The 131135-nt window shown below is 36.8% G+C and overlaps 1 protein-coding gene across 3 annotated transcripts; it reads left to right on the top strand.

Annotated features, from left to right (window-relative positions):
- Window positions 1-14952: 14952 nt before the first annotated feature.
- On the top strand, window positions 14953-112299 carry tafa3a (TAFA chemokine like family member 3a). Of its 3 annotated transcripts, none has more exons than XM_079883980.1 (5): window positions 14953-15428; window positions 78986-79098; window positions 102176-102325; window positions 106675-106799; window positions 111424-112299. In XM_079883980.1, exons 2-5 carry the CDS (start codon window positions 78987-78989, stop codon window positions 111433-111435), a joined length of 399 nt encoding a protein of 132 aa, XP_079740106.1. In that variant the 5' UTR covers window positions 14953-15428; window position 78986; the 3' UTR covers window positions 111436-112299. The 3 variants fall into 3 exon arrangements, with proteins under 3 accessions (XP_079740106.1, XP_079740107.1, XP_079740108.1); XM_079883981.1 differs by lacking the exon at window positions 14953-15428 and adding an exon at window positions 37553-37617 and having other exon boundaries at window positions 111424-112256; XM_079883982.1 differs by lacking the exons at window positions 14953-15428; window positions 78986-79098 and adding an exon at window positions 86113-86203 and having other exon boundaries at window positions 111424-112260.
- Window positions 112300-131135: the final 18836 nt, after the last annotated feature.

The raw sequence follows: 131135 nt of genomic DNA, 5'->3' as shown, positions 1-131135 counted from the left end.
AGAAACTCATACAGGTTTGGAACAACTTAAGAGCAAGTGATGACAAAAATTTCATTTTTGAGTGAACTATCCCTTTAAATAGACCTTATTCACAGCAACGCCATCTTTTAACGGGAATGATCAATGAAAGCGAGGCTGTGACTTATGCCTACATATCTTCAGTGGGTTGTAGTAGCCTATGTGTTTTTGGATTGTTCTGCCGATGAAACACCACAAATCTTTCAAAGAAACTTCAGTAGATAAACCCCCCCAGAAAACATAAGTGATTAAAAATTATAAGTGATGTAGGATCTTAATACGGCTTTTACAGCGGATGCTATTGAAAACAGCCTTGCTTTCATACCTGTCATGGCACTGCTCTGAAGGTCTAGATACTTCTATCCACATACCAAATGAAACTGCAATGGAAAGCTACTGTTGCTATCGTTCTTCGCTCCTCTCTGTTACTTCTTTAGCGTCTGTTTCCCAATGTAGGATTGAAAATAATCCAAGATATTTTAAATGAACAAAGATATTTGCTTTACTGTTTCCACCCCCTCTTTCCACCACAAGGACCATTTGGAGTTCCAAAAGGCACAGAGGTTTCTGATAGTGATCTAGGCCTGTAGGCCAATATGTTTATACTTTGGGGGTTGATGAATTGTCACACCTTTAGTACAGTGGGGGAAGTGTAATTATCTGATTGGTCAGTTTGAATGTCTCACATCTGGGTTTTAGTCACATGGTCAGGAAAGGATAAAAGAAGATTGAAACTGTTGCTCTGTCTCTTTTGATGCTCTGGCTCTATTCTCCTCTGGGTCCCTTTCTTGGGGCTCTCTCTCTTTACCTCCTCTTTCCTCTTACTCTCTCTGTCTCTCTCTCTCTCTCTCTCTCTCAGGTAACATTTTTCATGTATGCTGGGTACAATTAATAATATAAGTTATCATCATCTCATACATCTATTTTGTAACTATTTTAAGTGTAACCATAACCATATTTTGTCATTAAACCTTTTCAATTACAACTAATGTGCTAAAGTTTTGAATTGGTATTGACTTTGAAGTGCTACAAATTGCAATACAATATTTTCACTCTCTATAGCAACGCTCTCCCACATATTAAGCTATTGTAACTGCGCTTATTTCCGTCGTTGGTATAAGTGGCAGTGGGTGGAATAGACAAGAAATGTACAGTTTTCTACCATCTTGCTAATAACGTTTCTTTAGTCATTCGGCAGTCTTGCTAGCTTGAACCACTGCAGGAATCCACCCTTACACCGAAAATACACCATCTTGACTTGTAATTTAGCCTATTAGTGCTGAACCGTTTGAAATAGAGGTTAAAATCTATACTCTAATAAAAGATGGTTCTTTAAAGGGGTGGTATAATGCCCTTTTCACAAGATGTAAAATAAATATCTGATGTGTATGTGAAGTTTTAGCTTAAAATACCCCACAGATATTTTTATATAGCATGTTAAATTTGTCACACGGGTGAGCAAAAATGCACCGTTTTGTGTCTGTCCCTTTAAATGCAAATGAGCTGCTGCTCCCAGCACAGAGGGCGGAGCTTGTGTCCTTTTTCTGTCTTGATAATCTATAAATCATGTTCTGGGGGCGGGGTTTATGTAAATTTTAGGGTTGGTGATGTCACTAACCCAGGAGGAATGTTGTGTAGTCCCTATCAGCCATTTGTTGTAGTCCTGAAAAAACGATTTCTTTAAAAGCAAATATCTTCCTTTGCACTTTGAGCGTTGTAACTTTGTAGATGTTGTTTATGCACAAACAGCAACATTACACACTAACTAAAGTTAGAAAAGTGAAATCATAATTAGTGGTCGACCGATATATCGCCAAGGCCGAAATCTTTCCGTTTGGCGATATATTTCAAAACAGTTTGTGACTGTGCATTCGCGCTTTTTTCCACTGACGCGAACAGAGCGAGCGTGAATGAACTGAATACACTCGCTCTGCTCCGCCCAGCACCGTAAAACAAGCCACTCAGAAGTGAAGCAGACATCTGACAGACACAGTAAATGACCATTCGCATTCGCTTTATAACCTGACGCTACATTGTGTTACACACAAAAACACTGCAGCAGAGTCTATTCAAACAGTACCGTGATATGTCAGATCCGCAGCCCAGCGGTAGCTCCAGTGGGGGTCACAGATGTGATATAAACGAATTAAAACACAACTGAAAACATTTTACCTCACAAACAGTCAAAAATCCTGTGACTGGCTGTTCCTCAGATACGCGCGTTGTTCTCGGGTTACATTTAAACTAGACGCTGTTTTCCAACGGACTCGCGTGCACGGAAAAGCTGGGTCGCGTGCATTACCGATTAGTTGGTCGCGTGAGGTGGATGAGAAGAGAACATGATGTAATAATATTACATTTAAAAATAAATCCTTGAAAATGTTATTCACTATCTACTGTATTTATTTATCCATGATTGGCGTAATATCGTGTGTAGTATACATTTTCATATGTTCATGTATGTCATGCAAATACATGTGACGGCTTGCAACTTTTTAAAGAAACACACAAGCAAAACTAAACACATAAATCATTATTATTTAAATATACTTGAAGTAAAACAACCTTAAAAAAAGGTTGAACTATTTAAACTATTTTAAAGTAAATAGTGTAAATAAACTATGTGAGATTTATATTTAACTATGTTGTACATAAAATGTATGTAATCTCACATACTATTTTGTCATTATGAATATTCTTTAGATTGGTTCATTAATGATAAATGTTATTTGTTGTAACCTGCAGTAAGCAGCAGTAATTATTTATGTGACTGAAAAAATTACTGCTGCTTACTGCAGGTTACAAATAAATAGTTTTAGTTGCACTAAAACTTTATTTATTGAAGTGTTACCTTACCTTTTTGTTTACATTTTAATTTCTTAGTAAATATTTTTTATTGCAAAAAGAATTTTGCATAAATAGTATGTACAATAAATGTTCATTTAGTTTCACCAATATTCATGTCTCTCATTTACTGTATTCACATGTATTGTATCGGCCTCATATCGGCCAATCGGCCAGATTGCTTTCTCAATATCGGCATCGGCATCGGACATTAAAAATCCCATATCGGTCGACCACTAATCATAATAAACCACCCCTTTAAAAGTCCTTTACATGTAGTGATAGTTCTATTTAGAACCGTATCGTCCTGAAGAACCCTTTATGCTGTAATGGTTCTTTGCGTAGAGTTTAGGGTTCTGTATTCCAGCCTTTTTGTTTTTCAAATCTGTAAATGTCAAAGCCTCCTCATTACTGATTTTCTAGAGCTCAGCTATACAACTATACACAGACTGTCAACATACTCTCAACAGGTAAATGATTTCATTCTTAAAATGTCTATAAATTATAACTTTAAAAATTGTAACAATCATTTCCTATCATGTCTTTTTCTCGTTTTAGTTTAACGAGCATGTAAGTGTGAGCAGCTCTGTTCAGTTAAGGATACTCATCTCCTCTTCTCCACAAAATAACAGAGATATAGAATTTATGGATCCATATTGATTCATATTGTTTGATTTTTTTTTAAATTGTGACTTTAATGTTTATTTGTGACTGGGTATGTTTAGGCATAGCTATCCCATAACTTTATATAAATTTTTTCCTTTTAACATGGTAAAGGACTCATACTCGATTTTTGCTAATATTGGCCTTCATGAACAGAATTGTGGATAATCCAATGGAAGAGACACAATGTAACTCTAAACTGAATTGTTTATTTCAGATGCTGTCACGTACCATAATCTCATCATCTGCAGAGAGAAACTGCCACTCAGAATACACACATAATGAAGGACATAAAGACAGAGGATTGTGAAGATATTTCACTGGAACTTGGACTTCATTACATCTATATCGTGTCATCTATATCTATGTTAATTGTAATTTATTAATGTAATCAGCTAACAACTGTTATTAGAGCACTGTCATTTTTGCTACAATCTACCATGTCAATAAAAAAAAAATTAAAAAACCTATAGTTGACACAACATGCTGTTTTCTTTTTTAAATGTAAAACCCAAATCGAGGCAAAAATATATAAGACCAGGCAGATAGAGGACTAAAAAACAATATTAAAGGGGTGGTATAATGCCCTTTTCACAAGATGTAAAATAAGTCTTTGATGTCCCCAGAGTGTGTATGTGAAGTTTTAGCTCAAAATACCCCACAGATATGTTTATGTAGCATGTTAAAGTTGTCACTTTTTGAGGGTGAGAAAAAATGCACGTTTTTTTGTGTCTGTCACTTTAAATGTAAATGAGCTGCTGCTCCCGGCACAGGGGGCGGAGCTTCAACAGCTTGTGTCCTTTTACCTAACACAGACATGCACTGAAAATTTCAAAAACTTTTAGCCTTTTATGTTCAAACCGAAGTCATAAAGATGGAGAGACTCAAGAAGAAGTGACAACATGCAGACAACATTTCTGAATGGTTAGTTGATGAATTTATGTAGCTTATGTGTAGTTATCTTTTAGTCATTGACTAGCATATTCTGTCTTGATAATCTATAAATCGCATTTCCGGGGGCGGGGTTTATGTAAATTTTAGGGTTAGTGATGTCACTAACCCAGGAGGAATGTCGTAGTCCTTACCAACCGTTTGTTGTAGTCCTTAAAAAGCGATTTCTCCCTTTACTTTGAACTTTGAGCATTGTAACTTTGCAGATGTTGTTTATGCTCAAACAGCAACATTACACACTAACTAAAGTTAGAAAAGTGAAATCATATTCAACCACCCCTTTAATACATAATATATAAAAATAATGTTAATAATAGTAAAATGAAGATACTAATATACTAATTTTAATGAAAATAAATATTGTTGAAAAGGTTATTTATAACACCATTAAGGTCCTATAGAACTTTCAAAGCATGGTTGTTTATGGAACCTTATAAAAAGGGTTCTACTTGGCACCAAAAAGGGTTCTGCTATTGTTACAAGCCGAAGAACCCTAATTTGGTACTGTTTAGAACCATTTTTCTTAAGAGTGTATAGGAAAAAAATAACTTGACTCACAATGGAAGCATGCTGTTTATAAAAGAGTAGCTATACTACTTTATATTTTAGTGAAATCCCTTTAAGACGAACTACATACACTGTCTTGGATGTGGATATCAAATGTGACATATTAACACATGATTTAGCATCATCTTTATTGAATCAAAGCCAAGGTGTTTCTGACAGAAGCTCTCTGCGGGGGTGCAGTGTTTCCCTTGAGATCCTCGAGAAGGAACGATGCACTACGGTCTGAGACGCCATCACATTGTATTCTCAGTAACACTCACAGTGAGAGACGAGAAATACACTAAATCAAAGATGCCTTCAGATGTTCTCTATTCTCTCAGAACCTTCTGAAGGATCCTCTCTCTTCTCCATGTTCTGAGACCATGAAGCATCCATCACTGAGAGATACGGCCTGCCCTGTTGTTTCATATGACACTGGTAAACATTTAAATACCATGTCTGACACTTCTATCATCAAAGCGTGTCAGGGTTTAGCCACACTGGTTCTCTTTTTTTGAGCCTGCATGCAGCCAGCACTCAGCAAATATTTTCACTACTTCATATAGCAAGCAGCTAAAAAAAAATAAAATAAAATAAAATAAAAATGATATATATATATATATAGCAAGTAGCTTTTGATATGTGATGAACCCTAGTCCTCTAAATTACATAGCAACACCCTGGCAACCACCTACAACACCCTAGCATCATGGTGGCAAGCACTCACATTTTCTTCGGAAAATGTATAAAATCTATTGTTACTATTATGGTTACTATTATGTCTTTTTTTTTTTTTTACATTAAAATATTCATTTTATCTAGATAATCATATTCATAAGAGTGTGCCTTCTATTGTTCAGGATGTTGCTTTACCTCCATCCGTTCTCTCTCAGTTTCTCTTAGCACTCAGAATGAAGCAGGTGCTTGAAAACAATCATCTTTGAGTGATATCAGCAGTATTATCATTGCAATGATTGTCCATAAGAGTAATTAACATTTAGTTGCCTAGCAGACATCTTAATGTGGAGAGCAGCTCTTCCACCTCTTCACAGTCAGAGCACATACACTTGTCATATGAATATGTTAATTCATCTCATTAGTTTGGGGCCAGTATGCAAAACGATCAAATTATGTGGACATCCAAGGAATATTTCATCTAAATAAGTAAACAAACAAACTTATAAATTAATTAATTAATTAATAAATATACAAAATGAAAAATAAGACAACAGGTTTTGAAATCTGCCATGTTTGCTCATGGACGGTAAGTTCTGGACCCCCAATCCAGCCAATTATTAATTAAGCCAATTATTAATTAACTGAATAATTAAAATCTCAGTTTGTTCATCATACAGAGCTAACAAAGCAAAGCTGCTTTATTACAAAACTTAAGAAGAATTGTAACATAGTGCAATAGTATTACTCATGCAATATATCACACTACTTTTAGTATTTCTTGCTCTTATTCCAGGTCACGCATAGCATGCAATTGAATCAACATTTTATTTTTTCACTAAAAGATTGTTTCTCGCTTGTTTGATTTTTTTTTTTAGTTAATTAAATTTTAAAAATGTTGAATTTCTTAACGTGTATTACAGTTTTTCTCGATTGCTTAAACACTATAACCAGGCTTTTGAACTAAAATTTCAAAACCATAATGCCATTTATCAAAAAGCACACCCATTTCACTAAACTATAAACACTATTCCCTGTTTTGACACATGAGTCAAATTTGTTGAACTGTCACTGCAAAACTCTACACACAAATCCCTTCATTTCTCATTGCCTAGACCATGTTGTCATTTATAAAGCACTAGCATTCAATATTGTTCACTCAAGTCAGCACAGCTTCAGCTCAGTTAGCACACAATTACCCAGGTGGAAACACTAAGAGTCAAAATTTAACACACATCAATCAGAACCTTCAATAGATATATAAAAGGGCCCAAATCAGTTTATTGAGTTTTGGAACAATGGATCCAGAAAGACATGAAGGAAGAGATTGAGGAGGGATAAGAAGGAGGAGGAGGAAGGGCAAGGACAAGAAGACAAGCAGTGTCAAATGAAATTCAAGCCACTCTAGTTGCCCATGTCTTAGTCAATGGTATGACTATGAGGGAGGCTCGGCTACGAGTAAGGCCAAATTTGAGTCGCTTTACCGTCGCCTCAAGAACCTTGGTGGAGGTGTGTTGATAAACAAAATTCTATCACTGAATAAAAGACAAACATTTCCAATAGTCTTTGATGAGGTTTATTTTCTTGCAAGAAAAGGCCAGCAGTCGTACAGTCACACAGAGTGGCTGCAGAGTGTGACAGTGAAGGGAGGGCATCCTTTCTCCTTTATAATCTTGACTCCCAGAATGTTATCTTTCTAGGCAAATGATGGTATTTCAACCATACATGAAACATTCTTAGACGTGTTCATATTGTCTCCTTGAGTGGAGGCCCTCCTGTCACGACCAACACTCTTTACCATTCCAATACAATTCCATATTAGAATAAGGTTTGTGTGTGCTCTTTTACTGTCATATGATGGTCACACACATCTTACTGTAAGTAAATACATGTAAAAAAAAATTAGAGAGAGTAAAAAAAAAAATTTTTTTTTTTTTTTGTGTGTGTGTGTGTGTGTTGTAATGTGTAGTACATGAATGAATAAAAATGTGCCAATGTATCCATTGGTTGGGTCTTTTGTGTTCATCATGTGAAAATGTTTGTGAGGAATAACAAGCAACATAACTTACCAGTTTTGGAAATGTTGTTTTGAATTTATTGCACCAGTGTGTTAGACTATGTTGTAGTGTGTGTGATTTTGAGGGCTTGTGTGTCCTGTTTGAGGGCAAAGTTTGGTTTTTCAGCAAGAGTGAATGGTTTTGAGTGTAGAGCTTCATTTTGACCTGAAAATAGGATGTTTGGGGAATTGGGTGGGACGTTATGGATTTGTGTTTACAGTTTTGAGAATACGAGGCATAGTTTCAAGAAATGTGTTTAAGCAACTGAGAAAAACTGTAACATGAACCACGAGCAATTGTAACTGTATTTGTTAAAGTTTTTTAAATTGTTTGTTCATGTTACTTCACTGTGCATTAACTAATGTTACCAAATACAACTTTTGATTTTAATTATGTATTAGTAAATGATGAAATTAACAAAGATTAATAAATGCTGTAGAAGTGCAGTTCATTAATAGTTCATGTTAATGAATGTAGTGTTACCAAACATAAGAGACTTCTTTCAAAAACATTAAAAATAGTAATGTTTCCAAACTTTTGACCTGTACTGTATGCTATTTATTGTGAGAGATGCTGCCTTTTCCTACTTTTCCTTCTGGTACTTATAACCTTTTCAAATGAACTCATCACAGTACACTGTAAAAAATAATATGATCAATAATTTGACAACATGTGTTTTACATTGCGTTAACTCACCAAAATAAGTTAAGCCATTTTTAACTTTTATAAGTTATTCCAGATTCAACTATTTTTTTAAAAAGTCAGTTTAATGTAATTTAAGTTGAAATGACTTAAAGGGGTGGTTCAGGATTTTCGACATCGGACCTCATTTTCAAGTGAGCCTGGTTGTTATTCATCAGTGGAGACAGTTTTCAAAAAAATTCATCCAGTCCTTACTTTTGGATAGTTCGCCGGTGCTAGGCTAGCGCGAGTCAACGGTGCATGTTAGCCTGCCATTAAAAACAGTTTTACCCTCTCCACAGTACACCAAAAGCAAATAAATTATAACGCCAGACTATCGATGTAAATGTCTATTGAGAGAATAATGTTAGAAATCAAAGTACTCTTGCAGGTACACTTGTGTGATTGTTATGTGGACTGGCTCTCTCGGTTTCCTAGGTAACCAAATATAACTCCACCTCTGCTGTAGACTATAAATACAGGGAACAAATGATAACTAATGGAATGTGATGAAAGAGTACTTTGATTTCTAACATTATTCTCTCAACAGCATTTACATCGATAGTCTGGCGTTATAATTTATTTGCTTTTGGTGTACTGTGGAGAGGGTAAAACTGTTTTTAATGGCAGGCTAATGTGTACCGTTGACTCGCGCTAGCCTAGCACCGGCGAACTATCCAAAAGTAAGGACTGGATACATTTTTTGAAAACTGTCTTCACTGATGAATAACAACCAGGCTCACTTGAAAATGAGGTCCGATGTCGAAAATCCTGAACCACCCCTTTAAACATCCAAGTTGATAGTACTTAAAATTTTAAGGCAGCAACTTTAATGACATTTACACTTAAATGGTAGATTTTAAAATTCTACAATCGAACATTTTCCATTATAAAAAACAAAAGAAAACGGTAGATAAAATCTTTCACTCACTCATGAATCACTAAAGTTTTCCAGGACTCTTTCTCATTCTAAGCTAAAGACTGACATCTACTGGCTCTCACATGAAATTGCAAGTCCCCCCAGAGCATAGCTGAAATATTTCTATTTGATTTTCCACAGGAAATGCAAGGTACTGGATCAGCCATTGTATGACCAGCTGCAGATAACAGGTTATATTGGGAGAATCTATTGATTAAAGTGTAAATGAACACACAGTAATGTGTACATAACTCTCCATGATTGTGTGTTGTGAACCTGTTGCATCATGTTGGCAATAACAGGAACTCGTATTGAATTATTGATTCACAGCTACTTTCCCCCGAAACCATTAGTTGCCTGTTCTCTCTCTCTTCCTCCACATTCCCCTTTAATTTTGTTTTAAAGCTCAAGACAAGCTACATTCATCACATTCACAGAGAGTTCAAATGAAGAACATGGTTTTGTTCGAGCCATCTTATTTTGACTCAATGAATAGCTGTACCCTGTTAGACTGGAACACACTTTAGTATTCCTGGAAGTGAGGTTTTTTTTAACAAAGGTGTTTTGTTTTTTTAGCAAGGTGTGCATATGTTTCAGAAATATTTCTTCTACCACATCTTAGGAGGTCAAACCTAATATTTTATGAACTCCATCCATCTATTCTCCAAACCCTCTGTCCTATGTAGGTTTTAACATAACAAACTATTAAACTTAATGTGTTGCATATTTATCAGTCATGCATAAATGAAAACCGATAATAAACAGGTAATATTTCTACACTCAAAAATCATGCATAGTTTACTGTTAACTTTGCATCTATTTAATTTCATTTAAATAATGTATTTATTTAAATTGCTTAGAGCAATCAGTATGAATCTGTTAATTTTATTCAGTTAAAAAGTATGAACATGGTTCAGTTATGGATAGCTGTGGAACAAGCAATATTCATTTAGTTAAAATGCATGGATTTATTGATGATAAATAAACCTGGTTATTTTGTATTGAAAATAAATTCAGTTTATTATTACTACTACAGAAATCTTACCCGTTTCATTTATGACTGAAATATGCATCACATTAAGTTTATTAGTTTGTTTATAATAAAACTGTAATCCAAATGGATGGAAGTTTTATATGCAATTCAAATACTCAAATCTTAAATTTCAGTCTAAATATGTTTTGAGTATATGAACTCTTTTTTAAAATGTATTTTTATACGTTTATATAATATAAGTTTATGGCATGCCTGTTTTCATTCATTTTAATTTAGGATATGTATAATAATTTTAAACTCAGGGTTGTGTGATTGCAAAATAAAATAAAACAAAACAAAACAATATATGTTGATTTTCTACAATAAAACAAAATAAATGTAAAACTACTTTTCTTGCTACACTATATATATTTTGTGTTCAGCAAGAGTTTATCAACCGTATCAAATAATTCTCAAAAATGTAGGCCTAAATATGTTTTGAGTATATGAACTCTTATTTTTTATTTATTTTATATGTTCATATAATATAAGTTTATGGCATGCCTGGTTTCATTTATTTTCATTTAGGATATGTATAAATAATTTTAAACTCAGGGTTGTGTGATTGCAAAATAAAATAAAACATAAAATAATATATATATATAAATGTAAAACTACTTTTCTTGCTACACTATATATATTTTATGTTCAGCAAGAGTTTATCAAACGTATCAAATAATTCTGAACTCTTATTTTCTGTTTATTTTAAATAAAGTTTATGGCATGCCTGTTTTCATTTAATTTAATTTACGATATGTATAAATACAATTTCAAACTCAGGGTTGTGTGATTACAAAATAAAATAAAATGAAATAATGATAATATAATAAAAAATAAAAAGATATCGATTTTCTACAATAAACAAAAATAAATTTAAAACGATCTACTTTTCTTTCTATATATATTTTGTTCAATAAGAGTTTATCAAATGTATCAGATATACTCCAAAAATTAGCAACAATTTTGTCCTAAATTTATTTTGAGTATATTAACTGTTATTTGAATATTTGAATAAAATAAAATAAAACATATTGATTTTCTACAATAAACTGAAGTAAATGTATCTACTTTTCTTGCTATATATATTTTATGTTCAATAAGAATTTTTTAAACGTATCAAATTCTCGCTAGATTTAAGCAAAAATGACGTGTTTCGGTAAAGGTTAGAGTTATATAAAATGACACCTTGGCCATAAACCTTGCTTTATGTATTTCCACACACACAAAAACACTATTGTGTCCCAGTCAGCCTTCCACTCACAGTCACAATTGCTTCATGCCCTTGCGTCTCCACACAGTGTGATGGACTGCTTGGCCCTGAAACAAAGGAATCTCAGGAAACATATAACACTCTATCTCCGAGGCTTGAGTTTCACCCTTAAGCGAATGACTAAATGAGATATGCACCAAAAGTGCTGGCTCCAAATAAGGACTAATGTGAGCAGTCCTTATCCTCAGCATAACGCAGATGTGAGCCACTTGTCACTTAGTTCTCATGTGCCTTTCACTAACCCGTTAGAATTCAGAGTTTGTGCAAATGACCCAAGGGCATGTCATTACATCACAGCTGTTATTTCACAATCATGTCATGTGTTCCAACCTGGATATAGTGGCGTCCTGCTTCAATTTTGTTTTGATGCATGCACTGCCAGCAATTCTTTGGGAATATTACACGGCCAGCGAAGATGAAGCACCTTCAGAGCAAAGGTTATATAACGCAGTCCCACAGACACACATCCATCATGATAATGAGGACAGATTACTCCACAATTCAGATCCTTCATGTTCCTCATCTTCTATGTGCTACAACACCACAGCTGAGCACGGGAATATTGTGTTTCTGTTACTAGTCTTGGATCAGTTTTGCTTGTTAATTTCATATTGCACAAAAATCAGCTGTTTATCTGAGCATAAGAGCTGCAAATGTTAGTTTTCTAAATCACATCATCACTTTACATGGCTAACATGTTCATTTATTTAGGTAAATCAAGAAAACTCAAGAACTTGTCACTATAAAATGTGAAAAGAGGTCTATTTTAGGACCATATTTTTATTATGACAGTATATAGCCTACAGTATATAACACATTCCTCCTTAACCCCCCCCCCCAATTCTCATTACTGTAATGCAAAAAACCCCAACTTATTCAATTCCATCCATCCATCCATCCATCCATCCATCCATCCATCCATCCATCCATCCATCCAATATACCAATATATCAATATACTTAAACATGATCTTATTGTTGTACTGCTACACTGTGTATAATATATATACATATACATATACATATACATATACATATACATATGTATGTACATATATATATATATATATACATATATATATATATATATATATATATATATATATATATATATATATATATATATATATATATATATATATATATATATATTAGTTAGTAATTTGGACTCATTGGACATCAAAATCAAAAAAGATTTTTTTACAGTGTAATTTAAGTATGTAAATAATAATTAAGAATCACCACTGTCAAGAACATGTCTTGCTATATTTCACTATAAAATGTAAAATGAAGTCAATTGGACCATAAAGTTTCTTACATGATAAGGCTCTACCCAATTCTCATTACCGTAATGCAAAAAAATTCTGTTATGTGAAACAAAAATATATATCATTTTAGTTAATTATTTAACTGTGAAGTATTTCAACTTTATGGTATTATTGCTAATTTGAGCTCCTCTAGATAATAATAAAAAAAAATATCTGTTGTATTCCAATAAGGAATCACCTTTAAGAATAATGGAAATTGCAAATAGACTCATTGCGGTAATGACAATGTGTTGTCATGAAAATAGTGTCAACAATCTTCATGGTCATAAATAGGCTTTATTTCTTTTATGCAGAATATATTTTGTCTTTTCATTTTCATGTTTTTGTGAGAATAACCTATTTGGTACTGACTTCATGTTGCATTTGGGTCATTAGATGACCTGATATCTTGATTTATTTATCTGTTTTAAAAATTTATATTTGTAAAAGTTCTTAAAATGGACCAACCGTACAAAAGGCAACAACAACAACAACAAAAAGCATTGATCGGTTTGTGCAGGGCACGAGCCATCAGCGGGAGGGTTTTGTTTATGATGCTAGTAGAGTGTCTATGGCCATTAAAGGTGAACACTAATGTACTGTGCATCATTCCTGAGCCAAAGCAATCACTGACCTCATTGATTATTCTTCCCATCTGCTTCTTATGGAAGTGGGAAGCCAGAGCAATCTGATGAAGTCATAATAGTACTGGAATTACCATATGGAACCATTTTATGAGTGAGACCTATAGAGAATAACAGTAGAGGCCACATTCTGAGCAAAAACACGCACGTGCAATGATGCACATTTCATTTTGTGAGGCAGCTGAGAAAAGTGCGGCCATCTTTGCAAAGCAGAATCATTCATGCAATATCAAACTCGCTTCTCAGAGGAAATCATGTTGGAATTGACTGAACAAATTAAATAAGTGATTAGTTTATCAAAGTTCTGTGCAATTTGGGGTTCATTAACATGTGTTTTGATCTGTATTCCCCTACTTTTGATTCCAAAAGTATTTTGAATTTTAAATAAACTTAACTTCTTTGCATATCTCAAATAAAGTTACATCTGCAAACAAATTATGCTAGAGTTTTTAAAAATGAATATGCTTGTTTTTATTTGAAAATTTTCAATGATAATATTTCTTTTGAGTTAGGCAAAATTGTAGCTCTAAGATACACAAGTTGTTATAAAATGTGTTAAATATGTATCATAACTATTATTATGAAAAGATATGCCTGTAAGCAAATGTATGGAAGCACATTTCCGCCACATAAGGGGAAAAAAATGAAGACTAAAATTAAGACATAAAAAGTCGAAACTAGGACATACTAAGTCATACTTATGAGATGAAAAATCTAACTTATGACTTAAACCATAATAATGACATTAAAAAGTCATAATCATTAATAAAATGTGGAAATTATTACATACAAGTAATAATTATACATACAAAGTATTATGATAAAAAGTCATAATTATGATATAAAAGTAATAATGATGACTTAGTATGTCAATTTCGATTTTTTTTATCTCTTATGATTTAGTATGTCATAATTTCATAATTTTATCTAAAAAATTCGATATCTTCAAGAAATATCTTTTTTAAATGATGAAATTATTCAAATAAATGATTACTTAAATTATTATGAAAAGATACGCCTGTAAACAAATGTATGGAAGCCCATTTCCACCACATAAAGGGAAAAAAAACATAAAAAGTCAAATTGACATATAAATGTATGAGATGACAAGCCCATAATTTTAATTAAAATGCCAAAATTATGACATAAAAAGTCATAATGATGACATAAAAGTGTCATATGTGGCGGAAATTGGCTTCCGTACAGATGTCAATGGGTCTGATATTTTGCAATCTAACAGCAATGACATTCATTTATCACGTGTAACGAGTCAGCAGCCACCAGGGGGCGCCATATCTCCACAGCGCCGGGCGCGCACAGAACCCTCTCCCATGGGTTCCTCCGGATGCTTGAAGTGCTGAACACTTGAGAGGCGAGTCGAGCACCTCACCATCCCTCTCCACACAACACAGCGAGCAGCCATCCTGAACGCATGACTGCAGCAGCCCAAAGCCCTGACTTCACAACCACATGAGAAACCTAGAATGGATATTTGAACCCTTCGTTATAATAACTGCAACTAAATATCTCATCATCCATGCTTATTCAGATCCGTTCCAGCTCGCAAAGTTCAGACGCATCTGAAGGAACTTTGGAGAGTGGGAGTTTGAAGGACTCATTTGAGACTTTCTGAACTGGCGCAGGAATCGTTTTAATTTGATTTGCATTCTTGTTTGAATCTGTAGGTGATGCTTTTCTCGGGATCGTTTTTGCGCAAAGGGAAATTATCAGTCTTTGGCACTGCTGGGGTTTTACTTCTGACAATGAAGAGCAAATGAGACCGTTATTATCCCTTCACTTTTATTGACGGCTCAACGACAGGTAAGTCCTAGATTATTATTATTAGAATTTAGCTTTGAAATAAGAAAAATGCGTTGTATATATGAGTTACTGACGGAGCATAAAGGATGTTGGAAATGGTATGAGATTTTATAATAATTGTTTATTTATTTAATTTTAATATATTGTTATAATTTTAGTTCCAAATTAAAAAAATAACAAAAACAATACAACCACACACACACATATATATATGAACATAATTGACAGCTATTCCTGATTTAAAGTGTAGTGATGCAGATTCACTATGTATTTATTTCATAACTGTGTGGAATTTTGATTAATAAATGACACTGAGCTGGTGATATGAAGATAGTAATGGTAGTGAGAATACCAGAGCTGATGATGATATGATGTCGATGGATTATTGGGTAGTTAATAATAGAGAGATGATGGTGACCACTAAAGTTGGACATATGGAACACATGAGGAACACCCAGCCGACCGATGCCAAATCTTCTGTGCTGGTGTGTTTGAGAGTTAAATGGCTTGTTTGGATCTGAATCATTGCTGATTGTTGTTGAGGTTGCAGATCAATGTCACATAACCCATAATTACTGAACAAGGATTATTATAGTCAGTCAGCATCTGTGCTGCAGGCCACAGTACAGGTGCACCTTTGCAAAAAAAATTCAATGACTGTGTTTGAAATCTTCAAAATGCTGCCTTATCATTATCAGGCAGGACTGTAGGAAACAATCCATGTTTGGCTGACGTTCCTTAACTTCAAATCCAATCCAATCCCAAAATTAAGTCCCTCCCTACACTTTTTTTGGTTGCACTTTATTTTACAGTTTCAGTGTTACCCACAAATGTGTAAGGTACTGTGACTGCATGGGTTATGGGGTTTTCCCCAGAAGTATGTCACACTACTGAAGTGAAATGCTTCGAAGGGAAGAAAGGTGTATAGGGGACAAAAAAAAAAAAAAAAACCTTTTCCTTGGAACGCACTTCTGCGTCATCTTAGAGGCGCAGTGGTCGCACAATTGTGTACGCTGCTTGCCTCATGGGAGCGAAGTGTCCATCAGTAGTTCCCTTCGAAATCCTTCATTCTGAAGGTTCCCATTGAAGAGGCCAGTTTTAAGCACTTCAATATGCTGGCCATGATTGTTCTCACTCCGAAGTGCCCTTCAGAATTTATCTAATTTGAAACGCAGCAATTGTTTAAATTGTTTATATTCATATTTACTGAAATTGCTCCATCTAGTGCTTTTTAAAGTCATTATTACATGTGTCTACTTCACTAACAATGATTCCATAAATCTGTACAGTTCAGTGGTTGGTTCAAAGAATAAAAATGGCATCTGACGGTGCGGTTGAAAGTAAATTAATTTCTGAATGCCGTTTTTCAGCTTGCATTGCGGTTATTAAATATTCACTTGGTTTGATCTATAGATCATCAGAATTCAAAGCCTTTTTCGAGATTCTGTTTCGAATTTTCGAGATTCTGATTTGTGATTTGATGCATCGGATGATTCACAAGTGATTTGGTTCATTTAAGTGATATTGTTTGGAAGTAAATGGACACAGTTAAGTACTTTCATATAACTTCACCTCTTTTCACATCCTGACAAAGAAAGGCTTTTAGAAAGTGCTATTGCAACAAAGTGAACAGCAAAGGTTGCATTTATCTGTGTATTTTATTATTCATATGCTGCCGACAGAGAATGATGAGAAATTAAGTTTTGTCATGAACGTTCCTCACAAACTAGTAGTGTTTTCTGGCATGCCTTTTGCACAAAGTGCTTACAGGTTTAAATAGTACAGCAACGGCTGTGTCTGAAAGCTGAATAATGCTGTCTCTGCAGGCCGGATACAGAGAAGGCAACGAGGCACGTCCGAATCCAATGCTGGTGCCACATTCTGTCTAAACATCCTGAGATACTTTCATCTGATTCATTTTTGAAGGCAGCAGAGATGTATCATGCACTGCCTATGGTCTCCCACAACCCTGCGTGCTCGATTCCATGATAGTTGAGCGAAAAAATAAATATGGAGCCTGAAAGTTGCAGGTGGTGGTCAGTTTGTGTGACCAACTTTTTCATTTCCAGCAAGAAATTACTATTGAAGTAATTAAGTATTTGCTTTGTTATCACCAAAGCTCTTTCTAATTTGTTGTAGATCATTAAACCGTTATGCTGTATCAGTTTTGTGAGGTACCTCCTGAGTCATCGCATGATAGGGCAGCGAGGCAACAAGTCATCATGCCTAAGCTTTCAGACACAGCCAACATTTCCAAATGACTTCGCTTCCACATGATTCGTTAACTGACACACCCACGACTCCCACTTAAAGGGATGAAAATTTTCATCATTTACTCACCCTCATGGTTTTCTTTCTTACGCAGAACACAAAAGAATATAATCTAATCATACAATGAAAGTCAGTGGGGTCCAAAGTCCTTTAAGAGGTGTCATCAACTAAACTACACTGTCGGTTAAATCACTGATTAGGCAAGTAAGCAGCTACCTTTGGTTTCAGTATAGTGATTGGAGAAACAAAGCTTTTTAATACTCTGAATCAATTAAACCATTTGCTTTGCTTTGATTCACTGTTTCAAAGCCCTTGAAACACCACATGCTAGTGACACCTGCTGGTCAAAACAATGTAAATGCAAGGAAAACCCAGCCCAAACGTACACAAAAACACCTTTTACCAAGCAATTACAAATTTTTTCTTGAAAGGTTAAAGGTAGGGTAGGCAATTTCGGAGAGGCTAGCAATAGCAAGCTAGCTATCCTCCTCCTCCAAAACATGAACGTGTACAACTACCTCATATCTCAAAGCATGTAACATTACAATAATAATGAACATAAACAACTTGAAGAGCTCTGACTTATCAGCTGACTGCTGCAGATTCATTTTGGCGTTTAAAGTGTTGCCATTGAAATGCAACAGCTCAGAGTTAAACGTCACGGGATGCCATTTCTTTAATGCCATAATTCCGACATGTCGTGAGCGCAGCATAAGCTCGTAGTTTTGGTTCAGAAGGAACTGTAAAAAGGGCCTGTTGTTTGTTTTCGGCACTCGGTGACTGTCTGTCTACAACTCTGCATGGCCTCATAAAGGAACATACTGATGATGATGAGCAGGTTGCTAAATACATAGGTTGACAGGCGGGTAAGACATTCTGTCCGAATGCAATGATTGGATGAAAATGTTTTGGTTTTGGAGTCTTCCAAAGAAGATATATGCAAATTTTTTATATTTAAACCACTTCTATTATTGATTTCTCTCAGGACGTGGAAGAGAGTTTCAACCAGCATAACAAAAAGTGTTTCTGGAAAACATTTCCCTTTAATCTATTAAATGGAATATTAAAATCATCAAATACCATTAAATATGAAGTGTCTGTATAATACTGTATGTGTTCTTTTATTCATTTCTAGGGCTTGTTTTTGCATTTAGGCTAGTCAGTCCAATTAGAGACAATTAACTACTGCTCTTCCTTTTTTGCTATACAAATGTGTCATGTTTACAACTTTATAAAACTGATCCAACATCAGGTAAAAACGGAGAGAGGACGCTGGTATGTCACATGACAATGACAACATGGCGAAAGTAGTACGTCCAGATTACATGTACACATTCATTCTAGAACATTCGTTTTTAGCGGTCGTGAAGTAATTATTGAAAATAAGTACCCACTCAAGAGAGAATGTGATTCCGGATGCAGCCAGAGTGTTAGTAATCAAGACCCATAGCTTATTCGCTTATAGCCTGTAATGAAATCCTAAGTGTCAAAATGAAAATGAACCATGCCGTAAAACAAGAGCAGAGCGGCAGAAATGAAAGCGAACACCCCTGCTTATCTTGTCAGCCGGGCCGGGCCCTGACTTCGCCAACTCTCTGCGCAACTTCTCCTCCTTTTACATCCCCTCCTTTTGTCTCCATCCTTTTCATCTGCCCTTCATCTTGCTTTCCGCGCCTCGTGTGCGGTCAGCTGTTTTTTGCAATTAGCGCTATCATCGCATTTCATCCAGCAGAACAGCGGCTGTAATAACCTTACGGCTTTTGTTGCATGCTGATACTATTCGCCCTTGATTAATTGCGCTCCCAGGAGAGCGACCGGAGAGCCGCCGTAGATCTTCCCTTTCACGCCCCATGACAAGCGACCCATTACTGTGCTTTATAGATCGCCGTCAGCAGCCTTTGAAAACGCCTGTGGGCCTGTTGGGCGATGATTTTATTGTGCCGTGTTATTTGTGGGAATTGCTGACAGACAGACCAAAGGGCAGCTGCGGCTTTTTTTTCTTTTCCGGTTTGTTTCACTGCGAAACGTGGCGCTGCTCTGTTAAAGTCAATGTATCTGCTGGGCAACTTAAATTGGTTATGCTCCCCGGGTCACGCAAACAAAGGTCACAGCATCGCAATCTGTCTCGCATCTCAGAGCATCATTTGACAGTCTGATGACAGATCACAGTGCATTACAGAAACAGACGCTCGCTTTCACCCACATATTGGCATTTCAGATCATTTTCCGCAGCGCCACCGAGAGAATTTGTTATCAAACAAGGCCCAAGAAAAATTCCTTGTGTGTGCATTCTGATTCTGATGAAGACATTTTTCACTCATAAATGCAAATTCTGAAACTTGACTTATTTCCTCACCATCATGTCATTAAAAACCTGTATGAACTCAAAAGAAGATCTTTTGCACAATGTCCTGGCTGCTAATTTCCATGCATTTACTTTGAAACAGTTTTCACTCAGAAATTAGAACAGCAACACAATGAATTAAATGGGAAATTTTGATGTTGAAAGGCTGGAATAGTATTTTTTTTTTCATTTACAGTGCAACGAAGTACCCTATAAAACAGTTCATATGACTTATGACTAGATTTGAAATCTTCTGAAGCCATGTTTTGAGGAAAATACCAAAATGGAAGCTGTTATTGAAGTCAAGTCACCTTTACTTATATAGCGCGTTATACAACAAAGCAGCTTTACAGTGATAACAGGAAAATGATGAATTTTGTCTGTTGTTCAGCTTAAGTCAGTTCAGTGTTGATTCAGTTCCGTTGAAAAGATCATCAATTATTAAATCAGTTCATTTCATCTAAAAAGCAGTTATGTCGTCATCCAGCTCAGTTCAGTTCTCAGTCAACAGCGTCAGTACAGTCAGATCAATAATATTGTTGAATAATATTAAGTGTCTCCAACTAAGAAAACCAGAGGTGACAGTGGCAATGAACCATTAGGTTACAGAATGGAGAAAAAAACCTTGGAAGAAACCAGGATCAGTTGGAGAGCCAGTTCTCTTTTTCAAATCTCATTCACTCCTGCATTCATGCAAAACTGGATCATCAAGAAGTTTCATGCTAGGTTTGCTGATGACAGACATTTTATTTTTAATGGGGAAACTATTCCTTAACTAGAGGTTACAGCAAAAGTAGCTTTCATATTTTTCAGAATATTGCTCTTGACAAGATGAAAATAATCCCTGGCATTTCTCCTTCCTCTAACAAAGAACAATGTTGTTTTTCCACTAATGAACTTGAGATCCTAAACTGAAAATGACAGCATTTTAATGAAGAGTGCTTTCCTAAGCACTTCATCTGACAAGATCGTAAAGGCCAGTTAGATTTGAACAGATATTTCTCGTTTGTAGCCGTGGTCAAGCTCAGGTACTATCCGTTTGAGAGCGTGTGACCTTCTGATCTGTGAGATATAGATAGATGGCGGTCTAGAACGTAGGAAGAGCTCTCAGACTTCCTCTAAGGCAGGTCAATGCGGCAATCGTTAGCAGTAATAGGATGACAAGATACTTTTCTATACAGACATTTGCGCTAGCAATTATACTGGACTTAACATTTGCTTTTAAGGTCAGGAACGTTAGAACAAGACTAATGGATCTGTGAACTACACATGAAGCATATCTTGATCACATTTAGTTTTCCTCTGCAAGTGTACGTATGTGTAAGAAGCAGGTGCATGAATCACTTCTGCTATTGCACAATGATTTCAGGAATAGAAGCTTCTGGTAAGCAGGTGGTGTCTAGCTGCCTTTTTGTTTCCTACATCAGTGGTTCTCAAGTGGTGGTTCGCAAAATGGCTTGCAGGTCTAAATGCAATTCTAAATGCAAATTATAATATATATGAATATACTGTATATATATATATATATATATATATATATATATATATAGTGAATAGTATTTATATACTATTGACCAACCTAGTAATATCACAAAATATATATTAACATTGTTTTAATATAGCAATATATTATTAGCAAATTAGTAATATGCATATTATTTGGAATTAATATATATTATCAATTATATTATACAATGAATATAATTAATATATATTATTAATTATATTCATTGTACAATATATATAATTATATGTATTAATTATATTACTAAATAATTATTATTCATATTTTATTAAAACATTATTATTAATTATATGCATATATATATATATATATATATATATATATATATATATATATATATATATATATATAAATATACATACTAATTATTAACATAATTAATACATAATTATTATTAATATTAATAATGGACACCCTGCAGCCAATCAGAATCGAGTATTCACCCAGACCATGGTATAAATATATATAACCAAATATATATATATTAATTCATGAATTCTGCATTTTGTTGGACATACGAGACAGATAATATGTTCAGAACTGGATACAACCCATATCAAGAGGTAATGGATGAAAAATATTATATATATATATGTATATATATATATATATATATATATATATATATATATACACACATATATATATATATATATATATATATATATATATATATACACACACACACACACACACACACACACACACACACATATATATATATATATATATATACATATATATATATATTGTTTACTTGGCTCTTGATGACTCTTGACGTCTAATGTAAAATCATGGTCCTGAAGTGAAACCAGTTGAGAATGTCTCTGCATCTTCTATATTGATCCAACTTATATTTCGAGCCACACCGAGCCATCATAGATCATCATTGTGTTTAAGATCACTACACATGCATGAGATGGCAGGTGATTTATTGCAGAGACGAGGCAGAAGTGCGAGAGGGCCGTCCAGCCTGTTTTGTTTCCTGGGGAACAGAACGCTCTAGTCGTGTCCTCGGCCTTTAGCCTGTCGAATTCTAGAGGCTGTAATTTGGAGATATTGCTTTGCATGCTTGTGAGAGGGAACTGCAACTGATGCGAGATAGATTTGCCATTGTCTTCCTGCCTCAGAAATGAGGCTCGGCTCGGTGCAATCACACTGTTGCTGTGTCAAATTGAAATCATGCAGCCAGTCTGGTCTCTGTTAGCAAGGAACGGATGAAACACAGGGACATTGTAACAAGCATTGTTACAGCAACTAAGAGCTTTTTAGTCAAAAGACCAGTGTTTTTATATGTTATCTAGGGCATGACCAGATCTTGTGCAACGTGTTGGGTTAGATGGCATGTTCAATAAAACCATATGATTACTTGCTTTTGATACTTTATTTGAACCAATTATTATTGCCTCTTTTTTACATATGTATTTAAGTCATTTTAAATGCTATTGTTAATTTCACAGTTCTATTCTTTTACCATAAAATAATCGACCGCTAACTGAAATAATCACTAGTGACAGCCCTAGTTTCAAAATGCATCTGCGTTGTTTTGCATGATTTTCAGTCGAATAAAAGACTATTTTTCTAGTCATATATTTCATCATGGAAGATTTCTTAAAAATAGTGTCAAAATCATCTCGTCTCGTTCTCATGAACCCAATATCGTGTAGTGTCTCGTCTCGTGAGTAGAGTGTATCGTCATCACACCCCTATACCCTTTACCTTTTTGTCGTTTCATGAATTGTTTAGTGTTTCATAAATGTTTCACTGTAGCTGGAAAACCTATAATAGTATGTTTAATAGCAGGTTTCATTGTGACAACTTACCCCATGTATCTATGCTAACAAAAATATGCTCTGCTTTTGCTAGAGAAATGTATTTTAAATACATTATGTATACTACAAATACATTTGCATATTTATGTACTTAATATACGCTGCAATTGTACTTTTAGTATAATAAATTGGTATACTTTAAGTCTGCTAAATTGGAACAACTAATTTTGTAATGCACTTTAGTTATCCAGAAGTTCAACTAAAGCTATACTTAAAGCTGCAGTCCGTAACTTTTTTGGGTTAAAAATGATCCAAAATAAAATTGAGCAAGTACATAACCACCCAGTGTTCAAAACTATCTGCTTGTGTTTTAAATTCCAGTGGTACTGGTGGATTTCCGTGGGAAATTTGAGCATGTCTTTGCGTCATTACGTCACGTCTGTACACATAAAGAAGGAGTCCCGGCTAGTAGGCTATATTGCATGTGAGGATGTTGGAGGTGGAGATATATAGCTGATCACAGCACTTGATATAATTAAACTTATCAATTTGATGGCGGATCCAGAAAGGTTCAAACGACAATCACCAGTGACAACTGTAGATTCACCCGTAGTAAAATGAAAAAGACTTCGGACTTCGGAGTTGCTACAGAAAAAAAGAGACTGCAACCGGGCTCATGCGAAAACAAGGATAATATCGGAAGGGCATTAAATGTAGTCACGCAATGCTGATGTTGTTAACATTAACAATTTGAGAACAACGTATATTTTGCACGGTTTGACGTGATATGATAAGCGATCGTTAGATTTAATCAGTGCGATTTACTGCAATGCTTTTTTCCCCTTAGTTGGTCAGAACAAAAGTGGATGTTACTTGTTCAGATTACATTTTCCGGTGAATATTCTTATGTTGGTCATACTTCCAAAAAGTATGATCCACACCGGCGCGGCGACTGACAGCCGCACATTCTCCTCAAAACATTAGATTCATCAGTGCTGTGCCGTGCCGAGGCACAACCCACGTTAAGTTGATAATTCCGGGAATTACTGCAATTGTAGATTTCGAACAGAGATGGCGACAAAGAGGAAAAACTACGGACTGCAGCTTTAAGTATATTTGATTGTGCTAAAGTGGAACAATTGCAAGTACTTTAGGTACACTTTAAATATTTTGCACTTAAATACTGATATTATAGAGATCATACTATCCTTACTAATAGTGATATTAAAACTAGGGCTGTCAAAAGATTAATCGTGATTAATCGCATCCAAAATAAAAGTTTGTTTTTAATAATATATGTGTGTGTACTGTATATAATTAAATTTGTATATATAAATACACACACATGCATGTATATATTTAAGAAAAATGTGTTATTTATATATAAAAAAAATTATATTTATATATAATATAAACTAAATATATATACAGTATATGTATGCAAATATTTCTTAAATATATACATGCATGTGTGTGTATTTATATATACAAAATAATTATACACAGTACACAGACATATATTATGTAAACACAAACTTTTATTTTGGATGCGATTAATCACGATTAATCTTTTGACAGCCCTAATTAAAACACATTTTTGGCTTAATATTAAGAAATGTGCATTGTGCAATAAAGAAATACTCCAAATAAAGTGTAATTATAATATTCTCAAGTGATAATGTCAGTAAATATGTTAATGGATTTGTAGTATACTTAGTATTAAATAAATGTATTTTAAATACACTTTGGTATGGATTTTTTTCACTAGGGCAATTTTCCTATTAAGTTATAAAAACATTATTTTTGATGAACGTCCAGTTTTTCTTGGTTATGCAAAACGTTATTAAAGACCAGATAACTTTGAAAGAACGTTCTGTTAACATTATTCAAGGTTCTGAGAACATTCCTTGTTAGCTGGTATGACAACATGCCCATAACAAGAAGCCCCAGTCTTCCCATTTACTGTCTTCACTTAGCTTGTTTTCATTCATTTTAGCGCATCCACCTGGTTTTTACATTCTTGCAGAGCTAGCATGGATAATGAAGCAGCATTGGGGATTTTTCCTCTATCGAATCTTAATCTTTGGGTTTGTAATTAAAAGTACTAAAGCAGTCTCAAAACAGCATGCTTGAATTACCAATTCAGAGCCACTGCAGAGCATTGAATCTGCAAATATAGCAGCTACAGCACACATTGAGATGGATGTCACACTCCACGTAATGTGTCCAAAGCTCAGTTGCGTAGCCAATTGAGAAAGCTGTGATGGCTCATGAGCCGTGGCTTATCTCACTGTGTGTGTGTGCAAGAACAATGACAAAGCCTCTACAAAATAACAATAAACAGGCAAGTAACAGCACAGACCATGAGGAAGAGAAGATGATGCTGGTCCTAATGATGGCCACACTGTTAGATAAATGAATACTTTTATTCAGCGAGGATGCATTCAATTGATCAAACATGACAGTGAAGACATTTACTGTATGATGTTACAAAAGATTTCCATTTCAAATAAATGCTGTTCTTCTGAACCTTCTATTCATCAAAGAATCCTGAAAAAATGCATTATGGTTTCCACAAAAATATGAAGCAGCACAACTGTTTTCAACAGTGATAATAATAAGAAATGTTTCTTAGGCAGAAAATCAGCAGATTAGACTGATTTCTGAAGGATCATGTGACGACTGAAGTACTGAAGTAATGATGCTGAAAATTCAGCTTTACATCACAGGAACAAATGACATACTTTTGTATAAAGAATATTATTTTTAAATACATAAAAATAGAATTACAATTTAAAAAGTTATTTTATATTGTAATCAAATTTCACAATATTACTCTTTTACCATATTTTTGATCAAATCAATTTAATAATTATTATATTTTGAAGACAACTGAAAGAAAATGACTATGGCTGCACCTAATTATTATTACTCTAATGTTTAGTTTGGCATTAATGTGATAAAAATCATATTATTCTAAAGATGTCATGGTAATGTTCCCAAAATTATCCCCCCCCCCACCCACTATTGTAATGTTATCTTAGATGTATAAACCATATCTATGTCTGTCTACACTCTAAAAAAGTGTTTGTTTCAACCCAACTTTGGGTCAAATATGGACAAACCCAGCCGTTGGGGTAATTTTTTAAATTACATTTTTAACCCAACGTTTGAGTTTTGTCCATATTTGACCCAAAATTGGGTTAAAACAACCCAAAACAGTTGTATAGAAAAATCATTGTGATTAATCCCATGGTTTTGTTTTTTAGACAGTCAATTATATTACCTTAAATGTGTAATGTAATGGGTTACGTTACTAACTGCAATTTTTTTCATATAATTTGTAATCAGTAACAGACTACAATTTGTAAGTAATCTACCAAGCACTGACCATTCATAGGTCTATGATATCTCATCATACTGTTTGCAGCCAGACATAGCAACCAACTCATCCAATGATGTGAGTTTGGGGGCGGAACCAATACGAAAACAGGTGAAATGATCTGGAAACCAATTCGTAAACAGTCATTGTTTTGCAATTCCGTTTGGTGACTCTCGTGGTGCAGAAGTTACTTCACCTTTAAATTGTTTTTAGAGGGAAAATCCATTAAACTGAACTTAGTTGTTCACCACTTAAGCAGCTAGGTGGGAATCATTAGTCTAAAATCGCATAACCTTGATTATGCAACAGCGTAACCTTGCGGATATTTTGCAAGTGATTCTTCCCTGTGCCGATGTGCTCTTTCTTGAATGCAGCTCCATGTGTGATTGGATTTAGCAGAGAGCAGGGCGGCTTTGTGAGTGCAGAGAATGTGAGTGGGCATCCTGGAAGCTTCTGTGCCACCACATAATGCCTGACTGATGTGAGGAGCGAGAGACAAAGAGAGAGAGAGAGAGAGAAAGAGAGAGAGAGAACGAGATACTGGAAGAAACAGAAGGAGGGAATGAGAGAGAAGGGATAAAGGCGACGGATAAAGAAAGAGGGATACAAAAACGACAGTGCATGAGAGAGGGATGAGGAAGACGGGCGACAGAGGCTGCATGTTTTATAGATGTCATTTAAAAGAGCGTGCTGGAGTGGAGGAAGACTGCAATGAACTGTGACCGCGACAAAACACCAAGACAATAAACAAACAAATTGGTTGCCTTGGAGTCGTCGGCGTGCCATCCCTCCTCCCACCAGAGCGAGAACATCCCCACATCCTGCACGGTGTGTTCCTTTGAGATTAAAACGGGAAAACACATCTCTCTCGGTCTCCTTCTTTCTCTCTGGCCACCGGGTCTCGATTGCTCTCATTTTTTTTCTTTTCTATCTCTCTCTCTAATTCCTTATGTCCCCAAAGGAAAATGTTATTGCTCAACGGTTGCTTTTTCATAGCTCATGAGATCTCAGTTATGTTTCATTCACGTATCAACTTTTTTTTTCTTAAAAGAGATAAAAAAGTGAGACAACTGTTGATACATTTTTTTTTTTACAGTATGCTTTTGAAAGAAGTGTCTTATGCTCACCAAGGCTGCATTAATTTGACCAAAATACATTAAAAACAGTGATATTGTAAAATATTTACATTTCCCCCATTTTAATATATTTTAAAATGTCACATGGTCCTTCAGACATCATTGTAATATGCTAACTTGGAGCTAAACAATTTCTTTTTATTATCAGTTCAGGAAACAGCTGATTAATATTTTGAGGAAACTTTTTTGTTGGATTTTTTGATTTCAAAATAACTGCATTTATTTGAAATAGAAATATTTTGAAACATTGCAAATGCCTTTACTGTCACTTTTGAACAATACAATGCAGCTTTGCTGAATAGAATAATCTCTTATATATTATAATCAGGGCTTGACATGAACCTTTTTGCTCACCAGCCACTGTGGCTATAGTGATTTTCCAAAGTTACTAGCCAGCATTTTCACTGGCCACAATTGTGACATTGATACCTTGGGGAAACAATGCCATATAGATATTTTTAATATCTCACAATTTGGCAGCAGGTATATTAGGCTGCTGTCACTTTAAGACCTGACGCATGGATCCATACTGTTACACATGGATTTTTACTTTCACTTAAAACATATTGTGTTTACATGAATACTCGTCAAGCCTTGCATTTTAACATTGTTTTGTGTATTTGACTGTTTAAGTACTCAATTTAGTACTGAGAGATGGTTTTATGTGCATTGGGTGAACAGATAAAATAGAAATAAAAAGTAGTAGCGAGCTATAAAATGAATAGATTTCGATCAGTAGCACAGTTAAGATTATTTTGCTGGATTTGATGAGAAATATTCGAGATTACATTGAGATTTGCACACTTTGGTATATTTGCTAATCTAAGCAGTTTGACATTGTTTTCCTCCCTGAAACTCTAAAAGAGACACATGAGATTACTGGAGGATAAGTCTCTATTGAATCTCATCGCTCTGATCTCATAAAGACATAATCTCATTTGTAATTTTACTATATTTATATCTTGTTTTTATTCCTACTTGCACATACACCAAATATAATTGTGCATATGCTACGGTAGTTGTGTTTTACTGCAGTGACATCTGTGTGTTGCTTGAGTCTCGAGTGTAATGCTTCCTTCATCGGTATTATCGTAAATACGAGTTTCCTAGTTAAAAATGGACATGAACACCCTCTCATGTTGTATTTACCACTGGGAATCTCTGGGATAATTTTGATACCCGAGTTCCCGAGTTGAGCGTGCCATAAACTATAAACATGACGATGACAGGTATGCTTTATTAGTTATTTCACAACAGCTACAACACCTTGTTTTATCATTAAAGTAATGCATATTTACATATATGAATAATCATTTGAAGCGTATTGTAGAGCAAAAATAGCCTGTATTTGACCAAAATTCCAGAATCGTCAGCAAGCTGATTATCTAGACAGCGCTGTGAATGTTTATATTGTGGTCAATGAATGGAAATAGTGGAAATGGAAATGGATTGTGGAAATAAATATCATTTTGGCTTTAATAAGATTTTCCCCAAAATAGGGAAGAATAAACCCAGTGTTTTCCATGATTTCTGTTCCTTCCGACAACAAAGCACTTGACTCGTAAGCACGACTTCAGAAGTGGGAAGTAGGATATTTCCGACGGCACACGAAGGCAGCATAATTCTTACAGTCCGCGAGCTGGCCACTGTTTGTCCACTGCTTGCCCCGGGCTCCATCAGGCTGAGTTTATGTGGCAGTCTTATTGTGAGGCGCTGTGTAAACACAGTGAAATTGCTCAGGGCCATATTCCTCTCTCCACACTCTCTTTTCAATCCCACCGGACTTATTTTCAATATGCCACTCTCAAAGCAAACCATATTACCATAAGCTCTCTCAATATAGCAGGGCTGTGCAGAAAAATATCGTCCCAGGCTGAAATTTTGATGAACAGCCTAGCGTGACTTTTTCAATTTTCCCGTGCCTACCTGATATCAGATCGACCGCTCATTAGTTTACTTTTACTTACAAGCTTGGAAAGCACAGACGGACAAATTGAGATGCGCTTGGAATTTAGGCATACATGATATTTCTGGTACAGCCACATTGTTTCAGTCACTTGGTCTAACAGCAGTGTGGCTTACTGGCTTATTATTTTTCTCAAAGCCAGGGTGAGAACTGGTTTTGTTAATTAAACTGTGAAGAACTTAGATTAAAGTCTATTCAAATCAAGAGAAAAAAAATACTTCTGTATGGCAAAACTGAATTTTTAGCATCATTACTCCAGTTTTCAGTTTCACATGATCCTTCTGAATGCTGATTTAGTGCTCAAGAACATTTTTTAATAACCAATGTTGAAAACAGTTGTGCTGCTTAAATATTTTTATGCAAACCATAATGCATTTTTTCAGGATTCTTTGATGAATAGAAGATTCAGATTCTTGAAATAGAGATCTTTTGTAACATTATAAAAATGTTGGACATGCCTTACTATTTAACAAAACACAAGGGCTACGCTATAGCACTCTAAAACAAATGAAACAAGAAACCAATACACTTACACACTACTGCTGACATCTGCTGCTTGACTGCTTCTCCAGTAATACTATACTATTCCCTTGATATGAAATTACTCTTTTTATTTTATTCTATTTTTTATACTTTTCACCTCTCTTGTCAAATTTTAGCCTGAGGAGTTAGCACAACAACCATTAGGATCAGTATCTGACAAGAACATTTGGGTTGTATGAGGATTGTGTCCTTAAAATACCTGTAGAAATTCCTATAAACTGGTAGCATAAACTGCTACCTAATAACTGATTTACTGCTTCATTCATTGTATGTAATTAAACAGGACATATTTGTAATGACTATCTCATTTGTTTACAATGAGCACAACATATAATTGAGACATGAGGTGTTTGCAAATGGAGAGCATTCACAGTAGAGTTGTGCTCCACCATTACAAGTCACGGATGTACCGCCCACGACGTTCCTGACAGCATAATCATGGCAGTGCTGGAACTGGCCTCAGAGGCGTCCCACTTGCCCTCCCCTTCTGTGGGTTCCCGCTCCTGCCACACACCCAATACCACGTTTGTTGCAGCGTGTCGGCGTTTGGCAGGCCTTATTCCTTCTCCTTTCTGTTTTCCCAAATCTCCATTATCTCCAATGCCGCAGAACGTCCTGAGGCGTTTACTGTCAGTTCTCAACAGCTCTTAATGTTCGGTTTGGGTTTGCGTTTTCAGATAAAACGCTGTGTTGTGACGGAACAGAAAAAGTTGTAATTTGGTGTTTCTTCAACTATGGGAACTTTTGCCCTGTGGAAAATTAATTTTCTCAAAACACTTTTCAAGCTCTTCCCGAATTTTGTCTGCTAAACATATCCAACAGTAGGCTATATACAGGAGAATTCTGTCGTTTTTGCCATTTCTTATGAATGTCATATACAAATCACCATTAATTCTGTAAATGACGGCAGTGGAAATGACATTTTATACATTTTCAGGGGAAAATGGTCTTGCTATTGCTAATTTGATAACTTGCATTTCACTGTAAAAAGTGAACAGTTGGATCAACTTAAAAAAATTACTTCAATTGGTAACACCTAAAGAAATTAAGTTTTCTCAACTTAAATTATCACGTAAAACGTAATTTTTTTAAGTTGATCCAACTGTTCACTTTTTACAGTGTTCATGTATCTAAAGACACAGAATTATATTAAATACACAGAAAAAAATCTATCTATATCCATCTATGGATAGACAATTCTATCTATCTATCTATCTATCTATCTATCTATCTATCTATCTATCTATCTATCTATCTATCTATCTATCTATCTATCTATCTATCTATCTATCTATCCCATCTCATCCATCCCATCCATATATCTATCTATCCTGATACTGTTGTCTCACCAAGTGACTTTAAAAAAAACTTTATTAATGGCACAATTGATGGAAATGATCATGATGGAATTGTTTCAAAAAGAAAAAAAAAATCAATACAATGAAATCGGCCTATAGTCTTCTCTGTTAATTCGCTCTGCACTTTTTACGTCATCTCTCTCTCTCTCTCTCTCTCTCTCTCTCTCTCTCTCTCTCTCTCTCTCTCTCTCTCTCTCTCTCTCTCTCTCTCTCTCAAGCAGTTTTCATGCATCCCAACCTCTGCCAGGTCCGCCCCACGCCTGTAATCATTAGGCTGTAATTTGGGGCTGAAAATCGCAATTATAGGCTACGGCAAATCGGTTGTTATTTTTCTCTGATGCTTGTTATTTCCTTGCCTGGGCAGAAACGACCCCTCACTGATTGTAATTAGGGGAATACGAGACAATAAAGCACACAATTATGTGAAAGGTTTCCACGTTTTTGCGCTTGTCGGGCAGGGCTGGGGGCGGGAGTCCCCGGGTGTAAACTGCAGCAGTGAAGAGTTGACAGATTGAAATGGGCGCCCCTGGCAGTTTTTGACCCTCTCATGTCTAATAAATAAGCTGGCAGAGCAGAGATCGAAAGATCGACAGAGGAAAGATTTCACTCTCTTTTTCTCTCCCTTTTCCACCACCTGCTAGGGCACTTTCTTCTGACCTAACATAGAAAGTCTTCAAGTTACTCATCGTCAGACAATTCTTTGAAAGAACAGCGAGAACTTCAAAGGAGGTCTCTGATCATAAATTCATTCCATGCCGCCTTGTCTTGGCCTTGATCTATGACAAAGAATATGAAACAGAAATCGGAATATTCGCTTTTGTTATCTCTCCCCCTCCCCGCCTCAAACCCCACCCACAACTTGGACTTGGCTCAAGGGCAGCTTTGGGCCTTTTGATCAAGCCGTTTTCTCTCATATGTATACGTAGAGATAAGACTAGATTGTCAGGACTCAAGATCGAAGCAATTCGCTAGTTGGAATGGAGCCGTTTGAAACCTAACAAGCGATCACATAAAGATTCCGTATCGCTGGCACATTTTGCGGGGGAGGGAAGTCAAATCCTTCACGGTCCAATCGAGCCTTTAGCAGTCAAACGCAATAATAAGCTTGTTTTAACCGTTCTTATGACCATCGTGGAAGTCTAACACTGTGCTGAGATTCATTTTTTTGATTGAACGAACCCGGAACACAATCGTTAAATAGGTTCACAACAAAGGTTGGTTTAGGCTGTTACTATTGTCTACAGCTTGATAAACGTCAAGCCTAGCAAGTAAAGTCAAAGTTGGTTTGTGTCTTTTTAACAAAACGGAGGATAAATGCTTTTTTTAATGCTTAAACTTTATTTCAGAGCCCCTAAAGGCACGTGGGAATGGGCAAAAAATGAGACCGAAGGAAAAAATATATTTCAAAGCTTTTGCATTCTCTCATAAAACTTTTGCTTTCGCCTGAGAAACTTTTGTTTGCTTTAATTCTCGACTCTCTTACAGATATTGTAGACATGGATAATGTCTAATGTTCAGCTGTGAATACATCTCTTAAATTATATAATGACTTGGTTGACATCATGTATGTGATATTTTTTAAGAAATTAAAATAATTCAATTAAAAATATTTTAAGCAATAATGTAATGTACACGTTTTACCTTTTTTTTTCCTGATGTTTTTAAAAAAGATTCCATAACAGGAAAACATTTAATGACAATAACAACAAAACTTCATAATACTCAAAAGGACACTCGCCATCTACCGGTAAATTACCATATTAGCCAATATATTGGAGTAGTTGGAAACAGAAGCAAAGTATGTGTGCATACATAATATTCATGGTGATTTGAGAATTACTGTTTGAGAATGAATGACTTTTAAAGCATTCTGACAGTGTCTCCTTCATGTCTGTCATATACTATAAGAATTCAAGATAATGGAAAGACATTTTGTGCCCTACTTATCTAATTTAAAGGTCTGAGGTAGATATCGTTACAAATGAGATTTTTTGGATATGAGCTTGCTGGAATTTTACAAATTTTTGCGCGGAAAGTATTAATTTTACACATTTATCTTATTGATTTCGATTTTCTATGGAGTCAAGAAGCTTACAGAACAGCATCAACCAGTCCAACAAACACTCTCCCCCCAAAAAAGAAATACTACTAATAATAAAAAAATTCTTGTCACTAGGGCAGTTCCCTCAAATGGACATCTTTGTACATTAGCGAACGTTTACATGACAACGATGTACAAAATACGGAAAAGTTTTTCCATTGCGTTTTTTGCGTATAGACAACAACGTTGTCAAAATTATTCCTGTTCACAAGGATCCACAAAAACGACAAAAAAACGCTGTATTATGCTGCCAGGCCAGTAGTGGGCAATGTCACTTTGTAAAGAAACACTATCTGCCGATTCTGCCTATAGACGGAACCTGGACTAAACACTTAATACACATGCACATGATGTCAGTTTTCACAAATTCAAATTTATTTTTAACACCAAGTAAATAATGGTTCCGTTTTCAAAAGTTTGCGTTTTCAGACCCCCAAAATGCCATTGTCGTGTAAATTAACGAGAAAAGAAACTCATAAAAAGTCATTTTTTAGTTGAAACGGTGACGCGTAAACGGCCCCTTATTTCCCCCTAGAATGTTCATTGCAGTACATGAAGGGTACATATTACTACTCTGAGGTAGTAATATGCACCTTGTAGGGGTAGATATGGTACAAAGTTGTCCCTGTCCCAGTGACAAGCTGCTGTACCTTTAAAGGTTTGTTTTTTTCTGACAGTAAAGAAATATATGGCTAATTGAGAAGAGGTGTGATATTACCTTTCCAGACTAATATTGACCTGGTGGAGGAAATTTTGAAATTTTGACTTACATTGAAGGAGCTGCAAGAATAATTTCTATGCTTGAAAATAATATCATGCGACTGAAACTTTGAATTGTTAACTTTGGACACTCATTGATAGATCACCAGGCAACCAAAAATGCTGCTCTTTACAAATTAAGCCCATTAGGCACATATGGTTGGACATCTTGAATATTTATGTCACAGTCACTCAAAAACAAAACAAAAAACCTTTTCAACCATTACATTCTCCGGGTTTGCTTCCAGAACAATTTTTAAGCAGTCCCGCGGATTTTACTCTCGATTCTCCTTTTCCACAAGGCATTGCAGTGGGTTGGATTCCAAAGCAACATTTTGAGACAGTGTCAAGAATTACAATGTAAGGAGAGAGAAGACAATGGCTTATCTGCAGCGCCTCTGCATCTGTGGAGGTGACTAATTTCTCTGAGCTACGGAACCATCACTTAGAGTTCAGCGGGGAAAAAAAATCATAACGTGTGAGAGAAAGAGGCACGCCAAGATTGGATGAGCTCTGCTCTACTTTTCACAGGAAGGAAGAGCTACCCACATCGCTGGAACCTGACATGCTCTCTTTTCCCACTCTGTGGCCTCCTGTCTGTTTGACAGCCTGATCCATGTTTACTTCCTCTCAAAAGCTACGGACAAATCATAGACGGCCATGAACGCCTCCTCTTCCTCTCCCTCAATCTTTTTTCTGTGTGCGAATGTGTGTTCGAGATGCCAACCCTGATGTTTCCTCTCTCCTGCCGGTATTTCCACTTTCTCAATGCATGTCAGCCAAGTGGAAAAGACCTGTCAATCAAATAAAGCATGCACACAAGCCAGTATTTCCGAAAGAATTCTTTCTTTGCAGAAACCCTCCATGCAACCGGGTCCTAACTACAACCCTTATTTTGAACATTTGTTTATTTATAATTACAATTAATGTTGTGAATTTAATTGATTCATTTGGAGGAATTTGCACCTAGACCACTACAGTGCATGGCATAATAATACTTTTTTTTTTTCTACCACTGGAGCAATTTGATTTCATGCTCATTACAAGTATTATTAGCTCATAAGAGTCATCTAGTTGTGTGCAGCTAGCGAAACCAATGCAATAGAAAGACGTGTTGTCTACAACATTTTTTTTTATGCCATCACATTCAAGTCAGACTGCCAACTCACAACTCGGGAAAAACATAATTTCTTTTGTCATGGCGCTGTGAAGGAAACACTGGCACGCACATAATTAAACGTCAAAGAACACATGCGGATCTTGCAGTAAAAGTAATTCTGCACTTCCAAAATTACTCTGAATTTTGACAACAGACAGATGTTTCCATTGATTCATTCTTTCAACGGAACGTGTTCTCTTGAACTTACATAAAACTCATTACACAAAACTATCTAGATGGCTTTCCTAGAGAGCCACAATTAAATGTCAAATACCATTCAAAAGTTTTGGGGTCAGAGTAAAAATTTGAAATGTTTTTGAAATAAGTCTCTTATGCTTAACAAGGCTGGCTTTATTTTATCAAAAAATACAGGGAAACAGTAATATTGTGAAAAATGATTACAATTTAAAACAGCTTTTTTCTGTTTTAATATATTTTCAAACACAATTTACTCCTGTGATCAAAGCTGAATTTTCAGCATCATTACTCCAGTCTTCAGTGTCACATGATCCTTTAGAAATCCTTCTAGTGTGCTGATTTTTTTCCTCAAGAAACATTTATTTTTTATGTTTGTTGAAACCACCATACATTTTTTCAAAATTATTCGACCCCAAACTTTTGAACGATATATTCATGATCATTAGATCATCATCAAAATGAAAAATGTATTTCTGTATTTTATTAGCCTATACATAAAATGTTCAAACTTTATTGAAAATTAAAAATACACAGAGATAAAAGGAAGGTCTTTAACGACCACAGTGATGAATGTGTCTCACAGAAATCTGGCCATAAAGTTGTACGATCCGCATAAGTGGGCACTTAGAGGGAAATCTTTCTAGGGCTAAATTAAGTTTTAAACAGGGCGCTGACCTACAACCCACATCTCCATAACTGAGATCTCTGCAATCATTTTGAAAGGATTCTCAGTTTCTCAGTGTCCAAACAGTTTGTGTTAGTGGTGTTTTTTTATTTGAACTAGCCATTCTCATTCACTTCCAGGCACTATATTTTGTTCATTGAACTCTCTCCCTTGTGAAGCACATGGCTGCTTTGACCTTTTCTCTCTTTAAAGTCTGACTATAGCACAGGGCTTTATAATTGGTTGGACATACTGAATGAATATGCCCATACTACTGAATGAGCAAAACTTTCCCTGCCGATCAGAATCAAAACACATCATTAATGAATGACTCTTTTGAGTCGGTTCACTCCTGTGAGTTGGCCAAACAACATAGCAACATTGTCTGAATCGGTTCTGCATTAAGTCCAAATCTTTTAGGCAGTTCATTCACGCACTGAATCATTTGGAGCGGTTTCTCGTTCCATAAAACAACGCAATAGACTGATCAAAAAAATATCAAAAGAGCGAAGTGAATGTTTTCTTAGTCTTTTGTCATCAAACATAGAAATCCATCCTGGTTAGAGTTGAAGAATTTAAGTTAAATCCCATCACATGCAGCCTGTGAATGACTCTGTATGATCAGGCATATCCAACCAGAAAATATATCACGAAGTAAAGTAAAAAGGAACCATTATATTACCATGTGTCTGGTGAATTCCGTCAGCGGTTTATTAGAACCAGAACGAGAGATTCACGATTCTGTTCTTTTCAATGACTTGATCAAACAAGGTTGGAATCGGTTCATCATGATTCAGTTCGAATCATTCCGTACAGCCCTCTGCTCTGACGCGCTAACAGTCGTTTGAAGCGGTTTCTCATTCCGTAAAACATTAACACGAAACTTTTTGAACACAGGGAACACAAATAGCGCCGGATTAAGTAGAATTATCTTATCGTCTATGAGCGATGAAGGTCTTCACTGTGTGGAAACACCTGTCCTGCACGCGCCACTCCCGAATGACTCTCCAGGTAAATTAAAACTCGAATGTTTCATGCCATTACCATGTTTTTTTTGACATACACTGTGGTTCTTTGAATTACCTTAGAGTAGCCTACTATGTAAATATCAGAGACCACTGAGAACATTATATGGTAGCCTAGGCGTTTAGGTCTAAATTGCATGGTATTAACGTTACCGTTTGAGTTCACTGTGCTATGGAAGGCTACTTCTGTAGTTTTAAAGGGTAGTTTTGTCATAAACTGTATAGTGTGAGTAAGTGGTTTAGAGATAATTTGACTTTGACAGTTTGTGCACCTTGCATCTGGCTTGTTTGTTAACCACTTTTCTCTGTCTCTCCTTATTAACACACCAGCTGGCAACACAGGTTTTTTGTTTTAGCAGGCTAGCCTACTTCTTTTAGAGATGTTTTTTTCTTCTTCTAACAATTACATCATCTACAATCTAACATGTAGGCCTATATAGTCCTATGCAGTCACAAAATGTAGTCCCCTATATAGACATGTAGACCTATATAGTCCTATGCAGTCACTAAAAACATGGTCACAAACAACTGGTGAAATTATGTAGTTTACAGAAAGTATCACTGAACAAATCGGTTAACAAATCAGAATGAATCTTTTTGGTGAACAGAGTCAAAAGATACAAATCTCGAAATCCCCAGCACTAGCTCGGCTCCTGCATATGCATCTACACACCCACATCTGTGCATTCATGTAAAACTTCGAAAGCACTATTCTCCATTATTTATAGCCTTGTGTTTCAAGGATGGTGTGTGTGTTTGTTGATGAAAGCAGGAGTGTGTGTGGATGGACATGTCGTTTGGCCCCTCATTAATGACAGCGAGAGAGCATGAGGCTTCTCTAATGCATTCTCTTACCTTGTTCTCTCTCCTCCGAAAGCGGCCTTTGCCTTCCCCTGACAGGACAGAGCCGGTTCTCAAAACAGGTGTGATGTTCGACAGACAATTTTCTAGGTTTTTTTTTTTTCTTCAACCTCCTTTTTTACCTTCATTCTCTCGGGTGGGAGCACCGCCTCTGTGAGATGGAGGGATGAAGTGGGAAGAGCAGGGACGAGAGTAGGCAGGAGAGTGGATAAAAAGGCTGCTGTTCTTTTTCATTTGTGTCTTCTTTCTATTCCCCCCCTCATTTTCCCTCTTCTCTCAGCCAGCTTTTTCTCTGGCTGTCCTGGTTTTTGGTTCTCCAGGGCCAGGGCCTATATTCGGCCGCCATCGGTGTGGGGCTGAGGTTTCTCTCAGATTCTTTGGTTTAATCAACATTCAGCAGGCTGATAAAACAGAAAAATTCAAAGTGGAAATCCAGCTTTAGTTGCTCTCTTGTAGTGATGGCCGATATGGCTGGTGCCGGTATCTAGAGCATATGGTGGCTTATTGCTGATATAATGCCAGTGCAATGAATGAGTTCATTTGCAACTAAAGCTATTGAGTCTATAGAAAATATTCATCATAAAGCTGTGCTGATTTTGATTGCAAAGTAAAATTATGCAACATTGTGATTACTGTAGTGATCTTAATGCACTTTTTATTTCATTAAGTTTCCTGAGGAGTTTGTCATTAGACAGTTTTTGCGATCCTTTCTTATCTTCGTTTGAGAGCATATTTAATTAGTGTGCCTGATTAAAACTTTTTCATTTAGTTGAATCCACCACTTAAGCTGTTTGTTCGAAATGAGTTTCTTTGAAAAAGCCCACTCAAGTCAACCTGGTGGCATTACATGATGGTAAACTTTAGCATGGGTGAATTTCATTTGAAAGTGTGCATCACTATGTATGCCCTACACTTTAAAGTCCCCATTTGGCATTTATTATGAATATGTTAGCCTTACTGTTGTCTATATGCTAGTGTTCTCCAAAACAATGACAAAATTAGCATTTAGAAGTTATAAGCATTCAAAACTTAGTCTCTCACTTTCACCAATATGGATCAAGCTTAAATTAAATCTGTTCATCATATAAAGCGATTGAGTCTCTTCAGAAAATTGGGACTAACTAGTCTGATTCATATGGATTAGTTTTACGATCTCATTATGAACTTTTTGAAGCGTAAAAGTAGTGGTTGTGTAGTGGTTGTCAACGGAGGGCCAGAAAGCTCTCAGATTTCATCAAAAAGATCTTCATTTGTATTGAAAAGATAAACAAAAGTCTTACGGGTTTGGAACAACATGAGGGTGAGGAATTAATGACAGACATTTCATTTTTGGGTGAACTATCCCTTTAAAATCCTTATGGAGAAATTTAATAAGAAAATTACTCTCAAGGCTGCTAAAAAGTGGGTTATGAAATAAATTGTCAGGGATCATGTTGATCATAAACCGCACATTACTTCCTTGAAATGACTGTTGTATTTACATTTCACTAATGACTTTCCCTTTCTGCAGTGATTCCGAAACTGCCATTTATAATTCGCCCCATAACGTACAGAATGGGCTAGTTAATTTAATAAATGTGGGGTGCAAGTAGTATAGATTACTGTTTACATTAGGGTGCAAATAGAATCTGCCAAACTTTATTTGTAATGTTTCATTTAAGGTTTTGTATTAAGAGCTGTACCTGTAAACAAATGCAATGTGCAGTTCCATAGCTCATTCACAATGTGGCTGTTCCACAATTATTTGCTAAATGACAATAAACAAACACAAGAGCAGAATGATCTCTTTTGCCATCGGATATTAATAAAATTCTCTTCTAGTCAGGCTGCTATAATGAGACTTATCTTTTGTAAATAATTGCAAGTATGTAAATGGCATAAAACGAGGGCTACTGCACAATGGCTGTCAGCAGACTTTGCAGTGAGAACTGTATTAAACTTGCACAAGGAAATCAATTTGGAAAATATAGAGGCAATTATTTTGTCTCCCACACAGCCTGACAAAATAACTGCCAAGTGAAGCTGGGAGGAGAAATAAATAATGAAAGCGAGAGAATGAGAGCAAGCAGTGAAGAGACGTGACTACAGGAGACACATAAAGAATCTCGCAGCCGCACAAACCCAAACAGGCTTTTAACACGTTTATTGACATATGTAAATATTATTCAGGAACATACCTTTAAATGTAATGTTCAAACTAAATTACCTACTACCTACACTTGTCCTACTAAATTACAAGTAACTAATTACATCATAACTTATAGAATGTGAAGATATTTTAGTATTACTGTCCTTAGGAGTTAAAAAAAAAAAAAAAATATTTAAAGTCACCATAAAATCAAAATTGACAATTCCTATTTAATGGAATATTGCAGTATTTATTGTGCATGTGTCCTCATAATCTTTAATCAAAATAAAAAAAAAAATAAAAAAAAATCAAGTCCCGTCCTAATTTTTTTTCTTGTTCGAGAAGCCGTTTGTACCTAGATATACGTCACAATATGGAAGAAAAGACTGTTGCAACTTCGCAATATCGCCTCTGATATTTTCCCCATAGTTTGCATGCAACAATTATTCCCCTGCGAATACATTTTGGGGAATTAAAAAAAACTTGTCAACATGAAATCAAAACTGACCATTTGCTGTCTTAATGCGTGTTTCTGGTCTTCATCAAGATATTGTGCAATGAAAGTGGTCGACTGAATTTTTTTGTGAGGAGCGTGGCCAATACAATGTTTATGGGTGTCATTTTTTTTTTTTTTTGGTTGTGGCAGTTTCACAAACATACAATTTTTTGACATCATGAAATGGTTTAGCTCATGAATATTTATGCACAATTAATTATTAACATCTTTGATAAATAAATACTCTATATGGTCTTTGACCTGTTAGTCTGCTGGTAACTTTTTTGCTTTGAGTGCAGGAGATTGGGGTTCAAATTATCCCAAATATTATTATTTATTTGCTAAACCATTGCATTCATTTGTCATTGCATGTCAGAGAACAGCAGTTATCAACTGTAGTAAAATGCCCTCTCAGGACTTATTTTATGGTGTGCATAAACCTTTTGATCTATACCTTGAGTCCACAGTTTAAGCAAGAAAACAAAAATATTGCTTGAAAGCATAGGTGGAAATAGCCAAGAAAACCATTGAAAAACACCAGATATTCTCCATTCATTTTATCAAATCAAAAAACCAATTGAGATTCTGGAACCTGAAGGGGTGGATCTCACATCGGGTTTTGGCGAGTCGTAAACACACACAATTATACTGTTACATTTAGCATTACAATGTAACCTGACACAAAAGCTTGTGCTTTGTTTTTTTGCACAATGATAAATTGCATTTTGTTTCTCTATATGTTTCTATACTCTAAACAAGAAAAACGGATCTGCTGAAACAGAAAATGTTACTGTTTTAAGTTAAAGCATTGTGCATTTGGTTTAGTGGATTTTAAAATATCCCTACCCATGTTAAAACAGATACTACGTCCTTGGAATGAATTATGTTGTTTTTGATGGCATTGGCAAATATCAAGGAACTAAAAAGCATTTTGTTGAGTGCTGCACTTTTTGTAGAGCTGATGGAAATGACTTTGGACTGTCGTGTTGGACAGAGAATGAGCCAGATGAAGACTCGGGATCCATCAAGATGAACTCATTAACTCACGCTCTACAGAGAGCTGATGAATGGACGGAAGTTTGGATTTTGGAGGTGTGTCTAACTGACAGGCTCCTCCCATCTCTACAGGGTCTATCTATCTGTCTGTCTGTTGCTCTCTCTTTTTCCCTTTCTGCCTCTGTTTCTGGCCCTTTGGGTAGGGTGATGTAACCGTGTGACAGAATCGTGCAAATAGAGGAAAGAGAGAAGAGGATGGAGGGATGAATTTGTAAAAGAACGAGTGGGAGATTGTGAGGACAGGAAGACACAGTGGGAAGATTAGGTGATCTGAATCTGATTAGACCAGGAAAGCATGACTGTAGTTCTCAAGGGCTTGACCGTATTCTCAGATGGCTGATTATTTTTGCCTACATTTCAATTGGACCTCAGTGGTTATACAAGAATGGGAAACCGTTCATCCAGAGACAGTGAGGCGTATTGACTAAAGTGACACTTAGTGTAAAAAACAGCATTTTATTCACTAACCTTCAACAATTCAGCTTAACCAGTGACTTTTAGTCAATAAAGTAATAAATCAAAGCAGATAGTGTGGGCAAATAAACTGGCTCAATTCATTAGTTTAATTTTTCGCCAAAGTCGACATAACCACATTTTGCCCTCTTGTCCTCCCACATCTACTGTAGGGGTTTTATTTTGACTGATTCAGGGGTGAATTTTGAGTGAGTTCTCTTTAAACTCAAATCATATGGTGTGTGTTTGTGAAGGTTGTTATTTGATTTAATAGCCAGTATGTCAGTGAGCTTTGAAATATTCATATTTTTGAATATGACAGCTGTGAGAGCTGGAATATGGGTATGCGTGTACACATGACAGCTGACGCAGAGATAATGATAAAGGTGACAGAAAGAGAGGTAAAGTCGGTCAGTTTTGTGCCACTGAGGAACTCTTTTATTGACTTATTACTGTTTTTGAACATACAGTAGCTGCTGTAAAACAGTTTTGATGTGAGTTACAGTACAACTTTTGGTTGATGCTAGAGCTGAGCAGTATAGATAAAAAGTTGATCACAACATTTTTCAGCCTTCAAATTTTTTTATTTTTTTTATTTCCATATCAAGATGCTTATTTTTATCTGAAGTGCTGGAGAGGTAGATTTATTGATCAGGGTTCCCACGGGTCCTTGAAATCCTTGAAAGTTTGTGAATCTGAAAAAAAAAAAAATCAAGACTCTGGAAAGTTTTTGAAAATAAACATGTATAGATACAGGTCCTTAAAAGTGCTTGAATTTATTTTGTGCAAGGGTCGTGGTCAGCAGAGGGACAGTGGTTCCCCTCACCACAGTGATCTAAAAATCCTGTGAGAAACACTTGTATTGCTATGCCAATGCAGCTTACAGCTTTTTTTGGGGGGGGGATTCAAGTTGATTGGATTGGATTTTTTGCTGCCGCATCCTTCTCACCTTTTTTACCCCTGACCTGTTTTCATGCCTGTATTTGGCTCACCAAAGAAGATGGCTTGTAGGGTTGCCACCCTTCCCGTAAAATACGTAATCATCCCGTATTTAAATAACATATTAAATACATATACTGAAGAGTTATGTAGAAATAAATACAATAATCAAATGTAAAATAAGTATGTGGTCTGTTGCAAGTTTACATACTTGATCTCATGTTGTTTTCTCATGGTTTATTGTTGAGTTGTCATGTTGAAATAATCAGTTCCAAGACCTTGACACATTTTTAGTTTATTTAATATTTATTTGATTATTATCATACTTATTTTTTATAGGATGTACCGAATATTCTTCAGTTTTATGCAAAACAGAAATACGACAAATAGAATATCAGATGTCTGTCACATGGCCAAAAATAAATGAAAAAAATAAGCTTTTTTGCATAGTTGTGTTTGACACATGAAAACTGTAACAATGTATCTTACAAGGTATCACGATGTAACCTTGCTCTCATTTGAAATGTGTCCCACATTAAGTCCTTTTAATTTGAGGGTTTTGGACCTGGAAAGTCCTTGAAAGGTCCTTGAATTTGAAGTTAACCAAGGTGTAGGAACCCTGATTGATGTATTATTGATTTATTTTATTCATTTATAATGGAAGGTAGACTTCGTTGAACATTTAGTGATAAATAATTGCAGATCAATTATTTTGAATCAGTTCACTGCTGTCAGCATCTTGGCTTCAACTGATTTGCAGAATCAGATTTTCTAGCGCTGGTTTTGCTACTCAGCAAGGAAGATTCATTAAGGTTTTAAATCAAACCTTAAATTAAATCTTTTGAAAAGATACAGTACAGTATTTTCATTGTTTCTTCTTCAACATACTCAAATATACTATACATTTTTAAGTTCAATGGCTCATTGACAAACATTTGAACTTCACTGTAAGTTTTTTTAATTGGTAGATGAATGAATGACTGAGGAGAAAGTTGTGGAAAAGCATGATGTCATGAATTCCAATTCTAATAAATATATTTAATAAATATATTAATCCTTAAAGTTACAAAAGTTATTCAGTCAAGAGCAGTGATTGATTTTTTTAATAGCCTTGTGGGCAGCGCGCCGACATATAGCGCAGTTGCGCTTCGGGCGTCCTGAGTTCGAGTCCCGGCTCGTGGACCTTTCCCGATCCCGTCCCCCTCTCTCTCTCTCCAACTTCGCTTCCTGTCAACCAACTGTCCTATCATAATAAAAGGCAAAACGCCAAAAATATATCTTCAAGAAAAACATTAAAACAAAGACAGCAGCAGGTTTATCACTGTCACTTAAAGAGCTGCACGAATCCAATATACTGTTGCACATGCAATTTAAATTTCTCAACTGTTTATGCTCACTTAAGATATAGCTAACAGACTAAGGTTACTAGGATACTTGTAAACTCGACCGGCATTCGCACACTCTCTGAGAACTGGCTTTTTGGCACGAGATTCGGATGTGTGCGCACAAAAAACTGGCAAGGCTTATAAACGTGCAAATTATAAACTTTTCCTGATGCCTCACTGGCCCGATCAGGCAAGTGACAGTCAACTGTCCCGATGGACGTTTACGCTGGCCCCAGGCCATCGGGCAGTCCTTATTGTCTTGCTCTGCTATCATGTCTTATGAATTATTTAGAGAATAGCAGTGTTCACTATAAACTATTATTATCAGCACTTAGTAGTGAGCTGCATTTGTGTGCCACAGCAAATATTGAATCAGCTAAACCACATCTCAAGTAAAATATTAATACTCTCAAACTTTATGTGGGTTTGTAGGACTAGGCCATAAATACATTACATAGTATAATATTTTACCATTGCTGTATCAGGGATTTTTTTTATTTTAAAGATGATAAATATATTTTGTACAAAATTGAAAGTATGCTGTGACAGAATACTGTATATTTTGGACTTCATTTTAGCATTTCATTTCATCTCTTTTTAAAAAAGAAGGCAAGATCTAGTGTGCAAATACACTAAAACATCAAATGTGTTAAATTACCAACAGCAAAATTACCCTTAACACTGCAGGCCCTTAATTTAACTTCTGTTTAATTAGCACTAGTGATTACTCTGCAAATTTTGGTATTTATGGGCATATGCTCAGCAGGCATTGCCTGAATCCAAAAAAAATGTGTTCATAACTGATATGATTCTGCATCATATACTGTTGATCACCTCATCTAAAAATAGTCAGTTGCGTAGTGTGGAGTCTCAATGTAACATTTCTTTAATTTATTTTATTTTGTATTATTTCCGCCGTTGTTTATCTTATATTTGAGTGTTGTCTAGGGACTTGATTTGATCTTAATGATGTGGCATCAGATTGTATAATGATGTGTTCATTCCTCCGTGCCACTTTCTTTTTTTTCTTCCTGTACTCTAGAAGAAGAGCACAAGAGAGGCCACCCGGTAAACAAGGCTAAAAATAATGACTCCTAAGCAAGGTTTGATTCGGCCGGCTCTGTCTTCTTGTCCCACAGGAATTACTCTCTGAATGCACACGGTACCAGTTTTGCCTTGAATTTGTCTTTTCTCTGTCCTCAGAAACATACAAATGCCCATTCAATGGCTTTTGTTTAATGAGTTAAGCATTTATTTGATAGTCCACTTATACATGGCTATAGTATTCCTCTTTGCTGTGTGTATGTGCGTGCGAGTGTGTGTGTACAGGCCAGGGTGCACATGTTGTTTGTACAAATTTATTGCTCAGGTTGTTTTTTTTGCACCCAACAAATCAATTTAGTAGCAAAGCAAAGAGATGAAGATGCAGTATAGTAGGGCTTTGCATTATGGTGGTTTATACCATTTGACGATAAAAATTGGTTCAAATGGTAGATTTAGCTATGCTGTTTAGTGTTTCAGTGTGTACACTACCGTTCAAAAGTCTGAGGTCGGTATGATCTGAGGTCAGATGCTGATTTGCTGCTCAAGAAATAAATGTTGAAAACAGTTGTGCTGCTTAATATTTTTGTGGAAACCATGATATTCTTTTTTTCAGGAAACTGAAAGGTCAAAGGAACAGCATTTATTTGAAATGGAAATCTTTTGTGACATTTTTGTTCAATTTAAAACATTTCTACTGGAAAAAAGTATAAATTTATTTAAACAAAATTTTTTGAATGGTAGTATATATGTGTTTTTGTCTGTACAGTCTGTATTGTTGGGATTGGATTGATACTAACTTTTGACCTCTGGTACTTTGGTGTCAGTACCTCGGCCAACGAATAAACAGTCTTGGGCGACTGATGAAATGAATCTTTTTAAGAAAAGACAACAATATAATGTGTAAGCAATTTATTTAGATGACAGCATATAGTGTAAGTGCATATTAGATAAATTCAACAGACAGATCAGATGTTTGTACAAAACACAGTATTCCAAACTTTTTGAGCTTCAATGGTAATTTATATCCCTGATAAAAAGAGTGCAAATGATTTCCGTTTTTGGAATTGGTTTATATATAAATTATATTGGTTTATATTTGATAAATGAAGTGTTATAATTCAGTAAATGCATTAAAGCAATAGATTACCCAAAAATGATACTTCTGTTGTCATTTAGGCTACTCTAACTCATGTTGTCACAAACCTGTAAGTCTTTCCTGCCCTTCTGTGGAACATTCAACCAATTTTATCCAGTCAACCAACATTCTTCAAAATATATTGTTTTGTGTTCCCCAGCAAAAAGAGATGCACATGTTTTGGATAAACATGAGGGTGGGTAAATTTGCTGAATGTAATCATGTGAAATGATTATATGAAAACGTGGTACTCTGGTGCTACAAAACAGCAGTAAATCCAAGCTTTCAAACTGCAGTTAGGCTCTATTACAGGGACACCATGGGTAGTGACATTTAGAATTATGATTCATAAGTGAGTACTATACGCTCAACTGTGTGGCTATACTTTGATAACTGTAGCTTTTGACTCAAGCTTTTAAGGGCCTTTCAAGTCTCAAGACATCCCAGAATTCGTACGGTAGACTGGCTAAAGCATTTCCTGTGATGTAAAAATGGAGCTGTAGGATGACAGAGTTTGCTTTTGTTGAAGTGACGCTCACCTCCCTGTAGGTTTGATCCATTTGAGAGCCTGTCTTGCTTGTGTTCTCCACCGTCAAACTGAAATGGCTTCGTTTCCCCAAAACTGAGACATCCGGAGATCAAGCCATCTCGCCTGGTCTCTCTCACAGCTTCAACTGAAGACTCGACAATGGCGGCGCGATGTTCTTCGCATACCTGCCGTGTCAAAAGATAAAAGCCTTTCGTCTTTGTGGCGTCTGAATGCAGATTGCGGTGCGGTGGCACTCTCCATTCTCTGACCTCCTGCTCAGGCATCTGCCGTGTTTTTGCGCTAATGAATTGCCTTTTTGAAATTACAAATGTCACGTTCTTCTCGCAGACAGATAAGCCAAAATGACAGCTAATAAATAAAAGCCGGAGCAACAGAAAATGCACTGGGTCTTCTGGATTAGAGAACAGATGCTAGGGCTGCTTGTGTCGTGCTGCATTTTTCCTGCGTTTGGCGGAAGCCCGTGAGGAACATTGCCAACCGATTAACAGCTTCGTTTGGCAGATTCGTTGTTTTCGCACCCTCTGATGTGAAACAAAAAGGAAGTATGACATCACAGAAAGCTTGACAGGAACATGCAGAACTGTGGCTGAAGGCTAGTTTCACTCTCTTTATTCGTGAGTTGCCCTTTCCAGCTTTGCGCCCAAACTTTTGAGAAGAATGTCAAAGTTCATTGATCTCATTTCAGGTCTAATCCGAGTACAGCCGCACAACGTCTTGAAAGAAGAATCTGATCGTTAAAGTGATGCTATTCTAACTTGAGAAAGACAAGGTGCGCTCGGAGCTCACCTCCAAACCTCTTCAAACCCTCAATATCATCTCGACTAGCTCACCTTCAACTCATCACTGGTTAACATTCAGCTCACCGTCAGTTCCAGCCTGACAGGTCACAGCCTAACTGAGAATTAAAGATTTGTTTCCCTGAAAGGATGGAGTATTTTCTTTCAAGCTAATGAGAGGGGCTCAGGGCATTCCTGAGTTCTGTAAAATCCTTAGCATACTCATCCAGAGGGCTAGCAGTGCCTGCGGTCTAAGGGTCGATGAACCGTATGTGGTTCCACCTGAACTTCAAGGCTGTCATAAGTTAGGCTTAAGAGGCCTTTCTTCTGAAGTGGATAAAGAAAATCTTGCTACTACTGAATCATGTTTTATCATGTTTAGGGATGTACCAATATGAACATTTTGGCCGATACCGATAATTCTTATATTTGAAAGCCGATAACCGATATATTGTTTTTGTATACAAGTTTTTGAGAACCTAATTACAAAAACAGAAGTCTCACCATTAAAAGCCATGTATTATTAATTCATATACAGTTCATTAGCCTAGTTTGAACTAGTGTAAGTTTTAAAATTAATTTTACACTACTACATATATAAAACAATGTCTAAATAATGCAAACAAGTCGTTGAACAAAATGCATATGCAATGTATTAGCTTTAAGATATCAGACAAAATTTCTTATCGGACCGATAACGATAACTTTAAAAATGAACACCTATTGGCCGATATCAATATGATGGCCGATGTATCGTGCATCACTAATCATGTTGCTTCATGGTATCTCAGTGCAAAACCTGTGGCTCATTTACTTTATCTACAGTAGTGGCCAAAAGTGATGCCCAGAAGGGGATATTAGTTTATGTTCGATTAAACAATCAAACAAGTTTGATTAAACAATCAAAATATGTGGAAAATATTTTAGATATTTTTTTAAACCTTTTAAATATGAAGGAAAAACAAAACTTTAAAAATGTATTTTATAATCTAAATTGAATCGAAATTGTTTATCCAAAATGTAAATTCTGTCAATTTTACTCACCCTCATTTCATTTGAAATCCAGAAAATCCTTTCTTTCTTCAGAAGAAAGATAATTAGGCTAGTATCTTTTTGTATATTATTTTATCTGGTTGGGTAAATTACAGCATGTAATTTACAGCAAATTGCAGCATATACTGGCACTTTTTTACAGTACAATTTATCTTTTTTTTCTTCAAATTGCAATCACATTTTTTACTACCTGATTTGCATAATTCCTTTTTTTTATTTGGGTGCTGTCAGCCAACACAATGTGTTCTTGATGAACTCCCATCTCATTGTTTGCCCATCATTATATGATGTCCTGTAAGTTCAAAATCAAATCAACCTTCCTTTTCGAAAATGTGATAATTGCTGATGAATTAGTAGCTCAAAATGACAAATGTGCAGCTTTTTCTCAGAACAACAGAGCTGCAAAATACAAGAGAAGTATTAATTATGCTAGAAATGAACCCACGGCACACAAACTGTTCACGGTGGGAGAATGCTAAATTTGCTGCAGTCTTTTGTTTATTTGATCCATCAGTTTCCCCTGTTGTTTGCAGATGCAGTTCTGGAGAAAAAAAAAAAAAAAAAAACCAAATAGGTTGGGAATTTTGTTGCTGTGTGCAGCTACATTATGTTCTGCCTCCCATTCCAAAGAGTTAGATGTTATGCCTGATACATTCTAATGCTTGTATGCTAATATGCTTCGGGTTTGTTGCTGTCAGGAAATGAAAAACGGTTGGTCACACATTGAACTGTTTCCCTCACCTTATCTCTGAGCCCGGCCACAATACAGTAATGAAAACCGCAGGCTGTTCCTTTCAGAGTTTGACTTTCTTACGGTGATAAGGTAGATGTGAATACAATGTGAAAGGCTAATGGATGAAGATGTCCAACAGGTTCATGCTGTCATGCAACTGAATTAAATAATGCCATCATAAATCAAGGAACGCTGCATAAAACTATAAGTCTTTGTCATTGTACTGACACACACACAGCAGAATATTGTGCAGGCTTTTTGTGTATTTCTCAGTAATCTTCTCCATAATCATCTCCATGATTAATCATCTTCTTGATTAAAAAAACACACGACGCTCCAAAAAATGTAATTATTAGTGAATCTGGTTAATATAAGCCTCACTATTATTTCTTGACATTGCAGCACAAACGGTGCGTTATGAGTTAAGTTACTGACATGAATGATACTTTAAATTGTATAGTTATTTGTGAAAAGAGTTGTGCTTTAACTGTACTTTAAGTGATCAGACTTACTTTTCTCATGGCTGACATTAATGTTAAATCCCTTAAACTTACATTGATAGAAAGCTTGTTTTTGGAGTATAATATTGCCACTCTAGCAACTGCAAAATAATAAAGTCAATGCTTCTTGCGCTCTCTCGCAAATGTTTTGCGTTCCCCGAGAAACTTTGTGTTCGCTTGCAAAGAGCTCAAAAGGTTTTGCAAGCGAATGAAAAGTTTCTCAGGGAACGCAAAAGCATTGACTTATTATTTTTTCTCCAACACCATGTCCCTTAGGGCAGCGGTCCCCAACCTTTTTTGCGCCACGGACCTGTTTAATATCAGACAATATTTTCACGGACCGGCCTTTAAGGTGTGGCGGATAAATACAACAAAATAAAATGATACGACCGGCATAAAAACTGGGGTATTTTTTAAAAATAATAATAAACGTGAATCCAATGTGTAGGCTTACTCACAATTTTATTAGCAGCGTCCTCGTAACATCGCGCCTAAAGACAACTGAGAAAGCCTGAACACAAACAAAATGCCCCCCAAAAGAAAAAAATCTCCATGTTTTCGGTGCTGATGCGATGTAAGGGTGGCGCTGCCAATAAAGCACCTAAAAGCTGTCACAAAGAACCGGCAAAATTAATGATTATGAATATGTAAAATATAGCAGGAGACATTTTAATTGTTTAATAATAAACGTGTTTTCTGTGCAAAGATGAAGTTGACGATGCTGACTCGATCTTCGCAGTAGGCCTAGTGAACGCGCCAGAGAGAAATGCACATTTCATACGAATTAGCCTACATAAGCAGAGAACAGTCAGTTTTCTTTCGTTTTGAATTGTTCTGTTTAAAAGTAGACATTTCAAGCTTTCTATATCTCAGGTCTGTGAGGCAAGTAGCTTATACGCTGAGTTTCGGTTAATTTATGAGATCAGCTCCAGTTCAGGCGCCCGCGCCTCCGTGTCGTGATTAAATATTTTCTACTATATTTACTTCTTATTAAATCCAGGCAATTGGTTGATGAAACATTGATTAAAATTAAGATACAATTAATACAAAACGAAATTAAATTTAAAGACAGGCTTTTTGCTTTCTGTTTGAGGTCTCTGTGAAAGTTTTAAAGCAGTCTTTTAGTGCCGCTTTCAGAGCGCTCACGTCCGTAACGGAGAACTGTCCTGTCCGTAACATTTTTTTTTTTTTTTTGTGAAATAGGCTACATTTCTAAATAAATGCGACTTATAGTCCAGTGCGACTTAGGCTATATATGTTTTTTCTTCTTCATGATGCATTTTTTGACTGATGCGACTTATACTCCGGAGCGATTTATAGTCCGGAAAATAGGCTACGTTAAGTTATATATTCTTTCTGTGCGGCCCGGTACCAAATGTCCCACGGACCGGTACCGGTCCATGGCCCGGGGGTTGGGGACCTCTGCCTTAGGGGCTCCGTAATTTATATATATATATATATATATATATATATATATATATATATATATATATATATATATATATATATATATACTATATATACTGTATGTACACTGTAAAAAAATTCTAACCCTCCCAAATCAAAAATTTCAAGTGACCGATAACATCTAAATTTTTCAATTGGCCCAAGTGAAATTCTGTAAATTTCAATTGGCCCAAGTGAAAATCTGTACATTTAATTTTATAATTTACAGAATTTCACTTGGGCCAATTGAAAAATGTAGATGTTATCGGTCACTTGAAATTTTTGATTTGGGAGGGTTAGAAATTTTTTACAGTGTACATACAGTATATATATATATAGTTTATGCTTCAGCAGTGTGTCAGTCAGCACGAGCACCACAATGAGTTCTTTTTCACTGCTTTTTGTGCTTAACACTTTTTAACATCAAGCATGTCCTGCTCTTTATTGTCTCATTTATGCGTTTCATCACTCTAAAGTGTATATATTTACATACAGCGATATACACAATATAGCAAAATCTCTAACAATAGGCATTTTGTACCTTCACCAAGATACAGTATATATCGCCATGCCGCCCAGCCCTAATGGAAAGTATTTCCGGTCTTATATGTTGTAATCTTAACAACTATGAATAAAGCTGTTGCACAAAATAATAAAATGGACTTTATCTAAGAATATTTGCCTGCTGTTATTGCTTTATAGACACAGCTGTATATATCTCTTCTCATTGAGTTGAGGACATGGAGTATAGGAGGTTATTTGAGATCATGCAATTGGAGACTACATTCGTTTAGGGTTAGTGTAATTCTTGCATTTGTGATAGTTGCAAAGTGAAATAAAGGGTGGTTTATGGGGTTTTACTCATCAGTTTTGTTTTCTTTTCAGACACTGCCTATCAGATATTATGGATCTCAACTAGGTTTTTACTTTGTCAATAAGAATGATCTTGTGCTATTTTGAGCGTTTGCTTGACAAATGATTCGGGCATTCAATGAAATTAATTTGCTTTATCTTTTGGATGGAAGGGCTTATCGTCTTCACATTAAATGTAAAATCAGATAAGCCCTCTGGAAATAAATCTGTAGAGAGCACTGAGCACATTATATTTATGGATTTTCAAAATACAATTTTATAGCTTCTGTCTGTACCGAGAGGAATTTATTTCAGTGTTTATTCTTGTAAATATTTGTCTGTACTGTTTCATAGTAAGAGATCTGATGGAAATAAAAGGATTTGGCATTTGCATCCATTCATTTATTTATTTATTGCATTTAGGCCTGAAAGTTACTTTTTAAGTCAAGCACTTCTAGATACACAAGCTCGATTTAACAACTCAATGGGACACAAAAGCAGTTATTTATCGCACAAGTCCAAGCTGTTCTTTTCCACGCAATGAAAGTGAATGGTGGCCATGCAAGATTTTCAGTAAACAATGACTTGAACATCTCAACAAACAAAAACATCTCTTTTTGTGTTCCACAGAAGAAAGAAAATCACAGTGGAGAGTTGGTAAATGATGACCATTTAAATTTTAGGGTGAACTACACTTTAATGGCATTGACATTCACTTGATTGCCCCTGAAGTAATGAGGTTTACCACTATCAAAGTATTAGCCAAGAATTTGTGTCTTTGTTTGCATACTTGCATAGACCATGTTCTTAGACACTTTCTTACTAAATCTGCTTTCAATACAAGGCATACTGCATTTAATGGCAATGCCCTTAACCTCAGCAGCATAACATATTTGAGAACTCCTAAGAGCTCTAAACTGTCTGTGCACAAGCACATTTTCAGTTGCACTATGGTAAAGTCTGTGTGATATTGAAAATTATGTCAAAGCTGCCTTGCAGGGGAGGGGAGGGGAGGGGAAAGGAACAAATGATGTGAGGAACATGTTTCAGAACCATGGACAGCAACCCAAATAGGCACTACACATTAGCAAGTGCTTAACGTCTAGACTGCTAGTTCTCCAGAATTATAGAATTGGGTGCAAATGGTTTATAATTTTTTAGTGTTCTTCAGTCTGCCGCTGGCACTTATGTTTAGTGCGGTAATGAGGCTCTGTTGACGGGACCTTGTAGTCGAGCTAATAGAGCGTAGGATAGATTTGACCAGCTCATCTCATTAATTGTGGCTGTGTGACATGCCATTACCACTTCGACCCAGATTAAGTGGACTATATTTTAACATTCAGAGGTCAGCGGTGCTTGCTCACGCTCAGATTGTCCCGGTCACTGTGACTTTTTAAAGTCACTTTGAAATGTTTTTGCCACCCCTTCTACTTCGATAATATGACATGTTCCCAAGTACAGAGGAAATTTAATGAAGAAAAATGTAGGTGGGGTGTTCATGGCTGGTGGTCAGATGGTAACATTACATAATTGCAAAATATTCTGATTATTCTTTGAAATACTAGTGAATCATTGAGGTGATTTTGTATGAAGAAAATAAAGAGGGGCAATTTTGATGTTTAAATCTGTCTCTCTTTCTGTTTTTTTGGCATGATCTAGTGCCCCATTTTTGCATCTGGAGTGCTGAAAGGATTCCAACCACAATATTGCCTTGAAGAGATAATTTATGTAGAGACAATCATGCAAATCAGTGTTTAACATACACATTAAGAATAGTTCTATATTAGGTTTAAAACAATGTTCTGGGTTCAAAATAAGTTCTATCAGTAGCATCTCTGGCTTGCTGTGAATTACCTGAGATCATGTTGACCTTTAGCTTGTTAAATACACTTGCACAATGGAGGGGCGAGGTGTTCTGAAATGGTTAAAGCAGTGTTTGCATTAACATATTATTATTACAGGAATGTAAAAGACATGTTAACACTAATGCAATTGCAATTGAGGTCAATGGGCAGGGCATTCCATTGGGTTTGTGTTACAGCATGTTTATGAATTCTTCTGTACAAAAATGATAATCGTATTTATGCTCAAAAACGTGATATTTACACTGTAATGTTGTCTAAATTATTCTTTAGCTGTGTTACTGTTCTAGGCAAAATAATACGGTCTTCACTGTAAAAAGTGGTAACCTGCAATTGTTACCTTAAAGTGTGATTTCTACCTCATTTAAAGGTGCCGTAGAATGGATTATTTTATTATTTTATAATGTTTCCTGGGGTGCCCTTATAATGTTAGTATGTTTTTTAGATCAAAATTTGTTATAATTTAGAAATAAAAGGCATATTTCCTAGCCTGATTTCATCCATTGATTTGAACACTCTGTTTGAAGGGGCGTGTCTGCTGTGAGACTTCAGTGTTGTTGCCCACTGCTGTGATTGGCTGACATGCTTGCATATGAAATATCTGGCATTACATGTAGAGCTATCTGGAAAACTTTTACTATTACAGCTTTTATATGTTTTTACTATTACAGCTATCGGGATTAACGAATCATGAGAAGTTTTTTTAAGTATTTAGATCTATTCCCATCACATAAAAGGTTGCAGTGATGAGCATTGAGCAGATGACAGCCTGTTGATCGCGTGAATGAAGATCTTATCACTGCAACGCGATTTACTGATGCATAAACAGTGTTGAACGACTTTGAGAGAAAGATTATCTGTCTGAATTTGAACAATTACACATCAGAAATTCACATAACCCACTGGTTCTCCAGAGGCTCGGATGAAGGAGCTAAAAAATATTTTTGTGTTCATTTGTACAACCAAACACTGAGCAACTGCCATGCTTCGTTCGCTCGTTTGCAAGCCATGATGTCTCTCGAGGAAAAAACAATATCGCGCTGGATCTAGATAATACAGTGTAAATTATCGTTAATAAAATCACTACTTACCGCTTGCGGGAATATAACGTTAGTTGAAATTGCCCCCTTCGTCCGTTTGAGACGCCGAGAGAAGCCTGGCTGCTTGATATTGTTGTAACAGTCCGTGGTGAAATGGGCAGAGCAACTAACAACTTCGAATTAAACTGTAGCGGTATCCGATTATAGATAGATTATAGATAGATCTGCCATTTTCCCTATGATCCTCCTCCTGCTTGTGTCTTCACCTGCAGAACTTGTGATGATTCGGCTTTGCAGTTCCGCCTGGCCTTGAACATGGGCTGGCATATGCAAATTTTTAGAGGCGTACATATTAATGATCCCAACTGTTGCGTCACAGTCGGTGTTATGTGGAGATTCGCCTGTTTTTCAGGGGTGTTTTTCAAAAACGAGATTTAAATAAGAAAGAGAAAACTATGGTGTTTGAGACTCACTGTATGTCATGTCCATGTACTGAACTCTTGTTATTTAACTATGCCAAGATAAATTCAATTTCACATTCTATGGCACCTTTAACTCATAACAATGAGTTTTCTTGGTATAAATTAATGAATATAGGTTGGTTCAGTCATGTTAAATAATATATTTGGCTTGAATGCAACCAGTTAACTCTTTCCCCGCCAAACATGTAATTTTCTGTTATTTGTGAGAAAACGCTTCCCCACCAAACACGGATTTTTACGAGTTTCCGTTTTTTCACTGTTATACGCTGGGGGGCGCTATGACACAGCTTCTGAAAGAATACTGAATCTCCTGATCAAAGCACATGCGAAGAATTTGCAGAAACAAGCAATACCATATGCATGTAAAATAATGCCATCACCAACATTAAACAGCTTATATTTAAAACTGCCTAATGTTACTGAATGAAATATCGACCCAGGATGAGCTACAGGACTGTGAAGGCATTAGGGGTGTTGATAGACTCGATCTACTCCATCTATGTTTTGATCATTGTTCTGAATCCGATCCAGATTGTCGTGATTCCTGTCCTGTGTTCCCCTTGTCTGGTGTGCACTTTTGCTATTTCCTGTTCTGTGCCATGTTTTGTAGTCCTTTGTAGTCTTTCTTGTTTATTAGTCTCCCCAGGTGTTTCTTATTAACCACGCCCCCTTGTTACTTAGTTAAACTTGTTTGTCTCTGTGTATTTATAGCCCTTGTGTTTCACTGGTTACCTTGTCAGTTGTTGTACATGTAATGGTTGCCTCTGTGATTCCCTGGTTTTGTTCCTTTGACCTTTGAGTTCTGTGTTCCGTGTTCCTTGTTACTTTATTAAATACCCTGCGTTTAGATCCTTGTCTTCGCTTGTCTTCCTCAGCAATGTTACACAGATGTAGTCTTTGGCCAAAACTTAATTTTCTCTGTTTTTTTGCTCAAAATGTTGCTTTTTTAATATATTCAAGTGTTGATAAAAAAGAATGCATGAAGCTAAAATAAAATGTTTGTTTAAAAGCCGAGAGTCTGTTCTTCCTTTTGATGTACTGTATTGCATGTTCAACTAGTCATACAATAAAATATTCTGGGGGCCATGACATTTTTGGGAAAAATGATCAAAAAACGCTGGTGGTGACTGGCAACTTTTAAAAAAAATGCTGACATTTATATTTTACATTACATTTACATTAACAAGAGTTAATTTAGATTTTACTACTTTTTTCAGTGTTAAATTAACTTGTGGGTAAAGTTTGCTTTGTTTATTCTAACTCATGTCATTCCAAACCTGTGTAACTTTGTTTCTTCTGTGAAACACAACATGATCTGAAGAATTGTACAGGTCAAAGTCTCAAAAACACCATAACAGTAGCTATGTTTCCATCCATATTTTTATGTGCAATTTGGGATATTGCATAAAAATGATGCAAACGGCAAGATGCACATGAATTCTAAAAATGCACATGAAAGTATCCGTTCAATTGCACGACGGGACATTATAACCGGACCAATCGCGTTACACAGCATCAGAAATTTTGTTTTGGTCATTCTGAAATGAAAAGTGGTTCGGTATAATTATCTCCCAGAACTGTCTTAAACTACTGGATTCCCAAACAGCATGTATCCGCCCCTGAAAGTAACTTAAGCAAGATAACATGACACCATTTATTGTGTTTCGTCTGCGCGCTCTGAGGCGCAAGTAATTTATTATGAAAAAAAAAAGACCCGCAGTGGCTTCTCCTCCTGCAGCAACTTCCATTTTTCTTAGTGATATTTTGCTCTAGTTTATCAGGAAGTTTTGTTCTATTCAACTCACTGGATGGAAACAGTGTTTTATATGTTTTATACGATATTCCAATTTTGCGCACAAGTTAAATTTGCAACTTTTGATGGTAACATAGCTATTGGTCCATATGACTTATGTGTCCAGACCCCATTTAATGTAATTGACATTATTAAATTATTCATAAAATGTTCCTTTTCCGGAAGAAACTAAGTCACCCACAATCATGGGTTTGGAATGCCATCCAGAACTTTTTCACCGCAAACCAGTTTATTATTTTCTTAGTGCATGTTCTTGTTCTAAAAAAGTTAAGTAAGATAGAGAGAGTGAGAGTTGGAGAGAAGGTTTGATATTGAGTGAAAGCGAGGGGACAGACAAGAGGAAAAATAATTATAAAAAAAGTGTTGACATAAACGGAAATAAATAGACGTCTCTCCGTCACCTGGGTGGCCCCTGGGCTACGCCCCTGAACTCTGCGCTTTGGAACTGCAATTGTGGAGGCAGTGCCCTGCCCCAGGCTTCCTGCAAGGGGTTAACTGGCAATTATGTCTGTTTAATGCAATGTCAAGAGCATCTATTCACAAGCGAAGAAAACGCTGTTCCCCTCCCAGCCCTTTCCTCTGTTCATTTTACACATAAGCAAGCACAGGCTCATGCAGATGGCTTGCCGACAGCACAATCTTTCCCGGAATCCCTCAGTAGTTCTCTGATATTCAAAAGGAATACATTTGTTAAAGGAGTATTAGCATTTTGAAGTCCATCAAAGGGCTCTTTGTTAGTAAAAATGAACTGCATAGTGATGCCTTCTTTTAAAATGGCTGTGTAAATGGCAGAATTTTTTCCAGTTCTATCCAATACTAAATTGTTATTTAGAGAAGATAAACTACAGTGGCCTCCTTTGTGGGCAAATAGTTCACCCGCTCGTTTACTTCTAGTGTGTGTACCTATTTGACTTTATTTCTTATTTTAACTCATGACTCATGCATGGTATTCCAAGTTTCCTAAAACCATGCAGTAGCTTTGCGTGATGGGGAAAAATTGATCAATCGAAGTCATTATTCACTGATAATCTTTTCCAGCGCTGCTTTCGTATCTCATTTGCATATATTCAAATATGGTAAGTCAAAATGTGTCAAATGTCATGTGGTTCTTATGGGTATCATAAGGAATCACAACATGGCAAATTTGAATATGCAGATATTTGCAGGAATAAGAGCTATGGCAGTGTTTTTATTTTTTTAATTTTATTTCAGTCTGTTTGCATTTTGTCTCTCAACACAAAGCTACTGTAAGAGACGTAATGTTGGTTTTGTTGTGCTTTTTTTAGTCTGTCTTAGTTTTTTTGGTCACTTTTTTTATATATATAGATTTAGCACCATAAACATAATCATTTCTGTTTGACACTAGACCAAATCTCAGATTTGCAGCAACATAAAGTTGAGTGAATAATGACAGAATTATCATTCGTGGTTGTACTGTTGTCTCTACAAAGTGTCTAAATCCAGTTTGTAGCTGCTGTATGTTCAATCATATTTTTGTTAATCTGCTATATGTTTTTATCTTCATTCACTGCAGTTTCCTTGCAGCTGAAATATAGCCTTACGGTCTTAATTAAATTATGAATAATATATGAAAAGAGTGTTTATTTCTCTTGTAATGCGTTTCGAAATCATGGTGATAACAGCAAAACATTTTGTGTCATAAAAGCAGCTACGGATTTAGTGAAGCACTGCTAAACACACAGCTTTATGTAACGCGTTCGTTTATGATGATATCCGGTAATATTTTTCCATAATGCTGCGGGTGGGTGTAAATTTGCTGCAAGACTGCTATAGGCAAAATAAATATTAAACTCTATGCATAGCATCAAGTCAAGACTATGTGCATAAGAATAAATAGAAGAAGGTGGAAATGTGCTTCGGCAAAATTGCTTGTGTGAGATCAAAAGAGGAAACCAAAATCTTTACAAAAGTACTTTAGAAAGAAGAAATTAAGCATTTAGGAAGTCAAACATGCCATTTTGTTTGTCTATCAGCTCTGGAAATTAAGAATGTCATATACTGTATATGCATGCACACATACGGCCCTTAAATACTCCACCTATGGTACATAGTGACTCTATTTTCTTACAGTTCATAGCTTTATTCCTGACGTTTTCTTGCTGAGAAACTGATCTCTATGCATTTGGAGTGGCCTGCGTAATGATTTTAAAGAATTCAAGATTGTGGAACGTTAACAACTGAAATAAAGGAATAAAGGCTCAAAATTGCTCTGAGAATTAGCTTGTCTAAACATGCCAGAGAACTCAATTACATATCTAATTAATGTCAGCAGTGTCTCACAAGGCTAAGAGCTGTAGCAGTTTTTATTAGCTGCCCTTGAAAGGAATTTCACATTTTGCAAACAAGCACATATGTTGTGCAGATTCAGTACAAATACATGTCATCTGTAAGGCTTTGAAATTTAGTGCTGCTTGCTGAGGAACATATCATGATTACTAATGCTCATCTTTAAAAAAACAAAAAACTCATCCTGTACCATTTGTTCTCCAGATGTGAATAATGTTTCAAATCATGTGGCATGTTGAGTAGAGGTGTACTATTATTTTTTTTTTAAGTGGTCAGGCTTACAATTTTCACCTGGCAGGCAGATGATAAAATGGGTAAAAAAAATTCCACAGGCTTACATTGAAGCAGGGACCTGAACCGTATCTAGGGACTTGCGGATGGTTTCTTTTGACTTTAAGCGGTAAGCAACCACCCAGAACACCCTAGCAACCACATAACAACATGCTAAAAAACTGTACACAGCTGTAACAATGCCATGGATGTAAATTTGATCAGAACATTTTTTTAGCGCAAACTCATACAGTCTATACTTTAGATTTATAAATGAAAATAAAATTCTAGGGATATTGGTAATATTTAGGAGCCTATTCAACACACACACACACACACACACACACACACACACACACACACACACACACACACACACACACACACACACACGCTCATGCACAGAAAAACATACAGTAGTACATTGTAGATTTGTAAATCATGCTTTCCCCCGTTATGGTTGAATCACGGAAGCTACACCAGTTACTTTTGCCAAGAGATTTCTTATTATTTTTATACATGTGTCAGACACAGAGAAACAGGCATAGAAGAATAAGGCTACATGAGAGGTGGTCTTCATTCCAGATTTTTCTGTTCCCCAATTCTCTATTCCCTCACCCCATCATGCCAGCTGTAAATGGTTTCTCTGTGTTTCTCCTCCCTTACCCCTCATGCCTTTGTTTCTCTGGAGTGGCACAATAAGGATTGAGCTCATATACACCACTGAGGGATTTACAACTTCCTTGTAAGGTAGAAAAACATGTTGCTTATGTTTAAAATGGAACATATACCTCATGCTTACACATGGCACAATCCACTTTCCACATTAAGAAAACTATCCCTCAATGTATACATTAGTACATTTGCATCAGTTGAAAAACACTCCTTTCCTTGTAAAGAACATGCCAACTGTACACAGTTGAAGTATCATCATCAGTGGAACATCTCTGCTCAGTGAACATGTTGAATTTCACACATACTTGTATGCAAAATATAGCTCATCCCATATCTCTCATCAGCACACATGTACAACATACTCTGACTTCACAAAATACATTATGAAATTATGAAAATGAATAAAGAAAAAAAAAAAAAAACATTAAACAGTACATTTTTAGTCTTCATACATGTGTATATATAGATAGATAGATAGATAGATAGCATTCTTGTTTTTGACTTTAGTTGTCATGATTCTTGTCTTGTGTTCCACTTGTTTTGTGTGTTCTTTTGTCATTTCCTGTCTTGTGCTAAGTCTTGTAGTCCTATGTAGTTTTTCATGTTGATTAGTCTCCCCAGGTGTTTCTAATTAGCCACACCCCCTTATTATCTTGTTTAGCTTGTTTGTCCCTGTGTATTTATAGCCCTTGTGTTTCACTTGTTACTTTGTCAGTTGTTGTATGTGTAATGGTTGCCTCTGTGATTCCCCTAGTTTTTTGTTCCTTTGATCTTTGAGTTCTGTGTTCCCTGTTTCTTGTGACTTTATTAAATAACCCTGCGTCTAGATCCTCGTCTTCGCCTGTCTTCCTCAGCAATGTTACATTAGTGGTCATGGGTTGCATATACAGCTTGTAATAAACCAAACAACATTGCTACTAAATGTTTTTTTGGGTCATGAATGGGTGCACATTTGTTTGCATTTTATTTCGTGACTTCGCCAGAACAGAGGATGTGTTGCTGAGCGAGGTGGATCGTGTACCGCTCCAGAAAACCGTGTCAGTTGAACCCTTTTGCATCCATAAACCAGCTTAAAGTATCAAAAAGAACTTGAACAGGACAAACACAAAAAGATAATCCTTTCCCAGTTAAATTGTTGGTGTGTAATGACTTCGAATAGTCGTAACATGGTGGCAAAAGTGTAGGCCGTGGTAATTCTTTTGCGTTATTTTGTCATCCTATTATTCCTTGTGCTTGCTCATCAAGTGGTGTTTTTTCCCATGGTAGAATGGTGCAAAAAGCACCTCTTTAAACTCAGATTATCCTGCTAACCCTTTTGTGGACTATCTTGCTCTCTCTCCCTCCCTTTGCTCGCTTCCCCTTTGCAAGCTGCATTGGTCAATAATGTAAGACTGCATGCTCGCTGCTTCTTGACAGCAGGGCAGCAAATGGAGCAGCCAAACCTGTCTGCTGCTACTGTGAATAATGCAAGGAGGCTGTTCACCAGGCAGTGCTGTTCCAGAGGCACACCGTCTTCTCTCCGCTTGCTGACTAAGACTAATGCGGAGAGAGAAAGATTCCTGATCCTAGATCAGCATTCTCACTCTGCAGACCTTCACAGCAGGTGTTTTAAAGAGGCCTAGTACCACAGCCAAAGCAGGTCTGAGAGTTTGTGGTTTGCCTCTCCCTCTTTTGCTTAGCTTTAATTCTACTGCTCTCAACCCATTAATGTGAATCATTTGTTTACTTACTAAAAGCTTAGTGCTTAATAAAACACAAGCTTATAGTAACGGCTGACCAGTTTCTGGAGAGCAAGGCAGCCGGTACATTTGAAATAATTGCACTATTGTAGTTTGACTTTAGTTTATATTAGTTACTTTGGTGCTATGGACTGAACTATAAAATGAAAAACTTATTATTAAATATGGTAATAGTGTCATTTTTAAATATTACAAATACTTCTTTGGTAATTTTAATTAGTTATTAATTTATTCTTATTTAGCAATGTCCTGCATTTTTTCCTGTTAGTCTTTTGTTAAACTTTAACAGTTGCCATTTCCTCAATTACTCTATTCTATTCTATTCTATTCTATTCTATTCTATTCTATTCTATTCTATTCTATTCTATTCTACACCATTTCACCTTGCCATTGTGTAAATAATCAAGTTAAAAATGTATAAAGTTTCATTTTGAAAGTCTAGTACCCTGTAATACAATATATATAATATAATACAATATTATATATATGTGCAATATATACAAAAGAACAGTGCCTCTGCTTTAGAAAAAAAACCCCAGTTTTACTCTAGCATCATGCATTCTTTTTTTTATCAACACTTGAATGTGGATAAGTTTCATAAAAAAAGCAACATTTTGAACAAAAAGATGAGAAAATCTGGCTATAACGTTCATAAGCAATGCTATTATCGCTGGTTTCTGCTTCGTTTTTGCCTGTGTTTAGATCCAGAGACTCACAACTCTTTCAGAAGTTGCGTGATGGTGTCTACCGTTTAACAGTGAAAAATCGGAAAGCCGGAAAATTTCGTTAAGTGAGACATGACTAAAATTGTTAAAATGGATGAACTCTTATTTTGCACAATACTATTCAAAACTATTCAAAAAATATTTTTAAACTGGAAAATGTGTATTATTGTGGTGATTTTGGCCATTTGATCTGTGCGTTTGGGGTATTGGTCGACTGCTTTTTGTTAGTAGAGCCTCCTGTACGGTTTTAATATTTCACGGATATGATCTGAATATATAGGCTACGTGTAGGCAGCTGAAACCTGGTTGTAGAAAACAGAATGTTTCAGACAATATATGTCATTTATTGCATCATTCTTTCATCTGTAGCTTACAGAAAAAAGTCTTGCTGTTATTGTCTGTACAGATGACAAGTGCAACATTGAAGAAAACACAATTATCGATCAAACTCGCAGTCATAGAGTGAAAATCACAACAGATCATTCTGTTCGAGCTCTTCTCTGATAGAAACTCTGCAGTGTCCAATGTTTCATGGTGGTCTGGTTGTGAGGGAAGAATATAGCTGTCTGATGTTAATTGACAGTAAAAAGTGTTTTGTGTTCGAGTCCAAGAGAGAGCCATGAGACGATTGAACAGAGCAGCATGATGTCATGTGATTCACAGTTACTAAACCTCTCTGCAAAATCATGTGCTTATCATACACACAACTTTTCATCTAAATTGTTGAATGTGTACAACTATAAGAAAGAAAACCTTTTCTGGTAGCACTTTATAATAAGTATACAGTAATAAAGTAGTCACAAATTTGCCAACTATTAGTTTATAGTTAATATATTGTAGTCTAGTCATTGTTAATATATTAATAGGCTAAATAATGAGTTCTTCATACATTGTCACTGTAATTAACCAAATTATTATTGTTTAATTGGCTCATATGTAAAGCGTTAGATAATGTTTTTGACGCACTAACAACTTTTCTCACTTTAGATTAGGTCACGAAAAATTGGAAAATGTCATCAATTAAATGCTTTAACCAACCTTTATTAGACATTAGTTGCATTAGTATTAAGTGTTTCTTAAAACGTGTGTGTGTGTGTGTGCTTATTGTATTTGTAAACTTTTTTTTGTAGGAACACTACTCATTACTACTAATTAAACAATAATAATTGTTTTAATTAGTGACAATGAATGAAGAACCTTTTTTATATAGCCTATTAATATATTAACCCTTTAGAGACTATGATATATTAACTATGAATTAACTATAAACTAATAGTTTGTTAATGATTAGTAAATACTTTATTACTGTATACTTATTATAAAGTGTTACCTGTTTTCTTCATTGTGTAGAAACCCTCTCCCTGAGTTCAGCAAAACATCTATTTAATGTTCACAGTTTAATCTGAGAGATGTTAGTCTTCACTTGATAAAACAATTTATCAAGTGAAGAAAAAGAAATATCGCATTGTAGTGTTCTGGTGAACTCAATATGTGGGAAGAACAGTATGCTGACTTTATAGCAGTGTGCTGACTTTATGAATCAGTGGGTTTTATAAATGTTTGGTCATGCCTGTTTTGCACTGATTATGGTTTTGAATGCATGCAAGTATGCTCTTTTTTTTCAAATGTTTATAAAAATGAAGTTAAAATAGAATGCAATGGTTTCTAGAGCCCTATTCGGATGGGATTAGTTTTACAGAGGTAGATGTAGTAATATAATTTTACCACAGGACGTCTGTAATATTTATGGGCAATTCGCACGGGATAAGAGATTTCAGTAAAACTAGCAGAAGTGGAATGGGTAACTCGATTTACGCACCGCCATCACCTTCCTGTCGTCATGTGCATATTACGGTGCTTCCTAAGATCATGTGCGCAAACACATATAGAGCTGGTAAGTCCCGCCCCTTCCGCTAACCCCGCTGGACCTCTAGGTTGAAAAATCGTCAATGCAAGTGAATGGGAGAAAATAATAATTTTCTGGTCCCGTTTGAATTGTGCCATGAATGTGAACATATGTTGTCTGTGAATTTTTTATATAATCTTTCGTGTGAAGAATGCTACAATTTAGCGGGTAGAAGTTTGATACGGTTAGACTTTGTGTGAGAGCACTGTCTTTGTGGACTACAACTCTTCGCTGCTTTCAACGCGTTTGAAACGTCAACACCACTAGCACACGGACACTAGCTCACGGATCCCGCTAAACATGACTGTGTCTTTGGTGCACTTCACCGCCTTCTTTCAGGGAGAGGACAAAATCGTTGAGGTTGGCGAAAACCACGGGTAAGTCAACTTTATGGGGTGACGTCACATAGGCGACATGTAGTCTTTCTCGTTATGTCTTTTCCACAACTGCTAGCCGAAGAATCATACAATATACTGTCAAACTCGTAACAAGAAAGATTATATAAAAAATTCACAGACAACATATGTTCACATTCATGGCAAAATTCAAACGGGACCAGAAAATAATTATTTTCTCCCATTCACTTGCATTGACGATTTTTCAACCTAGAGGTCCAGCGGGGTTTTACGGAAGGGGCGGGACTTACCAGCTCTATAACTTATATATATATATAAAACAGTTAGGTCCGGTCGAACGATACATTAATTAACTTCAGATTGGATTATGTTGGTAATAGGCATTTACCTAACGCTAAAAGAAGTTTCGTGCATCTAACAAGTGCTTTCGACCTTCTTTTTGATCTGAATGATATGTGGAAAACACTTGAGTTTGGTCACAGACTTGTCCCAGCATCTAGAACGCAACTGAATGCTTTTTCAAGCGCCTCCATACTTGGAAAACTAATTTTAAACAGGAAATGACGGGACATTTACATACATATTTACAGCGGGTCTATTTGCACGGGATTAGTATAACCTGAGGTCATTTTTCGGACCTTTTTACAGAAGTTAAAAGTCACCTTACATTTAAGGTGCACACCTGACATTGTCCGCAATGATTACTGAGATGCCACATTCGGACGGGACTAAAATAACAGAGAAGCTCTGGTAGTAATTACTTTACCCCACCTCTCCATGTTAAACTAATCCCGAATAGACACTTGTGTTTACTGGGTTGATGTCCTCTGATAATCTATTGATTAATAATGATACATTAAAGCAATAAGCCCTAAGAAGCTGTGCAGTGAATTTAAAACAGCTAAGGGGGTTTTATGCACCCCACTCAACTCCTGTGCCTCTAATAAATGCATGGCCATCATCAAATGCAGGTGACAGCCGTAGTGACTACATCACTAAACGTCTCCATTCAAGACACAGCCGTGTCAGGGAAAGAGCTCAGGGCAGTCCGGTCACGGTGTGGTGTAGCAGCCAGCCGAACCATCACAAACAACCCACGGAAATCTCTTGATTTTAATCCAAGAATGTCCATTTTATGGCTGTTTAGAATATCAGAGAGAAAACTGCAAAATGAAAAGAGCCCACTTGAATGAGTCACTTGGCATCTCTAAAGTGCCAAGCTCTTTAACTTATCTCGGCCTTGCGTATTTCTTTAAACAACAGCATGCAAACTGGAATGCAATTAATCAGCTTTTTGACTCCATACACAACACTATACTGCAAAGCTTCATTTTGTGCAAAGAATTTCACTTCAAGACTTTTCTAATGCCTCTAAGCAGGTACAGTATTTATTTCAACTCTTAAATCTAGTTCATGCCAATTTGTGGGTTCTGTCATCAGTATTAGAGCTTTCAGACTCCAGGGCTCACAGTTAGGAGGAGGAGGATTTTCTTATGACTGACAAAAACAGAAGCATAATTTTCTGCTCGGGCAGACACAGTGTCAGCTGAAAAGCACCGGGTGGAAGCCTGGAGATCCACTCCGCGTGCCTTTGATCGCATTACGGCTCTTCTGGCCTTCAATATGCTTTCAATTTGTGTCAGATTTCCCCCTCATGCTTTAGCATTAGCATTTAGCAATCATCTGCTTGAGTGAAATCTCGGTCGGTGTGGAGGAGAGAGCAGTTTGGGCTTTGGAGGAAAAATACTAGTAGTTTGGAAAGCGGGAAGGTTTTTAAAATAATCCAGAGCCCAATATTCAGATGAAAGAAACAGCTAAAAGCAGTCAGGGTTGCATACTGATTGCTCTGGTTATTCAGAATGCACTTCGCTGGGCTCCTAGAGACTTTTGCCTGGAAAATGCAATGGAAAATGACAGCTTCAGCTGAATTTACATGTTTAAAGGTGTAACATTTCCTATCCTAGGTTAATGTGCAGAGACCATGCACCTTGATTTTCCCCTTTAAAATGTTGCTCTTAGTCTGACATAGCCACAGGCGTTTCTTTATTTTCTAATTCCACAAATGGTGTAGCAACAACAGCTTTAAAATAAATGGGATATTTCAGTTCTTTTTGGATGTGCATGCTTTCTATGATTTTTTTTTGTATTTACTCGATGCACTTAATGTTACCTGTTGAATGTTGGTTTTTCACCATTTATGGTTTTGAATGCATGTGAATATGCTCTTTTTAAAAAATGTTTGTTAATATAATGTTAAAATAGAACGCAATGCCTTGTTGGTTTCACTTTCTGTGACATACATGTGTTTACTGGTTTGATGTCCTTTGATAATGATACATTAACTTTTTTTTAAAAACTTTTCTATTAAAAAAACAATACAAAAACTTGGCGAACATTTGAGTTTATACTTATTGTAGAATAAATAGAACAATATTATAGTGTCCTAATCAAACATGACGTAATAAGGCAGTAAAGGGATAGCTGACCCAAAAATGTAAATTCTGTCATTAATTCCTCACCCTTATGTTGTTCCGAACCTGTAAGATTTCCGTTCATCTTAGGAACGTAAATCTGAGAGTTTCCTGTACAAACGCAACTAACGCTTTGAAAAAGAGATTGTAAAACTAATGAATTGAGCTGTTTAGTCCAAATTTTAATACCAGTCATGTATGTTAATAATAGAGTTATGAGGTGGTGGTGTGTAATTGGGGCCTGAGCACAAATGGTGTGAGGAATTGTAATTAGGGATGGCGAAAACTAAAAATTTTCTTGACCGACCACCGAGCCTCATTAGCCGGTTGAAACCGGTTAACCGATTAGTTTAAAATATGCTACGCTATTTGAAATAACAGCCATTTTGAGCCTCTCTGCCGCTCTGCCTCCCGTTCACACACACACACTGCCGCCCTTCCACTCACGTCACTTTTTTTAAAAACCCCTACAGCGCGAAACATGAGTCCCGCAAACGCGGCGGACAAATCGGAGGACAAATGGCTCCTTAGTTTCGAAATGGTTTGGGTACAAGGTGATCGCGTTGAAAATAAAGGCGTTTGTCTAGCGTTAGAAGCTCATTTGAAACATTGCCGCGGCTCATTTAAGAAAATGACAGCTCCGAAGAGATGCAGCTTTAGTTTGAGGTAGTTCTAACAATAATAAATAAAGATGATGATTCCTGTCGTCTGCCCTGGCTCTAACCTCAAGTGTTTTAGCCTGTAGCCTTTACTTTTCGCAAACCTTGTGAGCGCGCGAACCCAAATGCTGTGACCTCGCGCCAAATGTTTTTATTGGTTTATTAAGTAAATGGTAATCCTACCATTTTTATTTTTCACCATGCAACTGTTTTATTAAAAATACAATTCAGTATAACTGTCCCCAAAAAAGATGAAAGTGACATTTTTTTGTTGTTCTTGTGTTGTTTTTTTTCACCCAATGCCCCAAAAAATGTCCTCTGATCTGACATTATATGTGACATATTCTTTGCGTATCCTCTTTGGAGTTGTATGCTAGTCCAAGTCATTCCGAAATCTTTGACCTCTGTTCCTCAGCGGGACCAATATGGAGAGACCTGGAAAATGAGAGACACTTGCAGAATGAGTTGGGCACATCCTCTGGGCAGTCTGACACAAGCAGAGCCAAGATAGTGTGTACATTCATGTATCATACGCGTACCTGTAATCCAGGAGTTTTAAACAATGGGTCCACCAGTCAAATGTGTGTATGATTATTAAGTATTATAGTTAGCAGACTTCGCACTCACTGTCATGTCATTCCAGATGACTTGCTTTCTTCTGTGAAACACAAAAGAAGAGATTTTGAAGAGTGTTCCAAATAGGGCTGTCACTTTTTTTTCGATATTCGAATATGTATTCGAACATGACGCGAAATATCTGTAATCGAACTATAAATAAACTATTCGGTTTTTAAAGTGCCATGTGTAGCGCATTTTTTAGAGTCTATGATTAGACCGTTTGTTTTTTATTTTATTGTTTGCCATCTCATCCAGTAGCGGGCACTCTAAACGTATTGTAGCGTAGGCCCATGACCAAATCAAGTGAATAATAGCCAATAGCCACCCTGTTTTGAAAATGGAAGATAACGCACAGAACGGCCAGCCTGAGCGGACAATTACGACCCCAACTCATCTAAAAAGTAGTGTCTGGAAATATTTTGGGTTCTACACCATAGATGGTAAAGTAACCGTTAAAGATAAGGTAGTTTGCCGAATTTGCAAAAAAACGGTTTACTTGCGCATCCTCGACATCTTCGACATCATAGCTCGTAGATATTCGAATATATTCGAATACATTGCTTGATATTGGATACCCGTTCGAATTTGATTTTTCTCAAAAGTGACAGCCCTAGTTCATCAACATTAGACCCCTTTGACTTTGATTTTTTTTTTCTACTGTCCCTTTAATAATTAAGCCTTAAATCTGAATGTGCGAATCAATTTGAGCTTTTCTTCTCCTATAATGGCATGAAATGTTCTTTGGCAGCCTAGGTTAAGTAACATTGGCTTATTAAGATAAGATGACACTCATCTGGATTCTAACGTGTCTTTAGTTTCACGACTCTCCTTTGCACATCATTCCATTCCTTGTTCCAACAGATGTTTACTGGTAGACTAAAGACAGGTTTCCAGGGGCTCAGTTCGTGTTGTTGCGGAGTCTTTCATCTGTAAATGAAGAGCACAGGCGAATTTGTAAGGAGTTTCCAGGGTGCCACAAAGTGGAAAGATCATCCAGAAAAACAAAGAAAACCCTTTGTATTCTCAGCCCGGTGAAATGCATGCAATCAGTGTGAGGTTTGACTTTTACAGAAGAGATATGCAAGACTTCGACTAGCTTCCCCTGTATTTCACAGCCGCTTCTTGAAAAGGCTGTCTTGAAGCTGCAAGGAAAATGAGGTTCAGCTCTCACATTCATACAGGTGTGTAATCTTGCAGAATCCTCTTTCTTGTATCTATATTGCATTCTCTTTCCTTTTTCTCAAATTTTTTCCCAATCTTACAACAAATTGTTCCAGTCATTCAAAGTTATGTGTGTCCTGTCGGTAAACCATATAGCATCAGATATCGTCCTTTGAGTCAGAACCTGGGTGTAAATTAGGACTTTTCAACGAGGACATTTTTGTTAAGTCTAAGCTGTGAACCAAGACTTGCATCTTCCTACTGCTAAATCACAATTTATTCTGCATATTTTCTTGTCAGTAAATATGGATCTTTTAGATGGATTTAAGGAGTGTTGGTCTGGCTTTGGTCTTGGTCATATTACACTGATAAAATTAAATGTTTCTTATGCACCAAATCAGCATATTAGAATGATTTCTGAAGGATCGTGTGATCATGAAGACTGTAGTAATGATGCTGAAAATTACATTTTTTAAAAATATATTAAAATAAAACAAAGCTATTTTAAATTGATGATATTTCACAATACTTCTAAAGTGTATAGCATTTTTCATCAAATAAATGCAACCTTGGTGAGACTTTTCAAAACATTTAAAAAAATCTTACAGACTTTTGCATGGTAGTACAGAATACTACATTATGTTAATTTTTTTTTACAGTTTGAAACAGTTGGCTAACCATGTTCGGGACTTTTGAGACTAACCTTAACAGATTGCTTATAGAAATTCCTTTAAAACATTGACAACTGAAAGTTATTGTTTTGCACATCAGTCTAAACTCAAATGCAAGAGAATCCATTTAAAAATCTGCATATATTGCTATTGATTTCACCAACTGACTGCCATCAAACGCTGAGCTTTGAAGGTTCCATATTGGCTGGCATTAGAAGTTATCAAAGCGATTGAACCAAAAGGCTTGTCACACAAATGGTTCTACCCACCATATGTTGTCTTTATTAATTTCAACACAAATATATTTTGATAGTGTTTCTGATCAAAAAACAAATCGTATTGTTCTGTCAGTGATAACAATGCTGTCTGACAGTCTTCTATAGATAAATAGATTGTGTCTACATTCATTCATGTTCTTTTTTTTTTTTTTAGAGAGATCATGAAATAAAAGATCTAGTGTTTAAATATTACTTGTGGAAATCCTTTGAAGGAAAAATCAAGTTTGGTCGCAAATAGACAAGTCTAATTTTGATGATTTTATAATTGTATTTGTTTTTTGAAGTTTTAAATTAGCAACAGACTAATATATTATTTAGTTTGATGATCACCATGTTTTGAAGGCTAAGCACCTTCTTTTGACTGAGCATTTGTAGAAAAAGGAAACTAATGCAGTACTTCAGACCCATTTTGAATCCTATTTGTGGAAAGTGCCCAAACGTCTGTTTTCCCCTCCTGGCTCTTGCTTGTCAAGGCCCATCAATGGTGCTGTGGACCCATAACTACACCTGAGGCCCTCATTTCTTCCTTTGAATACATTCCTCTCTCTTTCCTTTCAGACATTCTCCATCTTTGATTCCCCACTTTACCCAGCAGATGTCTAGATCTTAACTTGCTCTCCTGTGGTTGGCGAGCTGGCAGACGCGAGCCTCGCGTGCCCGGTTCCTTCAAGCCCTGTGGGGAAACGCGCCTACCTGGGCGGCTCTGTAATTTTGTTTTCTCTTCGCTTCTTTCATATGAGCGCACTTACATCCACGCAGCAAGGTCAAGCGAGTCTGGAGAACTTGTATGATTCTACATCTACAGGACTAAATGCATTTACCGCCTCCGTACGTACGAAGAGGGTGAGTTTGAGAACCAGAGAAAGGAGTGATTTGACAGGAAGGACCAAAATAAATATGTCAGACATCTTGCCATCTGCACGAGGGGCATTCCAAAGGGACTAATTAGCCAGCCGTGGTGGGCTGGATTGCTCGTTTGAAAGTGATTCGCTCTTCTAGGGGAGAACAGGTGGAGGAGTTGTTTTTTTTCCCCTTCGCTCACTTTATCGCGTTTGAGTGGTTTGGCAATTGCACTTTTACTCTTAATGCCTGTTCTTCTTTGAGTGTTTCATAAAATGCCTTCATTGGTGTCTTTAACGCTGCCAATCAGCTGCTGTTGTTGGTGTCCCTTAGGTGTATAGCGTTTTACACATATTGCAGTGAGATGATGAGTCTGTGGAGGAGACGCTTAATAACTTGTTGGTTCTTTCCTCCCTCTGGTTTATGTGTTTATACGCTTTAAAAGTGAGTCATACTGCCTCAGAGGGAGTGAAGAATTGTGGGTCCACAAAGGAAATAGCAGGATTTGGAATAGTTTACTACTATTATTTCTTCAATGTGTTGTGTTGTTTACATTGTATGCACATTTTATGTGCTACCACTTATAAAGATAGTGTGCAAAATATGCATTTTTCAGCTAAGAATGCAAATGAGTTATGAGTTTTATCGCAACATATGTGACATTTACTTGAAATAGAAATCTTTTGTAACATTATATGCTAGTCGTTACATTCACTTTTGATCTTTGCTAGATAAAAGTATTACTTTTTAAAGTATTAGTATTAATATTAGATGTCCATCCATCATCTTCCGCTTATATTATGTATTAATATTAAATCATACTGACCCCAACATTTTCAACAGTAGTTTCTGCATTATGTAGTATGTATACTGTGCACAGAATGCAAATGTTTATACTACTGCTTGAAACGTTTACCGTTGTGAAATGCATACTGCTTCACATATTATTTAAAAAACGTAATAGGCACTTTACAGTTTATACTGGCCAAATTAATAATGAACTTATTGGATGCCTCTATCATACTCTGAATTAGATTATGTTTTGAGAATTTGATTGGATCACATGAGGGCTTGTCAAAGGCTACATTGTTTGAATCTTAACACGTTAAAAATGCAATTGAATTGTTCTGCCCTTAAACCAAAACATGTCCGCTTAGGAAAGTGTTGTTGCATGCCTGGGTTTGTTAGGAAAAAAACATTCTGACCTCTTTGGCTCCTATTTACCAACGTCTCTCTTCAATCAATATGTGCAAGCCCTTTGGGTGCATGCAGGGCGACGTCAGCTATTTACAGTGTGTGTGTTTTCAATACTTCAACTCCAGTGACTTGTCAACGACCTCATAAGCTTGTGAACCCCATCGGCTTTGTGCGGTTATTGCGGACAGAGTCTAATTGTGCTTATGGGTGGGAGAAAGAAAGCACGAGGGAAAGAGAGAAAGAAAAGACGCTGGGGTGATGAATGATACTTATGTGTGCAAAACCTTGAATTTTCTAATTAAGTTTTAAAAAGCACATTTCACTTTTTAGTGTTTTTTTGCTAAGGCAATCATCGCTGTTATTATTTCTTGTAGGATTTTGAAGTCTGTTGTAGTTTGTGTTATGGACATGAATAAAACCTAAGATTGTGTGTCTTCTTGAGGAGAGGTGTTATTACTTTTCTAGGTAATCAGACTTGACGTTTTTCACCTGGCGAACGATCAAAATGGAAAACTGTACAGTGAAGCAAAAACTTAGCAACCACTTAGCAACTCCCTAGCAACAACATTCTAAAATAAATATACTTTACCAACTGCATAACAACATCCTACCAACAATACTAATGGCATGCTTCAAACACTCAGAATACTTTTTCATCTGCATAACAATGTCTTTGAAGAATCCCAGTTAGAACATCCATAATCAAGCATCATCTTAGCTCGAAACACCTTACCAACTGTATAGGAACACACTGACAACCATTCAATAACACCATAGCAGCTACATAGCAGCATCCTGCCAACTAGAGCTACTCGATAAATCATTAAAAGACCGCAAACTCTATTCAAACACCCACGTGATCTTGTTCCTAAGTGACAAGGATTTACCTGTCTATTAAACCTTTGACATAATCACACTGTAACATTCAAATCTGCGTTGGCGCTGACCCAGAGAAAAGTGTTATCATGTATGAAATGACTTCACAAACAGTTCATCCAGTAACGAAACTCGTGAAGTATTTATGAGTGAGTCATTGAATCATCCATTTAAACCGAGGTTTTTAAATAATTCAGATTAATTAAACAATTAAAAGACACTGCGGCGATTAACATTTTGTCAGAAACTCTGGTAATTTGCGTTATTTTGTTTAGTTGTTTGTTCAGAATCGTGGGAGAATCGTGATCTCTGTTTGAAAAAATAAATAAAAATGTTGATTCCCTATTCAGAATCATGCAGCTCTACTGGCAACCACTCAGAGCTTGCTTGCATCCACATAGCGACATTGTAAAAGTCACTCTGAGCACTATCAGCAACACAGAAATGACCTGACAACCACCAGTACACCTTGGCAACCGAATAACAAAGACCTGGCAATCATCCAAAACACCCCAGCAACCGCATAGCAACACCCTGACAACCACCCAGAACACCCACCACTCATATGAAACTCGGATATAGGCACTCGAATATTAGTTTTTAGAAAAATATAAAAAGCCTTTATTATTTCATGGCTTAAATTTTAAAAACAGGTGACAAGCAATGGCACACCTACGTATTGGGGCCAATAAGCCTTCATCAGGGTGTGAGTAACAAACACAATCAGAGTTCTTTTAAACAGCAATCAATTAGTCACACGACGATCACCTGGTCATGCGGCACAGAACAAACGAAAGGAACCATCTTTCTGAATAGAATCACCCAAGCAAACACATAAAGTTGTACTAGAAGCAACTTGTATCCCCTATCCTACTGCAAACTGCATGATTTCCATGGCAACATACTACACAGCCAACAAAAGTATGTTGTAAGAACGCTTTGCCAACGTTCCTATTAAGTGATGAAAACGTTATTTTTTTAAATGTACTCTGAACGTTCAAAACGTCCAGTTTTTTTTATTATTATTATTTATTTTTTTCTTGTTAAAGGAGAACTTGGTAACTTTTTTAACTTAATAAAACTGTCTAGAATTCATTTGGATGGTTAAACAACCTGTTCTGGTGATATTGGTGACTTTCCCCGCTCCCCCCAGCGTTCCCAGGCGGAAAACCAACCTTGCAACTTGGGGACTACCGTCCCGGCAAGATAGAAATTGGAAGTCTCGTGAGAAGCGAGAACGAGAACGAGCACGAGCGCGAAACACGAATTGCTTTACGACAATTCGACATAAACACACACGCATGTATGATGTATTACCAGATTACCCACCTCGGTAGACATAGCTCCACACGATACAGTTGGCTTGCTCCGATACAATACAAACGCACATGAGCAGCGGTGGAGAGGGGGAGGAGGCCGCCGCAAGTGAGTTTTTTACGACCGTTGTGAAATATACGCCCCCCCACAGCTGTAGGGGGAGCTTGTGGGGAAAACATGCGACAACAAAAGGAAAAATCAGCGAAGAAGTGACTAGAGTTCGCTAGAGTTGCCGAGTTCTCCTTTAATGTGAATGTTCCATTTTATAATTTTTAAAAACATGATGGAAACATTACTTTTGAATGTTCTCTGAATGTTTGGAAACAAGTAGTAACATTTAAAGAACATTACACGAACATCCAACTAAATTTTTCGGGTAAAAGCTTTCCATGAATGATGTTTAAGTAATGTTTTTGTGCTAACATTTTGAGAACATTATTAACTCTTTCCCCACCATTGATGGAAATTTCCGGCTTTCCGTGTTTTCACTGTTGTACGTTAGGGGGGCGTTATCACACATCTTCTGAAAGAGTACTGAATCTCATGATCAAAACACATGCAAAGAAGATGCAGAAACAAGTGATATCATATGTAATCATATGCATTTGTAAAATAACATGATCATCAACATTAAACAGCATATAAATCAAAATGTTACTGAATAAAATGTCGACCCAGGATGAGCTACAGGACTGTGCAAGCATTAGGGGTGTTGATGGACTCCATCTACATTTTGATCATCGTTCTGAATCCGATCCAGACGTAGTCTTTGAGCAAAAAGCTGAGAAAATCAAGTTTTTGTCAATGTTGCTTTTGCCACAACGTTAGCCAAATTTCTGAGAACGTTCCCTGTTAGCTTGGTAGGAACTTCATAGTAACACGGTGAAAACACTCTATGCACTAGCTGCATAGCAACACCCTGACAACCACCAGAACACCATGGCAACCGCATAGCAACTGAAAAGCAAAGCCCTAGCAATCGTCTAGAAATCCCCAGCAACTGCATAGCCACACCCTGGCATCCAGTCAGAAGTCTATTAGCTGCATAGGAAAGCCCCGGCAACCACCCAGAACACCCTACATTGTGTCAGTCAGTTTTTCATGGGTAAGCACTACTGTAAAAATCTAGTTCTTTCTATACTGTATATATTTAAATCGATGTAGTGTTCATTAACATGTTTAAGACTTTTTTTTCTTGGCTTGCAAAATGCAACTGAGGGCTTTTTCTCTAATCAAATAGTGCTGATTCAGAAAACGTCTGCCTTAATCAAAACCTCAAATTGGGTTATTCGCATGCTTCTGCTGCGGCCATAAAAGCCAAACCAATGTTCTTTTAGTGTAGTGTAATGAGGGACAGGGAAACCTCCAGAGTCTGACTTACTGCTGAACATATGCAGAAAAGCCTCTCAGTCTCTGCCAAACACGCAGGCTCACAGCCCCTCACATGGAGCCCGCCTTTGCTGTAATTTGAGGAGAGATGCTGGCAAAAGACATGAAAAGATGCCTGTGATACTGCTGTTGTCCCCGCTCCACAAGTATAAGACAAGCTTGGCATGTCGGCACGATGATTGCTTTTGTGTGTTCTGGTCTCTCCGGACCCCTCAAAGACAGAGAGGGAATTACTGGCCTGCAGCCTCTGATAGTATATCAAGATTACGGTGCTTTCCAGACAAGAGCGGACCACCACCAAAAAGCTTGATTGTGTCACTCGCTAACACATTTGAAGGATGGCTGATATTTGAGGAAATTAATGGCTGTTTAGATTCGTGTCTGCTGCGTTCCAAACGATTTCGCATTTTGAGGGTCTTCGCATTTATGGGTCATGTTGTTTGTAGTTTGACTGACTTTATTTCAGAGTAAAATAGGATATTTGATCTGACATTTAAATGGTAAATGGGCTATTTTCTGGGTGTTTGAGGCAATTAAGGGGAATTGTAAAATTGTTTGTTTGCCAAATGGGGTAAAATGAGAATGTTTCCCTACGGAAAAGTCGCATGGTATTACATTATAATGAACAAGAAATCAAAATTGCCGATTTAATGTAAACATTTGTCACTTGTGGAAAAAACCATGATTGAAGTACCTTGCAGTGCTTGCACATACGCGATTTTAGGCTAGAAAAAGCTGTTGAACATTTCCACCCTTATTACCGAACACATCTTGACCTTTTGTGACAACATGTCCCAATAGTTTAAACAATATTGTGTTGTCAAAACGACAACAGCAGGTTAGCAGGTTTTTCAGTTAAATTTGAAAAGAAAAACACTTGATATAAACTGATTGATAATACAACACAATTTTTTATATATTATGCAAAAATATGCAAAAACATAAATATTGTAATTAATAAATTGAATTATGAATTTATAACATTTAAATATATCTGACATACTTCCCCAATAAAACTATGAAAAATTGCGGTTAAAATCTACCTCTATTATATTGTTGCCTAAATATGCTAGTGGGGTTAATTAGATATAGCCTATGTGACAACTAGCCTCGTTATCTAAAATAAAAGGACTGTAGTTTTACCTTTTCATAGCATTACTAAACCATAGTACTTTTATTTCCATGTGTTTGATGGTGTGTTTAAGATAAATTAGCTGTTTACTGACTCTTATTTCCCATATGTCATTGAATCATATGTTAATAATTGCCTGAATGTATTGTGTGTGTGTTTGTAGGATGCAGGAGAGGGAACTGCAGCGTGTGGGCAGGAGATTGCTGCTGTTGGGCATCTGTCTGCTGTCTCTTTGGGGTCAGCTGAGTCTGGCCTCAACACATCGCAGCCATATTGGTGAGTTGCATGCAAACATATAAATATACACATTAACTTTAATGGGAAGCATTAGAGAAAATAGACTATCAACTCAGATGTTGCCCACTCAACTGCTGCATTTAGCGTAGGATGAGCTTGATCCCCAGGTTCTGAAGTCCATTTTTCCTGGAAATTCATAGACAACTGTTGCTTTGTTGTACTTGGGGTTGAACAGCCTTGCGTCACTTGTTTTCGAAACCATCTGCTTGACCTTGTTCAGAAATATGGCATTAGCTTGAATGAAAATTTTCTGTTGGCATTAGCTTGAAAGAAAACAAACAAAAAGATCTAAGCTTAAATTTCTCATATTTGGAGATGCAAGCTGCTGAATATTCAATATGTTGGTCTTTCTAAGCTTTTGAGATTGATCTGAGTTTGTGAATATGGTTCATCATTACAGTATCAACTTTGTCTCAGTTTGCTATAGGAGAAAAAAAAGGGCATTTGTTATGGCATTTGTTAGGGTTATTACTGTTGTTAAAGCTTCTCTTTTGTTGACAGCAGCTGATTTATAAGCAGCACTCATTACAAGTATAAGTTATAAGTGACCCAAATGATTGTGTGTAAAAGAACACAAGTGGTGTTTTTACTCACTCAGAAATTGCTAGTAAATTTCACAAATAATAACAAAGAAATGTCAATTTATGAAAGTCGTTCCTTGTAAAATGTATTCCAATCATTTCTTTATTTACAACTACGAAATAAGCCACTGAGCATTACGGTTTTATTCCAATGAATTGTGCAACCCTAGATCTATTCTCCATTTACTCTCATTGCTCCTGTCTAGGAGAAGCCATTTAGATTTGTGATTTCTCTTTCTGAAGTCTCTTGATGGGAGTGCAGCGTTAGATCAGTGGAGCCCAGTTGCAGGCCAACAGGGGCGCCAGAAGAGAAGGTGTCAGGCTTGTCACTGAAATGTCATTGTAAGGAGAAAGCGACAACGTGAAGGAGAACCCTGGGCAAAAGGTGGAAGATGTGAATACACATCGCAATAATGAGACCCCATCCACAGGGGCCGAGTGGCAAACCGCAGTGGACCAGGAGCGATTAGAGAAAGTCGTGTTTGAGCACATACACACACAGACATTAGCTGTGTATATCCTGGTGAGGCTGTGTCTTCCTTTCTCTGTGTTCGCCGAAAGCCACAAAGACCCATTGGGGAAAAGCCAAGCAACAGCGACAATTAATCTCTTGTTATCAAGTCAAAGGCCGACTCTAAATAAAATCATGCAGCTTTTCAGGCACCGGGACAAAGATAGCAACAAGTTTAGGAGGGCCCCATCCTTCTCCCGTTGGATGTGTACGTGCGGTATGTCGGAGGTAGAAAGGATGATTGATTACGGAGCAAGTTGCCCAATCATTCACCCTGTTTTGGGAAGAGAGTGGCTTTCCACCCGATGCCGGCTCCTCAGCTCCAGGCTAGCACAGAACTAATCACAGAGTAACTCCCAGTGGCTCGGGGAGGTCAGGCCAAGGTGTTACCCAGTAAACAAACCTCTTTAGCCCCGCTATTTAAGAGAAGTGCGGGCCTCCTGCTGCTTTGGAGAGTCAACCTCTCAGAACACCCTTAAGAGCAGATCAGCCCAATAACACCTCAGGGACAACAGCAATGCCAGGACTCATTAGTTAGTCATGAGAGAGAGAGTGAGAGAGAGAGAGATGGGGTAACATTGGGAGGAAGATATGGCATGAGATGAAAAAACAGAGGCAGAGGGAATGAGGGAAAATCTGGCAACATCAATAAATAAATAAAAACATAAAAAACTTGCAGAAATGCATTGAAATGTCCTAGTTGTTTTTGGGGTCTCCCCAATAAGTATGGACTTTAGTGAGATTTTACCAGAAAATGTTTTAGAATTTTTATCATGTGTAAATGTTAAACATCTTGTATAATATTACAGTAACTGCTGTATTGTTCTTTTGGTTTGGTTTTTTATTTTTATTGTATTTATTAAACTGTATTTTTTTGTAACTCTGTTTTTGCCATGAAGATAGCCTCAGATGCTGACCTGGCATTAAAAAGCTATACTACTACTACAGTAAGAGCTGTAAAATTGGGCATTTATATTGATAGCTTTGATCATTTGGTCTTGGAAGAATTTGTTGGGAAATAGTTTATATTGAAATTTCTGACTTTTTATTACAGACTTTGGTGTCTTGGCATATCTGAACTCAAGTTTCTGAAACTCAAAGCAATATTTGAGAAATTTCCCATTTGCTGACCTCTTAATCGTATTGCTCTCTAGGATTTTATTTATGTCATGTATTTCCTGTGTTGATTTTGAAGACACTGATGTGATGCATCAATGTAAAATCATAAAGCAATAAGATCATCTCTTGCTGTTGATTAGATGGAATGTTTCCCTCCTCTTCTCCTTAAATAGATGCATCTCCATATTAATATGCAGCAATCAAGCATTTTCTGATTTGTTCGTCAGTAGCTGCAGGGGGAGATACTGCAACGCACACTGGAATAATGGAGGCGTGAAAACCACATTGCAAGAACCGATTATCAGATTTAATCTGACAGCTGGTTTCTTTTCTTCAGATATGGGGCTTGAAGTGATACACCTTGCAGGTCATAAAGTTATAGATGTAACTGGTTTCTGGAATAATGTTCGGTTGATGCTGAGATGAAATATGGCCCCAAACTGAATTGAATTTTTAATTTCATGAGATCACCAAAACAAAAAGGTTAATTTGCACATACCCACTTACACTTTAACACTTTCACTTGTATAATAACCTTCTTTGTCCAGAAAAAGAATGGTTGACATTATTCATTAGCATTGTCTTAGCCCCTGCTAGTAGATTGCATAATTACACCATTCATATCTCACTCCAGGTATAATAGAGTTTCTGGGTTGTTATTATACATTTCATGAGGGTTCCTTGGTGGTTTTGTTCAGGTAAATTTAATTTTAAACATTTTTTTTTTTTTAATGTTTAAAGTTCGTTTAATATTCGTTTACATGTTGGCTGCCTTGCCACAGACTGCAGAATTTAGAGTGGGCTTGCATGTCTACAAGGGGCATGCCTCAGTGCACTTCGTGTAGAATAGTGTAGCTATAGCTTGTACCAGGGAAAGACAGGAGGAAGACAGTGACATTTTACTGTCTGCAGGGCAGGTCAGTGTTTCCTCCATGGTGGATGCATGATACACAGATAGATAGATAGATAGATAGATAGATGGATAGATGGATAGATAGATAGATAGATAGATAGATAGATAGATAGATAGATGGATAGATGGATAGATGGATAGATAGATAGAGTAGACAGACAGACATGGCATAAATGGCCTCAAATAATTTTTATATATTTTGACTTAAAGTACTGCATGTGACATTTAATGCAGGTAGTAATTGTTTCAGCTGTCATAGATGGCATTTGCCTTGGGTGAAGTTTGACCATTTGTTTGACACAACACTGAAAATGTGAAAGAAGTGAAGGGACACCAGCCAGCAAGTGTCTGGCATATACAGTATGTGAAGTCCTTTAATACCGTTTAAAAAGCATCCCAGGAGTGTGCAGAGCTCATCTAGATAGAGGGTACTTTTTAAGAAGCTGATAAATAGATATTTTTTGGCCTCCACATAATTAACTTCCATATTATTTATTACTTTCTGTAAAGCTGCTTTTGAAACACTGACCATTGTAAAAAAGTGTTATGTAAATATAATTAAATTGACGTTTCTTAAAGGGCTAGTCCACCCCAGAATGAAAATTGTCATTAATTACTCACCCTCATGTCGTTCAAAACCTGTAAGACTTTTGTTCATCTTCTGAACACAAATGAAGATCTTTTTGATGAAATCCGAGAGATTTATGTCCCTCCATACAGCTACGCAACTATCACTTTGATGCTTCAAAAAGTTCATAAAGAGATCTTAAAACTAATCCATATGAATTGAGCGGTTTAGTCCCAATTTTCTGAAGAGACACGATCATTTTATATGATGAACAGATTGAATTTAGGTTTATGTTTAGGTCTTTTTTTCACATATAACTCATACATCAGTTGTTGTAAATGGAAGCTCAAGCATGTTTGCTTGACGTGTAAGAACCAATGAGGTTTGTTCTCACATGTCAAGCAGGTTCGGTTGAGCTTCTGTTCGCTGATCAATGTTTAAATGTGAATAAAAGCCTAAATTCAATATGTTCATCATATGCAGCGAATGTGTCTCTTCAGAAAAGTTGGACTAAAACACTAAATTCATATGGATTAGTTTTACGATCGCTTTATGAACTTTTTGAAGCGCCAAAGTAGTAGTTGCGTAGCTGTCAATGGAGGGACAGAAAGCTCTGATTTTATCAAAAAGATCTTGTGTTCCGAAGATGAACGAAAGTCTTACAGGTTTGGAACATGAAGGTTAGTAATTAATGACAAAATTTTAATTTTGGGGTGAACTATCCCTTTTAAGTGTTGAGGAGACGATAGTAATAGTTAAGATAGTAATAGTTTAAGCAAACATATAGCAACAGTAGTAATCAGTTTGCATTCAACATATTTTACTGTTCCCATTTTCACTGTTTAAACAAGTTGTTGTTTCAAGTCAAAGTCCATGTCATTATCGCCATCATTATTACTCATTTGACTATTCATACAGGTGCCTGTTGCATGAGTCTTACAAGTTAGACATCTTTTTTTTTTCTTTTTTTCTTTAAGACTGTTCATAGCTTTTTAAAATCAGTTACATAAAAACATAGATTAGCCTAATTTGATACCGAAAAGTAAGACTGACTGACTGCCCCTGACTAACTGCTAGTGGGTCATACTACAACTTAAGACACTGTCTTAACATAATGGCTTTGTTTATGCAACCGGCCCCAGAGCTCATACGACAAGCCTTTACCCATGACTGGCATCTCATTAGTAGCCATTGAGACTTCCTGGCGGTCAGTCTTTGACTGAGCAACATGATTTTTTGCTATTTTGGGCAGAGTAAAAAGGGATCATAATGGTTTTAACTGAGAACGGCAATTAGCAGAGAAGTGCTGACAGCGGTCTAGCGGGCCTTGCTGTGAACAGTGTTAACATCGCCATCACGAAGACTTTAAAATTACTCAGTTGTTTTTTTAACCTCACATTTATGTGTTCTAGGACCCTGCAATTGTAGCCATTCATTTTTGAGACAAGTGTGACAGGTGCTTTTTTTTGCTATTAAAGGACTGAATTAAATACCTTAGCTTTGGATCTTTTAGATGAATTTGAACTTTTTCAGTGGGTGTAACCTTTCCCTGCTTTATTGAAGAGTGTATGTAAGATACAATTAATTTTAATTTACCATCCACTATGTAGCCTGTCAATTATTATTATTATTACTATAATTAAAGCAATATTGCTTAGTAAGCCTAAACAAGAAATCAATTGATTTTGAATGCGCACATTTCTTTTTAGATTTCACTCTGTTAACTGCGGTGCTATGATAACGCAAGGTTTTTTTTCTCACGGTTCGTATGCACACCTCCAGTAGAGTCGCATTTCATGATTTGAGCACGGTTATATTTTTACCCAGCTGAGGATATGTCAGGAAACTCAATATTTCTCTCTCAGCTCTAATAAGGAATTCCTTGCTGTTATTACTAGAACAGATTGATGGCCCCCAGATCGCAAATTAAAGATATTTGCTTTAATAACTGTCCCTTTGAAACTACCCACTCAATAAGTGCAAGTAATAATACGATATCAATCCTGGAAGACATTTACGAGCAGACATCCTTAGCAAAACAAGAGGAGGCGAGAGAACTATTGTGAGAGATGCTCCAAAGATTTTGTGGATCTCTCAGGTTGTTGGCTCCCTCCTCCTTTCATTGGTTTCCACTACCTACCCCCCCCAATACAGCAATATTAATGACTTAATACAGTATTTAAAATGAATTCTATCAGTCCATGCAGTCAGTTCATAAGTGCTCATATTCTTGGTCTTATTGTACATGATTCATTGGTACACATTATTGCAAAGAATCTTTTGTCTTGTCTTTGCAAAGTGAAATCGAAATATTTGTATTTTTGTCATTTAATATTTGCCATGAAAATAGCCTTAGATGCTGACATGGCATTAAATAAATCCATCCATCCATCCATCCATCCACCCACCCACCCACCCACCCACCCACCCACCCACCCATCCACCCATCCACCCATCCACCCATCCACCCATCCATCCATCCATCCATCCATCCATCCATCCATCCATCCATCCATCCATCCATCCATCCATCCATCCATCCATCCATCCATCCATCCATCCATCCATCCATCCATCCATCCATCCATCCATCCATCCATCCATCCATCCATCCTATTTCCAGTGCTGATTTTACATAATGCATCAACATAGATTCCTGTGTTTGTGAAGTCAAATGTCTAAATATCTGCCTAAAGGGTTGTAACCCATGGATGCAGAATTTTCCTCCATAGGCCTATCCGTTTACTCAGAAACCATCTACATGCTAGTGTACTCCTAAAATAAAGCAGATATACAGTACACATTTTAAATTTAAATGACTTTCTCTTCCCGGAAAATGGACCAAAAATATTGATGACTCATCTTGTACACTGCAATTACATTTTATCCAGCATACAGGGGGCCTTTTGAGTCAGATATACTTAGAAATGTGAATTACCATAAATCTACATAATAGTACATGTTGGACTAACAATATTCTCTTGAAATTTGTACCAACACACCTAAAAGAGTGTAAAAAAATATATAACATTGAACAACGCTACTGATTGGCACCCCCTATTATGGATTTTTGAAAATTACCTTTCATGTAATGTGTAACACAGCTCTAAGTGAATGAAAACATCCTGCAAAGTTTTAAATCTGAAAGTGCACCTTATATAGAGTTATTGTCTTTCAAAATTAAGAGTCGACTCTGAGTCAATGAAATGAATCATTTTTCAAACAAGTCATAAGCCGTTTCGTTGTGACGTCAAACAAAACATTAGCTTATTGCCCGCCCACTTATTGTGCGTGCAGACTCCAGGGAGAACTTGAACCTCAAACCAACAGTTGATTCCTGTGGACACTGGATAGCATCATGTCGAGAAGACGCTGTGCTCTACAATGTGAAGGTAAAGCCAGTTTTTTTTCACTGCCCAAGGACGAGCATGTGGAGAATCCGTGGTTAAACTTCATTTTTACCACGATTCCACAGCAGTATAATCCTAAACTTTTGCTGTGTTCCCTTTATTTTGCTTATGACTGCTTCTCAAATCTCAGAATTCAATGCAGGATTTGCAAACCGCTTGCTCTTGAAAGATAGTGTTCAAAATACTTACTGTAGCTTTGAGTTTTATATTGTGTTGGTCTCCTGCTAACTGGTTAACTCACTTTATTACTGTCTTACTGAAATACTTCGGCTAATCAGTTGTGGGCCACTATTACCTAAAACTCTGTCTATTAATGCAGATTGTCTGTCGTTCTCACTACTTTGAGGAAAGATTAAGGATGGAGCAAGATTTGTTTTACCAACGTTTATTTTACATCAATCATTCACATCAGTCATTCACACTAGAGCTCGGCTAATGCATACATTGCATACATGCACTGTTATTGATACAGTTTCTTACTTGGTAAGAAAAATACTTGGTAAAGAAATTAGTAAACCAATCACAACACACTGAGCCGTCTGGCCAATCAGAGCAGAGTAGCTCGCGGAAAGGAGGGATTTAGAGAGATTGATTTCATCTGACGAGTCGTTTGCGAATCATTGAATATGTGGTGATGTGCAAATGTATATTATGAGGAAATGAAACCTTTTTTGACCTTTGATGCATGGAAACCTTTTGTAGGAGACTCCAAAACAACATTAGGAAACTTTAAAATAGCATAATAGGGGCACTTTAAGGGTCTGCAAGCTCCCAGCATGCATTATTGCATGTGGTTAGAGTTGTTGGATTATTGAGCTGTTCGCTGAATTACTATTAATTAGTCACTGTTAGGTATTTGTTGTGTGAAGTCCTAAAAAACTAAATATAAGAAAGAAATTGACAACCCCATCATTCGCTCTCAAAAGTGGATGGTAATTTATTATAAAAATTAATTTTTGCTGTGATTTAATTTGCCATTCATATCGTATATGCAGTCTAATCCCTGTCTGGTGACCCACAGTGACCAGTGACACTACTAGAAAAGTGATGCTGGTTAAATTATGCAAAACAAAATGTTCAGTGTCAGGGAGCGATGTGGTGTTTTCAAATGTGAATTAATTATGACCAGCAGCTACCATTCAGTAAGTTAATGACTCTTGAACAGACCTAAGTTAAAGTAATTTAGACTATTAAGAATTCATAATTGTAATATTTCACCTCTGGCTAGCAGCAGCTTTGCTTAACACTCATTGTAATTTGGCCGATTAACAATTAATGCTAGCAATATTTCACCTTGACCCGAAATGGCATACTTGAATGAGTCAGAGCTAGTAATGGAGGTTTTTTTATGCCCTTTGCCTGCCATGGTGGTTTTGGTTGAAATCTATTCTGGATGTTAGAATAATGTGGGTAATATTTCTGGTGAACTATCCTAAAATATTGCCCTCAGAGATGTACAACCTTCAAATCTCAAAGTTACATTTGAAAAATTGCACCCATAATACAGTAATACAGTCCTGTTAATATAGGATTTGTTTTATTTGTTTTATTTGAGTTGTGTTTGTTTCCTTTCCACCTCAGACTGTAGACGACAGCACAGGAAGCTGATTGGTGTTGTTTGTTACCACGGCAGCATGTGTGATGACATCTCTCCTGTCAGTCATATTTTGCAGGCTCAGAGGAGAGTGTATGTGTGCGTATGTGTGCATATGTGAGATTTAAAGCACTACTGACACTTTGAGGGTGGGGACAGCATGCTATTTAGAGCAAACACTGTAGTGAGAGACAGGATGCATTCGGAATGAACAAACACACGGGAAAACGAACACCGAATTCCCTGCTAATGGAGGTATTAGGCTGTATGTGGCTCCAAAAATGAAAATGCACCATTATAGTAGTCCATATAAGTAGCCTTTGAGCATATTTTGATATATCAGTATTTTTCATATGATATTACATCATGATTTCATTTATTTTATCAGCTTTGGGAATTGTGGACTAGCTAGAATGTGCTGTTAAAGCCATAAAGTAATATATAACCTGAGCCTTTATAAAGAACTTTGTTGTGTTGCACACATATTTCTGTCATTTTATACATTTTTCCTCCCTTTATTTTCCAATAGACTCAGGTGCTTTGATGTGAATGGTATGCAAGCTTTTGACCTCGGATGCTCCTCTAATGGATGAGGAAAGTAACTAAATACTGAAGCTATTGTCTTGAAAGCTAGACAAGACAAGAACACGCAGACAGGCAGGTGTAATTAAAGTCTCAGAAGTGAGAAAAGTAGATTTCACCCCTCAGTTTCCAAATGAATGACAGAGCACAATTATATTTTTTAGAAATATATATATATATATATATATATATATATATATATATATATATATATGAAGAGTTCAGATGCAAAAGCCTCTAAGTGCCATCTGAAATTTTCTTCTAAAATGATAATTTTTATCAAGCTCGTTTATATAAGTTCAGTTATTTCACTTAAATGGCAATTAATCGGTCATTTTCATTGCCATTTAAGTGAAATTACTGAACTTAAATATACAAGCTTCATAAAAATGATCATTCTAAAAGAAAATTTCAGATGGCACTTAGAGGCTTTTGCATCTGAACTCTCTAATATATCATATATATATATATATGATAATAATAATTAGCCAATATTATATATATATATATATATATATATATATATATATATATATATATATATATATATATATATATACGGGGATGATTAGGAGGCCATGATGGACAGAGGCCACTGGGCAAATTTGGCTAGGATGCCGGGGTTACACCCCTACTCTTTCGAAAGACATCCTGGGATTTTTTTTGGACCACAGAGAGTCAGTACCTCGGTTTAACGTCTCACCCGAAGAATGTTCCATTATGTATATAAATATAATGGAACCTATGGAACTTTGTATTACAGCACAACTTACTAACTTACTGCCTCCTTATGTAACTACTTTGTTGTATATTCCTTGTTTGCAAATCAGTCTGAATAAATGCGTCTGCTGAATGAATACATGTAAATTTTGCCTAATGTATCAGCCAATATCTTGAGAATATTGATCAATAACTAACTATGGCCACTTAGCTGATTAACAGAAGCATTATAACTTCCTTGTGTTTGTTTCAGAATCTACCAACAGCCTTTTCTGTTTTCAAATATTTTATTTATTTGCTTATTTATTTAATTGCTTATTTACATATTTATTTATTTATAACGTAATGTTACTTTTAAAGGGCACCTATTATGCAAAATAAACTTTTACATGGTGTTTGAACACTAAATGTGTGTTGGCAGTGTGTGAGCAAAACCACCCTAGAATGATAAAAATCCACCCAGTGTTTTTTTTACAATCTCAATAAATCATAAGCACTGTCTCAGAATGAGCTGTTCTCAGATTCGGCGCAATGTGACGTAGAATTGAGCAGGCCCCTCCCACGACTGTTGAGTGACACTTCAGTTTGAGCCTAGACCCGCCCTGAGTGAGCTGGACACAGAGTCCGCCACTGTTCGACGCTTGAGCAGCTGTAGACAAGAATGTCTCCTAAGCGATTGAGGTGTGTTGTTGATGGATGTAAGAATGAACATAGCAGTCTTCATTTACTCCCGTTGTTACTCAAGGATGGATCTGTACTGTTTGTGATCCAGCTTACACTCTCCGGAGCAACAGGCCTAACGTTACTGACCACGGCAGAAATGAAAGTGCGAGCGCGCTCTTTATGACAGCTCTTCGAGTCATTTTACAGATATAAGGTTTACCAGTTTATTTAGCACCCACTTAAAAGGTGTGTATATTACTGTTAGTTGTAACGAGTGTTTTGTGTACTTCGCTGTGTATGTTGTTGATAATGAAAGGAAGGGAGAGAGAGAGAGAGTTTATGGATAAGACTTTAATGCGCACTTCTTATACTATGTTTATTCAGCTCTTACAGAGATTCTCTGGTGTAAAACTAACGCTCTTCTTTTGTGTGATGTACAATAAACTTCACTGAACTCCTCAGTATATTTTGGTCATCATTCGGACAGGTTTTGCTACAGCAGGCTTGTATTAGTGGATAAAAGCAGATGACAAATAAGTTATAACCATAATTAAACTAAACTATACCTGTTCTATGTCCATACAGCATATATTCTCTGGCTCTGTGGGCATTATTGTCCGACTACGAGTCGAAATGAACACCGCAACTGAGAGTTTCTGTTCTAATATTATCAGATGAGATTGTCCTGACTCTGAGCGCGAGCTCATGAAGCTCCGCCCCCTGTGTCGTGCAGCAGCAGTTAATTTGCATTTAAAGGGCACACACTAAAACAGCGCGTTTTTCTGAGCCCCAAAAAATTACAATTTAAACATGCTGTAAAAAATGATCTGTTGGGTATTTTGAGCTAAAACTTCACATACATACTCTGGGCATATCAGAGACTTATTTTACATCTTGTGAAAAGTGTCATAATAGGTGCCCTTTAAGTACACTGATCATCCAATTCAAAAAGTTAATTCTGAATGCATCGTGTTTCCTTCTTGGGCATCTGTGAATGTTTTCAGCTTTTGTAGTAGTTGTGTTTGAGTCCTTCAGTTGTTGCTGTGTCCTGTCTGTGTGAAAAGATGGATCTCCAAATCATACAGTCAGAAAGGGTTCAAATTTGCAAAAGATGCTGGAAAACCACAGATTGTGCAGGTCTTGGGGGATTTTTTTTGAAGAACATTGGGGAGTTTAACTGCTCAGGACAAACAAGGGACTCGTGAAGAACCATCATAAAAAAAAAGTATAAAAAACAGTCGTGGATCATCCAGGTAGGCTATAAACTTTTGAACAAGGTAATTTTTATAAATTCAACTATTTGTTGTCTTGTGGAACATATGTAAACATCTGTTATGTGAAACAGTGTTTTCAGGACAGTATTAAACAAAAAAATAACATGCAATTTTTATGATTTATTAACATTTTCACATGGGTATGTAAACTTTTGAGGATGTATCTGTACTGTATGTATGTATTGAGAACTGTAAAACACAAAAAAGAAATCCTGGATTTAAAATCTCACAGCTCTTTTTGCCTTTCTAGACTGCCATTTCTGAAATGCTGGAATAGCAGTATTCTTCACCTTTACTTTCATCCACCATTTGCCAAGTGCGTGTCAAACAGTGACAGCGACTCTATTAGTTTCAGGGTGTTGCTCTTTTTCACAACAACTGAAATGTAATAACATTCAGAGACCATTGACTGAGATGGGTGCGTGATTCCTCAAGGGAGGACCATTGATCAGGGGCAGCCATTAATGGTGCAATGTAGAGATGGATGGTGTTGGACAGAGGTTCATTTGAGCCCTTGGCCGATGTGTTCTGAATCTGTCAGCTACTGCAATCTGTCACCAAACCTTTGGCTTGACCACTATGTGCACTCTGGTGTCTGGGAAAGGATACAGCAGGGGAAGGAAAGAGAGCCAGAGAGATCTTTCAAATGGATACCGCTATGATGAATGATATTTACAGAGGGAGAATGGTAAGCAATGATCTGTAGAGTATTTTGGAATCACTATCCCTGCCTCATTAAGCTGTGTGATTATGTGTTGACCCAGAATGCGAAAATAATATTTCTCAAACTGTTTAAGCATTCATGTAAATGCAGATTTGTTGATAATCGCATTATGGTTAATGCGATAATTAGGAAAAAATCACTCATTCGTTTTTAAAAAGAAATAATGCCAACGGAAAACTCGGGTTGTGTTAAATGATAATGATGTCGCTGGTGATGTCTCAAGGCATCATCAGTGAAATGGAATTATTAATAATGTTGACTTGTGCTTAAAGGGTTGTAATGTTTATTTGCAGAATGCTGTCTGGGAAATAAAATGAATGTACCTTGAATTTGTTATTAGATTTTGTGTTTGCACAATGGAGGGTCAGTCGAAAACCATAGTATTTCTGAAGAATACATTTGATATGTTGAGGAAATTTATTTCGAAAATGTAACAATATTTGTATGGAAGATTTGAGTCTGTTTTCAAATAGTGTTTCTTTACATTTTGTTTTGTATACCTCAAGATATGATCTCAGATCAATTATACAATTTTGTTGAATATTTTATATTGTAAAAAAAAAAAAACCCAAAAAATAATAGAAACACTTTCAATAACTAGACACAAATGGATATTTTGACCCTATATACTGGATATATTTTTTTTACTCTTTCTACTTTTCTACTTAATTGTTAATATTGTGAAATTCATATATTTTAACAAATTATGTTTGTTTATTTATTTATTTATTTATTTATTTAAATGTATTTTATATATATATATATATATATATATATATATATATATATATATATATATATATATATATATATAAAAATCCCACATGTCGGGGGGGAAATATATTTAAATTTGGGCCAACAAGTCCCAGATTAGACAGCTACCTTACAGTACATTTCCTACCATCAAAATCAAGCCTTTTTCATTTACAGATATTCATGTTTGATGCGATTGTGTGCTTTTCAGTTTCTGTTTACACCAGTGTGAGGTTTTGGACCTCTGCCCAGACTCACTCCTGTTTTGGGAGTGTTGACTTCATATTAGCCTTTGCCAACCACAGAGGTACTTCAGCCGTGTATGTGTGTTGATCCTCAGCAGAACCTGAACGGCCATATCTTGCAGGCGAAAATTTGCTGTCAGTGCCCCAGCCCGGGCTTTCCACGGCTTATTGGTTTTCAGAGTGCGTCTTGTGTCAGGGAAAAACACAGCGTATTTGTGTCAAAGCTCTGACCCGTTAAAGAACATTCGATGTGACATCTATTCATTTAGACTTTTTAGAGACCATCTCACCCCTCTTCACACCCAAACACCTCTGATCAGGTAACCAGTGCGGCGTCGAGACGGAACGTTTGATCTTCCATTTCTGCAGAACGCAGATGGCTAGCTCTCCTATCGCCTCATAACAATTTCATAAGTGACTTGCTGTAAATTGCCATGGTGATGGTATGGTAATTGGGTTGCCACTCTGCTTCACTTGCTCTCTCTGATCAAAGAAAAAAAAAGAGAGAATCATTTCTCTTTCTTTTTGCTGCAGTCACACTGAGTAATAAGTGTTAGGACAGACGGAGTGAAAGTGAGCTTGATCATGAAGTCGAGGAAAAAAGAGTGCACTTATTTCCTGCAGCGTAACTTGGAATGTGCTAGTAATGTGCAACTCAATGTATTTGAAGAACATTTCCTTCACTGCCTCCACTGACCACCCATGTTGTCTAAAAATTTAGCTGCACAATTTTTTTTAGTTATTTATTTTTTGTAATTGAAGTTTGTAGCTTTGTTTCATGGCATACAAATTTGGTCTACTGACATAAGTTAGTAAGGAAATTTCCTTGTAAGATTAAAAATGGCAGTAAGATTTTTTTAAATGTTTTTGAAACTCAATGCCGGTGAGCTCTGCTCCACTCATGTACCACTCACGCTCACCGGTAAAAGAACTCAAATCCTGCTCAGACATGAAATTTCTCTATTCTACAGTATATATATTTCTGTTTGTAATGAATTTCTTGAATAAATGTCTTGATTACAGTAGGCCTATAGATAACAGTAATGATATATGTGGCTTTAAAGTAATATTGTAAAGTGGTATAAATAAGTGACGTGATTTGACTGGATAATGCCGAATTGCAGAGCTTGTGCAAACATATCCACATTGCTATGATCAAATGCTTTCTTTACTGCTGTTTTCTCACCGCAGATTTTGTTTTGTTGTATGTTTATTTTGATATTGGGAGAAAAGCACACAGCACTAATTTACATATTCATCTAAACGGCGCGTGGACGACATCGGGATGTTCGTTAATGGTATACTGTACCACTGCGAAGGTATTTCAAACTTCTTTTTACCTCTAAGCAAAGAACGTCGCTGAGTAAATCACAAAATGAATCTTTGCTAACACAGTTTCTCCACACTCCCTTTCAATTTCTTCTCCTTCTTCATTCTTAACTTGTGTTTGTTGTGAAGTTATAGGCCTATAAGGTGTGCAACTACAATAAAACAATTTGAATTCCGTAACCTTAGACATATTGCTTATTTCACGTATTCTCGAACCAGCATAAAAGGGCATTCTGGGTTGAGTGGGCGGCCCTGAGCGGAATAAGCGAGTTGAGAATGGTGTGTTTTTATATATATAAAGGCAATATATGGTGTATATAATATATATATATATATATATATATATATATATATATATATATATATATATTTATTTATTTATATTTATATTTATATATATAAAGGCAATATATGGTGTGTTTTTTAAAATAAGCAGCAGTTAAATATAGCTCAAAAACATCAAATACATTTAAACAGAAATTTGCTACTATTTAAATTCCATATATGATGATTGTTGCTATTATAAGGAATGATATCATTTTTATTAATATATAAATATATAGCAAAAAATTTTTTTAACATTGCCGTGCATTGCTCTTTTAATTTTTTTTTTTTTATATACTATTAATCACAGTGTACGTGCGAAAAGTGAGACTTCTGTTTTCTTTTTTTTTAAGGAAGGTGTTCTGTGCATGTGCCTGTGTGCTCTGGTCAGTGCACCATTAATGAATACTTCATGATGTTATTTAACTCTCGGATGACTAAATCAATATTACCCTTCTTTCTTCATTGAGCATAGAACATTGATGAAGGAACAGATGGTTCTTTACTGCCATGAAGAGTCAGTCCATCTTGGACATATCATACTCCTTCCATCATACAACACACACACACACACACACACACACACACACACACACGCACACACACACACACACCATCTCTGCTCCATTGAACCGTTGAGGCTGATATTGTCTGTCAAGCGCCTTGGGATGGAGAGACTACCAAGACTCTTGTATGCGTGTTTGGTTCCAGGATGAACCTGCCGACTTTGTGAATTCTTTAATGAATGTTTTAAAGCATATTGCATTAGGCATGTGTCAGGCCAGTGGTGTAGCGTTTAATATACGTGTAGCTGTTTGTGAACATAAAAGCTCTGCAAAATTATTGCAAAAGTTAGTGTCTCCCAAAAGAAAAAAACAATTCTTCCTGAAACGAGTTGTCAGTAATTCTTCCTGCACAAACCTTGTTTGTAACAAATCTGCATAATGCCAGTCTGGTCTTCATTGGCTACCAGCGAACAATGTCTCAACCCAACTTGTAGTTGTATCTGAGGCCTGGAAGAGTTTTCGACATGTCGAGAAGATGCTGTTTTCGGGGCTGCGAAAGCAAATCCTCTTTGCATGCACTTCCAAAGAATGAGGACTCGGGCTGGAATTGAAATGGAAAAACCGACGGCATTGTTGATTTTTGTATCACTGTGTATTAAGTGCCGGAGAGGATCCAGAGCTGAAATTCAGAAATGGTGATTGGTATTTCGTTTCTGACACGCATTGTAAGCAGTAGACCAAACACAACAGACTGGGCCATTTGACCAATCAGAGCAGAGTAGGCTCTCGGAAAAGAGGGGTTTAGAGAGACGGATTGATTCCTTCATCAAACCATTTTAGACGCTGTGAGAAAAGAGTTGATGTTGCAGTGTATATTATGAGAAAAGAGTTTTTTTATTTTATTTTTTTTTACCTTGGATGCATGTAAGTTAATTGTAGGAGACCTCTAAAAGAAAATTAGGAACCTTTAAAATAGCATAATGGGGCCCTTTAAAAATGACTGAATATCTTTGCATTAGAAAGAAGTTTGATTTTGAGAAATCTGCGTTAGTTTTTTTTTACGTGAGATTTAAGTGTCAGAATGTTTTGTGTGATACAGAATCCAATGTGGTCTGCAATGGTTTATTTTTCCTCTTGGTTAAGCAAACTGTCCCTGTAGTTATTAGCTTTGAGGCTGCAAACAGAGCTTTGCGTTTGAATCGTATAAGAGGAGTTAACAGATATGAAGAGGCTTTGTTATTGCTCATGGGTAATTGTTGCCTGTCACATGAAACGAAAGCAGATTGTACTTTTAAGGACATCCCTTTATGCTTTTGTTCAGCATGGCAACATAATAGCTGTTTTGATGTGTCCTCGGCTAATGATGGTTTAATCATTTGTTTACTACATATATGGTTATATTTTGTCAGCCTTTGCTTTAACGGTTTAGCAGCTTGCACTCATATTTTCGTCCAGCGTCTCCGTCACAGTGTTTCTAGGTGGAAAAACAACCTTTGAATAGCAATTTTGTGAACACAAAGTCTGTCATCTCTCTCTCTTGCACCAAAGCAGAGGGTGTCTGTGTTATGCTAATTCAATAGGAGCTTAGCAGGAACATTTTATGTATTTTCTCCCCTTTTTTGTTATTTGTCAATATGTTCGCTGACTATTTGTGGTACAAGAGCCGCTCTGCTCCAAAAAAGCTCATCAATGACAAACTGGAAAAGCACAAAAGTAAGGCATAAGGGGAGAAAATGCATGCTTAATGCTCATACTTGCATCTGAGGCAGCAATCTGTTCCGTTTTATTTTTAAAATGGCCTTTACCCTTGTGGAGAATGTCACACATCCCAATGTTAGATGATTTTACCCTTCAACTCACATTAATGAGAAACTGCATGGAGACTCTTAGATCCTAACCACATCTGACAAGTGCCAGCAACATTTGCAAATCCTGTGAAATAACCATATGTTTGTCATTGCTTGAAAGACTTTTTGGGCAATTGGAAAAACCTTCTGCTTTTTTTTTTTTTATATATATTTATAAACTATTGATTTTCTAAATGTATTTGATATTTGTAAATAATAGTATCCGGACACTTTAGCCACACTTAAAATATTATGGCCTGGTTTCACAGACAGGGCTTAGATTAAAGGGGCATTCCACCCATTTGAACATTGTTTTTTATTTAAAGTGGGTCATATATGTAGTCGAAATGTAAAATAAATTTTGAATTTGGTGCCTTCGTGACCGAGGAAAGACAAAAAATAACTTCAGGACGCATTTGTATGAAAGACAACAACTCCCACAATGCACCACATTGCACAGCTCCGCAAGCCACTCCCACTAATCCAGAAAGCGCATATCTGCCTATAAGAGAAATCACTCTTCCGTCTACAAGGCTAGGTACCACATTTGACACAAAATGTCTAGTTAGTTGGCGAACTCATTAGTGCATTACTCCTCGTTTGTATTTCTTTCGAAAAGGTGAATTATTGCATGGTACCTGGATGTTCAGTCAGAACATATGCGGTGCGAAACTAGGATAGTTCACAACACAAACGTCCGTGTCCTCGTCTGATTCAGAGATTTCGTCCAGAAATTGTCATCGTTGAAATTCTTTGCCGCAGACGGACTCTATCTCTGTGTTCGTAGCGGTTCGTAGTTGCATAGTGAGATCACCGGCGCCACCAGTCCGCCCTAACTCGAGCCAGTCCGGGCTCCTCGTCCGCGGCAGGCAGGTCTTCTGCCTCGGCTGCTCTTCGCTATAATGCGGCTTGTAAAGGTAGCCACAAACACCTGATTCAAGCATCAGACTTCCGAAATCCTCTTCTTCTATATCATATTGAGCACTCTCCTCCGCTATTGTCATTACTTTACATCTGTCTCCACAGCGTCTGTTAGCTTAGCTTCAAACAAGATGGAGGATATTGCTTTCAGTTTCAGAGAGTAAAGTCCCACCCACTGATCTGTAATAGGTCTGTAGCGTGAGCGGGTCCCGCCCCCTGGGAAAGATAAGGAACGAGTGTTTGTAGTCTCAACAGAAATCCCCCCCTCTTACACTTCCTCCTACAATGACGCAAAATGACGATTTTTGCGTCATTGTAGGAGGAAGTGTAAAAGGTAAATAACGGATTTCTCCCGTCTCAGGGGAAAATGAGAGAGTGTTGCACGACCATTCAATAGTATGACTGGGTTTCTAACAATGCAAAGCTTAATGCAAATGGGTGGAGTGTCCCTTTAAGTCAGGATTAGACCTTAGTTCAGTTAGAACTTTAGCTTTTATAAACGTGCCTTAGAAAAAAACATTACCGATGTGCCTCTTGTGACAAAACAATGGCAATGACATTTTAAGATATGTCAGTGCAAGTTTCTTTCAGTTAAAACAGCTCAAGCCTTAAGCCTCGTCTGTGAAACCAGATGAAAAGTATCATTGCATTAGATAATAAGAATCCATAAGTCATAAGAAAGTAAGTTATTATATTTGAAATACTACCGTTCAAAGGGTTTGGGGCAGTACAGTTTTTTTTGTTTTTTGTTAAATACTTTTATTCAGCAAGGAATCATTAAATTGATCAAAAGTGACAGTAAAGGCATTACAAAAGATTTCTCTTTTAAATAAATTCTGTTCTTTTGGACTTTACAGTCATCAAAGAATCCTGAAAAAAATTGTATCACAGTTTTCACAAAGCACAACCGTGTGTTTTTTGAGTGCCACATCAGCATATAAGATTGATTTCTGAAATTGAAATTGAGATTGAAATTAATCGCACATCAAATCTGGCTGAGAAATGATCTCTTAAAGATAATTTAAAGTCATTATTGTGTTAGATGAGAAAAGCATCAAATAGACATTAGAAAAAGTTTTCATTCAACAAAGAATTTATTACATAAGCTTTTAGGCTTCAACTGCCATGAAGGGTGAGTACATATCGACAGAATCTTTGGGTGAACTATACCTTTTAATGTTTTTTTTTTATTATTAATATGGAAATAAGATTTTTTTTTAAATTAAATGATACTCTAAATAAGAAACTAAAACTGCCAATAGATGGTGGTAAATGTCTAAATTAAGTCATTGAGTCATTCATTCATTCGATTCGTTCAAACGACTGATTCATTCAGGAATGAAGTAAATGGCTCTCTTTGCACTCAAACAGCACTCATGTGATATTGCGCTCATTACTCATGTGATATTGCTTAACTACATCATGATATACATATAAGACAAAAACTCATACAGGTGCATTTTTGTCTTGATATCTTAAATTGTAAGGGCATAACTGCATTCAGTATACATCACACAGTGAGTTGTTGCCCTGCTTCATGTTCATCACCAATCAACATTATGAAATGTAAGATGAACTACATAGGCCTGTGGGCTGGGTGCGTTAAATGAGTTAATAATTTCAACACGTTATTTTCCCCCATAATTAACTAACTAACACATTAAATCGACCGCCCTAATAAAAAATAAATAAAAAAAAACTGTTTTTAAAATTGTAATATTTCACAATATTACTGTTTTTTTTTTTTTACTGTAGTTGTGATCAAATAAATGTATAATAATAACCATTTCTATCAAATATAGCTTCTTATTTATTTTGGCTTTTGTCAAATAGCATAAACTGCGTTTATCATCCTTCTAGTTTATCCATTCCTCACCTTCCTCAGTGCTTGTCAATGTGGGATCAATGGATGTGATTGTGGTGTTGAAAGCAGTGCCTATAAGAGCTATGCCAGCCTCCATTACTGTTAGCGCCCCGATCGTGCCCCCTCCTGCTGCTGAGGCAGACGTTCCCTGACTCTGCCAGACAACCAGCCTGCACACCTTAAGTGAAACATATCGATCGCAGCTATTGCAAGTCCATGGAAATTTTGCACAGATGTCCAGAGATAGACACAACACCTTCTTAGAAAAGGTCTCACATCAGTCGAGTTTACGGAGCCAAGAAGTAACTGTTTAATTCTCTTTGTTGGTCCTCGGGCACCTTGCTGAACACTGGCCACTTAATCTTCACAGGAGCCGATTGCTCACGTACACACACACGCTGCCTATAGATTTGGTTGGCTTGTTTATGACCTTGGTGAAAGGGTTATGGTTTAATCAGTAGTTTGCACTGTTTCTCTAGGCCCCGCCAACCTATTCCTGCAGTGTAATGAAGGCAGCTATTCTGAGAGAGGGTTCCCACAGCAGGTTGAGGACTGATCTGGGATCAGGTGCTCCTGTGTCAGTGCTGATCACTGTGGCGCTGCCAAAAACATTCTGTTCCAGGAACACGACACTTTCTTTGTTTTGCAAATTTGATTCAATTTCAGTGTGACCTCGAGTTGAGGAACACATTTTGATCCGTGCCAAACATGGAAACTCTTAATTTTCACTGCCAAAATTAAAAGCTTTTGAGTTTTCACTGAAGCTCATGAGCACACAGATAATATCATTTACATTTATGAATTTTGCAGACAATTTTTTTTAACCAAGGCAATTTACGGTTCACTCAAAATATTTAAATCTCTTAAGGATTGCACCCATGACATTGGTGTTGCTCATGCCATGCTCTTCCACATGGGTGTCAACTAATTTTAAGAGGGCTGATGGAAAAAATGTCATTTTTATTTTTTTCTAAACTTGCTGTACCCATTATTTACCTAGTTTTGTAAGAGCAGATTTTTTAAAAGAATTTTAAATTCTTAATACGTCATGTTATTTTCAAAAGGTGATTTACTCTATTTTATATTTGAACTATAAACTTTTATCCCATTAGTTCTGTGATAATTTGAATTATTGTAACACTTAGATGCTGTGTGGTTGAAAAGACTGTTTGTGATCTGTTTCATACCTTTACATGACAACTGCTCACTCTGGCTCAGCGGCAGCGCAAACACAGGTTTGAATCGGTGTGATCGTTCTTGTCAAAGTTTGAATCCATAGCCGAATCCTTGTCATTTAGGAATAAGATTGTGTTTGAATCGAGATTGTGCTCTTTTAATAATTATTATTATTATCCAGCTAAGAGCAGTGAACAGCTTCCTCTGTTTCAATATTTCCTGTTTCATTTTAATTGTATATTTTCTTATGATCATTTAACAGTGAATTTTTACATAGCTGAAATAGAATATTCTTAATATATCATGCCAATAAATTAATGAAAAAGTTATTTAGCATGTTTTAAATCGACTATTTACACTCAAACCATATTTCACGTCATTGCTACCAGTTAAGCGAAAGTAACTTAAAAAATTCAAAAAGGTAACTCAAAATTCCCCCAAAACCCCAGCTTGGAGTAACCCAGCCCAGCTTGTTTTTCTTATAGATTTTTGAAGCACTGTTGAAGGTGCACAAATAAATAAAGGCGGTAATGCACATTGAATGAGTCAAAGCAATCATTTTCTATAAGCTGTAGGAACAAACTCCCACCATTGAATATTCAATTTGCATCCGCTCAAACTTTTTGAAATTAACTTTGGCCCTGCAGTGTGTTGGGGCTGAAAGATAATCACACAAAGGGGGTTCAGCCCTTCACCCGCCAGCGTTTGCATCGGTAAATCTCTGTTTTTCTTTTCCAAGCCCACAATCGGCCTGCCGCTCGACAGACTCTTTTGTGCGCACGTTAAAGGCTCTTTATTGATTGTAGGCAAAATGTTTTTAATGTTGTTGATGAGATTTTGAGATTGGCCAGCTAATGGGAAAACGGAGGCCCGTTTTTCAATCAATTTTAAACTCAAGTCTTAAATTGAAAATCTTTACCAATGCAATTAAGGCTGATTTGAAAGGTACACTAAAACTTTCAAAATGTTTTATTCTCTTTTTTTTCTCTGCTCAATTTAGATCTTCAGAATGATGTGTGAATACACACTTTCAGATGCTAAGTAATGTTCCTCCCCGCTGCTGTTCAGTCATAGGTGAAAGATAAACAAAACAAAACAAAAAATTAATAAATTGCCTGAAGACCCTTATAGATGCTTGAAGGCCTATGATCGTCGATTAACCGTTTTACTTGTAATTACTAAAACCCACCGTAAACCCAACCTGATGATCACAGAGACCGTTTTCTTCTGATTTCTGACCTGGGACAAATAAAACTGCTTGCATTAGCATTAATTAAATTATACACTGCCTCCATGTCAAATTCATTTCCATTGCAGCCAACGGCAGCAACAGAATATGCATTAGTGCCTCATCGTTTCCTTTGTCGGCAAGGGGAGTTTGAAACAGCTGGTTGATTTTAATAGACTCTGTGTCCTTGTTGTTTTTCCTCAGTGCACGTCAAAGCGGGAACCTGTGAGGTCATTGCAGCCCACCGCTGCTGTAACAAGAACAAAATCGAGGAGCGCTCCCAAACTGTCAAGTGTTCTTGCTTCCCTGGGCAAGTTGCTGGGACAACAAGAGCAGCTCCTTCCTGTGTGGACGGTAAGACTGTTTTTATTTGTTGTGTGTGTGTATTCGAGTTTTGTGTGTGTCTGCTGTTTGATTCTATTAAGCTATATATATATATTAACATATAACATTAATGAATATAATTTTAACCTGAAAATATTTTTTGTTTTGTTTTTACGAAATACAAAATAACTAAGTTATGATGTAAAAAGAAGAACTAATTAAGCAAATTTGTGACATTGACCATGTGAACTTTGTACAACCATTCAACTTTTCACTCAAATTATACTTCTGTAATTTATATATATGTATATACTGATGAGCCAAAACATTATGACCAGTCAGAGGTGAAGCAAATATCATTGATAATCTCCTAACAAGGCCACATATTAAGGTCTGGTAGATTAGATGGTAAGCAAACAATCTAGTGATTGTTCTCGTAATCAACATGTTTGATGCAGGAGAAATTGGCAGGAATAAAGATCTGAGCGACTTTGTCAAGGGCCAAATTGTTATGGCAAGGCGACTGGGTCAGAGTATCTCTGAAACGGCAAGGCTTGTGGGTTGCTCTCTGTCAGCAGGGGTGAGAATTTACCAACAGTGGTCCGAGGACAAGCAAAACATAAACCAAGCCAACAGAAGGTCTACTGTGGAACAAGCCAAATCAAATGTAATTAAATGTATTCATAATAATGGTAATGGGAGGCATATGTCACAACACACAAGTGCATCGCACTCTTCTGCGTATGGAACTGCATAGCCACAGACCAATCAGAGAGCTTGTGATGACCTACAATGGGCACGTGAACTGGACCTGGGTTCCATTTTCTTTTACATCAAGTGGATGGCCGTGTAGAAGTGCGCCGTTTACCTGAGGAAGTGATGGCACCAGGAAGCACTGTTGGACAATGACAAGCCGGTGGAGGGAGTGTGATCCTCTGGGCAATGTTCTGCTGGGAACACTGGGTCCGGCTATTCATGTGGACGTGAATTTGACACATGCCACATGTAAATTTGTACCTTGCAGACCAGGTACGCCCCTTCATGCCAATGGTGTTCCCCTGTTGGAAGTGGCCTCTTTCAGAAAGGATAATGCCACACTGCGCATGTAACGGAGGCCAGCTAAAAGTCGCTGTGCGAGTAAACCTCACTCCTCTGATCTCAGTAGGCGGTCTAGCGACAGATGCTAGAGGCTGCAGTCTTTAGCCTCCTTGTTAGAGCACCTGACTCTCACGCCGGAGAACCAGAGCGGGGCGAGTAGGACACAGGTGGAGGAGTTACACACACATTGTTCAGGAATGGTCTGATGAAGAGTTCAAGGTCTTCTAAATTCCCCAGATCTCAAACCAATTGAATATCTGTGGGATGTGCTGGACCAACAACATTGATCAATCTGCAGGACTTGAGGGATCTGCTGCTAATGTCTCGGTGCCAGAAACCACAGGACACCTTCAGGGGTCTTGTAGAGTCCATGACTTGGTGGGTTGGCACTGTTTTGGCATCAAAAGGAGGACCAACAGCATATTAGGCAGTTGGTCATAATGTTTTGTCTCATCAGTGTTTACATGGAAAGAACGTACTACTACGTTTCATGTCTAAAAAACAAGGTTAATATCATGGTATAATTTACAAAAGAACACTGTAGAAAATGTGCAAGAAATAGCCAGCTGCTTTTGTCTATCTTTTGTCTGTTTTAATATTTTAATTATTAATGCTTCTAAATTAAACTGTCAATTTAAAGTTGGCTGTCTTTTTTTAAAGTCTAGCTGCCCCTCTTTATCTCAGTCTCATCTCTCTGGGCTGTCACATCAGAGTCAGGGTCCGTTTGAGTGTGACACTGTCATCCTGCTGTTCGCTCAAGTGCAGCGTGGGCTGCTTGTCTAATAACATGTCAACGGCCCCCTCACTGGACAGGTCAATCGATCTTGATCTTCTTTTCTGCCCTCTAATGCATCTGACAGGTGCTGCCACCCCCTGCTGAGCACCGAGACCACAGCGCATGATTCTACCTGCTGTACGAGGACAAAAACCACTGCGCTTATGACTGAAAGACATTTGACCTCTCTACATTATTTGTATGCTGTAGATTGTCATACTGTGGGTTTTAAAAAACTGAGACCATATTGGAAATCATGTTTTTTTTCATGCTTTTTTCCCCCCAAGCTTTTTGCCTAATTTCTTTATTCTGATAAGTCATTTGTAAAAAAAAAAAAAACCATGTATTAAAAAAAAAAATCCAAAATAGAAATTTCACTAAGGATATCAGATTTTCGGACCCCACAAACGAGAAAAGTTTTCAAAGAAGTGCCTGTAGAAAGCTGCAGAAAGTAGCATTTGCTATTGAAATATAAAAATGAACATTAATTATAGTTGCAATATTCACTTTGCTTATTGTTATTACTGTAAAATAGTAAATTAATATGGGATTTCCTTCAGATAGTGTAAGAATATCAGTGGTGGCCAATTACCATATATTTATTGTAATTTATACTACAGGGCCGTTGAATGCTTGAATCTGATTGGTTGACGAACGTTCTAAGGTGTGCATTATTTTCAGGGAAACGCACAGCTAAAGTAGTTCCAGGCAGGTCTTGACCGCATTACAGTTCCATATCACTTCGCGTAGTTAACTGTAATAACGGAAAATAGGATACAATTCATAACAAGAAAAAACATTTAGGCCCATGCGCTTGATCTGCAATTTTCAATGTCTAGCTTCACAATCAATGGAAACATGCAGTTTAATTTGAATAAATAAAGTATATAGTCCTATCTATAATCAATAGAAAATTAAACTGACTATAGGCTAAATAAATGGATAATCCTGCAGCACGGATTTTTATTGCAGATAATATAACAAATAAATAATTATTGATAGGCCTGCTTGTTAAAAGGGATTTGTGTTTCATTTATTTGGCTAGTCTGTCATCTGTCAATAATAGAAAAAAAAAGAATGAATTCGAATTAATTAAAAGGAATTGAATTAATAAATAAATAATAATATTGACGCACATGCTTTTCTGTCTCATTATTGCAACATCTCTCTCTCTAATAACTGCATTAATAACTGGGGACACACTTTAAGGCCGGTTATGAATGTAATTTGATACGTATGACTGATCATGCCCAAACGCGTGTTCAGCGCGTTCAGTCTGTGTTCAAAGTCGGTGTTTAAAATCTGCTGCAGTCGATGAAAACAGTCAGAGAATGTGTCAGCTAGTCGTGTGTCCCAGCATTATTCTGCTATCAGTGGCTCAAACCTCCGTTACTAACTCTAAAATGACGTTTTGGAATTAGCAACGGCGGCATTGGATTAGATGCGTAAGAAATTAGTCCTACATACAAGAGCGTTTTAATGACAAAAACTTTACAAACGTCTTGAAATACATAATCTGAACAATGTTTCGAGGTGTGGTAACTGTAGTATAAGTGGAATAATTGACTTCAGGCCGTTGAATTATTAGAAAAATAATGCACACCCGAGGTGAAGGGCCACTCCGCTTCGCGTCGTGACCGCATTACCACCTCGGGTGTGCATTATTTTTCTAATAATTCAACGGCCTGTCGTCAATTATTCCTTACAAATATAACTGTAGCAAATGTTTTTTTGGTAAAGTTTTGTAAAAGTGTCCAAATTTTGACCATCATAATGTTCTTTCTCATTTTGAAAGTTGGGATGGAAGATATTAAAGGGCTATTGTTAGTCAGTTGCTGGTGTTATTTGGAACATTCTCATTTTAGAAAGCATTTTACTGCACACAACATTTGCATACCTCCCTACATTCAAGGTCATGAATATTTGTGGTCTGTTTTCCTAAAAATATATCTGGTAAAAGTTTCAACACAAGAATTTTATCTTATATTTGGATTTAAACCTAAAAGATGTAGACTTAAAGGCAAAAAACTTTTGTTTAAACAGTCAGTCAAACCATCTTCCTCTCTGCTCTGAATTAAAAATTGAGGCCCAAAGCTTTACAATGTCTCCCTCTACTTCTCGATTCCTCTTAACCCTCAACATCATGCCAGCTCCCCCAACCGCAACCCTTGTCATCTTGACATGAAGGTTGAACTTTTTCTAGAAAGACATAGTGAGTGTCGAGCCCACTGAATTGATGGATTCAAACCGTCAGCTTTGAATCAAAGACCACCTCCTTTATAGCCTCATTGTTTTAGGGAGAAAGAGATAGAATGAGGTAGTTTCATTTCTTTGTGGACGTGACTGAGATCTTCTGAGGTTTTCTCCTCTCAATCTTCATTGATTCATCTTTTAAAATATTGGGTACCATGGTGATTTGGGGATGTGTCTCTCCCATTTTGGCAGTTCCCACATTGTGAGCGGAGTGCTGAGATTCTTCTTCCTGTCTTTCTCTCTGTCTGCGCAGCTTCAATAGTAGCACAGAAGTGGTGGTGTCAGATGCAGCCGTGTATGGAGGGCGAGGAGTGTAAGGTGTTGCCAGATCTAAAAGGTTGGAGCTGCAGCACAGGAAACAAAGTCAAGACGACCAAGGTGAGAGGGAGCCCATCAAATCACAGTGCTATATCCATCAGAATAATATCAATACCAGAAAACACCTCCGACCCCAGAGGGTTAAGAAATGTTTCAAAATATCTGTCAGACCATACAACAGAAATAAAGTGGGCCAATGTGTATATATATATATATATATATATATATATATATATATATATAAAATATAAAAATAAATATAAAAAATTTCCCACGCTCAAGGCGCTTTACAATAAATTAAAGGGCACCTATTATGACTCTTTTCACAAGATGTAAAATAAGTCTCTGATGTCCCCAGAGTATGTATGTGAAGTTTTAGCTCAAAATACACAACAGATAATTTTTTACAGCATGTTTAAATTGTAATTTTTTGGGGCTCAGAAAAACGCGCTGTTTTAGTGTGTGCCCTTTAAATGCAAATTAACTGCTGCTGCACGACACAGGAGGCGGAGCTTCATGAGCTCGCGCTACAGAGCCAGGACAGTCTCATCTGATAATATCAGAACAGAAACTCTCAGTTGCGGTGTTCATTTCGACTCGGAGTCGGACAATAATGCCCACAGAGCCAGAGAATATATGCTGTATGGACATAGAACAGGTATAGTTTAGTTTAATTATGGTTATAACTTATTTGTCATCTGCTTTTATCCACTAATACAAGCCTGCTGTAGCAAAACCCCGTCCGAATGATGACCAAAATATACTGAGGAGTTCAGTGAAGTTTATTGTACATCACACAAAAGAAGAGCGTTAGTTTTACTCCAGAGAATCTCTGTAAGTGCTGAATAAACATAGTATAAGGAGTGCGCATTAAAGTCTTATCCATAAACTCTCTCTCTCTCTCCCTTTCATTATCAACAACATACACAGCGAAGTACACAAAACACTCGTTACAACTAACAGTAAACAAATATACACACCTTTTCAGTGGGTGCTAAATAAACTGGTAAACCTTATATCCGTAAAATGACTCGAAGAGCTGTCATAAAGAGCGCGCTCGCACTTTCATTTCTTCCGTGTCCAGTCACGTTAGGCCTGTTGCTCTGGAGAGTGTAAGCTGGATCACAAACAGTACAGATCCATCCTCGAGTAACAACGGGAGTAAATGAAGACTGCTATGTTCATTCTTACATCCATCAACAACACACTCAATCGCTTAGGAGACATTCTTGTCTACAGCTGCTCAAGCGTCGAACAGTGGCGGACTCTGTGTCCAGCTCACTCAGGGCGGGTCTAGGCTCAAACTGAAGTGTCACTCAACAGTCGTGGGAGGGGCCTGCTCAATTCTACGTCACATTGCGCCGAATCTGAGAACAGCTCATTCTGAGACAGTGCTTATGATTTATTGAGATTGTAAAAAAACCACTGGGTGGATTTTTATCATTCTAGGGTGGTTTTGCTCACACACTGCCAACACACATTTATGTTCAAACACCATGTAAAAGTGAATTTTGCATAATAGGTGCCCTTTAAGATTTAAAAATAATCATATTTAAATGTATACACAAAACTGAATATTATATACTCTTTAATTATTATTATCATTATTAATAATAATTCATATAATTTTTAATTGGTCAAATATTATATGTTTTACTGTTGATTGATTTAAAAGAAAAAAGCCTTTTGCTAACTAGTGTTAAGGCCCGTTCACACAAAGAACGATAACTATATTAGCATCCACACCGATGAATGATAACACTGCAGTTTTGTCGACTTCCACTTTAAATGCTCAAGCTCTTTAAAGCTGGATGGATTCTGATTGGCTGTCAATGTTTTCACCAGTTGGGAAAAAAAAAAATTCTGAAAGTGATTCCAATGACATTGTTTCTCTCTGCCGTTATTGTTATAGTTGTGCTGTGGACTCTATTCTTTTATATTTACTTTGGTTTTTAGAACTAAATCTTTAGCAATATTGTTATAGTTATCATCCTTGGTGTGAACAGGCCTTTAGTCATCGCTTCCGTTCTTCCACAGAATGCACTAGTTTTCTGCTTTCCTCGACTGTCATGCTTTCAGCTTGTTAGTGGTCCTTGCATTTAACTTGGACTTTAAATAAAACACAATATGGACCCTAGACAAACTTTAATGTGTGAAAAAGGCCTAGAAAAAAGAAACGCAGTGTGGCGTTGAATTTCGGAGAGTCAGGGCAGGGCAATGACGCACTTCTGCAGGCTAATGCGAGTTATCGTTTTTATGTTTGCCGACGTGTGTTTTGCGAGCCACTGTGTATGTACGGTTGACATGCTGGGCTTGTAACCATCCATCAGGCTGAGAAGTTTGACTCACCAAATGCTTGCGCTTGAGTCGAGCCCTCCATTATTCATGGGGCAGAGGGGCCTGCGTGAGGCAGACCTTTTTTTACTTTAGCCCTGTTAATAATTCATGCCACTGCACTCACACGTCAACAGCAGGCAGACCTCTGAGGTGTTGGGAGCTTCTCTCAAACCTGGGTTTGATTTTGGGGCCCTCCAGGCCACCGTCCTTGCACATGGACATGCAATAACCGCAAGAAGAAACCCCAGAAACGATGAGAGCATGATGGGATTGTTTAATCTGTGCCGTTTATCAGAGGTCTGATCACTCTGATCATTACTTTTAAACTTTTGCAGCAGGTCCATTGACCGAATTATGTTCAATTGGATATTTGATGCATTTTACAATTATTTAGCCATGCTCTAGTTTCAGCATTTTGTGCATTTTGTGGGGGTTATATGCAACAAACTTTCGTATTATGTAAAACAGGGTGCATCGCCTTCGGTTCAGGTCTTTTGTGTGCTTTGTTAAATAGAGAGCCGTTTTACTCCATAAATCTTCAAAGAAGGGAGCAAATTGATATCTATTGAATTGATATTGATAGGTTGATATCTAAAAGGTCATATTTTTCATCTTCACACTAACATTTAGATATTTAAATCTAATGAAACGCCATGAGATCTGTTTTCCTTTTCCTTGACGATACCAAATTTTCAATGGTCTATAACAACAAATATGAAATTTCAAATTCTGAACACCACAGCAAAAATGAATATACAAACTAATTTGTAATTAGTTTGGGAAAAAAGGTGCATTGAATTGATCAAAAGTGACAGTTAAGAGATTTATAACAACAAGATTTTTATTTCAAACAAATGCTGTTCTTTTGAACTTTCTAAACTTTAAGGAATCTTAAAAAAAAAATGCATCACATTTTCCACCAAAAATATTATGCACTACAACTATTTTCAACATTGATAATAATCAGAAATGTTTTTTTGAGCAGCAAATCAGCATATTAGACTGATTTCTGAAGGATCATGTGACACTGAAGACTTGAGTAATGATGCTTTAAAATTCAGCTTTGCATCACAGGTATAGAATATATTTGAAAGTATACTAAAGTACAAAACAGTTGCTTTAAATTGTAAATACATTTCACAATATTACTGTATTCTTGATCAGATAAATAGAGCCTTGGTGAGCATAAAAGACTAACATTAAAAAATACTTACGACCCCAAATTGAGCAGGAGTGTAATGGAATTTAAATTGGCTGACATATTGCTGAAAAATACAAACTAGAATATAGTGCTGAGCAATAAGACGAATGTTGTATATGAACAGTTCTCAGTAGCTGAGTCTGATCTTGCCCACCCAAATTTCTGTTGAATTGCCTGTCAAGTGAATCCACCAAATCTCATGTCTGAACCAGAGAGGAATGCAGGAAGTGAAGTAGACTGTGACCAGCACACCTTCCTCTTCCTCTGTGTCCTCCGGCTGCCTGCTGGCTGTGACCTGAAGGTGTAGATTACACTGGGCTTCCCTTAGCAGCCTGCCAGTCTGGCCTCATCCACAGCTATAGAGACCTGCCCCACCCTGGCCTCTGAACCCAGAGCCGTGCTTTTGTGTTACAGAGCTGGAACAGGACCAGACTTGCATGCTAAACCCTCTCAGATCCAGAGGAACTAATGGCTCCAATCTCTCAGTGTGTGTCTATTTCAGGCCGCTACCGCTGAGCTCATGCTGGTGGTGTGGTTAATGACACTTGTAGGTGACAGTACAATGTGCCTGTGTGAGCATGTGTCAGTCTCTTACTAACACCTCATGCCTTAGAGGAATAATTCTAATAGTGGAATTTTCCAATTTTATAGTGCTGGAGGCCCTCTGATATTCAAGAGGTAATTAGTTAACACTCTGTGATTTGTTGTCGTTATGTTATGATGATATAAACTGAAGTGTTGTAATGTTTAGTCCGGCGATGACACCTCAAATTTAACATTTCAGACAGACTGAAAAGTAGGAGTGGGCTATATATATATATATATATATATATATATATATATATATATATATATATATATATATATATATATATATATATATATATATATATAGACACACACACACACACACACACACACACACACACACACACCTGTGATTCAATTGAATGTTAAAGCTGCATGTTTATTAATTTTTTTTTTTTTTTTTATTAATAAATAATTGTTTTTTTGGTCCCCAGCTGTGTAGCCCATGCAAATGTATCTTCTGGTGTAAATGGTTGACTCTGATTTTTATCCAATCCAGCCCTACTGAAATAATATGCAGACATTTACGAAATGATAACTTGGACTCCTCTTTTTCAGGTCACACGATAGTCTGGGACCAATATTCATTTGGGACTAGCAGCATTTCTTTTCTTTTTTTTTGATCAAAGCAATGGAAATGAAGATACATAGACTTCAAACTACTTCATAACTATTGGGATCAAGTTGTTGGACTTCTGAATACTAATGTCACTTGGAATGGACCATTTAAACACATGGAGTATTTCTCTTCCCCCCTCCCCCCCTCCCTCTTCTACAGTATTTTCGCTTTGCCAAACTCCCGTTTTTGTTTTACAACAGTGTTGGACAAGATCATACACCATGTAAAGTAAATATTCCATAAAAATCAAGATGTGGACCAGTTCAGAGACAATTCTGCAATTTCGGAACAGTGGATTACATTTTTGAAGCGAATGTGGACTTGAAAGGTTCACTTATTACTTGAATCATATGTTCCAGAGGCACTAATATTCAGTCCCCTATGTTTTGGTGCCAATATTTTCTTTCTTCTATCTACTATGGACAGACTTTTTGATCCGTGTGAGGTGTGTGATTTTTGGGTATGGTTTTGGGGGCACTCTGCTCCATTTTGAAACGGACTTGAGCAAGAGGCGAGTATAACGATAAGAATTACAGGTATTGATAATGGATGAAAGTTGAAGTGGTCTACGGGAGCAGCGAAAAAGAAGATAGCAAAAAGATTTATTGTTTGTTTTTAAAAGCCTTGGTGGCCAATATTGAGTCAAAGTGTCAGTATTATCTCAAATAAAAGTATCTCTATGGGAAATCTTGTCCAGTTGTAACTTTGAAGAATGATTACTTTGCCATCATAAAAGAGAAAGTGCATTTAAATGTAACATCCACCCACCAACAGAACAAAAAGAATAAACAATCAGACATCTTTCATTATCCATTAACACATTCGCCAACTTTGATGAAATCTTCAAGAACATCAAGATGTCACATGACTATGCTAATGTTCGCATTGACATTGACATGTAGCCTCTTTCTTTGATATACATTTGTGTGTTGACGCCACTTTATTAGCATTCAGTCTGTGAATCACGTAGCGCTTATGCAGTTGTCACAGAACACTTCAGACTGACTTGCATAGGGCAGGGCTAACGCTATTAGCATAATACCATTTGCCAGAGATTTTGTCTGGCTAATTTACCATTAACAGGATCAACAGTAGAACAAGGAGGGGCACTGCCAGGTTAGTCAAGATGTCATTTACTTTGACAAGTCAGTCACACAAAAGATAGCTCCGAACATGTCATAAACATAACATTCAGGCGTTCATAATGATGGACTAATGTACTAATGTGTTTAGCTAATTGCAGACAGTGAGCAAGCTTTCAAATGAAAAAAATGTGTCATTAGCCAAGACTAGGAGATAAAAGCATTTAGGAATGTGTGTGTGTGTGTTGTGGCTGTTTTGAGTGCTTTGACTGTGTTTTCAGGACATTGTGCTGCAGGTCATGGCATTAGGACGAAGGTCTGTCCTCTGAAATGGAGTAGTCAAAGACCTTTCTTGCCCTTGAATCACGGTAGGTGTTTGAAATATTCATGACAGTGTTGTGGAGTAATATAAAACTAATGACTAAAAGCTACATCTTAAGTAATGTGACAATAATAAAGTACTTTTCCATCCAAATGTTAGCTTTACGGCTGAACTGAACTGAATCAAATGATTCTAAAAGTGTTTTCTGTAGGTGCGGCATTCAGAAGTATGATTCTTTTCAGTGAAATGGCTCATTTGGTCTGAACGATTCAACAATCCATGTGTAGCATTTAATGATTTTTTATTAGTAGCGAAATGTTTTATTAAACTTTGTGACTCATTACTATGTTTTTTAAAGTAGTGTAAAAAAAAAAGTGGCAATATTCCCGATTCATGAACAAATTGTTCTTTTGTGTCAGATCTTTTCAGTGAATTATTTGTTCACAAAATGGACTGTACAAATACATATGTATTTTGGGTTGCACTTTATTTTAATATAACGTAGTTACATTGCACTTACTGAGTAATATTAATGAACTACATGTACTCTATTATGTTAGGGTTTGGTTTAGGTTTAGTTACCTGTAATTATGTATAATTTATTGTTATTACTATAGTAAGTACATGTAGTACTGTGTAACTACGTCACCTTAAAATAAAGTGTTGCTGTATTTTGTCTTGCCCTTTCCTGGGTTTGTTGAGTCATTAAGTTACTGGCTGAAGAACCATTTGGACAATTCAGTCCAATTTGTGAATTAATCTTTCAGTCAAAAAACTGATTCATCAAAATAATACAAAGCAAAAGTACTATTTGTTTATACTGTATAGTAGGTACTACATTTGGTTTGAAACTTACTTTGCGGCCATTCTGTATAGCCTACTACATCCGCCATGTTGTCATTGTCTTGTGACCCACGGTGTAGGCTGTGTCGCTTCACCCTCCATAGGATAGTAAATTGTTCATGGAATGCATCCTTCAGTATCTCGCCGGAAGTAGTATGTCATCCGGATACTTTTTGCCTACTGTTTTATGAATGCTATGAATTCGGACATACTACTCTGCCCACATACTGTTTTTTGCCTACTATGTAGTATGGAAGTATGCAGACACAATGTCAGAGACGACTATTTTTTTGTTCTTGATTGAACACAGATTGTAAAAATAAATAGTTTTTTTGATAGTGATATATTTATGAATCTTCTTAAACGGCTTCCATGTACTTGCCTATTTTTTTCTAACGTCATCTAACTCTTACTTTCTGGAAATGGTACCTTGACTAAACTTCAGTGACTTAAGCTTCACCAACACCAATAGCTTCTACAATTAGTATTTTTATCAATATAGCATTTGTTGGCGTATGTGCGCATATAGGCAGCATGTTTGGAGATCTTTCAGGCTGTCTTGACTCTTTATCTCAAAACTCCTGCCTTTAGAAAACTGTAGGTGTGTCTGCATGTTTCAAATATACACAGTTAGCAGAGAGTGTAGTTAAGACTGCCATGTTATATAAGCCCAGCTGTGGAGTCTAATGAGTGGTATCAGACTGAGGACAGTACCAGATATGGGACAGCGATGATACCTCGTGGAGTAACCAGGATTAAGCAGACTTTGCCATGCTGGGTCTCAGCTGTTAATCCGTCTGGGCCAAGGGCAGTCGCAGCAGCACCAGAATTCACAAGGCTTTCCAGAAGATCCTGAATGAACCCTTATGAATTATCACGCCTAGCATCCTTATCTACATGCGGAGCGCGCTCGGTCGCTATAGAGCAAGCTGTGAAGGGGGATTGAGTCCACGGGCGTCCGGGCTCATTAGGGTGCAGGGAAGACACAGGTAGGAATCGGTTTGTTTGAGTCATGTACCATCACCTACCTAGCACCAACCACTGCTTTCATCGCCATCACCTGCATCAGAATGGTAATGGGGACATTAGGAATACAGTCACATTACAAAAGGTATTGGAATTGGAGGAATGCCAGAGCGTGTGCTTTGAGAGTGCAAAAATGTCAGGTTTTATTTAGATTCATTTTAAATGTTTGTCACTTCTGAGGATTTCTAGTAATTGAGACAAAGATTTGCATAATGATCAACAACCTCAATGAGGTTAATGGATGGTGTGGAAAGGCCAGTTATGTATGGACACTTGCTGTGTTTTTTCCCTCCTTGACCTCTGTATGATGCCAGATGAGAGGGATGAATGTGAAACTGGAGAGAAAGAGATTTATGTAAATGAAGATTATCATATTCCATGTTTATAAAGTAGCATCCAGACGTTCCCATCAATTCCGAAATCCCGGGACAGGATTGCATTCATGCACATTGTGTGGCTTAAGTATGGGGTTTAGGCACTAACTGGACATGGATTAGGTATGTAGCATGCATCGATGCATGTTGTTCATCAAACATGATGACCAGTTGGTACACGGAAGATTTTAAAGGAGTAACCCTCCCAAAAAATAACCATGTGTCATTATTTACTCTTGTTGTCATAAACGTGTATGGCTAACTTTCATCTATGAAGCGCAAAATAACCTACACCCAACATTTTGGCACAATGAATATAGTTCATCATAGTCACCACATCTGACCAAAAAACACCATAGAAGTAGTTCATACAATTAAAACAGTTTTTGTTTGTGCAAAAGTAATTTCCCCCCTGTAAACGTCACTATTATTGAGTTGCACTAGAGTTGCAAAATGTGCCATCAATTCGTTTTTTTGTCCAACTAATTTACGTAATATTTACTTTTTGATGTCAGTTGGTGCATTGATGGATCCATAATCAAAAGGTGAAGAAAGCAAACAACGTGCACGTCATTTGCACCCTAAGTGGACACACATATGGCACAGAAGGGCCAAAGCAAGGTTCTCCAAAAAGCCATTAGATCAAGGAGACACTGTAGTGGCATGAGGGTTTCAGTTCGACTTTAATATGAACGCTGTCTGTTGGCATTTCCTTCTGAGCATGACAGCGCATTGATAAGCTTATCAGCATTATGCTTTGAATATGAAATCACGCATTAGAATGAATGCTACACGCTGGATGTGTTTCATAATCCTTGGACATCCTGATTGAAATGCACAAGCTGTCATTTGAAGGATACATGAAGAGGCAGCTAATATAATCTATTGGAGCTGTCATGTCAGTGTAGTTTTATAGTCCAAATTAACCCGTCCTCATCTATAGCATTTCTGCCCACATGCAAATTGTTATCCAAATCCCCTCATAATCCTCAGATTTATACATTATATCACGTTTATGGAGATAAGTGTTGCTGCCGCCTTCTGATGTGCGCTTTGAAGTGAATCGTGTACGCAATTATATGTAAAAGCTTCGTTAATGTTTCTCTTATCAATGGAATGACTCATGCTCAGTAAATCACAGCTCTCATTTAGGTCCTGTGCTGAAGCAGCCCTTTGTGCAGAAGAGTTCTTCACAGAGTAATAAATAGATACTTCAGCTCACTCGGTAAATAGCAAACTTTCAGAATTTCGGCACCTCTATGAGAGCATTCGTCGAGGCTTTCTTTTGTATTGTTATGTCAGTTTTCCCATCGTAATTGAATCCACACTCTCACCACAGGGTAGTCGCGATAACGAACATAATTAATTAAGTAGAAATTAAGGAGACATACTCCCAAAGATCAGACCCTTGAGATGCAGGGGAGGAGGATTCGGGTTACGCTTAGTAATCTAGACCGCAGTCTTGTTTGGTTTAAAGTCATTAAATTACAGTAATGACTAATTTCTTATTCGTGCGCGCAACTCGCCAGAGACCGCCACAAGTTTTTAATAAAGGAACGCGACTGAATGAGAAACATTGCGGTGCGTGCGCGAGGGAAGGAGAGAGAGCTTTGTAATTGTGCGAAGTAATCCAAAAGCGCATTAATAAAACAATACAGAAACATTCTGAAATCGCTTGAGATAACGTACATTTGCATAATTCATTAAGATTAATCAGACCGCAATACATTCAGCTGCTTTGTGGTGGAGAGGGCAAACATGAGAAGACCATTCCCTGGAAAGCCCTCTTTAATCTACAAACAATGATGTAAATCTAGGCTTGGATACTGGAATTAACCTCTCTGCACCTCGTAACCCCATTAGTACTGAAACAAAGCTTCTGTGGTTCACCTTACGTCTATAATAATGCATTAATATTAAACACTTTATTCATCTGAATACTCAGAGCGTTCCCTTATGTTCTTTGTAGGCTAATGTAGTCGAAAAAATTGTACAATTTACTGTATAAAGGTGTTAGACATCTGTTGATTGGGTGTTTGATGGTCTCAACAGTTGAGTATATGTTCATGGAAACATGGCTGCTTATGTGCCTTTTTCACTGAACTCATTGCTATTTCTAAACAAATTTTTGTATTTTAACTTAAACGTATTTCAATTAGTTGCCAAGACTACATTTCTAATTTTTGAAATGTTTAGGTTTTTCATTTAATATTCATATTGGGTTACACTTTATTTTGATAGTCCACTTTAGGCATTCTACTAACTATAAGTAACTTTGCAGCTACATGTCAACCAACTCTCATTTGTATTAGTGAACTGTTAGGTTAGGGTTAGTAGCATAAGTTAGTATTTACTTGCAAAGTTACTTATAGTCAGAATGTCTGTTGAGGGACCATCAAAATAAAGTGTTAGCAGATTAAGCAGACAGTTCACTCTAAAACAAATACTCTAAAAACTATAGTTGACATGCAGATGCAAAGTTACTTATAGCTAGTAGTAAAATGTCTAAGTGTTTCCTTATATTTTATTAAATTTCAGCTGTATTTCAATTACCGAAAATTGTTTTAATTGCTTTAGTTCTAGGTAACAGTAACAACACTAGTTTGTGTAAATTTTCTAGTGATTAAGCATGATCACGGGACGGAGAATTTACAACAGGCCTGTGGACCATAAAGCATGTAGAACGTCTCTCGGCATGGGAGATGGACGTGCTAACAATTCGCTAATGCGTGTCTTGAGATCAGGGGAGTGAGGTTTACATGCACAGCTCTCACTAGCTGACCTCCATTACACCAGTAAGTAACCATCTAGAACACCCTAGCAAGCAACTGTATTTTAATGTATGAATGTATGAAAAACTATTAGGAACACCTTAGCAACCACTAACAACACTTTAGTGGTGACTTTTACACGGACAAGCACTATTGAACTTTGCTGCCATCTTGGCTTTATGCCACTGCTACATATAACACTGGATCTCACAAACCTTCTCTTTCAGTTGGTTCAAATGGTACATGGAGTATTTTGAGATATCTAGAACAATCCAACAACATTTATGTTTGTTTTTCTTCTTCTGGCATCAGTGAAGCAGAGATGATTTGCTTTGAGGCATGAAATGAGACGGGGAGATGACTGTAACAAGGAGGCACCAGCAATCTCAAAGAGGTAATGGTGCCCTTTAAGAACCTGGTGGGCAAGTAGCAGGGTTTCATCTTACACAAACACCATCTGGTGGGATTGTCGAGCCTGCACCTTGACAATATGAATTAGTTTGAAATCCTGTCAGATACACAGAATTAAATTAGATTTTCCAGTTAGTAATGAAACCTGACGGAGCTTAATAAAAAAGCATTGGATCCGGAAAATACTCGAGTCAAACTGGGTAAAAATTCGCACCTGAGAACTTTGGCGTCACATTGATCTAATTGCTCAATATCCAGATAGCCTTCATCTTCACATTGTATGTTGTAACTTGGTTATGGGTGAATTTATTTTTGAGTAATTTAGTTGCATGTGCTGTTTCTTGTGAAGAGGGCTGTTTCAAGGGCTACTTTGCTATGACTTCAAGCAAAATAGGATTCTCTTGAGAGAGACAGAACTTTTATTAAAGTTTTCGTCTCCACCTGAAACCTCATCTGACTCCTCTGTGTGTTATTTTGCAGTAACTTGGAGAGGTTGTTTTAAAACTCTTTTTTCCTCTCAGACTTCTCTCAGAAATCTCTTAAACCAAACGCAACTTTTTATTGTTTACAGCCTTTAGAAAATCGAGTAAAGGACTTATTTTCTTGGGGGGGAAAAAGCCCAGAAAGGATTTTGTAACCTCTCTCCTTTTGCACGGGTCAGCCTTGAGGACTAACCGATTAAAGCTTCAATCTTTATTGTCATTCAGAAATTATACAATTGTACAGGAGAGAACAAAATATAGTTTAATCAGTACAGTGCAACACAGAAAAGGGCATTCAGTGGTTTGTTGTCAGTACAAATACAGAAACTCATGAATTGTACCATAATGGTAGATGAACAAACTCAGGGTTACAGGAAGTTGACAAAAACCAAACCATTTCAATCAGGCTTTGTATAAAATATCTTGCAAGTGCAAGTTGTGAAGTCAGTTTAAATAGTTGATAATAATTGACTTGGACAAATTTATAGTCGGTAAAAGCAGAGTCACTTTTCATAGTGCCTAAAGCCTAGGGGTGTAAGAAAAAATCGATACACATGAGTATCGCGATATTTTATTTCGCAATACTGTATCGATGTTCAAAAACGCAATATCGATTTTTTTTTTTTTTTTTACGTCCAAAAATATTCATGGTAAGACAGTGGTTCACGTTTATGTTGTTTAAATCCCTACCACTAGATGGCTATGCTGAGACGCACCACTAGTGTCCTCGCCAGGCTCGCCAGAGCGAGCGTTCAATTCATTCCTATGGAAGTCGAGCTTCACGCTCAGCAGTGCATTTTAGGATTGACAGCAGACCGGAGAAAGCGTTGAGAGCGACCGAGAGCGTCAAAGAGTTGGGCAGTTCTCGACTTTATGTAAATATCAAGCGAAAAACGCGGTCAGCAGCCAATTGCTGTGAGGTTCGGGATGTGACGTCTATGCTAATTGTGCTAGAGTTTATGATGGATTTTTAGTGCGTAAATCATTTTGTTTACAAATTAGACGCTTTGCAGTTGTTAAAGATTATATTTTGGATGTGTTTATTGTTATTATATTGGCTGGGTTTATGAAATTGAAAGGATCTTTGCTTGGTGCATTTGGAAACAAAGCTTGTCTATTTCTAAATGTAATCGCGTGCATGATGATTATACTGTCCGTGTGTTGAAAAAAACTTCGTTCACACCAAACGCGAATAGAGCGTCTGGCGCGAGTGATTTCAATGTTAAGTCAATGCAAAGACGCGTTTACGCGTGTCTGGAGGTCCTGCGGCGCGAATGAGGCGTTTAGCGCGGCGCGGTAGACGCTAATTCGCCTCATTCGCGCGTCCAGTTCTTTTAAAATCTTTTAGCACATAAAAACTTGATTTCAATAGGCCTATATGACACATTCATTTTGTTCACTTTCATTAATTTTCACGTTGTTGTTTTGTATTGTGACAGGGGCTATGTATTTTCTTTTATTATGGCCTAATTGAGCATATAAAAAATTGCTCACTAAGAACCTGTGAACCACAATCCCAAACTGGCAGTTTGATTTTCTGTGTACTGAATTGTTTACCTAAAGTAAACTTCTTTGACTTTTATGCACATCATGTCTTTTTTTAAAATATCACTTTTTCTAAAATTATAGTCCTACTTTAAAAAAATCCCAATATATCGCCTTATGCACAGTATCGAAATATATTGCAATATATTGAATCGTGACCCATGTATCGTGATATGTATCGTATCGCCAGATTCTTGCCAATACACAGCCCTAAAAGCCTAGGGTTGGTGCAAACTAAACTGAAACATCTTGTACCTGGCTATCTACCTAAACCGGCTTCATGGTATAGGCCCCTGGCCCACAATCAGTTTAAGGGTTATGAAAGGGGTTCCTGTTTTAAAAAAAACATTGGAGACACCCTGTGTTAAATAAAAAGCAGCTTGTAGCTTGGCAAACAGCAGTGCACTGTTTCCCGTCCGGTGTGCAGGTTTAGTGTCCTGCGAGCGAGCAGCCAGTCTCTAATCAGATGTGCATTTTTGCCCCGTTTATGCGCACGCCACACCAGCTGTCAAATATTGTTTGCGAACATAACCCTCGCATGCCTCCGAATACCCTTTCTCCTCGATTCTTTCCTATCAGCCTTATTTCCGTCGGTAATGAATGCAGTGTTTTGTGAGGTTTGCCTGAGGAAGTTATCCTCAGAACCTCATTCTCCACTCCCTCTCTGCATCGCCTCAATGCCCAGGGGTCAGCTGAGGGGGCCGCAGTCATTTGAAAAGGAAATTATCTTTTGTGATTCTTACTAAAAGAGATGGAGAGCGAGAACGCGAATGAGGAGGAGAGATGGAGCGTCTGAGAGGGGGGGAGAAAAAGCGCCTCCTTTCTTTTGCAACCTGTGAACAGGTTAATGGGAGCTGGTGCTGGAATGAGTTGATACCTATCTGCTCAGAGAGAGAGAGAGAGAGACAGAGAGAGATACGCATAGAATGACTATTTGATGGCTTCCTAACAGCTTCTTTCTCCTTGGCCCCATTTCTTGATATGTGCGCATTTATTTATTTATTTATTCTTCTGCTGTGGTAAATGGCTTCTTGGGGAGAGAGACAATTTTGCCTAATGGGCAAGTTTCCATGAGGTGGGTCAGAACATTGATAGCAAGGCTGATGAGTTGGCAGGAAAGGTGAGTGCTCTCTTTCGACAACTCTCTCATTATAAAGCTCCCTCTAGAAAGGATGTTGATGCGAGGAAGGACGAAACGCTGGGATGAGAGTACTTTTTGATGACTGTCAAACATGTAAAGTTTACATTATCCTTAATGGCACTCATCTCTGCATCTTATTTTTCAATACATATACAGGTATATGTATATACACATACTGTACACACATATACATATACATATATATGTATTGAAAAATAAGATGCAGAGATGAGTGTCATTAAGGATAATGTAAACTTTACATGTTTGACAGTCATCATAAAGTGATGACTGTGATGACTGATTTATGTATATGTATCTTGCGTTTGATGTGTCTTTGAGCTTCTGCTTCATCAATATACCAATGGTATGACCTACTGAGACAATATTTTCTGTTGTGGATTATAAAAGGAGTGCAGGAGTGTGTGGCATTCAGAATGTAATGAAAACGCCTTTTTAGATTCCATTTCAGTTTCTGGATTTGAAATGAGATAGCAAACATGATGCAGAACTGCAATTTGGAATTGAATATAAGGAAGTAGAATACAAATATTTTTAATTCATAGAAATGGAATCTGTAATTTTTCAAGACAAACTTTCAGTGTTGGCCTGAAAAATGCTTGAAAAGCCTTTGAAGGATTAAAGCACTTAACAGAGATCTGTGGATGGATAGGATTTTTTTCTCAGATTTAGCAAAAATAACTGCTTTATTAATTTTTTCATATATATGTTGTTTATATAAATAAACACTATATTTTTTATGTTCAAAATTATTGATGGATGGATGGATGAAATAAAATATTGTTCAAATTATCCAAATGTATTCTTAATGTGCAATCATTTTTCATACATAAAGAAACTACTTTTAAAAGAGAGATGGATGAATAGATTGATGGATGGATGGATGGATGGATGGATGGATGGATAGATAATCAGTTGACAATTTAGCAACATAACTGCTTTATTAATTATTTTAATATAGTTAAATAAATAATGAAAATATGTAATATTTTTGCTTGAAAATATTTAAAAAATTGGTCAAATTGTTTATCTAAATGTAAATTTGAATGTGCTATAATTTTTATACCTAAATTTTTTTATAGATCGGTACATTCATTTAAAAGAATACTTTACCTGTGTTAGATTTCTATTCTATTCTATTCTATTCTATTCTATTCTATTCTATTCTATTCTATTCTATTCTATTCTATTCTATTCTATTCTATTCTTCTCAGCTCTGGCTCATTCATATCTAAAATTCTGTTGTTAGTTCTGTGAGATGCACAACACTGAATCAAACCCCTTTCGATTCGTGCCTCACTTTCATTCAGCATAATGCAAGTGTCGCAACATACCGCAGAACGTACTTGATCTGTATTCGTTACCATAATCAACGTTAAGTCCCTCAACAGGCAACACGCCGCAATTCATCATCCAAAGCAATAAAGGCTACGGCACCCACCGAAGGCCAGAGGCTTACTCAAGCTCTCTGAGCCCTCTGAGTTTGGAGGAACCTTCTAGAACAGATGCTCCTCACTAATTATGCGTTGTAGTGCAGTGCCCAAATGCCCACTGCTGCCTTCTTGCGAGAGACCTGGTCATCCATGTCTCATATGCTGTCTCCAGTTACCAGAGGGCACACCCCTCCATCTGTGTGGGACCAGACGAGTGCCAGCAGAGGTACGGAGTGCAGGCTGGGTTTCTCCTTAAGCCCAGGGCCCTTGGTGCAGGGAAGGGGATGGCTGTTAACATTCATGGGTAATTAGCAGATGAGATTCCCATGCCTGGAGCGGCAAACACTGCTGGCACCTCCTCCTCATCAACATCATGTTTTTTTTGTTGTGACATTGAGTTTGTGTCATTACTGAATCTTTCCTCCGCCATCTACTCCACCACAAAACCACAATACTATTATTGCAGACTTGATGTTGTCATAACGTAGACTTATATTAGTACCAGTTTGCCACTAATTGGGGATATTAAAAACAAATATCCAGCTCTAATGAATTATCACCAACATGTCAGTCAATGGATATCAATTACACCAACATCTGGCACATCTGGTTTCTGGTCTACTCCTGCCTAGAAATGTTTAAAAAAAAAACAATCTTCCAGTTTAGCAATAAAAACTGCTGTATTATTGATCGTTTTGAAATAAATATGGTATATAAATTATATTGGTAACACTTTACAATAAGGTGTTGTTTGTTAAGATTAGTAAATGCATTAGCTAACATAAAAATAACAATGAGCAATATACTTTTAAAGCATTTATTTATTAGTGTTAATGTTAGGCAGGAAAAATGCAATTGTTTCATGTTCACTGTGGATTAATTAATGTTAACAAATACCGCTTTGATATTAAAAATGTATTAGTAAATGTTGAAATGAATATTTAGTAAAATTAGTAAGTCATAAAGTTTTGTTCATTGTTATGTTAACAAGTGAAACCTTGTTAAGTGTTACCATTATATTTTAAATATATATATATATATATATATTTTTTATATATAAAAATTTAATAAATTAAAAAATGTATATAAATGCATAAATTATAAAGTCATAAAAAATGTGTAATTTTGAAATATCCATTTTTTAAAATTGTATATATAAATTATATTTCTTATATTTTTGCCTTAATACAGGGATGGGCAACTTCAGTCCTGGATGGCACTGTCCTGCAGGGTTTAGCTCCAACCCTGATAAAACTCACCTGCCTGTAGTTTTCTAATAATCCTAAAACGCTGATTAGCTTGTTCAGGTGTGTTTGAGTAGGGTTGGAGCTAAACTCTGCAGGACAGTGGCCCTCCAGGACCGAAGTTGCCCATCCCTGCCTTAATAGATAAAAAAAAAAGGTCAATTTTAATATTTATCTGAATGCATATACTCTGCAATAATTTTTTTCTGCGTAAAAAAATACACCTTTTTTAAATCATTTAAAGTCTCTCTATTATGCTATTTTAAAGGTTCATCATTTTTTGAGGTAATTTACAATAGGTTTACATGCATCCAAGGTTATATATATTATTTTTTTTCTCATAATATACATTGCACATCACCTAATTTCTCAAAGAGTCTGAAAACAGTTTTTTTTTTTTTTTTTTTTTTTTAACATTTGGTTTCTATAAACCCCTCTTTTCCGTGAGCCTACTCTGCTCTTATTGGTCATATGACTGTTGTGAATGTTGTGATTGGTCAGCGCTTACAGAACATGTCCGAAACGAAACTTCCATTACCATATCTGAATTTCAGCTCCAGATCTCCCTCAGTACTTGATACACAGTGATACGAACATTGACGATGGCGTCAGTTTTACCGTATCATTTCCAACCATCAGTGGCCTAAACTAAGCTGTTTTATGTTAGACAGGGCAGGTCACATTACTATAAATAAAAATGAAAAATCTTAAAAAATCTAAAAAATACATCTAAAATTTACATTAGGAGCCCCATCTCATAGCAATTTTATGTTCATAGCAAACTGTTAAGTGCCACCGGCATTATAAAGTCAGCAAGAAAATGTGTCATATTTTGACAGATCTCCCTTCTATGTGTGCTTTACTCACAGAAAGATATTTTTACATGATTATCTAAATGGAAGAACACGATTCCAATTTGGCAACAAAGCAAAAGTGGCGCGCTAGCTTCACAACGACAGCCGCTGACATGGCTTTGTCAGTTTGAAGCTGCCTGCTAAATGAAACAAACTAAATGTGTATCGTGGTCCCAGAGCTCTCTAAGAATAGGCATCTGAATTTAAACCTAACACCAGTTTTCTCTGCTCTCATCACTGCACTCTCTGCTGAGGTTGTTAGCTCATTTAGGGATGTGAATAATTCAAGGAAAAGGCATTTTCATCCCCAGCAGCACTAGCTGAAAGAGCTAGAGGGCTCATATGTGACCCTGGACCACAAAACCAGTCACATGGGTCCATTTTTTGAAATTGAGATGTATACATCATCTGAAAGCTGAATAAATAAGCTTTCTATTGATGAATGGTTTATTAGGACAATATTTGTCTGAGATACAACTATTTGAAAATCTTGAATCTGAGGGTGCCAAAAAAAAAAAAAAACGAAATATTGAGAAAAATGCCTTTAAAAATGTCCATTTATGTTCGCGATTGTGCTGCATTCACTTACAAAAATAAATGTTTTATATCTTTACGGTAGGAAATTTACAAAATATCTTCATGGAACATGATCTTTACTTAATATCCTAATGATTTTTGGCATAAAAGAAAATTCGATAATTTTGACCCATACAATGTATTGTTGGCTATTTGCCACAAATATACCCGTGCTACTTGTGACTGGTTTTGTGATCCAGGTTCACATATGCATATGTGTGTTTAACCCCCCCACCCCCCAAAATTAAGGGCATCATTCTTTGTTCATTTTTAAGTCTTTTAATGAAAGGATTCATTTCATGCACAATTTCGCTACTCTTGTTGTGTAATTTTGTCAACAGATATGGATGTATATACATATTCACTACCATTCAAAAGTTTGCATGTGATCAGTAAGATTTTTTTAAAGAAAGTTTTTATTGAGCGAGGACACATTAAATTGATCAAAAGTGACAGTAAAGGTTTATAATGTTACAAACGATTTCTGTTTCAAATAAATCAGTTATTTTGAACAGTCTGTTCATCAAAGAATCCTGGAAAAAAGGATTCCACAAAAATATTGAACCATTTTCAACATTGATAATTATAAGAAATGTTTCTTGAGCAGCAAATCGACATGATTTCTGAAGTATCAGCACTGAAGACTGGAGGAATGATGCTGAAAATTCAACTTTGCACCACAGGAATAAATTACATTTTAAAAGATATTAAAATAGAAAACGGTTATTTGAAATAGTAATACTATTTCATAATATTACTGTTTTTACTGTATTTTTGATAAAAAATGCAGGCTTGTTGAGCATAAGAGACTTCTTTCAAAAAGTTATTTATTCAATCCGGGGTTTTTTTCAATAACTTTTGTAAAAAGGATGATTGATTCCCCTCAGGTGAACACAATATGAAATCTGTCATCTTTTCAGTGCAGAATTCCCAAAACGTGCTAAAAATGAAAAAACGAGCTGAGTGCCATGTGGCGTACTAGTTTGGAGCCAGAAAAAGTATGTCATGCTTATCGGCTGATGTTACTACAAGACCATTCACAGTCTCAAACCCTTCAAACAGGTGCATGCGACATCTGTGATATTTCAAAAATTACCTCCAGGAAAAAAAAAAAGGTAAAAACCTGCTGAAAACAATATCATACATTAATGGCACGTTTTTTTGACATTTAAAAATGTATTTGTTCTTCAATGACATATTAAGGGGCGTTCAGACATTTGACGCGTTTAAAAATAGCATGTTTTAAAATGTATGTTGTCATTTTGTGTGAGAGGGAAAGACAAGTAGCAGAAATAGAATTGCTACCTTATTTTTGCCTTAACTCACACTGCCTCAATTCAGCCTTGAACACATTCAGCATGACAGTGTCCTTGTACTGTCAGTTGTTAGTGAGGACTCGAACGCGAACAGGATATCCTGCGAGTCACAATGCGAAACTGCCGATAAACATGTTGCGTGACATAGCTACATTTGGCATTTTGTAGAATACCTTTTACAAAGTCAATTTTCAGGTGTGCTATTCTTCTTGTTCATGACCGCCCGGACTCCTAGAAGCCCCCTCATCCTTCTTTTCTTTTCTATAATGACCCAATCACTCATTAAATCAGATATTTGCTCATAATGTCAAATATCAACGTGATCCAAATGATGATTACTAGTATATGTGGATTGTTTTTTCACGGAACCCATGTGACATTCAGTTTATCAGACTGAAGCGTATGACAGGAGCTCTATAATGACTGGAGGCCAGGGCTGTGGAGGCCTGCAGGAAAAATGATATATGTGCCTTCAAAGTCTCAAATCTATGTGACCAGACTGGGATCCCACACTGCCGAATGGCTGCTGCTGTATCTAATCACATCCTGTGGGACGACATAGAAAAAATAGCCTAAGTGTGTGTATGTCTGTGTGTAAAAAAGATAGAGAGAGGAAGAGCGAGGTGTTTTTTAGTGTGTGTGTGTGTCTTTGAGGTTTTCTGAAAATGGCTGTGGCAGCAGCTCACTCTTGTTTGGCACGATTCAGTATCGGTAACCATTTTTAATTTCCCATTAGACCCTTTGCGGAGATCGATTTGCGCTCGCAACGTAACTCATTAATTAGCTGTGATGCATTTGTGACTATGAGGAAAGGCCAAATGGTGGTTTGCACAAATATATGTATATTCACAGCAGAACAGATGGACACAGAAAAAAGAAAAAAAAAAAAAACACTTTTTATCAGAGGTAGTGTGAGGGGGTGTGTGTATGGCAGTGGTGACCGGGACACTGAGGAACACCTTGCATCATATTATGCGGTATCAAGACTAAATCTATGCAAAGGAATCAGTGAAAACAGTTTAAATGTCACCTTTTGAATGTTGTACAAAACTTATGTGTGTATATATATATGTATATATATATATACAGTATTTGTATACAGTTACCTAGAGCAGTTAACTTTGAACCAATGAGATTTTACTGTAGGCGGAGCTACGCAGCAGCACCACAAATACTGAAGGCAGTGGGTCTCATTCACTAACACTATTCATATTTAGACATACATTTGAACTTCTCACGAAAACCTTCCACCTAATTCACAACACGTGTATGCACATGAATTTGTTCTTAACCTCATGTTGATGAATTCGGAGTATTCTACGTAATTTACATAAAACACGCCCAATCCATGTCCATAAAAGGGCATTTTGTGCATCCTTTTCTTTCAACGCTCTCTAAAGACTCTCTAGCCCGAGACCAGTGTAGCAAGAGGTGATGTCCGACAACTCTTTCAGTCTTTGTTTAAAAACGTTTTCCCTGAAAGTTAAAGTTACAGTAAGTTACTAGTACACTAGTGAGTAGATGAGTTTACCTGTTCAGCTGATGACGGTTAATGTCCCAGAATGCCTCTGCAGTTCCTTTTAGCAAACGCATTTTACAAGACAAGTAAAAGGTTTAAAAAAAATCAAAAGAGGGTATTACTTGTGTATTTTATATCATTGAATAAAAGTGAAAATATCTTGAGCTTGTGTTCACTACAGCCCTTATTTCAAGCATTTAACCAAAAACCCATTCAAAAAAACAATTAACTTCAGGACGATGGAACCGGAAGTGCTAAAATGCGAACTAGTTTACAAAAATGCCTTCAGCATTATAGCCAACTGTTAGCAAAGGCTATTTTCAGTAGCTCTACCCACCATTTCTCAGAAATTTGACCTATTTTGCAAATAGCATAGTACTTCTATTTAATTTTATTATTAATTTTTTGACATAGCCTCTGCCAAAATGAAAACCATGTAACAAAATGCCCTCATCGGACCATTGGTTGTGGTTGCAGATAACTAGAAAACAAATTCAGGTTTATGCGGGAGGAAAAAAAACTATTTCTTGTTGCTTTATCGCGTCATTTCTGGTTAGGACACCAGACATGCTGGTTAGGCTATGTGTTTCTGTCTTATGCACTAATTTCGGCACATATAGGACCGCTCACATAATTAAATTCCTTTAGTCTGATCCTCAAAAACTAGCACAACTTCACCTGAAAGGAGGGTCGAAAGATGAGCTGCATGCATTACAAACCAGACCTCTTCAATGTGAGGCTCAACACCACTAACAATTATGTTGACTATTGACTTTTCTCTCCGAAGGTGTGATCAATTGCCGTGAAAGTAATGACATCGCTTGTTGTTGTGACCCGTTCAGTGAGCAGGCAATTTATTTTTGGTGACAGAGGACTCATGAGAGACGACAGGTCGTCAGAGGTTTGGCAGCGATCAGAGAGCAGAGAAATCTCTCGGGCCGAGCGACGAGGCGCACCTATTAGACGCAATTACTTCTTCTGATTGACTTGCTGAAGTACGCTCTTCCAAAGCACAGCCATTTAACTCAAGACTATTCACATATCTGTGTAAATGGACAGTGTGGCATTGCAGCATAAAAGTGGTTCGAAAGCATTGTTTTTTATTTGTCATTGGCATTGAGCTAAAGCAGCAAAATGCCTTGAAAACCATATGAATAGATTTATTCGGATGTCAATGTAACATGCTGATTTTGTGGGATTGAATATAGAAAAAACGCAGTATAAAATATATGCACCCTAACCATTATTACACGCAAAAAACATTCACATTTTCTGCAAGACTTTGATAACAAAAATGAGAGAACATGGAAGAGATAAAAGGGACTCGTACGGCAACACGGCCTTCATGCGTGACATGGAAAAGGTTGAGTGGGCAGAAAAGACACTTTTTTTTATTTCATCAGGAGATTGTATTTCTCCGATAACCGGCTCGGAGTAAGCAGGATAATAGATTAGATTGATGAGCTCTGAGATACAGAGTTTCCTCGCCGAGAGCCGCTTAAAATGAACTCTTTTCTCTCTTTTCCCCTCTCACATCTGCGTCGGGCTGTGACACAGATGAATAGGCCAGTTGAGGACAGGGGAAAAAAGTCTCCTTTAGTTCTCATGCAGCTCCGGAGAACAGAAAACAATCCGTCTCCGCTCCCACTCCCGACGTCCCCTTTGCTCAGACAACCACTTGATTCCTCCATTTTCTGTCTTTTTACTCCTTTTCCCTGTTGCTCTTTGCACACTTGTGCAGTGGCAACAACTCTCTGAACTTTATATTGGGATGAATATGCAGTGATGTGACATCTTTAGTACCTTTAGTTTAATGTGAATAGCTGCATACAAGTTTGCACACTTAAAGGCGAGAATACGTACTCAAAGTGTGGAGAATGCGTAATCGGTTGGTGTATACAGAGGCTCTGCCTTCTTTCACGTGGAAATCTTCTCCGGCTCATTTCTTTTGTTCAGTCCGTCAAGGTCAGATATCCGTGAGTGAAAACACGAACACACTGGAGAGCTGCTTTATAGTAGAAAATGAAGTTGTACTTCTGATGAAACGAGACACTGACACTGTTTCATGTTTAATAAGGTAAAGCTGCTTGATTTTAAGCAATCTATTAAGTGCCATATAAATAAACATTACATGACCTTACTATAGAGTGCTGAATTGCAGAGCTCATGCAAACATATCCACATTGCAATGATCAGATGTCTTCTTTGCTTTATTATTTAAAAAATGCTTGCTGTTTTTTATATTTTGTTGCGTGTCTATTTTGTTATTGAGAGGAAAGCGCGCAGTGCATATTTACATATTCATCGAACCGTCGCTCTCAGATGTGTAACAGTAGGCTATATCGCTGGTCACATATAACACTTCTTTTTACCCCTAAGCAAAGAACAAAAAAGAACTTTGCCATGAGTTTATTACGGAGCCTTAAGGGACCAATATGCTTCAAGTGAAATTTAAGACAAAATAGGCCAAAATAAAGTTTGTTTTGTGTTCATTTCAGGAGATTAAAACAGCTTGCCAAAGCAAACTTTCCGGAAAAGTTCACTCTGGCTGGTAAACGCTTTCAAACTACCATTGGTGCGTGGCGATAATGTAACATGTAGGTGTGGCTCTGAGGCTCCGCCGCCTTCGATGTGGAAATCTTCTCCAGTTCATTTCTTTTCGTCGAGGTCGGATGTCTGCGAGTAAAAATGGAC

The sequence above is a fragment of the Squalius cephalus genome (genome assembly GCF_949319135.1).
Source record: "Squalius cephalus genome assembly, chromosome: 10".
NCBI classification, from domain to species: domain Eukaryota; kingdom Metazoa; phylum Chordata; class Actinopteri; order Cypriniformes; family Leuciscidae; genus Squalius; species Squalius cephalus.
Note: the sequence above shows the minus strand (reverse complement) of the source record. Positions and strands in the feature narration are given on the sequence as shown.

Bases quoted from the DNA above. Each gene is read 5' to 3' on its own strand.
- tafa3a (XM_079883980.1), top strand. From the start codon at position 78,987: ATGCAGGAGAGGGAACTGCAGCGTGTGGGCAGGAGATTGCTGCTGTTG. The intron at 79,099-102,175 runs GTGAGTTGCATG...GTTTTTCCTCAG, and splicing joins AACACATCGCAGCCATATTG to TGCACGTCAAAGCGGGAACC. The intron at 102,326-106,674 runs GTAAGACTGTTT...CTGTCTGCGCAG, and splicing joins AGCTCCTTCCTGTGTGGACG to CTTCAATAGTAGCACAGAAG.